Below are 119,936 nucleotides of genomic sequence, written 5' to 3'. Positions count from 1 at the left end.
TTTTAGGCTTTCAGCATCTTTTCTTGTGAGGTTGCAGTCATTTCCTGCTCCCTCAATTCTTATTAGGGTGGCTTTCCGTTTCATTTCAATGACGATATGAAGCGGCGTTACCTCCATTAGTACTTCTAGGGCTGCAGTGGGACAGGTACGCATTGCTCCTGTCATGCAGATGCAGGCCATTCTTTGCAGCTTTTGAAGTTTCACATTAGAGGTGAAAAAGCGTGCTCTATCACCCCAGGCTATTACTCCATAGGTTAGTATGGGTCTGACTACCATGAGGTACAGCCATCTTATTATGCGTGGTGAGGTTCCCCACGACTTTCCAGCAATTTTCCTACACGTGAAAAGTGCTCTGGTGCACTTATCAATTGTGTTATCGACATGAGTTTTGAAGCTAAGTTTGGAGTCGAGGGTTATCCCAAGATACTTAACTTCTTTTCTGGCCTCTATGCGACATTCTGACAGGGTTATTGCCTTCATTCTCTGTAGCTTGCACCTATTTGTGAAAGGAACAATAACAACATTTAGGCTCAGGCCTACTTCCTTGCACCATTCGCTGGTCATATTGAGGCCCAGTTGAATGATATCGAAGAGTGTTTCCGCATATTTACCTCTGGCTATAATGACAATATCGTCAGCATAGCCTTGGCAAAGTATACCTCTGCGGGGCAGCCTGTCCAGCAACTCATCTACCAGCAAGCTCCACAAGAGAGGCGAGAGGATACCCCCTTTAGGGCAACCCCTTGTGGTAGACACTGTGAACGACTGTCCTCCTATAGTGGCCATGGCACGCATTGATGCCAGTAGTGACTTGATCCATCTGCTGGATGTCGCATCTAGTCCTCTTCTTGCCAGGGAAGCGTTGACATCCTCATGGGAGGTATTGTCGAAAGCACCCTGTATGTCTAAGAAGGCACATAACGCCACTTCCTTATGGGTCAGTGAATCCTCAATAAGGCTTTTCAGGTGATATATGGTTATAGGGATATCAATTGATCTGCCCGCCCTGTAGGCATGCTGCGTCCGTTGGAGCGGATGCTCCACACGGAGAGTGCTTCTAATGCTGACATCCACTAGCTTTTCCAACGTTTTTAGCAAAAACGATGTCAAGCTGATGGGTCTGAACGACTTCGGATCAGTGATGTCTTTCTTTCCAGCTTTCGGAATGAAGACCACTTTTGCTTTTCTCCAGACAGTAGGTATGTGTCCTAAAGCTAGGCTGCTGCAGTATTTTCCTGATCGGTGTTGCGAGCTGACTTAGCGCTCGTTGAAGCAGGATTGGCTGAAAGCCATCTGGACCTGGAGATTTATAGGGCTGGAGTGTACCAATTGCCTATCTTAATTTCACCGTTATTACTATTGATTTTACTTTGGCCCAATCGGTAGCACGCAGTCGACTTTGTGCCGTTACTGGGATATTCCCATCCGTTTGAAGCGTGCTTCCCGGAAAGTGATTTGCCAGTAGTAGCTCAAAATTCTTCTTACTTCCTATAGTATAGGGTCATCCTCATTTCGCAGTGCCAGATTTGATTCTGGCACAACTTTGGAGATTGTTCTGTGAAGTCTAGCGCCTTCACATGTGTATACTATTGCCTCACAGAAGGTTCTATAATTCCTTCGTTTGGCTTTCCTGATCTCATAGTTATACATGGTCAGTCGGCATCCCAGTTCCCTTCTCTTTTTGCTTTGTTAAAGAGACGCCTGGTCGCTTTCCGTAACTTCTCCAATTGGTCGTTCCACCATGGAGCATCTTTTTCCCTCTTGGCTCAGCCAAGGGAGCAGTTTTCTCTAAACGCGTTAGTAAGACACGAGTTAATATCTTCTACGGCGGCATCCAGTTCTAGAGTGGTATGGAGTTTCCCGGTTACCCTAGTAGCTGGATTCCGCAATAAGGAGGCATTGAACCCTTCCCAGTTCGTATTCCTGGGATTGCGCCTACGCTCGCTACATTCTAGATTTAGCCCTATGTTAAAACGGATAATTCTGTGATCTGACATTAACTCCTCAGGAGATACGTGCCAGTCGCTTATATGCGAAGTCACTGATCTGCTGGAAAGTGTAATGTCCAGAACCTCAGATCTTACCCTGGTAACAAATGTCGGAACATTGCCGACATTTAGGATTTCTAGATTGTTATTCAAGATAAATTCTAAGAGTGATTCACCTCTTTGATTTACGTCGCTGCTGCCCCATATCACGTGATGTGCATTTGCATCACATCCGATGATGATGGGTGAGTGTGTCCTCTTGCAGTATTCTGCCAGAGCAGTGATTTTGGGCGGCACAACCGAGGCCGCCTTGGCGCGATGGATGTTCACCTGAGCTATTACTGTACTCCCGACCATTAGATGATCGGCTCCATAATCGGCGTTACTGGTCTGGAGATGCCCAGATCATCATCCGCCGCTACAGCTTCTTCCTCACTCAACAAGTCTAGTTCCATGCCTAGCTTCTGAGAGGATCTGTTCCCCCATCTCGATGACGGTCGCATCGAGATCCTCATCCTCCACCAGATCCTCGTTGGATTCGGAGAGCTTATTGGGCTTCTCCTTCTCCGCGGAGACTGTTGGATTTCGAGGAGTCTCGACCTGTCTTGTGCCGGATTTGATCGCTTTGGCCTTCATTAAACCACAAACTGAGATGTCTCTAAACCTGAAGCTCAACTTATGGTCACTAGAAATAATCTTGGTGCATGAGTTGTCATCAATGCCAAGGCTGAGGAGCGAGCCACCACCCTCATTCTTCCTTGATATGAGACGCCAGTTCTCAGTGTCCAGGTCATTCTGTTTCTTTATCAATTCCATGTTCCACTTTGTTCTTTTGTCCCCTGTCCTGGGGCAGAAGATGGTTATGTTGTGTGACGAAGATACTACTTCGCTCTGGCCCCGCTCAGCCCCTTACGGTTAGGGTCATCCCGGGCCCCAGGCCGACCAAGTTGCTGTAATGGGTTTTAGACCGTCCCGCTTGGCCGGCTTGGACCATAGTCGAGTGACTCGGTGTGGCTGCCCGATTCTTGGCACACTCCGATTAGGAACATTTTTTGGTGTTACCACTGAAGTAGGCTGCCCCGTCAAGGAGGCGGTTTTCAAACTGTCTTGCGACATTTCCCGCAGTCAAGGTCTGCGGTATTTTAAAATGTGGGTCTATTTTTTTTATGGTTCCCAAGAGTTGCAGAGAAATAAGCGGTCCACCCAGGCAGAGATCCGGAGTACCCGGGTAAGGCTAGCCACACCAGGCGGATGCCACTTGCCCGGACTCTCCGTAAGCGATTGGTCTAGTTGCTTCCCGGGCCCCCAGCCTGGCAGACTCTCAGCACGGGTCGAATGACACCTTAGTCCGGTCCGGAGATGTGGAAATTTTAAGAGTTTCCAGCTCCAGCCCAACTACGATTAGCCAGCCATACCTACTGGCATGGCGGCTTAAAAGCCACTAACTTGACACTACATTTCTTAATATCTTTGTGTACCCTGTAGCCAGGGTACGCATTATAAACCTGCGGTGGATTTTTCCGGAGCACAATCCGCACGCAGCATGCTGTTGCCAACCGTCATGTTGCTGAAACATAGGTTGCGGGCGCCCCCGGACTTATTGCAACGTTACCATCTGTGTTGCTAGCAACTAATTTCCAGATACATTTGGTGGTACTAGCGCCATTACAAATCTCCCCTACCAAAATCTGAGTGGGGAACGCAAGAGAACCAGTACTGGTACCGCGAGAAGCCAGCTATTGCCGTATGTGCTTGTCGTGGTAGGGCTTGTCCCTACTGCGGAATGCACCGATGACCTCAGCGCACAACATATATGAAGATCTAACCTTTTGGTCTCCTTTTACATACTACCGGATTGCAGCAACTATTTCCTTGAAGTGCATGAACTGCAGTAAATGTGTGTGTCACCGTGTGTTTATCCAACAGATTTTGAACAACCCCTGACTGGAACTAAAAGCTATTATCCGATATTATGATACGCCAAACACATGGAACAACTCTGTCTCTGAATACTTCACGAAAACATCAGCTTTTTTTTTTATATAATAATATTGACGAATCCGCTCGATAGTTTCCTTAATTCTAAGAGCGGAAAGAGTGTCATCATGTCCCTTTCTGTGAATCTCCGCAACGAACTCTTTGGTTCCTCAGACAGCTAAACTAAGACCTCTCCAAACCAGCCTTGCTGGCATCGCAGTGTATAAAAAATGTCTGCGATTTTGAGAACTGGAGCTTCACAAAATTTTTGTTTTAAATCATCAAAATCTTTTAGAGCTTCTGTTGAACAAAAACTTCCCTCCCGTGGTTAGCAAATCTGTGAGCGGAGCTGTCACTGCCGTGAAATTGCCAATGAACTTCCGATACCAGCCACATAGAACTAAAAAACTCCTTACAGCCTTAAGGGATTTAGGCACGTTAAACTCAGTTATTTCATCGATTTTCTCCGGATCCATACGAATTCCTCCATCTCCCACTATATGCCCTAGATATATTACTCTTTTGGAACAAAACTTGCTTTTCCCAATTTAGATCGATACGATCCAACTCGCTTAATGTGCAATGCCACTTCGTATAGTACCTCCAAATGCTTATTTAACGTGTCTGACACGATAAGCAAGTCATCTAAATAGACAAACACTTTATTCCGCAACTGGGGCGGGATAACTTTGTCCATTAGTCTAGACATTACATAACCCGAAAGGCATGACTTTAAAATGGTACAGCGGGCTTCCTGGTCCTATAAAAGCTGTTTTGTCCCTCGAATCTACATAAAAGGGAACCTGCCAATATGCATTTTTTAAATCTAGACTGGTTATGAATTCCGCTTTCTCCAAAATGCCGCTGATTTGGGAAAGTGGATAAGCATCCTTTTGTGTGAATGCGTTCATTTTTCGGCTATCCAAATATAAACGAGGGTGTAAACTAAGGGTGATGATCACGAACTATCAGATTCTTCTATTACTCCTAACTTAATCATTCTTCATTGCAGGTAAAGCGTCTGTTTAACTTTGGCGTGTCCTACATCTATTAAATGGGATATTAAGTTATTTGCCTTATACCTGATTTGTGTCAACTCCGAACCACTCATGTTCAATTGCTACCATATTAGGATCCTGCTTTAATGTGGCCACAATGTATATTTCTATATCTTCCGTCCTTTATTCGTAGAGAACTGTTAGACAAACTTTTCCCACATTTTCTTGTCAGTTACCATCGGCAGTGCTTACTTTTGGTGCAATTTTTTTAAATGGAATGTTTTCTTTTAAGAAGTGATAAGCCAACCTGCTACCTATGCAACTAACAGCCGCCCCTGAGTCCAACGTGATTACAAATGGGGCATCTCGGATTTGCCGCAAAATGTGTCCTAATGCAGCTTTTGGTTTGGAATGCTTCCTCATCTGATCATATTATACCCGTTACTCGTAGAGTAAACAGGTATAATAGTTTCGTTGAAAAGTATTTAACTGGCAGAAGCATGCGTTTCCGACCATATAAAGTATATATATTCTTGATCAGGATCAATAGCCGAGTCGATCTAGCCATGTCCGTCTGTCCGGATCTCAGGAACTATAAAAGCTAGAAGGTTGAGATTCCGCATACAGATCCTAGAGACAAAGACGCAAGTTGAAGCAAGAAAATGTAGTGAAGCGAAGTTGTATGCTTGAGAGAAGTCGTCTATCAAGAATTTTTTTTTTCTTTTTTTTTTGTGATGGTGAAATTTTATTGAATTTTCTCTTGGTATATCACTTACTTAATTATAAAGTTATACTAAATGGCCCTGTGTCTTGGCATCTTGGCAGGTGAATCGTTACGTTGGAGGCGCGTGTAATTATTCACGTTCATGCGACTTTTAAGATCTTTGTAGACATGGCATCCCCGGTAATTAGCTGTGTGGTTTTCACCATAATTACCAAATTTTTTTTAATTTGGATCGAGTTTATTAACCGGGCAAGGCGACGCAAACGGAAGGAAGGCTACAATATGTCTTGCTGCGGCCATATTCTTGGCAGTTGGACCATTACGCCTTTGTGGTTCTTCTACAGTAATTTTACGGTGTAATAAGAATTGTAGATTGCTCGACCTTGAAGAGCGGTTGGGGCTTTTTATAACTGATTTAACGTTAAAGCCCTTTTCGTGAAGTGTATTTGCAACTTCATTGGGTGTGACATCAGGCTCAATGCCTTTTAGTACCACTTGCAGCCCTTTACTGATTTTGAGTTGGTACGTGTAATATTTTTTGCCGTTTTCGTTTAAAAGTTTCGAAGCCGCATGAAACTTCGGTTTTCTTCGGGTTTAACTTGATGTTTAGTTTCTTGAATTCTTCCTCTTCTTAAAGGTATAGAAGAAATGGTTCGTGTCTAACAATACGCAGCTGAAAAAGTGGAAGAAGTGAAATTAGTTTTCGCGGTAAAAACTTATGGACAAGTCCAGAATACTGGCACTGTCGAGCCGCCGACAATACCCAGGAAATGCCTTAAACGCTCATTGGCTTACGCAAATGAAGATAGTTTTATTCTATAGGGAAATTATACAGTTTTAAAGGCATTACAAATTTCAACTTATATCTATTCTGAATCTTACGTACCGCAGTTTCTCTTCCCTCACTATTGGTATCGTCAAACGAACTGATCTGGCGCGCAAAGTACCTTAATTTTAGGTAAATCGATGTGACCAATTACAATAACTATAAAATGCATACATTTAGTATTTAATGTGACCGAGTGCCCTTAACCGTTGACAAATAACTGAACTACTTATCGATAGCCAACTTATCCGTTCCGCGACATCCCCTCCCCCGTGAAGCAACAGCATTCACCACATCCAGAACGGCTAACTTCGAAGCGGGACGCAGCACTAATTTGGCTCGGTCGCTAGTCCTCACCGAAGCCCGCCGTGGCACTCCATCTTTCCCGGTGAACACCTCTTCAACGACGCCTCTTTTCCACTCCCTGCGTGGTATGGCCGGATCGCAGATGTATACCAGGTCTCCTCGACGCATGGGCTCAACACGCTGGCACCATTTCTCTCTGCGAACAAGTGTGGGCAAGTACTCGTGCACCCATCGTTTCCAGAACCGATCTCTCATCATCCGAGCGATACGCCACTGTTTCCTTGTTGTGCATCTCTCAGATGCCAATTCATTATCTCCAGGAAGATTTGGCACGTTGGGCATTCCTTTCAACAGGTCGTTCGGTGTCAGTGGAGCCTCCTGCTCCACTGTGATCGGCAAGTGCGTGAGCGGGCGGGAATTCACTATGTTCTCCGCCTCGATCAGCAAGTTCTCCAGCACGTGCTCCTTGGGTGCGAGTTCCTTCATCGTATGCGCCAAAACCTTCTTCACGCACTGGACCATCCTTTCCCAGACACCTCCCTCAGCTGGGTTGGATGGGCAGTTGAAGATCCATTCGATTCCTTTAGATGACAACTCGCCCTGTATCTTCACTGGGTCAAATACATCGGTGAATCGTCTGGCCTCTTTATCGGCTCCCACGAAGTTCTTGCCATTATCGCTCCTTATCCTAACCACAGGTCCACGGCGGCACATGAAGTTTCTCATAGCGATGATGCATGAATCTGTTGACAAATCATGAGCCATCTCCAAGTGGACGGCTCTCGTAGTTAAGCAGGTGAATAGCGCCACCCACCTCTTCTCTGTTCGGCGCCCAATCGACACAAGCAATGGTCCGAAATAGTCCAGGCCAGTGAACTTAAATGGCCATCCATTTGCCTCAAGCCGATCCTCTGGCAATGGGCCCATTTTCGGTTGTGTCGGTCGTGCTTTCCGCAACTTGCATACGTTACAGTTAGCCGCCACCTTCCGTAGAAGCCTCCTCACGTTAGTTATCCAAAACTTTTGGCGAATCTCGCCGATGGTGGCCTCCACGTTTTGGTGGCACATCCTCTCATGGTTGTGACGAACGATCATTTCCGCCAGTGCACTTTTATGGGACAGTATGATCGGACGGCGAGCCCCATATGGTACGCATGCCGCTGCGTCAATCCTTCCATTGGCACGCATGATACCCTCTCTATCCAAATACGGCGAAAGTCCTGATAAGAGGCTGCTCTTGCTGACCGTTCCTGTTTGAGCTTCCTCGCCGAACGCTTCTCTCTGCGCCAGCCGGACCAATGCGTGCTCCGCGTCAGCAAGTTCGACAGAGGTAAGCCCGTGTTCTTCTCGCTCGTAGCGTTGCCCGCGACAGCGTCGAATAAATCTTAGGATCCATGCTGTCGTTCTTACCAGTCGGTTGAATCTCGAGAACCTCTGCCAAGATAGAAGGGGCGCGTTTACCATGGCCAATACAAACTCACCTGACATCTCTTCTTCCTCAGCGGCCTGTGGAGCGCGTCCATCGGTTACAGAAAATTTGGGCCAACTTTCTTCAGGTCCCGTTAGGAATGGTGGTCCGCTTAACCACCGCGAACCTTGGCTGAAGTCCACGTGGCGTTGCGACCTGGTTGCGTCGTCTGCCACGTTTTCGGCAGATGGTAGCCATCTCCATTGGGAAACCTCTGTGGATTCTAAGATTTCTGCCACCCGATTTCCAACAAATTGCTTATATCTCCGGTGAGTGCTGGTGATCCAGTACAGCACGGTCTTAGAGTCGGTCCATAGTGTGCAGCTGCTGATCGCTACACCGTGTTCCTGTTTAACGGTGTCCATCAGCCTAGTTCCTAATACAGCTGCTTGAAGTTCCAGTCGTGGGATCGACATCGTCCTCATGGGAGCACATTTCGTTTTGGAACACACAAAATGTGCCTGCACATCGTCGTTTGCGTATGTGGCCCGCCAATAAGCCGCCGCGGCGAACGCAGATTGGCTGGAGTCCACGAAGACGTGCAGCTGCAGTGTCCGTACACATCCAGCGCCGAAGTAGTAGCGTGGACATCGGAATTCTTCAATGTATTTCATTTCTTGCCGCCAGCACTCAAATGCTGCGGCCAATTCGTCTGGGAGCGGCTCATCCCACTTGACTCTCCTCCGCCAAATCTCTCGCATCAACAGTTTAGCGGTTATCATGTAGCAGCTCAAGAACCCAATCGGATCGAATGTGGACATAACAAGGCTTTGAAACTCCCTCTTGGTAGGGACGCGTTTCCCGTCCATCACACTGCTGGGTACCCGATGGTATTTGATGCTGAACTTGAAGTTGTCCGTAGCCGGCTGCCAGTACATTCCCAATACTTTCTCCTCAGATTCGCTCCATTTAACATTCGTGTTGGATCCTTGTGGGTTCAGAGCTTTGACCACATCTGCCGAACTGGAGGAAAACCGACACAAATCAAATCCTGCGTTTGCGTGTATTTCTCTCACCCGTGACGAAACGGCGACAGCATCGTCCTTGCTCATGAAACTGTCCACATAGTCGTCCACATAGTGGTACTCCTTTATCGCCAGAACCGCTCGCGGATCCGTACTACTATATTGCGAAGCGTTGACGAGCTTCACATAGTCCGCTGCACAAGGAGAGCAAGCGATCCTCTCCATTTCTCCACAAGAATCGCTGGGCACATCTGTCCTGTGGCTGTATCAGCACTTGGTGAAACATCTCCTTAATGTCTGCACATACTCCAACTGCTCCTTCCCGGAAGTGGAAGAGCACTGCTGGTAGGGATTTGTAGCGCTGAGGGCCTTTCATCAGCGCCGAGTTCAGTGATATATCGTTCACTTTGGCTGCGGCATCGAATACTAGACGGATTTTTCCCGGCTTGTTTGGGTTCTCGACCCCGAAATGCGGAAGGTACCATACCTTGCCGTTGGTGTGGGTTATCCCCTGCGGCTCTAGTCGTCGTGCATATCCCTTCTTGATGTAATCATCCATAATTCCCTTGTATGCCCGCGCGAAGACCTCGTCGCGCTTCATTTTCCGTTCAATGCTGACGAGTCTCTTGAGTGCCATGTTGTAGCTGTCTGGCAGTCTCACCTCGTCGTCTTTCCATAGCAGACCAGTCTGGAATCGTCGGCCTACACGTTTCGTCGTGTCCTCCAAAATGCTTAAGGCTCGCACATCGTCACCAGCTGCGACCGGCGGTGCGGGCTTTACTCCAAAATTCTCAGTTTCGAAGTAATCGCTGACCATCTTCTCTAGAAGATTATCGTGTGACACGGCTAAAAGGCATGATCTCGATACCGGTGGACTTGCACTCCCTTTTACCGGTCCGTACACCACCCATCCAAGTTTGGTGGCGGCTGCAAATGGTCCTCCTGCTCCAAAGCTTCTGGTCCTCAGTGGAATACCCAAATGAGCGTGATCTAAGCCGATCAATATCCTTGGCGTTGCATCGAAGTATGGTTTAACGGGTAGGCGTGCATTTTCCTTTCTTGCCTTAACATCCTCCCGACGCAAGCTTTGCATCGGAAGATTTAGATTCGATACAGCGAACACATTTCGTAGGTCATGGCGCATGGATTTGCCCGTGCCACTTATCTGCAGGCTAACTACCGTAGTGTGCTCTCTGGCGGATTTGCCACCAAACCACTGCACGTTGAGCTGTCGACTCTCTCCCTTTAGGTTCAGGCTCTGGATAATGTCGTCGTCAATAAGCGTTACGGACGATCCCTCATCGAGCAGCGCGTATGTGTCCACTTGCTTATTCCTCCCGTACAACGTCACGGGCAAAATCCGGAATAGCAGGTGATCTCCATCCGGGTCAACGCAGCTAAGGTTTCGGTGTGGCGATTCCTGGCCATCCTCGGCTTGTCCTGCTTTTGGCGTTGCAGTCGTTGACGTAAAGGGATTACGTCGGCGATGGCTGGTGTCCCTTTGCAGCTCCTGATCTCGAGTGCTCGTATGCTCCTTGAAGCGGCCGCCGTTCGACTGGGGTAGCCTGGAATTCCCGATTCTATCGTGGAGCAGGTAGTGATGCCTTCTTTGGCACCCGTTGACACTGCATTTGGTGCCCTTCTTGCAGAACCGGGCCATGTGTCCACTCTCCAAGCACGCGAAGCAGATCCTATGCTTCCTTGCTAACTCGATTCTCGCTGTCGGAAGTGCATGATGAAATTCCTCGCAGTCCTTGATCCCATGCTGCCCCTCACATATTGGACAACATTTGTGAGAGTTAGTATCCTTTCCATCCAGACGACTTGTGCTTGCGTGCAATAGCCTTCGCTTCGGATCTTTACTTGCAGCATCCGTGACAATGCATATCAATCTAGCGAGCTCGTGTAGCCATTCGCTAAAATGCACCACTGTTGGATATGGTTCAATCGTAGCTGCATGCTTCGCCCAGTCCAACCTCTTGCTTATAGGCAACTTAGCTATCAGCTCCTCCATTAGGGTAGGATTTCCTAAATGCTGAATGCCGTTCTTTGTTGACTTCAAAAACGCGGCGAGGTTGCTCACCTTTGTGGCAAACGGCACAATTCTGGCAATGTTCGGTTCTGATATTGGCAGCACATCTCGCACGCTCTCCAGTTGACTTCGAATCAGTTGCTCCGGGCGTCCATATCGAAATCGAAGCTGCTCCATAACTTCTTGCACATTGTTGGGGTGGATGAGCAGCGCCTTTACTGCCGCTCGTGCCTCACCCTTCAAAGCCTTCACTAGCCTTTGATTATTCTCCAAGGCTGTACATTGATATGCCTCCGTCGTCTCCGTAAACGCGCACTCGAATATTGGCCATTCCTCGGGCTGGCCTTCGAACTCTGGAAGATCCGGTAATCTACGTGGCGTCCATACATTTGGTATACTTGCCGGTGCTGTCCCGTAGGACCCAGGCGCAGTAACCACTAAGTTGCGTTGTGGCTCCCGTAGTGCATCAACATACCCTAGTTCTGGCTGCACCGTGGCCGTAACGTAGCAAGGCGGAGATAGGCTCACTGTTGTACAGTTATTATTTCGTGTGACTTGTTGCCCACTAGTTCCACTCAATTGTGGCTGCAAATTTGCACTCAACTGTGCGAGCAAATTTGCACTCAATTGTGCGAGCAACGGTTCATTCAAAGATGGCGTCACAAATTGTTCCCGTTGCAAATTTTCACTCAACATCTGCGTCGTCGCTCCACTCATAGCTGACGACGTTTCACTCATACTTAGCGGTGTATTCGCCGCACCGTTACCGTTACCGTTACCGCTCAACCCGATTCCAACGGGATTTCTTGCGGTCTCTACTTGCCCTTCATTTGCCTTGGCCTTGGATAGTTCCCTTTCTAAGGTTGCGATTCTTTCCAGTAGGTTCGCCACCTCTACAGTTGTGGAATTTGTAGTCTGCCCTGCTTTGGCAGGCTGCGGAGTACCACTCAGATTCTGACCGAGTAATCCACTTTCCTTGGAACTTTGAGGCTGCTGTATATCACTAGCCACACTCGTCGTGGGCTCTTTGGACTGATCTAGTCTGGGGCTTCGCCTCAGCGCCGGCATGTTGCAAATAAAGAGTGCGAATAAAAGAAATGTCGAGCCGCCGACAATACCCAGGAAATGCCTTAAACGCTCATTGGCTTACGCAAATGAAGATAGTTTTATTCTATAGGGAAATTATACAGTTTTAAAGGCATTACAAATTTCAACTTATATCTATTCTGAATCTTACGTACCGCAGTTTCTCTTCCCTCACTATTGGTATCGTCAAACGAACTGATCTGGCGCGCAAAGTACCTTAATTTTAGGTAAATCGATGTGACCAATTACAATAACTATAAAATGCATACATTTAGTATTTAATGTGACCGAGTGCCCTTAACCGTTGACAAATAACTGAACTACTTATCGATAGCCAACTTATCCGTTCCGCGACAGGCACATATATAGTAAATAGTGACCCCCCAAGTCCCTATCAGTGAAATAATAGTGAAACTTAATCATTTTCATTCAAAAAAAGAATGAATTTGGTCGAAGTGCGGCTCCGCTGCCCAGCTGCCACGCGATCGCACAAACAGATGTTTGTGAGCTCAAAGCTTATCTATTCCAAGGTTCAAGTCTTGGCTAGGACCCTGGTGATTTGTTGCATACTTACAGGTGTGCAAATTGAATATCAGAAAAGGAAATTCTCTTTTAATTCTCTTTGTAAGATTGGGTGTTTCTGCAGAATCGGACTAATGGAAATGGATTTTTCAAAGGTAATCCTTTCATTATCCCGTACAATTTTAGGGGTGATAAAAGAGCCTTCAGCTCAGAAATTTTAAATTTCTATTGTCTTGAAATGATAGATAGAATTTACTCATGAATCCTGTTTGTTTTTCGAGGCTTCTGACCGAAAATTTCCTCCTTCATCGAAATTATGCTCAGCTTCTGTATCCTTTGTCTTGTTGGTTGTCTCGAAATTAAACAATCTCTGTCCGTTTGTAATAGGCCTGTTTGTGCTTGGCAAAATGGCAGCATATCTCGAATTTCGGTGGTTGTTATCAACACTATTGCGATTGTAACGGTTATAGTCCCTATTCTGGTATTAATAACGATCCCTATTCTGCGACTGGTTGTAGAACCTATTCCAGTACTGATTGTAATTTGGCCGAAAGCGATCGTTCTGTCTCATTGGTTTTCTGTTTTGATGACTATATGTCGAAGTTTCAACGAAGTACAAATTTCTCTCATTGATGGCTATGTCATAAGCTTCTTCCAGGTCCTGTGGCTTCCAAGCTCTAACTATTCCTCCCAGGTTTCCCCGTAGTCCCCCTATGAATGTCGCGAGGACTGTCTGCGGGACGACCTTCTGCCTAACTCTAATTGTTAGCGGTTCGGTCTCTTCTGCTTCGATTAGTCTGAAGAGGGCTAATTTTATTTTCGTGACCTGGTCGTAGAGTCTCTGTACGGACAACTGTCTTTACTTTAAATTAAACAGCTCCGTCATTAATGTCTTCTCATCTCTTCTGTCCCTACAGTGTCTAATCAGGGCCTCCTCGATTTCATCCCAATTTCAACTTGCTCCTGCTGCGATTACTGCCTCATTAGCCTTCCCTTCGATCTTCTGTCTAACTGCTCTCAACAGCATTTGGCCATACGGGGTCTGATTAGTACCTCTAATCATCAATATGACCTCCACTACATTGCTAATAAATTCGTTTAGTGTCAATGGATCCCCAGAATAAGTCGGTAAGAAACGAATTATATCTGGGATTTTCATTGATTCCACCAATTCCACCGGATTTATAGGTATATTGTTGAGCAGAGGCGGAGATACTGCTCGAATCCATATTTGAGTTTGCGGATGGGACTCGCGATCTTAAGGACACCGAACTACCCTGTGCTTGTTTTTCGCTAACAATCTTCTTCTTAGCAACTGCTCTTGTGTTAATTTAAGTGGTCTTAATTAGGTCCTTCACTTTACTTATGTTAGGCATTAAATACACTTTTATTATATCTTTAAAGAAAGGTACGCTAATTGTGTACTATCTAACCTCCTCTTTATAAGTGTACTTAATTTACTTAGGTACTATAAGTGCAAAATTTTATATCTAGTGGTGTAAAAATGTAGTAGAAGCTCTCGGTGTTTTGTCTTGCGAATTTACCTGTGAAGGCAAAAAAATAAATAACCGTACTACCAAAACAGTAAGAGTGTATTTCATTTTAAAGTCAAGATAAGAACAATTTATTAAAATATCGAACTCCCTTTTTTTTATAGCTCTAGGAAATTCTTTCCTTTAAAATGACAACATGGAAATGTAAAGATTTATCGCAATCAAACCTAAGCTTTTAAGTAGTCTTTTGCAGAACACGCGATGGGAACATAATTTCAGCATTAAGCTTTTATTCTAAACATAATAGAAAGTTCAAGAAGTTTCTAAAGAAGTTGATTGGATTAGGATTAAGAATTATAAGATCAGTCTGATTCGGCACAAGATCGAGAACGGTTTCCAATTAAGGATAATCAAAAAACCAGTGGCTTGTAATAGTTTTAGTTGAAAACTTAATCATCAAAAAATATAAAAGATATTAAAATAAAAATTATTTGTTCAAATAATTAAACAATAACAATTTTAATTTGGATGCGCACATACTAACGATTAATGTTACTTCATTTGGTGATAATTTTATTATTTGTTAAAGCAGAGATGAGAACATAAGATTAGAAAGTTATCTTATTTTATGTACTGAGTGAAAGGTTAAGACATGTTTTCTTTAATTGTTATGATCAAATAGGACACGTTGACATAGACGAAAGTTTTTTTTCGGCAAATCGATAGAAATTTACAGGACTAATAAAAATTTGAAAAAACATACACATTTATCTGAAGTGTGGGCGTGACAGTTTTGTGAGGAAATTTACTAGAAAAATAAAAATATAAAATATTAGAAGATATTTAAAAATTGTTTCAAACGGTGGGCGTTTTGTGGTTGAAAGTTGGGCCGGGGCCACAGTGTTTTTTAAAGTAAAGTTTTCTCAAGTTTTTTGTCTTCGGGGTTAGTTTAAAAGTAAGTTTCGTTGGTCTATGTTCTGTTTTTGCAAGATTGCAGACTTTGAAAACATTAATGATTTATTGGATTAACGTATTATAGTCGGGAAAATAGTGAGTTTCTTTAAAAAGTCGTATCATTAATGAATAACTTGAATTCAGCGCAAGAGTTAATGTCCTTTAGTTTAATTTTTTTTTAATTGTTACGTTGCTGTTTGGGCTTATAGTTTCACGATACGCATTTTGAAAAATGAAAAAGTGACTGTCATTATCTATGTAATTTACTTATTAAAAAATTTACAGAGTAATTTCAGTGTATTTTATGAGAGTCTTAGTTAAATATTTTGGAATCTTTTATAAATTTAATTTGTCTATTATAATGATTAATAGGCTTTTCAGCGATTTGAATATAATTTTCGTTACTTTCTAATGCAGTGTGCATTTTTCCTGCTTTTGATAAACGAAGAATGTCATAGTATCTCAAATTTTAACACGAGATAAGGCGACTGCTACATAATTTAGTTTTATTTCCAAATATTTATAGCGTTACTCGTAGAGTAAAAGAGTATACTAGATTCTTTGAAAAGTATATAAACCGCCGAAGCGCTCACGCCCATACTTTGGAACAATTTTAAAATTTTTTTCATTTTATTCCCCAATATCTTTCGGCATCCCTGAAAAATGATGAAATTTCGCGTTCGCATTCACACTAGCTGAGTAACAGGTATCTGATAGTCGGCGAACTTGTCTATAGTATTCTCTCTTGTAAAATTTACAGACTATTACATCGGTTTATTCGAATGCGGAATATCATCAAGAGTAGCTGATATACGAGTCACGGAAGTAGTCGGTATTTAATAGTCGATGAAGTGGACTATTGCGTTTTCTCCTGGTGAAAACAATATAATGAATACACTTAAACATTCGTATAAGCCCTGCGCGCGCACGTGTTTAAGGCTAAAAGTGTCATACGTGAACCACCTGATTTTGTTTCAATTTGGTGTTTAATATTTATACAGTTTGGTGTATTTTGGTATCAAAAGATACGTAAAAAAATCCTTTTTCTTTTTCTACCAGCTATTTAGAAAGTCAGGTACTACAAAAGTAAATGCATATATTTTTTGTGTACATCGCAATAAAAACACGTCCTAAAAATGGCCAGGCATAAATTAAGCATGCCAAAACCATTTATGAAAATAATATGTACTCATGTGATTTCTATGGCTTTCCTTATTTTTGAAATCTTTTGCAAGAAAATACATCGATTTGTGGCATGTTAAATGGAAATATAGTTTAATAATTTATTATTGAAATATTTCCAAGAATATAAGCTTACAGTAATAACCAAAAACAAGAGAGTATGCTATAGTTGAGTTCCCCGACTATCAGATACCCGTTACTCAGCTAGTGTCAATGCGAACGCGAAATTTAACAATTATTCTGGGATATCGATAGATATTGGGGAATAAAATTACAAAAAAATTAAAAATTGTTCAAAAGTGTGGGCGGTTTGGCGGCTTAAAGCGTTAGAGTGGGCGCGGCAAAAATTTTTTTTGCAAATCGATAGAAGTTTACAAAACTAATAAAAACATCAAAAAATATCAACACATTTTTTAAAGGTGTGGGCTTGGCAGTTTTGTGCGGCTTGTGAGCGTGAGAGTGGGCGTGGCAACATGGGTGAACAAACTTGCTCTGCGTCTTTGTCTCTAGAATCTGTATGCTGGAGTCTGTATCTGTAGAGTAAAAGGGTATACTAGATATGCTGCACGCAGAAGGATTAATAGCCAAGTCGATCTAGCCGTGTCCGTCTGTCCGTATGACCGTCGAGATCTCAGGACCTATATAAAACCTAGACACGAGCTGAGTAACGGGTATCTGATTTTCGGGGTGTACTCAACTATAGCATTCTCTCTAGTTTTATTTAACTACGATAAATCTGTATTTATTTCAGTTGCCTTGTAGATATATTTGGGTATCTTATCATATTTAAGGAGTTTTAGTTAGATAAAAATGAGTTTATAATTTACAAGCTCTAGAAAATATTAAAAACAAATCTTAAATGCAAATTAATTACAGTAAAATTACAATGCTGTAAAGCTTAAGTTGGTGAAAATAAAAATGAAAAGACACGAAAAATATTTATAAATTTAAAAAAAAAATTGCTAATGCAATTTCTCATAGGAAAGCGTTTACTTAATATCTAAGATACCAGAAAACATTAACGATCGTGACAATCCTAAATTTAAACAAGACAGAATGCTATAGTCGAGTTCCCCGACCATCATATACCCTTTACTTAGCTAGAGGAAGTTTGAAATTTCATAATTTTTGTGGGATATCGAAAGAAATTGGGAAATAAAATAAGACAAAACTTAAACATTTTTTAAAAGTGTGGGAGCTTGGTTGGTGAAATTAGGGGTGTGCCCAATGTTTTTGGTAGATTATGGTTTGACTATGCGTAGCAAAAAGTCTTTTGGCATATCATGGAAGGAAATCAATTCACTTCGACGAAATCAAGGCATTCGCAAGTGTAGGATCATCAGAACTGCAAACCCAACTAATCAATGGCGAATACCCTGCGATCTCCGTGAGAAATCAATACTTACAACACAACAAGTACGAACACAAAAAGCATATCCACTACATATCCACTTTACCGATCTCCCCGGATCTCCCTAGAGGATGGCAATAAGTACCCCACAAAAGCGCCTCCATTCTTTCCCCCAGAATAACACATGGAAACCGCCTTCGCAGTCGCTCAAGGCTTGGAAACGATTTGTGCGGTTATCGCCCTGCAGATAAGGGTGCCCTCCACCCTTTACCATGCAAGCCGAGATCGATCGTGCCAAACTGAAGGCTGCAATAATTAATACACCTATTCCCAGCGCATGTAAAGTTAAAAGAGTTAAAGCTTAGTGATTTGGACGTGATTCCGCGGTCTCATGATATTCAAATCAAAGGAAACAGAACGGCAAAGGTCAACGAATTGATGACGAAACTAGGAAATGATGAATTGGATACTGACGACTACGAAATATTGAAACAAAACGGAAGCACAATTATGCAAAGAATGCTCAAGTGCATGAGTCAAAACATAAGGAGTATCCGCCGATAATAAAAACTGTTTTGATTGGAGGTCATAAGTTTAAAGCTTTCATCCACACGGTCAGCGATAACATACTCAATGTTAATACGAACATTGACCCCGACCACCAGGTACAGGTGAACAATCTGTTCAAATCCTATGAAGAATGTTTTGAAAAAGATTTGTAAAAAATTGGCAGGTGCAAAACGACGTCGATGGTTATAGAGGTATCGTGGGCGGCGATATCAAGTGCCGTTTGCACAAACGGAGACGATGAACACGATATTTGGTGACTTACTGAAGTACGGGATAATTGGAGAAAGCAAGTCAACTCATGCAGCATCAGCAATTTTGGTGCCATGGGCAAACGGAGAACGGAGACTATGCGTGGACTATCGAGCTCAAAACACAGTTACCATAAGAAAGCGCCATCAGATGCCAAACGTATAGGAGCAATTGGCCCTGCTATCCGGAAGCGTATACTTCACGACGAGAAAAGGAAGCATTTAACGGCATTTACGACACCAAGTGGACTGTGTTAATTTAATGTTATGCTCTTTGGTCTGGTGAACGCACATATGGTTTTCCAAGAAGTCATTACGGAGATCATACGAGAACTGAAACACCAATGGAGTATTATCAATAATGTGGACGAAGTCATAATAGCAGCTAAGACGGCGGAAGAAGGACTAAATATATTAAAGGCATTTCTAGATGCTGTAAAGCGCGGGCTTAACCCTGCGTCCTTCCAAATGCGCTTTTATAAAAACGAAGGTGACTTCGTTGGGGTCACGTTATCTTGGGCTACGGAACTCTGCCAGGCAACAAGAAGACGACTGAATGCATCAACGAATATCAAAGGCCATGTAAAGAAACAAAAGTATGCTGGAAATTACATTAATCTTCAGACAATTTTTCAAGGAGTACAGTATGATTGCTTATCCAATGAGCAATTTATTGAAAAAGGATGTGGAGTTCGTATGGGGAGAAGATCAAGACTAAAGAAAGCGTTAGCATCGAAGCCGGTGTTGACCCTGTACTGAAGTACACACTGATACGAGTAAGCTGGAAATAACGGGAATTATGTTCCAACGAGAAGGAAACGGAACGAAGCCGGTATTTTTGTATAGCCGGATATCTAGCGACGCAGAGAGCAGATACTCAAGCTATGCGTTAGAAATATTAGCAATTAAGGAGACACTATAAATTTCGTATATATGTACTGGGATCTCTTTTCTGGTGATGTCAGATTGCTACGCGGTAGTGACTCTGAAGGAATCAACAGAGCTACTGCCACCAATAGCAAGATGGTGGCTCATTCAACAAGAGTTTCACTTCACTTGTAGACATCGACCAAGAGCAGATATGCCACAATGGGATGGCATGAGCAGACAACCAAAACTGCCACACGGTGAAATATCTCACACAGTAGCAGACAACATATTGATAAAGATAGGGTGTATGCGTTGCACAGGCAAGACCCAATACTGGCGCAAATATTTAAAGTATTCAGAACTAAGAAAAAGAGTTAGCAATGGAGCCAAGTATTGAAGCGAACATACTTTTACGCAAAACGGCCAACGGCATTAAATAGGTGTAACAAGCCATCCGCTGGAGGATAACAAAAGCAAACCACGACGGCACAGGACATTACGGCACGGATAAGACAATCCAACGTATTCAATGGAACTTCTTGTTCCCACGCATTAGGAGGTATGGCAAGTCGTACATCTTCGTGTGCAGAGTGCTGTATATACAAAGTAATAGGAGGCAAGCATAAATGGTCACTGCATGTATACGACTCGGTACCTACACCATTCCGTACAACAAATTTGGATCACATAGGCCTGTTCCCAAGGAGCAAAAGTGGCAACACGAACAGCGAAGACAACGTCGGTAATTAAAGCACTGTTTACTGTATTTGGTGAGCCGAATTTGAGAATTTTATAAAGGAAAGAACGTAAAAAACTTTATTAAATGCTTTAAAGAGCAGGACAGAAAAGACTTAAGAATGGGACACGCAGTTATTCATGATACAGTGGGGAATTAATTCACAGATAAATGCCACCACAAAATTTTTCCCAAACGATTTAGTCTTCAACTTTCACCCAAGAGACGTGACGAACAACCGTTTAATAGAGGATATTGAGATAGAGATATTGAAATGAAAAGACCACAAGCAGCAGCAAATATCACAAACGAGCAGAAGAAATGGAAAATATGTTCGACGCAAAATACGCACAACCAACGAAATACGATGTAAATGAATTACCAACGGCTACAGGAGTCACATAATTTTGATGCTGCGTATAAAGGACCGTATGAAATACCGTAATAAGGTCCTGAAAAACGATCGCTATACTGTTGAAGATTTGCCAGACCACACTGGCACTCAACGACGCTATTATAACGTAATGTCAAGCCACCACTGAGGCAAATGTGTTTCTTAAGTAGGAAGTGTGACAAGGTGGTATTCGAGATACTAGCGAGGGCGGACGTATGTTGGCTTGCTGCGTTATATTTTGTATTGCACTTCGATCAAGCTGCCTGCAGCAGAGGATCGTTCAATGTTGTCTCGGTACCACCAGCGTACAGGTGGGCTGAGGCACACATTTTGACACTTCTCTCTGAACTCGGCAGAAAATACCTAGCTGGAGGTGATTGGAACGCCCAGCATAGGTGGTGGGACAACCAGAGAACGTGTGGCAGAGGAAGGATTTTGGCTTTTGCTCTAGCGTTCGAGGGCATTGGCATTATAGTTACCGGTGAAGTTACCAGCACTTTGGCATCTCAAAGGGCAGCAAGTAAGAGTCCTAACTAAGCTTTTGTCTGTTTATCTTCCGCTGCTCTTTGATCTGGATGAGGAGGCTTAATAGTTTCAGGGTACCCTTAGAACGCTTTTTAAGACACATGTCGAGGATGCCGTCATGCTGAACACGCCTATCAACACTAGCGATGAAGTGTATGTTGACTGCTTCACTGCTATTGTCGTTGAGGCTGGACGATGGGCTACGCCACCACCGCTCCAAGGAGGCCCAAAAACTATTAGGAGACTCCTACTAAATTCTGAGGCAAGAGATATTTTTAGCCCCAAAAGGCACCTCAGGAGGCAGTTTATAGCACCAGTAATCATGCAACTAAACAGTCCCTTTCAACTGTCACAAACAGACTCCATCGGATGCTTGACAAAAAGCGCCAGGAATACCTCGACACCCTGGCCGAAGGATCAAAATCTTATTTGAAGGGCCCATATCACAGCAATAAAGGGAAAGTGCCTTCAAAAGCTACAGAAGCTGGACTGGCTCCTGCGGTCAAGCAAACTTCAGCTCTCAACTAAAGTCCTACTCATCAAGGCGATAATAAATTCAGTATGGACCTATACCATCCAAATATGGAGAACAGCCTCCAAACACCAACTGGATAGGCTGAGAACTATTCAGACAAGTGCAGCTCGGCGTACGTTCGGGCTTCCTTAGCACGTCTCCAATTACGTTATCCTAAGGGATCTATAGATAACTCTGATTGGTGATCAGATCAACCTTCACAGCAGCCGATACGCAGATAGGCAGGCACACACCAAAAAGCATGGCGAGTAGTCTCGCCAGTCCTCTTTCCGTCCGACGTCTGAAATGAATCTACCCCATTGATCTCCCTAACGGTATTATTTCTTGAGCGTTTAAATGTTCATAAATAACTTTCAAATAATGAAATCTGGACAAGACTCTTCGTACCATACTTAAACGTTCCGTCTTCTTCGCCTGGTTGTGTTCAAAAGGCACTGAGATTCCGACTCAAATAGATTTGAAAATAAAAGAACCTAAGGGGATTAATATTTTTCCGCGACCTGATCGGTTCTTATAGTTGTTCTTGTAATTATATTGTGGCTTTACCGATTAAGGTTTAGCTTTTAGATTTGTTACTTAACTTGAATTTATTTAACTAACTGAGATTATGTGTATTTTTAGAATGCCAGCGGATCCGTCTGAAGAAGTGGCTCCTCAGGTCCCAAAGACCGAGCTAGAAGAGCTGCAAATTAGTGCGCAAGGAGTAGCCGATGAGGTAAGTACGACAATTATTTTTACTCTGATAAATGTATTCGAAACAGAACCCCCTAATGCTGTTTCTTCTCAAACACATATTTAAATAATACTATAGTATTATTGTTGGGCCTCGGAGCCGCCAGTAATTCCAAATATTGTTATTTGTTTACATGCTAACAGCAGCGTGAGCATCTGAGCTTTCCCCTCTCTCGCGAGCTTTCTCTTGTACTCCCTTTCGCACCAACACCTTTGGCTTAGCGTTCTGCTGATCTCTCTGCAATAAAGTCGCTCATTACCATTCGCTTTCGTATCCTTGTACGTGAATTTCTCGTTCGCTACGAATATCGTTGATATTCGCTGTAAAGTAACCTCGTATTTTAATTGCTCAAAAACACCTATTATTAGCTCAACATCAACGTTGGTCGCGATTTGTGCATAAACAATAAATAGTGCAAATCCTGCTAACTTTAACCCATCAATTAATTCGCTATTGCATTATTCAGACAAATTAAATACAGTGAACATTGAAAATAACTCCGTTGGTTACGCAAGATTGCATATACGAATAACGAAAGCTGCAGCTAATTCTTCTTTGCGGTCATCTTCCCGCTTGAACTGAATTTTGAGATGTTGTTGAAATCTGATTCAGGGGGACATTTTTGAAGCGCAAGGCGACTGCAATATATAATAGAGTGAAACGATTAGCAGTTTCTTTATCAAGTTATTCGATAACATCATTTGACGATTCCATTCCATGTAAGTTTGAAGCTAATCGATGAACTAAAACCAACATTTCGAAAAATTCTGAACGAACTTGAAGAGATTGATTTGGATGAAATTGAAAGCGATTTGAGTGAGAAATTTGATGATGTTCTCGTAACGCTTCCAAGCCCACTCAACTTTTGCTGAGGCTAATTCTTCATGTGATTGTGGCCATCAGCAGCGTTCACTTCGTCATAGGGCACCTCCCCTGTCTCCTATTTACCTTCCAAAATTCCATGGAGGCTATGCTAACTGGAGGCTATGCTAACTGGCTAGACTTCTATTCTATGTTTACGACGATAATTTATATCCATCCTGACCTCATAAGCAATAAAAAGCGGCAGCATCTGTCTGCAGCATCATGTCTGATGGACACTGCGCTGGTAACCATTCGCCGCTCACTGAAAATTTCTGATGGCAACTATGCCATATTCCAGGCACACGTTACTGAGATTCTGGGGCTAAGGGCAATGCAGATTGGTTCCGTTTCAATGCTTCGTGAGCTGTCGGATAAATTCAACGCTCATATTTGTGCGCTAAATGGAATGGGCTCAACGGAACAAATCGCTGGATGCATTATCGCCCAAGTACTTGTCCAAAAGCTGGATCCGGCGAGGCAGGCGAAATGGAATGAGCATTGGGAGGACCCAGTGTTCAAAAATGCAAATCCGACGTGGGAATTCATGGCATCGTTTCTGAAGCAGCGACCTGCAGCTGGAGAACATGGAGTTCGCCAAGGCAAGCTTTGCAACAGGCAGTCAGGTGGGATGTAATAGAACATCTGTTTTGCGTAGGTCCGCTCCTCTTGCCACAAGCCGTCTACAATGCTTCTGGGCATTCCATTCATCACTGCCAAAGCTTTAAGAACCTGTACCCAGCCAGTCGATTGCAATAAGGAAAGAGACTGGCCCTTTGTTTAAAATGCCTCAAGACTGGGCATCAAGTGAGCCAGGAATTGCTTAGTTTCAAGTTTATGCTCCTCTGCCTTTGACTATAGATTTTGATGACTATCAAAATAATAACATAGAGCGGTAGCAGGGTATTGCTGTTGGGCTCTTATGTGCCACAGCTGTCCAGTGTTATTTATATGCAACGCTTCCAGTGCTTCGATAAATAGAACCACAAGTATTTCTTTTTAGTTTAATACGTGGTCGGCATTAGTAAAGCTACACAGCGCCTTATTTTCCTGACATACCTTTAATTTAAATTGCTCATATTAACAATTTTTTCTTATCGCATACTGTTCCACTGTGTTACAAGTTTGGGGAATGTCATATTTGAGGTTGTCTTTAACTATGGGTTTTAAAATTATATCTTGCTATTGTATTTCTTCCAAGTTTGTAACTTTTACAATTTACAAAAGTTTTGTGTTATTATGTAAAACAGAGTCTTCGAAAAACCTCACAGTTTCTTCCATCGATAAATGTGGTATGCATGGTAATTCTTTTAAGGATTTTTCAATCCCTTTTCAATTCCTTTTCAATTAGATAATCAAATTCACCCCCGGACAACGGTGCACACGTCAACAAAAGTTGTTGGTTATTCAAAAGTTATCTTTATTTATAAAAAGTATTAATCATTAAACATTTAATTGCTATCAAAGAAATACATTGCCCGGAAGAGGCTAACACATCAGCATTATTAAAAAATATATTTATCATAAAAAAAGAATACTGGGTTGGCACGAGAATATATGTACATATGTATATGTAGATTAATCCTGGGCGATGAGATATCGTCGCGTTGGGTTCTGGGTGTTACTAGACATATTGGAATTATACATACATAAATATACGCGCGCCAAATTAAATACCAATTGTAGATTATACAGAGTTCTTTTCAACTTTCCCTCACGGTCTCATAGTTATATTTAGCTTTAGATGGAGTTTACCACCCACTTGGTGCTGCACTATCAAGCAACACAAATCTTTGGAAACATCATCTAGTAATCATTAACGTTATACAGGCCTGGCATCCTCTATGGGTAAATGGCCTCATTTAAGAAGGACTTAAATCATTAATTTCCCTTACTAGAATATTGACGCTCCATACACTGCATCTCACATTTGCCATATAGACAAAGTGACTTAGCGCTGAACTTTTCTTTCTTTCTTTTCGCTCGCCGCTACTAAGAAAATCCTTGTTAGTATCTTTTCCTCCCCTAATTAATATGCTTAAATTCAGGGAGTAGTCCCGTATGAGTTGAGGTTGTATATAACATTATCTTGCCATAAATTCTCTATATATATATGTTTTATCATTCAATTTTTTATTGAATTTTATTTTATTTGTTTTATCAAATCAATTAAATTCGTTAAAACATTTCCAACAGTTCTTGTAAGCAACGTTATTTTTTATCCATAACGAACCAACGAAGAATAATAACATAACCAAGATTTTTCTATTTCCGAATCATTAATAAGAGACAATTCTGGATGAAAAATATTTCAATTTTTTATGATAGACATTTCTCAGTATTATATTCACATATATAAGTGTAAGTGGTACATATGTTTCCCCCCTGCATTAATTAATTAATTATTTGAGTCCAGCACTTATTTGGAGTTCTATAGTTTTGTTTACTTGCTATGCGAGTTTAATTTGCTGTTTGCAATACTCATTTCACATACGCGAGCTGCGCCTTTCACTGTGTAGATTTTTGAGAGTGCGGGATACTGGACAGAATCCTTTCCAATGTATGGCTATCTTTGAGACTTTTCCAATCCCCTTGGTTGTTGTCAGTATGTGTACAGACATCATTTGAAGCCATAGTAAAATCCTGAAAAAATTTAATATTTTGATATTGCTTTTTATTTTTTCCTGGTTTATAGAATATCTCGTAATCATATTCCCCTAAAACGGCTTACATCTCTTAATTCTGGCATTTCCATTGCGGCTACTCAGAGAATGTGTTAACGGTTGATGATCTATAAAGATCTTAACCTTTGCTTTTCCGTATAAATAGTGTTTGTGGGCTTTGAGTGCCCAAATTTTGGATAGCATGTCTTTCTCGTTAGTTTTCTGCGGCTTTAGAAAACGTTCTAGAGAAATATAATATAGAGTGGTATCTTTCGATAAGACTGCTTGAATTTCATTTGATTCTTTGAAAAGTATGTAACAGAAGTAAGTGTTTTCGACCATATAAAGTATATATATTGCTGATCAGGATCAATAGCAGAGTCGATCTGGCCCTGTTCAACTATACGTATAAACTTCTCGATCTCAGGAACTATAAAAGCTAGAAGGTCGACATAATGCATACAGATTCTAGAGGCATAGACGCGGGACAAAACTGCCTAGCCCACTCGTTTAAAAAAATGATTTAATATTAAGTTTCTATCGATTTGCCAAAAAACGTCTGGCAACGCCCTCTCTAACACCCTAATACCGCACAGAAATGCCACGCCCACAATTTTGTAAAATATAACATTTTTGAAAAATTGTTTTATATATTTTCATAATTTTATGAGTCGTGTAAATTTCTATCGATTGGCCAAAAAACTTATTGCCCGCCCCCTCTTACGCAATAAAGCCGCCAACACTCTCGATATTTGGTACTTTAGGAGCATTCACAACTAGCCAGGCTTGGGAGTGCGCCATTTCGAACAGCAGAAAGGTTAAATACTTTTTCTTTTATCGGGACCAGAAGATCTGCTGCAGGTTGGCAATGCGCGGCCAGCTCTTCCAGCGATTCATGTTTAAGTTGGTCACATCTGGCTCGATAAACGATGAAGGCGGGCCACCCATTCAAAAAAATATCAAGATCTGCAGAGCTTTCTGAAATTTATACTAAAGGTCGAGAATTGATTACCCCAAATGTGTGGCAAAGAAGGCAAAGAATTGATTGCCTTAGGTGTGACAGAGAGTCAATATAACAGATAATAAGATAAAGTCTATTATAGTCAGAACATCTGGTCATGCAACTCATAGTTAGATCTACAATGATACAGTACCTATAAGCAGTTTCTAGTGAATGTACTTGGAACAAAGCTGTTTAGCCTTACAAAGTCCGGACGATCACCACGAAAATCGTTCTTCGGTTAGCTTGGAAAGGTAAATCAAATTAATGAAGTCTACTGGATATATATAAGGATATATATAGGATATAAGGCTTACAGCCCAAAATAAGGAGATAATATAAGGTTTGCGTCCCAATTTAGGCGCCGCAAGGAAAACAGTAAGGAGGTTATTTTTGAACCTAGTGAACTATGTATTCCGGTTCGACTGAACTGCGTATTGTGGACTCCAAACAGATGATCCATACTCAAGAAACGGACCGGCTAGCGAAATGAATAAGGTGTTTTGGTCATGCAAGGATCATCAAATTCTATTGACCACCTTTTTATAAAACCAAGCACACCCCTGGCCGATAGTCGCAATATGGTCTGACTGGCACCCACTTAGAATGAAAGCCGCGTGTTTGAAGCTATCTAGATCGAATTTTTAGTCTAAATGCCCTTATACTGGAGGCATAATGTAACGCCGCCTGCATACATAAATACACGCGAATTTTGTATAATTAAATGAGGTAGAAAGGTGGCTCCCTTGTGGGAAACCTAATAGATCATGTTTCCTTACTAGAAGGTAATGATTAACAAAGTGAAATGCTTTACTAAAGTCAGTGTAGATGACTTTTGAAGCCCTGTATTACGAATGAACATAGCTCCAAAAGATTAGTGGTTGTTGATCTGCGTTTCATAAAACCGTGCTGACACGGTGATATGATTGATCTACAAAGGCGCTGCAAATGATGAGTGATCACATTTTCAAAAAGATTAGGGATTCGATTCAGAAATTTCTCTGTAAAAGGTTGCATCCAATTTGCTAACTTTTGTATGAAGGGGAATCATAAAGGACTCCTTTCATATATGGGGGAACTGTGAAAATTACAGAGATAACGTAAACAGTTTCAGTAGAGGATTGCACAAGGCTTTTTCGCAGAATCTGAGCAATAGACAGGCTTAACACGGTGAAGATCGTAGAGCAGTGAGCTTTCGGTTAGAAAGGGAAAAAATATAAAATTCGACTTCCATACCGCGTAAGAGTATGGCTGTTCGGAATGAGATAACGTGGAGTATGATGCTTGAAAAAACTTGGCAAATTGATCGCCTATTGCCTGATCCGATCCGATGTTACCGTAGTATTTTTAAAAAATAGCGAGAAAGGGTAAGAAATTGTTTTGCGCTTAGTGTTAACGAAATGATAAGACTGTTTTAAATCCTGTGTGAAATGGAACTTAAAACGGTTTAAAAACCTCTTGTAACAATGATCATTAAGGTCGGTAAAATTAAAGCGAGTAAAAATATTTAGTAAGTAATAATAATTTAATATTTACAAAGGATAGACTGAGAATAGGTATTTTTAAATTTTTATAAAGTCTGTACCTTACATTTCTTATGCTTGTTAACTCTTTATTAAACCATTTATTATTTGTTAGAGATTGACGGATAGTACACAATAGAGTTGTTTAGCCTCAGAAAGTTTGCCTTGCGTAAGCAATGAATTCGCTTGGTTGACGATTTTACTTTCAATACGATACCTAAGTCGATTGCCACTTCGAAAGTAGGATGATATGAAACTTCAGGTTGAGTACGTCGTCCTACTCTGGACAGAAACGCACATTGTTAAAAAAAAAATTACCTAGAACTACGAATTGGTCCCTATCAGACAGTCTATTTGAGATGAATTAGATAGCGGGCAATTCAGAAGACCTGCCGTCTTGTAAGAGGAGCACGTAATATATTCAGATATATCAGAAAATGACAGCTGATTAACCTGTATATTGTGTATCTCCTGTATCTTTATCCGACTTTAACCTAGTCTCTGTAAACACAATGACATGGGAAGCAAAGGAAAGGCTAATAGAATACAATTCAGTTAGTTTCCAACGCAAGTCTTTAGTATTTTGATAGGAAATGTTAAGACTATATGTTAGTTTTTTGAAAAAGAGGAAAAAGATATGAAGAGGCGGATAGTGCACTGGTCTGGCCACGTGATGGAAGCCTTATTCCCCTTTTCCTACTTTTGTATCCGTTGCTCGAAGAATAAAAGGGTATTCTAGATTCGTTGAAAAGTATGTAACAGACCGATGGAAGAGTTTCTATCGATATCCCAGAAAAAATATGGAATATCGCGTTCGCATTCACACAAGCTAAATAAGGGGTATCAGATAGTCCGGGAACTCGACTATATAAGCTTTGAACTCTTTTACCATCATACTATCCGATCGAAAATCACCAGAACATATGGTCGAAAATAGCTCATTAGGGACACTTATCTTCAAGAATGATATGTCTCCAGCGTTAGAAAATTTAAATTTTTCAACTTTAATATTATCGGTTTTTGTTTTGTCTTGTATATAAGACAATACAACAGATGATTGTTTCTTGTTATAGTTGATTTAGTGGAACCAAAGTGAAGGGTTTTGGCTCTGCGGAATGTATTTCTAAAGGGCCAACTTGTGCCGGTAATCCGGACTCAATATTCACTTGTGGTGGTAAACTGATCAGGACAGTGATTTACTAGTTGAGAAACGAACCAGTGCACTGCAGTGCAGAAAAACCGGAATCTTTAGCAATCCCAAGCTGCACTCCCTCCACAACGGATTGATTGGATTGCCCAGAATCTTTTTTAGCTGCTGATCTTAGCAACATTTGAGGACTTCCTGCGATTGACAGCTATGGAGACCCTAAAGATTATTTGCCAATGGTTGCGGGGCATTCCCCTTAGGCAGCCTGGCACCAGTGGCTTTCTTGCGCTTTGGAGATGCCTCTATCTTTTCCATGTTTGTGAGGTCAGGATGGTCTTTTGTCGGAGTGAACGCTGCTAAGGGCCGCAATCACACGGAGAAATGCCGTCTGCAAAGATGGAGTGGGAATTAAAATAATGAGCGTTACGAGAACATCATTACATTTTTCAACCAAATTACTTTTAATTACGCCGAAATCAAGTTCTAGTAGCTCGTCGATCAGGTCCAACCTCACACGAGGAATATTGTTGTTATAGATAAATGAGTTGACAATCATTGGCTGTGGCTTTTTAATGTAGATCGCGGGCCGGGACTACAGCCTCGTGGAACTATCACACAATTTATCCAATTGCCTCTCAGCAGTCGTAGGGGGCACACTTCGATTTTTATTTAGTTTTTACCAATACTAGGTTTTTCTTATCTTAGAGGCTGTCTGTGCCTCTGCTGCAGTGCTTGTTAGAATTTCACCACAATGCTAAAATTTCATCAAAATGTGAAATCATAGAAACGATTCCCAGAATTTGAAGAGTCGCGCTCTGACACGGCCTTCCTGACCTTTCACACGTCCTCGTGTGTCTAATCCACCAATCAAGTCCAAGTCACACAATTTCATCAACTTAATTTCAATCTTTTTAACAAAATTTCAATATCTTTCTCTCTTACATTTATTAACTTGTAGAGACACTTACACAAACATTAATTGACAATTCATCTCATGATTGATTTTTCTTTTACAGACTTAATTACAATGACATCTCAAAATTACATATTAAAACTTCAAACTATTCACATTTTTCATAACTTTAATTTCGCATATCAACATTGGCGTGTCTTCTGTAACCCCCAATCTCTTGACCCCCGCCATAACACTTCTCGTCTCTGCGAGATACATAGCTGTTATAGTGCCGTTATTATCTCTTGCCCCTGCCATAACACTTCTCGTCTCAGTTGTAGTGCGCTCATTATTCTTTTTTCTTAACACACGCCATTTCATTCGTGCCGTTTGCCGAATCTTTCCCCTCTTGGGAAACAGATGCACAATCACTAGTGCCATCTTTCAACTCTTTTCCCTCTTGGTAGTCACCATTCCATTCTGCTGTCAATTGTCTGTCTGGTAGCACTCTTAGCCATTCATGCGAATATTTATATGTTCGCTTATTAACTAACGACTTCAACTCGTATCTGTCACCATCTAGTACATTAATTACCTGAAATGGGCCCTTAAATTTGGGGTCCAGCTTCGTTTGATGAAGCTCCTCGCTTTTCATTAACACATGATCACCTACCTTATACCGAACTGCTTTTGCTTTGTTTTTATCAAACCTTTGTTTATCGTACTGTGCATTCTTTTGCATGTTTTCTTTGGCTTGTACCCTCATTTGTTCTCTATCGACTACACTTTCTTCCACATCGACTGGCAACAACCCAAAAGGCCTAGCTTCCCTTCCTATCAGCAATTCAAAAGCACTTGCTTTGGTGCTTTAAGTGCAACTCAATCCTGTTTGTTGAACAAAACTCACGGAACTTGTTGCTGGCAAAACTTCTGCCTTGATCCACTTTAATACGACTGGGAGCTCCAAAAAAAGAAAATACTTGACTTTTTAGCTTTAATACAATTTTCCGAGTCAAGATTTAGAGTATGATACAAGTGAACAAACTTAGTAAACGCATCTATCCGAACTATGATATATTCCTTTAGATCGTTCTTTCCACTAAGCTTCCCACTTATATCCACGTGAACGGTATGCCACGGTATGTCCATTTCGGGAATTTGGTGCATTTCCATTTGTATTTTGCCTGATGAAGGCTTGGACAATTTGCATGTCATGCAATTTTCCACAAATTTTCTTACATATTTGGTTATATGTTTGGTTATATCCTTGTCTTCGTTATTCAATTGAGTCAAAATTCTGTTTATGACCTCATCTCGTTGCTGTTCGGCTAATGGCCAATTATCTGTTATTGTCGCCAGATCAACACGAACTTCATCTACTTTGCTAATGGCACTTGAGAAACTGTGGGAATCGGATTTCGGGATAAAAAATCCACGTGAGCCATTTGGCTACCCCTGCGATATTCTACACTAAAGTCAAATGCCTGTAAGGACGCCCACCAGCTGACTGACTCCGATTCTCTGTTAGGATAAGAAGGAAAAGAATCCTTTAATAATGTTCAAAATTAAAAAGAAGGCTATATCATTCTTAATCTGAAAGGATTCCTCTTAATTGTCAAGCTAGATTCAACGTCAAATTTGGTTTTTATTTTTATTTTTGGTTTTTAAGTGTCCTAACTTGTGACAGAGAATATTTCTTAAACACTTTAAATAGCCATAGACAAAGAATTACAAAACACTAATGTTATACCGTATCCAGAACACTCACCAAAATTGGATCACCAGGCGTCAAACAAGTCAATTGAAGTCCATCAATGCTTTTTTCTAGGTAGAGTGTACCAACCCATTTGGGAGGATTTCTGCATATTTGTTCATATTTGTTCACATTGGAATTCCCCAATGTATCTCTAGCGCCCTTTCAACGATTTCAATCACATTGGAATCCACAAATGAATCTCTAGCGTCCCTTTCTAAATCGCCACTTTCATCATACATGTCTAGTTCTGTGGGAATCTCTTCTTTCGGCATACTCCTTAGAGACTCATGCGAGTTAAAAGTTCGTTTATTTGCTAAGGATTTCACTATATATCGAACTTCTTCTAGTATCTGTGTCACTAGAAATAGAGCCTGAAGCTTTTGAACAACTTTGCTTGATGCCTTTCCCCTTTTCTCAGAAAAACATAATCCCCAACTTTAAATCGACTAAATTTAGCTTTGAAATTGTCAAATTCGTATTTTCATATAAAGCATTCCTTCTCATATTTTATTTCGCCATTTTTATTGCAAAACTAATATTAGCTTTAACGAATTGCGCTTGTTGTTTTAAGTGTAATTGTATTTTTAGCATGGAACAAGAATCCTAAATATTTCATCCAGCGAAAGATCTGCAATGATTCGCGAAGGATTAAAAACAAATATTGATATTGCTGACTTTACAGCATCTATAAATATTTATGGTGTGATATTAATAAACATCGTAGTTAACGCGTCTAATTGAACTATGACATATAAGAATATGTTGGTCCTTTTTGCCACTCAGCTACCGGTAATATCGATGTCGATATGTATCGCATGCAATGGAATGTCTACCTTGTTTGGGGTATGCGGTGAAACTCAATTACTAGGGGTTTTTGGTTTAACATAACATGGGCATATGTTTTTGTAATATGAGATAAATAAGCATTACTAGGCATACTTTGATACTTTGGGTCAATTACTTATCCTTTTTCACATGCTATAATTTGCTTTTATTAAGAGTTTGATTTTATAAGCAATATTATTTCAGTTTGAAATTCACTTGATTTATTTATAAAATGTTCGCAAATTATTTTAGTTAAATATTTGCAGTGGTTACCCGATATGGTAATGAAAATATGCTACTGTTGGATATCAAAATATAGAATATATCCCAAAGAAAAAAATGATATAAAAATGTTATGCATAGGTAGGCCAATATTAAAACTTCGTTCTTAGTTTCAGATTCCCCACTAAACTTAACGGGGTATAACGGGATTTAATTTATTTCATTAAGTTATATTCCGAATATCATTTCTCTTTAATTCCAATAATAGCCAGAATATATTATGTCAATATATCATATCAGTCGTCTGTCTGCCCCTCGTATGCCTATCTATCATTCTGTGTGTTTAGATAATTTGTGCACATTCTTAAATGGTTTATCGTCCTTTTCGTATAGAATATTTTCTTAAAACTGCTAACAACTTATTTTTCATTTCAGTCCCTGGAAAGTACGCGACGTATGCTTGCTCTGTGTGAGGAGGTAAGAAAACATCATAATATATATAATACGTTATATTAAAACAGTAGGAATAAGAAAGAATTACACAAAAATACTTATATATGTATTCCTGAGTTACCGTATTTGCCTAATTTTGAATTTCTTTAAAAGATGGTGTATTCGATATACCTGATGGTTAAGGCCATTGTGGATAGTTTTCAACGCCTACTTTTGCAATCTACATCTTATTATATTAATATGTCTATGAATTCATAAATCGCTTGATAAGTACATTTAATTATAATTTAATATCAATCCCTCTTTTTTTGATATATTTTTCTTTCTAAACATTGTTGTTCCGGGGGCTAAAGGCCTTACGATTTCTTAAGATTATCATGTGGGATAAAACAACAATAGTACCGTCCTAATTCTTGATAAAGAATGATATAATTTTAGTAAAAATGGTGAAGAATATGTTTCATGCTTTGTAACGAACTATTTTTCTTGGTTCGGCTCTCTACGAGTTGTAGCGGCTAGTTTAGAGAGTTTGTGTGTTCGTCCCACCAAATTTATGACTTGTGTGATTGCCATACCAAGGAGAAGACAGAGTTTCAGACTTAAGTAGTAGAGTAGTGGAGTATTTTACAGCGGATTGTTGCACGGCGTTGCTCCTGCGACGCTTTGCCGTATTTGTCCTGCGTGTCCTTGACAACGGACCACGTGCCGGGTCGAATGGGTTTAAGATGTTATGGGGGCAAGGGGTAGCGTCCACGGGATAAGGCAACGCTCGGCCTGGGACCACCTTAGCCGAAAACTTACTCCCCTGACCCTTTCAACATCGCTAGGTCCTTTTATCTCCACTCCAAGTATCAATCTCAACTTATAGTGCTCGTCCTTTGTTCTCTGTACTGCGCGTTTCTCACTGCCCGACACATTCACAGTTGGTTTTCGCTGACCGTCAAATAATCCGTGCGTCCTCGCTTCGTGACCTCTGCGTATTCTTACTCACTGCCTGTCTTCGGACTCCGTTACGAATGCCCGACTGCGGCCGCGTCCTGACCGCGCGACTCGCGCCCGTATTCTCCTCGACTATCCTCGCGTACGTATGGCTCCTCGCGTGTTGTGACTGACTGCCTCGAGGTGCACTTGCGCAGTACCTTTATAGGCCGCGGGGACACCGTAATTTCTTCTTTTGCGTACGGCCCGCTCGGGTACAAGGTCAAACTAACGTCCCTTTATTTCACGTTACGTCTTCTACGGTACGGTACGTTCGACCTCCACGCCCTTGCCCGGCTCAATTCCAAGGACTAGCGCGGTACCATTAGTTCAAGCGAACAGACGCTTTGCCGGGGTCCAAGGTCCATTAATTCCCGTTCGACCTGACCGCCCTTGACTCCTCTTCGCTGTTGCTATGTCGCGCCCCTACGCCCGGATTTGTGGGGAGTTTTAAGATATCTCACATCTAACAAGGTATGTCTATTCTTGATCAGCATCATTTAATGAGTCTATAAGGTCAGTTTTTTAAACTATTATACAACGATATAAATGAAGATATGTAAATCGTAGCACATAATGATTAAGAAAGTAAAAACAAAAAATTATTTTATGGGCACGAGTCTAACAGCCACACCTCTCGACCTCGATTAGTAAGATCTAATTGTGTAAAAACAGTTAGAACTGATTGCTCTAGGAGCGGCAGACAGTAAGAGGGAAGGTAAATTAATTAACATTAGTCTACTGGAATAAGGAGATAATTTAGGCGCCGCAAGGAAAACAGTAAGGAGGTTATTTTTGAACCTAGTGAACTATGTATTCCGGTTCGACTGAACTGCGTATTGTGGACTCCAAACAGATGATCCATACTCAAGAAACGGACCGGCTAGCGAAATGAATAAGGTGTTTTGGTCATGCAAGGATCATCAAATTCTATTGACCACCTTTTTATAAAACCAAGCACACCCCTGGCCGATAGTCGCAATATGGTCTGACTGGCACCCACTTAGAATGAAAGCCGCGTGTATTGGGTTGAAACGATTAAAGGTCATAACTTTACAATTGGAGCCATTTAAGCTTAGTACGTTATCACTGTACCATATTTTGAAGCTATCTAGATCGAATTTTTAGTCTAAATGCCCTTATACTGGAGGCATAATGTAACGCCGCCTGCATACATAAATACACGCGAATTTTTTATAATTAAATGAGGTAGAAAGGTGGCTCCCTTGTGGGAAACCTAATAGATCATATTTCCTTACTAGAAGGTAATGATTAACAAAGTGAAATGCTTTACTAATGTCAGTGTAGATGACTTTTGAAGCCCTGTATTACGAATGAACATAGCTCCAAGAGGTTAATGGTTGTTGATCTGCGTTTCATAAAACCGTGCTGACACGGTTTGATTGATCTACAAAGGTGCTGCAAATGATGAGTGATCACATTTTCAAAAAGATTGGGGATTCGATTCAGAAATTTCTTTGTAAAAGGTTGCATCCAATTTGCTAACTTTTGTATGAAGGGGAATCATAAAGGACTCCTTTCATATATGGGGGAACTGTGAAAATTACAGAGATAACGTAAACAGTTTCAGTAGAGGATTGCACAAGGCTTTTTCGCAGAATCTGAGCAATAGACAGGCTTAACACGGTGAAGATCGTAGAGCAGTGAGCTTTCGGTTAGAAAGGGAAAAAATATAAAATTCGACTTCCATACCGCGTAAGAGTATGGCTGTTCGGAATGAGGTAACGTGGAGTATGATGCTTGAAAAAACTTGGCAAATTGATCGCCTATTGCCTGATCCGATCCGATGTTACCGTAGTATTTTTAAAAAATAGCGAGAAAGGGTAAGAAATTGTTTTGCGCTTAGTGTTAACAAAATGATAAGACTGTTTTAAATCCTGTGCGAAATGGAACCTAAAACGGTTTAAAAACCTCTTGTAACAATGATCATTAAGGTCGGTAAAATTAAAGCGAGTAATAATATTTAGTAAGTAATAATAATTTAATATTTACAAAGGATAGACTGAGAATAGGTATTTTTAAATTTTTATAAAGTCTTTACCTTACATTTCTTATGCTTGTTTACTTTTAGTAGCCCATTTATTATTTGTTAAAGATTGATGGATAGTTACAAGATAATAATCGAATAATCGACCAAGAGAGTTTAAAAAATTGTTCACTTGCTCTGCTCAATAAAGAGTTCTTAAAAGTTACTCCGTCGTGTATTTATTGTGAAGCCACCGGCCTACGGAAACCGGCGTAAAATACTATAAACATAACATACTAGGAAACTGGTTAATTTATACATATATTTCTGCTCAAACTTACCAACGACAATCACATATACATATATGCACAACCTCACCAACGATCCCCCTTCACCAAAGAATTTAGCTCCCCCCTCGAATACACTGGTGCAGCCGGTAGGATGCCCTTCCTTATCATAATCACTTACCTGTAAATAAACATGTAAGAAATGAAACAAGTTCTATTTAAATGTCGACTGAAAGTGATTAGAAACAAATTCTTATAAAACGAAGTTAAAGCCTAGCAATGCCTAGCACTCCACAATTCGCAAGTGTACCGTACAGCCGCGCTGACGTGGAATTTACCGCTGATCATAATTTTCATTAAAATGTGCAAGTGTACCGTACTGCCGCGCTGACGTAGAATCTACCGCTGATCATCACGTCATCGGTACGTACATACGCTGTCAAACGAATCGCCAAAGCCTCTTTATATACTTATATATTTGAACATACGATATCAAATACAATACATTCGCGTACTGTACGGCCACGTCGGCATAGAATCAACCGCCGATCATCACGCCATCGGTATGTTCATACGCTGTCAAACACAATAATTTTCATTAAAAAGTGCAGGCGTACCGTACTGCCGCGCTGGCATGGAATCTACCGCTGATCATCACGTCATCGGTACGTACATACGCTGGCAAACGAATCACCAAAGCCTCTTTATATACTTACATATTCAAACATACGATATCAAATACAATACAATACATTCACGTACTGTACCGCCACGTTGGCATGGAATCAAACGCTGATCATCACGCTAACGGCGAGTACACATACATCCAAAATACTCTATCGTACTTGTTTATATACAACGTCATACAATATGGCCACAGAGGTATGAAATCAAACGCTGATCGGCATGCCACTGTGGTATAAACAAACGAAGCACCAAAGCTTCTTTAATACATTCTACACTCAAACGTACACCTTCATACGTCGGCGAAGAATCAAAACACAAGCACACCCACGGTCAAAACATAAATAAATATTGAGTATCGTCAAGTTTTCTCGACTTTCACTCTCCTACAAAGGGTATTGCACGTGCAGAATAAACAAGACAATGTACCAAAGAAGTCGACATATATATATATATTTTTTTTTTTTTTCGCACGGGTCCCACGGCCACACCTCCCGCCAAACCGATTGAGGGGCGCTGCCGTGTATCGTACGGCTCGATTCGCGAGAAGATAGACGCGATATAGAAAAGAGAACAGAGACGAGGAAATGAACATAATGTAAAGTAACTCTAATAAATATTAGTGTTAGTAGGTTCTAATTATGTACTAAAAAAGTTAAAATTGATTGCTTTAAAAGCGGAATAGAGTCAAGATTACAGATAATAAGACAAAGTCTATAATAGTCAGAACATAATACTCTGTAAGGGTCATGCAACTCATTAGATCTATAATGATTTAAGATAAGGGGTATATAGTTTCTAGTGAATCTACTTGGAACCAAAAAGTTAAGCCGACTAATCAAGTCGGGACTCTCAACATCACCACGAATAAGCTTACAAATAAAGACTGTTCCAAGCATAGTTCTACGGTTAGCTAGTGAAGGTAAATTAATTAAAATAGTCTAGTGGAATAAGGAGGTAATATACTGTTTGCATCCCATTTTAGGCGCCGCAAGGCAAAAAGTAAAAAGTTTTTTTGGACCGATTCAATACGGTCCAAGTGGACTACTTATTGTGGACTCCAAACGAAATAAATAAGGTTTTAGTCATGTAAGGATGATCAAATTCCTTATACCACCTTTTTATAAAACCAAGCACACCCCTAGCCTTATTGACAATAGTCGAAATATGGTCAGAAAATTTTAGTTTAGGGTCCAGAAGAACACCAAGATTATCAACCCGTGTTATTCTGTCCAAAGGGCACCCACTTAGAGTGTAAGTCTTGCGTAATGGGATGACACGACAAAAGGTCATAACTTTACACTTGGAGCCATTTAAGTTTAATATGTTATCACGGCACCATATTTGAAAACTGTCTATATCGGATTGTAAGTCCAAATGGCGCGGAATGTCCTTGTGCTGAAGGCATAATTTAACATCGTCTGCGTACATAAGTACACGCGAATGTTTTATTACTAAGGGGAGATCGTTCATAAATAAGGTAAAAAGAAGCGGACCAAGGTGGCTCCCTTGTGGGACACCAGATGTGACTCGAAAAATACAAGATAGAAAATTTTTAAAGACGACTTTTTTCGTCCTGCCATTCAGATAGCTTGAAATCCAATTTAGAAGATCAACAGGGAAACCTAATAGATCAAGTTTCCTCACTAGAAGGTAATGATTAACAGAGTCAAATGCTTTACTAAAGTCAGTGCAGATGACATCTGTTTGAAGATTATTTTTGAAGCCCTGTATTACGAAAGAAGTTAGCGTTTCATGAAATCGTGCTTACACGGTGAAATGATTGATCTACAAAGGTGCTGCAAATGAGGAGTGATAACATTTTCAAAAAGTTTTGGGATAGTCGACAATTTAGAGATTCCTCTGTAATTGCTTGCATCCAGTTTGCTACCTTTTTTATGAAGAGGAATCACAAAGGACTCCTTCCATATAGGAGAAAACTGTGAAGATTCCAGAGACAAGGTTAACAGTTTCAGTAGAGGCTTGCACAAGGCTTCCGCACAGAATATGAGCACACAGCCAGGGATTCCATCGGGACCTGGCGAATAGACCGGTTTAACACGCTGAAGATCGTTAAGCAAGCAGTGAGCTTTCGTTTATAGTGGGGCAGAATATACCGCATAGGAGTATGGCTGTTCAAAATATATACAGAAATAAGTACACAAACTAACTTTAAAGTACACCATATACATACCCATACACTCTCTTTAATAAGAAAATTTTTTCATTATTTTTCAATCATACATGATATAGTAGGTAAACTTGTCAAAAAAGTTCGTTTACCACCTTGGGAAGACTTCACGTTCAGTTGTTGGAGTTCCACCAAACACTAGTAGGCCCCCACACCCTATGAGACGTCCCCGATTTCGGAAGAACCTAAATCAATTCGTCCTCAAACCCCTATAACGGACTCAGGAAACGATTCTGCCCGTCCCACTCCATCCCCTTTAGGGACAACTGTCAATGGTTTTAGCTCAGTAATCTCAACTACGTTCAAACTTAAAAATGTCTTGGCATTTGTTGAGCATTTGCCAACCTTTAACGATACACCTCGTCAATGAGAAAGGTTTATCACTAGCGTAGAAGAAATTCTGATGCTCATCAGAGTAGCGGACCAAACACCGTCTGGTCTGCTTACTCTGAGGACCATCAGGAACAAAATCATTGATAGGGTCTTGGAGCTTGCAAATACTGCCTTGGTTTGGGATGAGATTAGAAGCAACCTCATCCGCCTTTACTCGAGCAAGAAAAGTGAGGCCAACTTGTTAAGCGAACTAAACACATTTCAACGAGGTTTGTCTCAATGCCAGGTCTGAAGGAACCTCTCAAGACTTTCGTCAGGATAAAGTCCCCTTCTACACTTGAACAGGCATACGAACCAAAATACCAAAATATGTCGACCCTAAACACTGTGTGACCTTAGAAACGCCTATAACACTTAAAACGGCGCTGAACAGTTTTACAATCTATCAACACGTATCTATACCATTTCCACACGAATTCCGAATCACGGGTAAAACGACCCGTCTTCCTTTCAAATTTCACTCTTATTTTGATGGCTTGCTAGGAATAGACTCATTATCCTACTTAAAAACCGAAATAGATTTACACAACCTAAAACTAAAAACCCCAAGTACCACTATACCTATATGCACCCACAGTAACTCAACTTCGAACATATTTACTATCTGTGGACATACGAAAACTATTTTGCCACTACCAGTGGATTCCAAACAGGGCAACAATAAATCGATTATAATAGATGACGAATTCAAAGAGGCCTTCGAATCTTGCAAAACCTTACTTCAGCTCCTGTTCAAAATAACACCAAATACAAACTAAGGAGGGAATTCTGTAAACCCAATTTTAAGAATGACGACGTAGTTAGCATTCTTAGGCAGTCGTTAAAACCGAACAAGACATGTGCGGCATTTGCCCCCCACCACGTTTTCCAAATGATGGAATAAGCCTACCAAACTAACTTCTCAGCTAACAGTACACTTAAACTTATTAGATGTTTGACCCTCCTCCCCGAAATAACTGATAGTACGGAGATCGAAAAATTTATAACCGACTATCACTGTAATAGTAACTATCGAGGGATCGACATAAAACGACAAAAGTTCTTCCCACATATGAAAGAGAGAATAACTAAGTTCATTAAATAATGCGAAACATTTTTAAAATTTAAATACACAAGACAGCCTCAAAAGGTCACCTACCAAATACCCGAACTAGCTTCAAAACTGTTGGACATTCTACATATAGATATTTATACCATTTACAAAAATTATAACCTTACTATTATCGATTATTTTATAAGTTTGCGTCTGCTTACCCTATAGCTAATAAGAATTTTATTAACGTAGTTAAAGCCTTTAAACATTTCATTTCCCAATATAGTATTCCTAAAATCTGATCTATGATCAAGAAGCAGAATTCGGAAGCGATATGTTCAACAAGTTCCGTACTCAATTAAACATTGAACTGCATTGACCCTACGTCCTTTCAACAATCTTCTAGTAACTCTCCCGTTGAACGGCTTCACTCGACATTAACTGAGATTTACAAAATAATACTTGACGCCAGAAAACAACAGAAACTCAGTAGCGAACATGACGAGACAATGTCCGAAGCCTTAATTACATGTGATGACGCTTTTCATTAATAAATATACCCCCTTTGAGCTATTTAACGGACGTACCCATATATTCAACCAAATTCAATAATGAAGACGACAACTTGACGAAATTAAATGAATTTCCCGAGAAGTTGTACGAGACGTAATAAGATTACACCCAGGTTCTCGATTCACGAAGTCAAACACGACAAAGGCCGTACATCGATAACTACTAACACTGATAATAATTCCTCTTCCTCCTAACCTCTTAACATACCATTTCAGGTTTACCCTTGGGCTAACTCACTGTTCATTACTTAAATGATAACACCCCTTTAGCCAGGATAGAATTAGAAAAAGCCTTCCTAATTGAGGTATACAAAATAATTAGCTATGTAATTAACTTACAATGTATGGAACACTTTCATCTGACCATTAATAAATTTGACCCCGACTCCACTTTGAGGGCTCCCAAGCCCAAGTAAAGCTCATATCCCTTACACCATTAAATAAAAACATACGTGGTTTGGCTAACGGATTGGGTAGTCTAGTAAAGGTTGTTACCGGCAATATGGATGCCAACGACGATAAAGAAATACATAAAGACCTAGACAATATAATGAATAAATTCTGAAGTCATTAATGTCTCCAAAGACAAGAAATGTTTAACAATATCCGGTTCGAAAATATCACGGACCATATAAATAATGAGCAAATTTTTTTTGATACCTCTCAAGACAAAATTTACAAACAAATAAACTTGCAAGATACCTTTCCGGAAGAAATACAATATTTAAACAGGATTAATTATAACATATAATTATTCATTAACCACTTAAATGACTTAAATAAACAGAAAGTATAAGCGATAACAAATAGAATTCCCAAGTTCATCCTAAGTGAACAGGAAATAGATAAAATAAAAACAATACTAGAAAAACAAAATATCACAGTCAAAATTGAAAAAAATGTATATAATTTCCTACTAATGAACATTTATACATTAAACAACCTGTTTATACCCTTGCCAGACTAGTTCCATTGCCAATTAATAACACATCTTTTGTAATAACACCTAGCTTATAATATTAATAATAAGAAATATCATATGACCCGAAAATTCACCAAACTGGATGATACATTCTTGTGCGACGAGGACTTTTACACTGACACACCGCAGAATAACAGATGCCTGGAACACCTTTTGAACGGAGAAAATAGTTCCTGCAATGTACGGTAAACCGGGCCCATCAGGGACGTGTTCGAGGCAGAAAGAGGTTACATCTTCGCGTTTAATGTGAACAATCTGGAGGTATCTCTAACAAATGGCTCTGAGTTCTCAATATTGGGGTCAGTCATCATCAGATACATTAACGAAAGGATACAGATTAATGGTATCGATTACGACGGTACGGCTTACACGTTTCCTGAACAGATGGATTTTGGCCTTCCCCCTATACGAGAAGTAACTAGAAATACCACTATTACGGTATTAAGCCTAGGAAAACTTCACCTCGAAGCCCCCCAAACAAAGGATAAAATCCTGGCCGTCCATCACAATACCACACGGCACACCTGGACACTCTCTGCTCGGACTGGTAGCGTCCCTAGCAGTCATCTTATGGTTGCACCGACGAACGAAACACGTTCTCCACCGGCTGCCAATCTACGCGCCACCCATACCTTCGTTATGGCCGTCACTTCGAACTGGATAAGTTCAAAATAACATCATCAAGTTCAACCATCTCGTCTCGTCTCATCTATGCATGATGGCAAGATGTCTCCTTTAAAAAAGGGGATGGGAAGAAACATCAAGAGAGCAGGCACAGCCCTCCACTCAAAGAAGGCAACATCTGATCAGCCTTCAATCAACTCCACAAATCGCTTCCAGCCCCTAAGCAATGAAGAAGATTGGTATCCTCGAGTGACGATGATGAGCCTTGTTCATCGAAAGAAGCCCTTATTCGTGCCTCAAGGAAAACAACACGCAACATCCAGAGGGTTAGTGTTAATCAAGCTGACCCCCCCACCCTGAAGCCCTCACTAAGGTACCCAGAATGATGTTTCCCAATGTGGTGAACATCAGAACTTTTCGCAGCGAACTGGACGCCCTTGTATAAGATTCCTACACCATCTAGGCACTGAATTCAGGAACCTGCGCTGTTCAGTGTAACACCTCGGATACCTATAGGTAGGTGGCTCGGCATTTTATCATCACCAGCTCCCCGAGGACCGACCATACAAAATCGTATTGCGTAACAAACACCATGGAGTTTCATCGGAGGACATCATCGCATGCCTACAGAATGAAGGCTACCGCTTCTGGTCCTATAAACGGATCCCTTGCCCATGGCGCTGGAAGGCCGTCTTTTGCGACCGTTGTCAGATGCAATCAGACTGCTGTTCATCCAATTCATTCGCCTGCCGCTACAGCTCCTAATGTAACTACCAACCTGGGCTCCAAACTGGAACAGCTTTTTTCTAGGCTTGACCGAATGTTCTCGTTAGTGGACACGTTGATGCAACTACTTCTCCAGATCCGCCCTTCGCCCTCTGCATTTAAAAATGGGTCCTCTTAAAATAGCAGCAAGGAATTAAAATGGGGCCTCCTCGAAGACCAATGAGATCATCGCTGTTGTCAGAGACCCACTTCTCGCCCCGGTCCAACTTCAGGGGGCTTTACCCTACAAACTGTCAACCATCCGGATGACAGACAACACGGAGGTGCGGCGATCCTTGTTAGATCAAATATCTCTCATCCCACATATATATACTTTATATAGAAACGATTCCTTCTGCCTGTTACATTCTTTTCAACGAATCTAGTATACCCTTTTACTCTACGAGTAACGGATATGATAAAAAGTGTACGGCGTTATTCAATAAGGGCAGTAAGTTCAATATCATACGGGAAGATTTTTATTGTGATATTGGCAAGCTGAAGCTGGAAAGCTGCAATGTCGTTCTAATTGGATTCGGAAGTAACCGCGACTCCAATATAATAAAACCACTTGGACAGTTTAAACAAAAAATTCTGATTGATGAAGAGGATTATATGTTAGATTTTTCAGTACAATCAATATGAAAAACGCATTTTCCACGTACCAGTTGCTGAATCCAGGAATAAATATACGTCGTTTGTGATACACCGAGGACAATATCAGTTTTTCGAAATACCCTTTGGATTTTCAAATTCGCCAGGCGAGAATATTTTGCCACGTCATTGCAATATTTCGGGATCTGTCACGCAGAGGAATTGCATTCCCCTATGTAGATGATATTATTTTCACCGATTAGACTGAAAAAGACGCTGTACAAAACTTGAAGGAAGTTATTGCCACGTGCAAAGAATATGGCATACAACTCAACTTGAAGAAATGTAATTTTTTTAAGACGCGTGTTCAATTTCTGGGCCACGTTATAGAAAATCGCTTTACTTACTCTCTCCCGAGAAAATCGAAGCTGTATCCAAGGTCAAGACGTTCTTCAAAAAGAACGTTTTTTTGGCCTGACGGGCTATTTCTGAAAGTTTATACCAAATTACGCAGGAATAGCTAGACCTCTAACTGAGTGGACAAGGAAAAGCGCAAAATTTAGATTTGGTTTGGACGAAGAAAATACAGTTAATATTTAAAAAAAGTTACTAACTGAGAACCCTACTATTTTTAATAAGACTTTCGAGACGGAAGTGCATACAGAGGCGTCAATTGATGGGTTCTATTATAGAAGAACGTCGACGATGGTCAACTGCATCCTGTGTATTTTATGTCAAAAAAGACCACAGATGCACAGCGTAAATACAGCAGCTATGTGTTAGAAATATTGACAGTCATCTAAGTTTAGGGTGTTTTTGTTAGGCATTCATTTTAAACTCGTAACAGACTGCGACGCATTTATGCACCAGGGTGGTTCGCTGGATTTTTTTTCTGCAAGAATATAACTATACAGTTGAACACCGATCTGGCGTGAGAATGAAGCATGTCGATGCTCTCAGCCAGTATCCAGTGATGCTTATAAAAGAAGATAGAATAAGTACTGCTTTGAAAGATGCGCCAGCACGCGACGAGAAGATGAGAAAAAGAAGTTCTGAGCGATGCAAATAAGGTATGCGATGACAGCATACGTACAAACTTTTAGTTGACGATGAGCTCGTAATTGTGCCCAACGAAATGCAAAAGCGAATCATAAGCAGTGCCCATGACAGAGGTCATTTACGAGTAAAGGCAAGTATACTGAAGCTCCAGAACGAGAACGTGCAACGTGCGCGGAATACTTGAAGCCATGGCCGATTAACAAGCAGCGATGAAAGCGATGACGATGCAGCATTCGGGTCGAAAGCTAAGTTAGAATGACCGAATGTGGTATTGGTTTTTGGCTGTTTACCCAAATCCCACTAGTATGAAACAGCTGATCAATAGACAACGACAACGACGATAACAAGAAGAGCAACGACTACAGATGATGAAAGTGGGGAATTAGAGAGGTACCGATTTGCAAGAACGACGATCTACGAGGAACTCGACGCTACGAGAGCGAAGTGCTGAACGACGGCGTCTAAAGAATTGCTGCCGGCGCGTGAAAAAAATGAGTTGTGGGAGTCTGCCTCTGTGGCTACGAGAGCGACAAAAATACGGCGACATAGAAGAGGGTGAAGTCCTTACCAGGAGACAACGACGATCAATAATTACAATATCCCATATTATTTGCTTCAAAATACGAATAAACTTAATAATATTATAATAAAACCCTACATTAATTTCAAAATGTACATTTCCATTCATGAATACGAAAAGGAACAAAAACAGTTCAACGCGCACAACACTCTTACAAATTAAAATTTTAATGTAACAATCTTAGCAACAAAAACTAATTCAAATTTAATGTCAGAAACATAAAATAATTATTACGGAAACATGTCTCTTTCATTATAAACCTCATTATAACCATGAACTTCTCTGTAGAGGAGGAACATGCTTTATCCATGAGAATTATACCACTGAGAACAAACCTTAACGGTATCGAACTGTGCCGCAGACAAGTATCACCAAGAACATTTTACCTCTATTGCTGTGGAGCCAAATGTTAAGTTAGATGTCCAACGTACCATATATATTGTATGCGTCAAAATAAGGGGTTAATCTAAAATTTCATAGATTAAAATTTTATAAGCCCCAGAAATTCTGCTGAACCAACATCAAGATGCCAAAAATCACACTCCGTCTTACCGGACCATTTTTCTTTTCTTCTTTGTGCTTCCCGGGCAATTGCACCTCAGAACCAACATGAGAGGAAAAGTATATACAAAAAATTAAATTACTTTTGCAGGATGGAAAATAAGGCCAGCAAAAAACTCATACAAGTCCCAGGTTTGGGTAGTTCCTAAAATACGGTAACCGAACGGAGAAAAGCAGTCGAACTCAAGCGCTTAAATGCCTTCACCATTGCAGACACATACCACATGCCGGAAACTCTTGACATGACATGACGATGTTATAAGACATAGCTCCACGAATCGACCAAAAGGGTTTCGAATATAATTCGAGCAAGTCGTCAAGCCGTCAATTTACTAGGGGGAAAATAGTATACTAAGTGGTCTATTGATGTTTATTGCACAAAAAAAAATGTTCCGTCGGCAACAAAAAATTTCGATTTGGAAAGGGGTAACGTACGTCGACAAAAGTTATCGGGAAGACTGCCATACTGTTGGTAAAACGAAACATGCAGGTATAAATGCTTATAGAATATAATATTAATATTAATATTAATTAATTTAAAGGAACCCAAAAGTGTTGTTAGTAAATAATGTTATCTAATTTAATTTCTTAAATGGTCCAAGTGGAGTAAAAAAGTAATTACGAGCATGAGTAATAAGTTGGCCGCTCGGTTGTCTGGAAAATAGGTTAAACAGCTGTTTACTGTTTAATATCAAAATAGCGAAAACCGAAGCACCTAAAAACAAAATCGAAAGATTTTGCCCAAATCGAAATCGCACAAAATTACGATTACCTGAGCATGCCTGATTGTGGCAGTTTTGGACGGTTTGTGGGCGTTAGAGTGGGCTAAAAAGATGACGCAGATTAGTGGAAGCGTGTTTCAGACGATTGACACGACCACTAAAAAGTCCATAAGCGGACAACACTCTCACTCGTTTTTAAAAAATGTTTTTTTTATTATACCCGTTACTTGTAGAGTAAGAGGGTATACTAGATTCGTTGAAAAGTATGTAACAGGCAGAAGGAATCGAAGGAATCCGACTATATAAAGCGTATATATTCTTGATCAGGATCAATAGGCGAGTCGATCTAACCATGTCCGTCTGTCCTTCTGTCCGAATGAACGTCGAGATCTCAGAAACTATAAAAGCTAGAAGGTGAGATTCGGCATACAGATTCTAGAAATATATACTCAAGTTTGTTGACCCATGTTGCCACGCGCACTCCTACGCCCACAAGCCGTACAAAACTGGCTCGACCACACATTTGAAAAATGTGTTGAAAATTTTTCACATTTTTATTAGTCTTGTAAATTGTTATCGATTTGCCAAAACCACTTTCACGCCCTTAAACCGCCACACCGGTCACGCCAATATCTATCGATATCCCAAAAAATGGTATATCTATGCCGAGATAGTCGGGGAAGGCGACTATAGCACTCTTTCTCTTTTATATTTATATTAGTCTTTTTAAATTTCTATTGATTTGATAAAAAAACAAAGGTGGAAAGCCAATCAATGATAAAAGTATAACATAAGGATTTTTTTATGTAAGGTCATATTGGTTTTTAGGTCACAAAGCACGTCGTCTATTAAAATATTTACTCCATGTGTTTTCGTTTTTATACGTTGTAAAACGGAGTAATAGTTTTGAAATTACTATTCCGAAAATGGCGAACCTTAAGAAAATGTTTAAAATTATAAGGCGATTATATTTTATGTTTACAATTATATAACCCCTTAATGCTGGAATGTCTCTTTAACCGCTTTTGAGTTTGGTGTTCCATGCATATCAACAAAATAAAAATTCATTTACACATATATATCTATTTACCTTGTAAATTATTTTTTTAACATATATAAACAATATTAACACATATATCTCAACTTATACACTTTTAAAACTTATTTACATTTCCATTTGCTGCACATCAGAGCAAGGAGGCAGGGATTCGAACACTTGTAGCCCTTGATGATCAAGGAGGTGAGTCCACAACTAACAGAACAATGTATCACAGTTTATAACATACAACTGCATTATTTCCAATTATTATATATTACTACCTAGGTATGACATTACACGAAACAATCTATTTTACATCTGGTTGCAGCGATAGAACATTCTTCTGTTAAGACCTGATACCGAAATCCAACTATACGCCAAAATGATAGTTGATACAATTAAATTTACAATTTTATCTAATTAAAAAATATAAGGCTCAATTGAAGTAAACACGATGACGGCAAATCTTCGTTAAATTCTCCATTATATGTATTTCCAAATCAAAATGGTATTTGGTGTTCGGTGTCGTGTGTTTGAATTGGGTTTGCAATTTCCCTTGAAAAGCTAGAGCCCCAACGACTAAAGCTCAATTAGTTAAACGGTGATTATTGCGTAGACTCTTTCACCACATGGTTGACCAGCGTTAGAAATATTCCTTTAGGCTATCTCTAACACCAGATTTGAGCTCCGAAGTTTATTACCAAAAGTCTTCTGTTGGTTGGCAGAATTCATGCGAACCGAATTTATTTTGAAGAAAGCTTTTCTTTAGAGCTTATCAATTATATAATTTTAATCTTTGCTGCAGTAATGCATTCCAATTTGAATTTTTGTTTTGAGACGTATCTTGCAGCTTTCTTACGTGTGTGGTGTGCTTGTAAAAATTACATAATGCAGACAATTTGTATACCAATTGTTAAGACAGTCGGTAGAATATTAAGTAGTATATCGCATTCATATGCAAATTGTTCAGACACTCTGAAGTTTACATTAATTTGTCTTCTGAATGTTTTAAGCGAGATTTGACATAATAGAAAGGCCGCTGAGATGCTAGGGTTTTAAAATTTGTTATTAGGAAGAAAATCTTTTACTTTCATCTTAAGATCCAAAAAACCAATAGTTCGGTAATAATCAATTCTCTTTTTCGTACTACTTGAACTGTTACATGTAAAATTGGGAAACAGAAAAAATGTGCTGGAGTTAGTTGTTTGCACTCGAAATCTTGCACCGACTTCATTAATGCCTATCCATGTTTATATGTATTATATACAATTTTGCGTGAGAAACAAGCACAACCAACGTCGTGAGTCGAGTGCCTATATGATATCTGAAGGACAAGACGTAATTGATTTCTTCTGAAGTCGATCACGGTCACATATTATCTTCAACTGTTTCAATGGCAGCTAAATTAAGCTCCTACGCGATATAGTAGTTCCAGGTGACCTAATTTGACTAATATACTACCTGCTAAAAAAGTTGTTGCCGAACCTTAAAGCAGATTTCTTTAAAAGGGGCCACGCCCATAAAATGTTCACACTTTTTAAATTTGTTTACTGGTTTTTTTCTTGACAGTTGATGACAAACAATTTTTGAATACTCTCGTTTTCACTCCTAGTATCCGGGTAACGGGTATCTGATAGTCGTGGAACTCGACTATAGCGTTCGATCAAAGACACTAGATTAACAAGATGCGTAACGCCATTAGAGGTGGCTCCAGGCTCTCTCGAGTTTTTGTTCGAGAGAGAAAGAGCGTACTATTATTTTTTATGAATTTTATTATTATTAGGAAATATTATTTTTATTATATATTAATAAAATTATTATTTTTTTATGAAATTAAAAAATAATTATTATTTTTATGAAATATTTATTTTTCAATGTAATGTCTTCTTTTTGGACAATTTATGTTTCAAATTACAGTAGTTATAATAATTTCCTTTGTATTTGCTTTATAATATTTATATTTATTAAGTCATTTGACTTAATATGATGTATGTAAATGAACCATTTTTATTATTTAAAATGCGCATTATATTCAGCTTTCAGTTAAATTTTTTTTTTGTCTATTCCAATTTGATATTTTTAAAAAGCGCGCACTTTTGGGTGGGAAGAAAAAGGTCTAATAAATATAGGACCCCATAACATTTGTAATGGCCTCTGGTGTTCCCTGGGTACCGATTATTACATATATTACACATAATTAATTAACATAACATAATATAAAAAAAATAAAAATAAAATATAAATATAAATATGTAAACGGTATCTATTCGAGCGGCGATTTTAACAAACGAATTTAAAAAACTTTAAAATTATAATAGTCAGGGCGTGAATTTTTAATTATTATTTTATATCATCATATTGCTACGAAATTGGCCACAACTCCAAATATATAAATTCGTTTCTTCGATCAGAATTGATTTCGGCCCGAAAATCGTCTTCTAGCACAACACGCACACATATACGCGTTCTCGTTTCTTGTTTTTACTCACACAAGCAAGCAAATTCTATATTTAGATTTCTTACGCTCTCAGCGTAAGCGAGCAAATTTGGCCTTCACCAAAAAAGTGGCTGCATAGTTCCAAACGAATGTATGGCCGTTACGCATCTTGTTATTCTAGTGTCTTTGGTAACAAGCTATAATAGTTTCGTTGAAAAGCAACACGCAGAAGGAAACGATTCCGACTATATAAAGTATATATATTCTTGATCAGGATCAAAAGCCAAGTCGATCTGGCCATGTCGGTCTGTACGTATGAACGTCTCGATCTCAAGAACTATTAAGCTGGAATCTTAAAATTAAGCATACAGTTTCTAGATACATAAGCGCAGCGAACGTTTGTTGACCCATGTTGTCACGCCCGCTCTTACGCCCACATACCGCCCGAAAGTGCCACGACCAAACTTTTTAAATTTTTTTGGTGGCCACGCCCCAAAACGGTCACGCCTACTTATTAAACAAATTTTATATATCATTCGATATCCCAGAAAAATGATGAAATTTCGCGATTGCATTTCCACTATATTAAATTAAATTAAATTATTCTAGTATCTTTGTTTGCGGTGTGCCTCACGTAGGCAAACTCCTCGAATACCAATATCTGTCAATCGACAATGGGAATGTATTTGGCGCGCGTGTATGTGTGCCGAGACCAGGGACAAGGATAGGAAAGGAAGAATCCGGTCCTGTGTGTGAAAATTTTATTGATATTTTTGTATCTTATGCGGAGGAAACCCACCACCAAAAGCTAATATATTTATTCTAGTGTTTTTGCCAGAAAGGTATAATAGGCAGAAGGAAGCGTTTCCGACTATGTAGAGTATATATATTCTTGATCAGGATCAAAGCCCGTATGAAAGTCCGTATGAACGTCGAGATCTTAGAAACTATAAAAGCTAGAAGGTTGAGATTCAGCACACAGATTAAATAATTTTATTAGTCGTTTAAATTTCTATCGATTTTAAAAAAAAATTTTGCCACTCCCACTCTAACGCCCTAAAGCCTCCAAACCTGTCACGTCCACATTTTTTAACAACTTTTAAATTATTTCCCAATTTATCCCCCAATATCCCAGAAAAATTTTGGGTTCGCATTCACACTAGCAGAGTAAGGGTATCTAATAGTCGTGGAACTCGACTATAGCATTTTCTGTTGTTAAATGTTTTCTCATTTTATTTACCGATAACTATCGATATCACAGAAAAAATATATATGCGATCACATTTCCACTGCTGAACTGGAATACTTCATTTACATAAATAGGGAGATTAACCGTGACCAGAGCCTTATATATCGTTCTTAGAACTCCAAACCGAAGGGATAATTATATTGGTTCGCAGCATACATTGTTGAAATGTATGTATGTAATATGTTGATGTAAACGTTACCGACCATATAATTATTACATTCATGATCATGAACTCCTTAATCAAAAAAGTGAAGTTGTTTTTCATGAGTCATTTACACATGCAAAGAAATGGAAATGCTATTTCCGTTGCTGTTATTAGTGATAATAAATAAAAAAAATCTATAATTTAAATATATTTATTTTTTTGTAAATTTTATTAATTGGAATTAAACAAGTTTACTGCTACCTATGTGGAGGCTTGACCAGGTTTTACATAAAATTTTACAGCATAGGCATACCAATATATAAATTACTTATACATTACTTTATAAATTAAGTTATTCTAACAATATTTAATTGATTTCTTTTCCATGAACAAATAATTATAATAATCTCGATGGGAGATCATGTGGGTGGAATCTTTTTAGCCTTCTTTTTTTACGATCATAGTCGTATGCCTTTGAAACCTTAGTCCTCTGTCCAAAATCACCCCGAGGTATTTGTAGAAGGTCTCGTGTCGAAGTGTGGAGCCGAGCATGGAAATTCCAGAGCAGTTCAAAGGACTTTTTGTGAATGTGACGCAAGCACATTTGCTGCAATTAATGCCGATATTCCATTCCGTTGCCCACTTCTCGAACGCCGCACATATACCTGTAGGCCCCTGGTTGCATCACTTATGCTTGTACTCTTGACCATTACCGCGGTGTCATCCGCGTAGGTTGCAATAAGAACGTTTTCGTTTTCAACTGTACAGCACCAGGAATCCGGCATATCAGAAGTATACAGCGAATAAAGAGTCGGGCCTAAAACACTGCCTTGGGGTACGCCTGCAAAGATTGAACGCGTAGACGATTTGTCGCCATCGACAACCACACTGAACTGTCTGTTCGATAGAAAGCTTTTGATAAGAAGAAATAGCTGTGGCGTCAAAATGGTCTTAAGCTTACTTAGAAGATCATCATGCCAAACTCTATCAAAGGCTTGTTGTATATCCATGAATACAGCTGTTGTATACATCTTGTCCTCCATTGCCTCCAAAGCAAAGTTTCCCATTCGGTGTAGCTGTTCTGGAGTGCCATGACTTTTCCGGAAACCGAACTGCCAATTTGGAATAGCTTGGCTCACGCTTGGAAGTTTGAGGATGCGTTCTAATATTACCCTTTCCAAAATTTTCCCTAGCGTGGGTAGAAGACTAATGGGCCTTTATCCATTTATTTCAGTGGGTTGCTTTCCAGGCTTCGGAATCATCGTTATGATTGCTGATTTCCATTTGCTTGGAAAGTGTCCCAGCCTTAGAGCGCTATTGAACAATAGGACTAAGAAAAGTACAGCTTTGATGGGAAGGAGTTTGAGCGTCCTGTTATCTAGGAGGTCCTCACCAGGCGATTTTTTAGGTTTGAGCTTTTTGATTTGCGTTACTACCTCTTCCAAAGTAACAGGGTTTGTGGGAAGGGCCATTTGAAAAGGTTGGTCCAAGAGTGTTTGCACCCTGTCACGGTGTTCTGCCGGAGTAAGATTCAGTGGCTTAAATCTATCGTCTAAGCTGCTTGCAAAGATATCGGCCTTCTCCTGACTGGAGCCGCATCAACCACCAGCCGGATTTCTGATGGGAGCCTTTGGAATAACTTGTCTTTTAAAGTTATTCGTGAGTTTCCACAGTCGATGCATCAGCACTTGCATTTTCCAGCATTTGGTCAAAGTGGTCTTGTTTGTTTTTCACCAGAACTTTGTTAAGACGATTTGATAACCTTTTGTAAATGTTGTGGTCGCGTGCGTCTCCTGTTCTGGAAAATTCTCATCTAGCTCTTCGTTTGAGATGTATGAGAACTGAAGCGTTTTCTGGAAGTACACTGCGTCTACTCTGGGTAGGAGAATTTCTGCTTCCTGGTGTAGCAAGTGTCGCAGCCACGTGAATTTTGTCCATGAACATGACTATAGCATCTTCGATGTCTTCTGGATAACTTATGTCCATGTTTAGGGTAATGCTTTTGTCTAGGACCTTCCTAAATGTTTCGACAGAGGAGCCGGGAGTTAGTAAGGATTTCTTTCTGGACTTATATTGGGGAGTGTGGCTTAATGTTGCTACTATAGGTAGGTGATCAGAAGATAGATCGTATTTTTTTTCAATTGAAAGTTTATTTATTGGCACCCCATTTACGATAAAAAAGTCCAAAGCTGTTGGCGTCAGTCTTGTGTTAGATGAGTAAAAGGTAGGTTCACCTGTAGCTAGAACTTCGCTAGAACTAGTTATGATGGCCTCTTGTAGTCGTTTTCCTCGACTGCATGCCCTTAGGTTGCCCCACCATTGGTGCTTAGCATTGTAATCCCCTCCTGCTATACACTTGGGGCCCAATGTGATCAGTAGCTGATCAAAGTCGTTTTTAGTCCAACGCTTATTTGGAGGAAGATACAGAGAAGCTATTTTGATAATACCACCACTCGTTGGTACATCGAGACTTGTGACTTGTAAATCAGTGCGCATTGTTGATTTATTTTGACTATGGCGAATATTGGCTTTGATGAAGATTGCAGAACCGTCTTTTGCGGTGTTACTTGGATGATTGGCATAATATTGTTCATATCCAAGAGTGTGTACTTTTAGTCCAGGGCGCATATAAGTTTCAGTAATTAGCATGATGTCTATAGAGTGGGCAATAAGAAAAAGTCGAAGTTCTTCATTCTTCTGTACTAATCCTCTTGCGTTCCATAATCCGATTTTTAAGTTTAAGACTATAATTTTTTAGAAATCAGAACGTGAACTAGATCACGAAAAGCTTTGTTGGACTCAATTGTTTCCATGGCTAATTTAAAAAGAGTTTGTGCGATAATGGCTTCTTCGTCGTCATTTCCATCAGCCAAGATTTTATTCCAGCCAGTCTTCCTTGGGGAGTAGATGTTCAGTACAACGAAGCCTTTGTCTGTAAAGCTTCGCTCTATTTCTTCTCTTGGGACAGTTGAGTGTATATTTTTCACCACTAGCCTATATGTTTTTTCCTCACGCAGTTGATGATGCCAAAACTGGCAATTCAGGGCAGTCAAGTTACGAACCACACTTCTGAATGACGTTGCAACGTCTGGTGAAGTAGTATAACCTGTGGACATAACTGAAGCAGTTCTTGTCGAAACAGTACTTGTCCGAGCAGTACCTGTCGAAGCTCCCACAGTGTACGTTGTTGTTGTTGAACAAGCAAGAGAAGTGGTAACTGTATTAGTTACTGTTGAAGCAGAGCTGGTTTTACCAAGACTTCTTTGTGAAAGGCCAAAAGAATCGTATTGCCTTGAGGCTATCATGGCTCGTATCTCTGCTTGAGTATTTCCAGCGATTTTCTTCATCTTCTCGAATCGGTTCAGCTCTTCCGAGACCGGTGGACTAGAAGGTGTGTTTTTATCCATTTAATAAATTACTAAATTTTTAACTCGGAAAAAATAGAAATCATATCATATACCATATCTTATATCTTTATCGCTCTACCATTATATGTAAAAGACGGGACTAGCATATAGTTAATTGAAGCGGTAAACCTTATTTTTTTATATTACGGGTGTTCATCAGGGTATTATACCCTTTGGACTTAAATTTGGTCAATCGTTATTTTTTTTTATTAAAACTTTAGGTATAACTTACTGATTACATTTGACTGACATGATTGTATTGTTGTATTTCTTTCTCCTTTTCTTTGATGATATTCTCAGTCACTTCACTTTGATAAGTTTGCCTTTAATTTTTTAGTTTTTTTAAAGGTCCATTCCTTCTTTATTACTACCTCGGCAATAAAAAATGTGCATCCTTAACAATTTACCACCAAACAAAGCAATGAGTCGGTGGGGCTTGTTCTAATACCAACTGAAACTAAGCCATGTACTATTTCATTATACAATATGAAAATTTTCAGTTTTAATATAAGAAGTTATACCATATCATTTTAAAATAAAGTATAAGTACTTTATTAACAATTATAAGCTTCTAGTAGTTAATTAGTATAAAGGAATTAAAATAAAAATAGCCTAACGCAAATGACCTTAACTCACATTAAGCCATGATTCTCAATTTCGGCTTTATTTTTGTGAGTACGCATGTACATTTTATTTATTTTAATATTATTTAAAATGGCACCGTTGTTTATATCCGTTACTCGAAGAATATAACGGTACACTGTAATTTTTGAAAAGTATGTAACATGTAGGAGGAAGCGCTTCCCACTTGCCAATAGCCGAGTCGATCTGGTAACGTCCGCCGCGCATACGGTTTTGGAATACGTTTTGGTAAATTTTCATTTTGTTTTTAGTCTTGTACATTTTATTTTGCCTCGCCCACTCTAACGCACACAAGCCGCCCAAAACCATACTTTTGAAAAATGATTTGTTATTTTGATTAGCCTTGTAAATTTTTAAAGATTTGCAACTTTAACGCTCAGAAATCGCCCACATTTTTGAGAATTTTTTTTTTTCATTTTATTCGTGTTGCCCAATTCAATGTGTGTGCAAGAAATTTATTTACCACGCCCACGTTAACGTCCAAAACTGCCAAGTAACACTTCTGAAAAGTGTTTTGAATTTTGTTCATTTAAGTTTTTGTCTTTACAATTTCTATCAATATGCTAGCAATTTTTTTGACACTAACTATATTGATATGCTAATAATATTGTTCCCGCTTGCAAACTGCCCAAAACTCTCAGAGTTTTTTAATTTTATTATTTTGTTGTCAACTTGTCAAATATGTCTACAAGAATGTTGAATTTTCTCGTGTGCGCTCGCACTGGATGAGTAACGGGTATTTCATAGTCGGGAAACTCGACTATAGAATTCTCTCATGTTTTTATTTTATGTTTGAAATTCTAATGATTTCAAAATGCAAATGTATTTCTATTTAGAGCGCGGAAGTTGGAATGCGAAGTATTGTTATGTTGGATGAGCAAGGAGGTAAGATAATCTTGGATATGAAGATTTGCATTTGTAATGCTATAAACAATAATTGAATTTTTGACACAGAATCAGTTTTACATATATACTATGATCGTTTATAGATTATATGTACATACATACATTGCGGCCTTTGAGTTATCTTTCAGTAAATTGAACTTGATCAGCATGGGATAATAAAATATTGTAACGCTTTTTCGGCGTAGGAAGTACCTGCGCTAAGGAAAGCCGAGCCTACCCTAACCCTCGCCAGAACTTGAATCGGCCACACGGTCGTTTTCGGGTTATATCTCAACTTTATTGTAGGCAACGAAAAGAGCGAAGAGAAAGAGAAAGAAAACATTTACAAGAGAGTCTTATTATTCCGTCACTTATTTCCACCGGGCTAGTATTGAAAGTCCACCTGGAAGGGTGGCGCTAGGCTGGGCGGTTTTCGTTAGAGTACAGAAAAACCCCTTCTCCCACTGCGAATTCTACCGGGTAGAATCGCAGGTCACAGCGAAACTTGTTTATTACCAGCCGGAGCGATTCCGCAGTTGCTCCACGTAAGCCGGGTAGCTTTCCGGGCCTGGGGTTGGTCGACAGTACAACAACTCGCTGGGAGACGGAATTCTCGTCCTAGTAAGTAGTCCAGTTGGGTCGGCATATACCTGTCAACCATTCCGTCCGATTGAGGCAGTAGTCTTTTATACGTTCAACAGACGAAGACAGGCTTGAAATCCCTCTGAATCATAGTTGCGACCTTGTTCCGCGTGGAGGAGGAAAGGAACGCACGCTATGGCGCAATATAGCGGTTCCCGAGCACAGAAGTAGGCAAAGGCAATAGGCAATATCGGCTGGTTGGACTTTTAAGAACATGACCTTCTGAGTGGCCTTCTGGGTGGCGAGGAAGGGGTTCGGTGCTGGATGTCCGCGTCGTACTGCTGGAATCGGTCCATCCATCAAGCTGATTGTCCTCCCAGCTCTCGAAAGTTAGACAGCCATCGGAGGCACCAGTGATCAGTGCGTATTGTGAATTTTCGACAAATTGGGTAATGGTTAGTGGGTAGGACCACAGCTAGCAGTTCTCGCCGAGTGACACAGTAGTTGCGTTTCGCCGCACTAAACGATTTGCTGTAATTATACATGCTTTTGGTCGAGAAGATGTTGACTCAGCACTGCGCCTGCACCATGGTTGCATAACCCCTCCGGGGCGGGAATGTTAGAACAGGTGGTGACGTGGTTTTGACTTTTAGCGTTTCGAAGGTATCGTGAACCGTTGGTGACCATGCGAAGGCTCGTTTAGCTTCTGAACCAAGTGATCCAGATGGCCTTGATGTCGTCTAGGTAAACCAGTGTGGATTCCAAGCTGCACCGGAGAAGAGAACATACATTAGGCACTCAAAGGTAGCTGGAACGTTGGGTAGGACGAGAGGCATCACGTTAAATTCACATATGCGCAGATATGGAAATACTTCCGGATGACAAAAAATATCATGTCATTGCAAACTACCCAGTGACCCATGATGCGGACAGAGCTAGACGCTTCGTTGCATTTTGCAACTATCATAGAAGTTTTATCAAACATTTTGCCGTCTATTCCTGGCACATAACAAGATTATGTAAAGAAAATGTCCCTTTCGAATGGACAGTTATATGCCAAAACACAATCTTAAACTTAAAAACAAAACTAATAGAACCAACATTATTACAATATGCTGATTTTACCAAAGAAGTTAGTATAACGACAGATGCAAGCAAACAAGCGTGTGGAGCAGTATTAACTCAAAACCATTGCATACTCCAACTTCACATTCATAAAAGGTGAAAGTAATAAGAGCCCCACAGAAGAATTCACAGCAATTCATTGGGGAATATCACATTTTCGACTATATAATTATCGAAAACAGTTCACAATTAAAACAGACCACTGAGCCTTAACGTATTTATTTTCAATGGTAAATCCAAGTTCAAGGCTTACCCGTATGCGGTTAGAATTAGAAGAATACGACTTTATCAAAAGGGCAAGACAATTTTGTGGCAGATGCCCTATCTAGGATAAACATATCCGAACTGAACTTTCCTTAAACGTGGAATACAAGTTACAGCAAGAACTGATGTTAGCGATCTGTGTACCAATGGAGAACTAGATTAAGGTCAGTTCTTCCAAAAGAATCAAAAAGAAGCCAGTATACTCAGGATCAGCCAACTCAAGTTGGCACCGAGCGAAAAGACACTTGAAGTAATTTCAATTGATTCCTTTAAAGAACTGGGCAATAAAATATTGAATACATTAAGAGTAGCGATACTCAAGCCTGTGACCATTATAGAAAATATGAAAGATCAAGTATAGATACTGTTAACACCCCGCGACGACGACAAGGTCATACAGGAATTGTAAAGACCTTAAACAGAGTTAAAAGACATAACTATTGGAGTAATATGACTCGTTCGTTAAAAGAATACGTACGTAAATTCGACAAATGCCAAAAATCTAAATCGAGAATTTATACATATATATATGTATATAACCAATCAAAGATTTCGATAGAGTGATAGTGAACACAATTGCTCCGTTATCAGAAAATGGCAACAATTACGTTGGAACTTTAATATGTGATCTTACAAAATATTTTGTGACCAATTGCAAATATAAACGCAACTATGGCAAAAGCTTTATTTGAATCTTTTATTCTGAAGTACGGTCCAATAAGGACGTTCATTACACCCATGTAAACATAATATAAAAATTCTATTTTAAATAAAATATTTTTTCTAAATTTTTGAAGATAGACAATATAACTTCTACATCACAACGCTACTAGATCGCGGGAACAGTAAAAAGAAGCCATAAAACCTTTAACGAATACATCAGTTCCGAAGGACTACCTGAGGAAAAGTTCTATTAGAATACCACAAGGTTTGGTTTGGTTTAAATAACTTTATTGTTTCGTTATTAAATAATATTTGGTTGTACATGTTGTGGTTGCTTGCTGGTCCCAAGTAGCCTCCGTCGATCATGCGTCGGCCCCATGTGCCTTCATATTGCAGCGACGATTCCACTGACTCCGGCTCTCCGTATTGCAGAAGTGCAACTTTGTTGTACAAAGTTTCTGGCTACGTTGCTGAAGGGTCGATCGATAGACTAGGTCTGGATGGTGACCCAAAACAGATTGGAACGTTTAGCTTCCATATTTCGTTTACTGTTTTAACACGAGACGATCTACGGCACGTATTTATTGAAACAGGCCATAAGTCAGATCCCTCTTAAATAGGACCATTTGAGGTCATAGAAGTTATAGGAAATGATAATATAATAATAAAGAATGATAAGAACAAGAAACAAAAAGTTCATAAGGATAGACTAAAGAAATTTTTCACATTAAATATGTGTAGAGTTCTCCTTCTCCATGCAGCAAAAGCGACAGAGTTCACTGTCTGTAATGCCAATTTTGTACAAATGGCTTTGAAGCCGGCCCCGTAAGAAGGCCACTCAAAATGCGCACGGTGTTTTTCCCGTGTGTCATTAAGGTCTTTTATGGTTATGTTCCTGGCGGAAAATCTTAGACTGCCTAAGTCCTGGTAGGTGTTCCCAGAAGGACAGACGTTTTTCTTCCTCAAGTGACTTCAGTACAAATGGCTTTGAAGCCGGCCCCGTAAGAAGGCCACTCAAAATGCGCACGGTGTTTTTCCCGTGTGTCATTAAGGTCTTTTATGGTTATGTTCCTGGCGGAAAATCTTAGACTGCCTAAGTCCTGGTAGGTGTTCCCAGAAGGACAGACGTTTTTCTTCCTCAAGTGACTTCAGTAAGCCCCGCACTCTGTGGTGACCAACACCACAGAAGGGTTCGGGCCCAATTAGTGGGTTCTCTGTCCCTTTCCTGGCTAGGTTGTCCGCTAGCTCATTTCCCGGGATGTTGTTGTGTCCCGGGACCCGCCTTGTTGTGAGTTTGTTGACAGCTCCTAGTTTGTCTAGGGCTGTCCTCACTTCATTTACTAGCTCAGATGTTATCTTAGCTTTTCTGAGCGCCTTTATGGCTGCTTGGCTATCAGACAGTATAGCAATGTCCTTGGCACGATAGTTCCTTTGCAGATTAAACTCCGCACAGCGTCCAATAGCACAGACTGCAGCTTGAAAAATGCTGATGTATCTGTCCATTGATTCGTGGTATTGTAACCTGGGGCCTACAACCCCCAGCCCAATTCCCTCGTCGGTGAGGGATCCGTGTGTATCCCTTAATTCTTATAGGGGTGGCTTTTCGTCTCATTTCAATGACGATATGAAGCGGCCTCACCTCCATTAGTACTTCTAGGGCTGCAGTGGGACGGTACGCATTGCTCCTGTCATGGATATGCAGGCCATTCTTTGCAGCTTATGGAGTTTTGCCTTAGTGGTTCTAAGGCGTGCTCTATCACCCCAGGCTATTGCCCCAAAGGTTAGTATGGGTTTGACTACCATGAGGTACAGCCATCTTATTATGCGTGGTGAGGTTTCTCACGACTTAACAGCAATGTTTCTATACGTGAAAAGTGCTCTGGTGCACTTATCGATATGAGTTTTAAAGCTAAGTTTGGAGTCAAGGGTTATCCCAAGATACTTTACTTCATTTCTGGCCTCTATGCGACAATGACAGGGTTATTGCCTTCATTCTCTGTAGCTTGTACCTATTTGTGAAAGGAACAATAACAGTTTTGCTAGGATTTAGGCTCAGGCCTACTCCCTTGCACCATTCGCTGGTCATATAGAGGCCCAGTTGTATGATATCGCAGAGTGTTTCCTCATATTTACCTCTGGCTATAATGACAATATCGTCAGCATAGCCTTGTATACCCCGCCGAAGTATACCCCTCCACAGGAGTGGTGAGAGGACACCCCCTTGAGGGCAACCCCTTGTGGTAGATACTGTGGACGACTGTCCTCCTCTAGTTGCTGCCAGTAGTGCCTTTATCCATCTGTTGGTTGTAGCATCTAGTCCTCTTCTTGCCAGGGATGCGTTGACAGCCGCATGGGAGGTATTGTCGAAAGCACCCTGTATGTCTAAGAAGGCACATAACGCCACTTCCTTATGAGTCAGTGAATCCTTAATGCCCACCGTGTAGGCATGTTGCGTCCGTTGGAGCGGATGCTGACATCCACTAGCTTTTCCAACGTTTTTAGCAAAAACGATATCAAGCTGATGGTTCTGAACGACTTCGGATCAGTGATGTCTTTCTTTCCAGCTTTTGGAATGAAGACCACTTTTGCTATACTCACTGCCTGGAGGTATGTGTCCTAAAGCTAGGCTGTTGATCAGTATTTTCCTGATCGGCACTGCGAGCTGATTTAGCGCTCGTTGTAGCAGGATTGGCTGAATGCCATCTGGACCCGGAGATTTGTAGGGCTGGAATGTACCAATTGCCCATCTTAATCTCTCCGTTGTTACTATTGATTTTGCTTTGGCCCAGTCGGTAGCACGCGGTCTACTTTGTGCCGTTACTGGGGTATTCCCATACGCTTGAAGCGTGCTTCCCGGAAAGCTCAAGTTTCTCCTTACTTCCTATAGTATAGGAGTTATCCTCCTTTCGCAGTGCCAGATTTGATTCTGGCACTCCTTTGGAGATTGTTCTGTGAAGTCTAGCGCCTTCACATGTGTATACTATTGCCTCACAGAAGGTTCTATAATTCCGTCGTTTGGGTTTCCTGATCTCATGGTTATACATGGTCAGTTTATTCCGGTAGGCATCCCAGTTCTTCTCTTTTTGCTTTGTTAAAGAGACGCCTGGTCGCTTTCCGTAACTTCTCCAATTGGTCGTTCCACCCTGGAGCATCTTTTTCCCTCTTGGCTCGGCCAAGGGAGCAGTTTTCTCTAAACGCGTTTGGTAAGACACGAGTTAATGTCTTCTACGGCGGCCAGTTCTAGAGTTGATGAAGTTTCCCGGTTACCCTAGTAGCTGGATTTCGCAATAAGGAGGCATTGAACCCTTCCCAGTTCGTATTCCTGGGATTGCGCCTACGCTCGCTACATTCTAGATTTAGCCCTATGTTAAAACGAATAATTCTGTGATCTGACAGTGACTCCTCAGGAGATACGTGCCACTTGCTTATACGCGAAGCCACTGATCTGCTGGAAAGTGTAATGTCCAGAACCTCAGATCTAACCCTAGTAACAAATGTCGGAACATTAGGCTTTCTAGATTATTATTTAAGATAAATTCTAAGAGTGATCACCTCTTTGGTTCACGTCGCTACAGCCCCATATCACGTGATGTGCATTTGCATGACATCCAATGATGTTGGGTAAGTGCATAATGACCACTGTACTCCAGTAAAGCTATAAAGAGTAGCAGCCAAAACATTGTAACACTAATAGGCATATAATCGGACTTCAATCCAAGTTTTATACGATACTCGATTTCTGAAGGCCCAGGTACAACCACATATACCATATGAATACAGGAATGGCATAATCATATGAAGATTAAAATAGTTAGTGTTTAATTATTTAAAAAAAGAATTTTTATTTTATTTTATTTTTATATTTTTGGATGATAAGCTTTTTCACTTATACTATTACACGACGCAGGTTTATTGCTTATCCTTAATTGGAAGCCGTTCTCGATCTTGTCCCGAATCAGACTGATCTTCTAATTCTTAATCCTAATGCAATCAACTTCTTAAGAAATTTCTTGATCTTTCAAATATGTTTAGGATAAAAGCTTTATACTAAAATTATTTCACTGCATTGCGAAATTGAAATATGCTGACTGGTGCAGTTTAATTGAAGCGCAATAAGTTGATCATGGTCTCCAAGCGGAAGTTGTGTTTACTTTAAGGTTCGTTATTTATCGGGTGGCTAAGTGCTGACGACAAAAACAAGGGCAAAGTAAATGCTGCTGAGATTGGAGTTTGAAATTTGTCTATCAACTGGGGTATATTGCTTTTTTACCGGTTTGGATAACTCTCCCCCTTCTAAAATGACGTGCCTGCTACATTTTGAATTTCGTTTAAACGCTCACCTAATTCTGTTAAAAATTCTTTCTCAGTATTTGGTTTTTCTAGTTCTGGCCGTTTTGGTTTGGTTACATTCCTGATATTTTATTATGAATGTAGTAATCAAATACAAAATGATAAAAATTAATAATATTTATTTATTTATTTATTATGATTGATAGAATAGTTTACAAAACTATACTAACTTAGATAGTATAGCATTAGCTACGGGGCTTACAGCTATATTTATTTACAATGTTATTATATCTTAATTTAGTTTATATATAATTTGCTAACTAATTGCTGGCTTGTTATGTACAATTGCCTATTTTGTTTTTAGATTTTGTGGTATAATTTGGTTTTTTTGAGGAAAAGTATGAGTTTTTGTATGTTATCTGGATTGGGTTTGCTAAGAAGGTCTAGAGGGTTGGTGTTGATAAATATGTCTTGTTTGGCTTGTAGGAGGGATGGGCATGAGTTTAATATGTGGCTTATTGAAATATCACCTTGGCAAAACGGACAAGTTGGTATTGAATTGGGATTTAGGTAGTGTTGGTGGAATATGTTTGTGTGTCCTAGTCGAAGTCGTATTATTTTTATTTGGTCGAGTCTGGTCCAATTTGGGTGAGATTGTTTGAGGTAATCGCATGTGTGTGAGGTGTTCGTGTTAATAGATTGGTACCATTGACTGCAGTTTATTATGTTTTCTTTCTTTTTTGTCGGCTTTAAGCTGTTTTTTTTATATCTGTGGTATTTATGTTTGGGTGGGGATAAGAGGCATATTGCTTGCTGATTTTGCAGCTTGATCGGCTAGTTCATTTCCTTTTATTCCTGAATGGCCAGGAATCCACATTATTTTAATTTTGGTTGCATGTTGCGTTATTAGCGATCGTATTATATTTTATTGATTTGTTGTAGAATGAATGTTCTGATTGAATTCTTTTGCGGCTCTAATAATTATTTCTAAATAGTCAATGAGATTAAATGCTTCCTTTATGCAATGAGCTAATTCTGTTAATTTTGAATGTGCTCTTTCAACTTGTCCGTTCGAGGTACTGTGTCTGGGGTCCGCGAAATATAGAGTTAAACCAAACCTTGGTGCAAAGGACTTAAATTGAGCAGAGGTAAAGCTTGGTTCATTATCAGTCATAATTACTTTGGCGTGAGGAAATTGTTAAAGTAATTCCATTACTTTATTCTCGATATTTAGTTTATTTCGTATTTCTTTTACTACTGGGACCTTTGAATACGCGTCAATGCAAGTTAAGAAAATAAGATTATGCGGGTAATAAATATCGAGGTATTTTTCTTCTTCTTTAGTTGGAGTGAGCTTCCCAAAAGGAATTTTATGAATATGAATGAATGAATATGATAAAGATCTTCTAATGTGCTATGAGTTCCTACCGTTATGTTTGGTGGTAGATATTCTCTTAATATTCCTACTAAATTTTCTGGTGTGTCATATTCGATTACATGTCGTGTTTTATCAAAAAATCTCAATTACTCATGTATTGCATACCTCCCCGTTCTTAATAACAGTTGTTGGTGAAACTGATTTAATGGTTTACGGGTCTCATGTATAACATTTTCAAAACTACTTTCAGAAGAATGCTGTGTATTTTGATCTGAGCTTGATTGTTCTATATCGCTGTTTGTATTAATTATTTTTTTTTAAATTATTTCTATAGCGATTACTCCATATAAATAATTTCTGATATTTTTAAGAGGCCAAACAATGGCTAAGAATTCTTTTTTATTCGTCGCATAAAGTTGTTCGGTTTTATTTAAAGTTTTAGACATTAAAGTAATTGGTTCATTATCCTGTGATAAAACCGCTTCTAATGCGTCTCTCTCTAATGTTTTGTGGAGTCGGATACTTCATAATTGTAGAAATTTTTTTCCGGATCTGTTTTAATTACATTGTGAGAAACAATATAAGCCTAAAATGCTGTTTCTAATTTACAGAATTTAGATTTTTCAAGAGATATTTTCATATTAGCTTGTTATAAAATATTAATTTTTTGAATTAGATCGGTATAATGTTGTTCAGTTGTATTTGAGAATATTATTATATCATCTAAATAGACATCGAAAGTTTTTCCTACTTGTTCTCGTAATATATCGTCCATTGCTCTTTGAAATATTCTAGATGCGTTTGTTAACCCAAATGGCATACGTAAGAATTCCAATAACCCGTTGATAATAGAAAGAGCTGTTTTTTTCGATATCTGACTCTTTCATTAAGATTCCTGATTCCAAATCAATTATTGAGAAATATTTTGACTTTTCTGTGCGGTATGTGTTTTCGTTTAGTTTTTTATAATCAATTACTAGTCGATGTTTTAGCGTTCCATCTTAATTTTGACCCTTTTTGGGCACCACTAAGACTGGTGAATTATAAGGGCTTCTTCTTGGTCTTTTAATTTGTTTCTTTAGCATTCTATCGATTTCATTATTAACGAAATCTTAGACTGACAGAGCATAAGGATATTTCTTGCTCTAAATTACCCTATCATTGTCAGTATTTATTTCTCCTCGAATATATGTTCGAAAAGGGAGTTGCATATTTGTTTTAAAAAGCTCCTTTTAAATTTTATTAATAATCTTATTTGCGAAATCTTTTATTTGATTTGGAATAATTTTTAATTTTTTTTTTCTTTGTCGGAAAGTTCAACGTTGGCGTGCTCAGGATTCTTTGATCCTAAGCTATAACTTTCTATCGCTCATTACCGTTTTGGATTTAAATGCTTTTTGCTCATCAATGTATTTTTTATAATATATTCTTTTAATTCATTTCTCATTTTTTCCTCAATTAAACACAAATCTTTTTCCTCATTGTATTCGAGCAGTTCTTTATTTAATTATATTCCATAATACTCTTTTCTGCATCTATTTTAGCTACATGTATGGTAATATTTTACAATTGAGTATCCATGAACTGTAGATACTCTCTTGTAAGTCGGCAATTCTTTTTTATTTTCATAAATTTCCAATTAATGTTTTTAGTTGTTTTTTTTTTTTTTTTGTTTTTCTGTCTATTCGGGTTATATGAGGCATTCCTCTGTCGGGTTCTGATCTAAAAAATGATCCTCATCATTGTTATTCATTCTCATTTATTTCTGGGGTGGTTGCCTTACGGTCCCAGTTGCTTCTCTTTTTAATGGGGTTTGAGGTTCAGTTTTTTGTGCTGGGTATTGATTAAAATATCTCTTGGCGAAAAATAATTAATCTGTTATTATATACCCCCGTCCAAAATTATTACTCTCACGATTGTAGTTATTATTAGGACGATTTTCTTACCTTATGGGACTATCTACTTGGTTCTGGTGGGGGTTGTGTCTTAGAATTGTTATTCAAATTCCAATTATTATTTTGTCCAAAGTTCCCGTTTGTCGGCCAATTATTATTCTGAATGTTGTTCTGATTACTATTCCAATTATTATTCAATCTATTTCATATATTATTATGTTGCCTGGAATCTACTGGATTAAATCTTAAGTTGTTTTCCTTATTTCCTTTCACTAAATCCATAATACCTATTTGGAAATTGGGCTCGAAAGTTGTTAGACTCTACTTCCTGACACTTTGCCAGAGCATTTGGCAAGTCTGTTGGGTTCAGGGAAAAGAGTGTTTTTGAGATTGAACCGTTCAATCCGGAAATAAAAATTCTGAGAGCGTTGCCTATAATGTTTTTTTTTTGTTTCTTTGGTTATTTCACTCTCCTTTCCATATTTATGAGTAATGCCATTTTTTTATTTATTTCGTTGTAGAATTCTGTAATACAAAGCGTCCCTGTCTAAGGATGCTTAATTCTGATTCGAGAATGTGGATTGGTCTTTTATAGTTGTAAATAAAATCCCATCTGGAAAGAATTGCTTAAAAGTTTAAAACGGTACCATGGTTAGTTAGAGCATCATGTGCTGCTCCCATGATTTTATTACGAAGAATTGTTAAAGCGATAAAATATTGTTCGCTTTGAATTTTATATAGACTCATGGCAGTTTCTGCCGCTTCTCTCCAGCCTACATATTGGGTTTTTTCACCTGTGAACTTTGGTAAGGATTTAACTACTTCTAGGGTAGTTTCGCATTTTATAGTTGGGTCAATTCTTTGTATTTTATAATCCTCCACTACAGTTCTGCTAGCGTTTAACTGCCTTCTATCCCTTAAATTTTTCTGGTCACTTCACCCAATTATACATTTATTAATGAGTTAATTAATTCCATTGTCAGATTAGAGGCGCTAGATATCCCGCCTGCAGAAAAACGTTGGTGCTGAACCTCCGGTTACCATTGTTAAATTTACATTTTCAAAACTATTTATTAACTTTTCCAGATTGTTTTCTTTAATTGATTTTAAATTTTCAACTTTATAGTATTCCCTATATCTGCTCTTATTTTTTTTTTTTAATTTTTCTTTAAAGACTTAGTATTATTTTCTGCTCACGACACTTTCCGTTGCAGTCTTCCTTCCGTTTAGTTGTGCTGATTACTTTCTGTTGGGGTCTTCCTTCAGCTTAATAGTCCTGATTATTTTGTATTTGGGTCCTCCTTCAATTTTTTGTTTTTAGTTGTAGCGAGGGATTGCCCTCAGCTCTTCCTTCCTTCTTGGTGTTGATTTTATTTTCAATATTTTTGAATATATTTTGATTTTAGATTTTTTGGTTTGGTTTTGATTAAGAGTGTCGTTTAATTTGTATTAAGTATTCAGTCCACCTTTTTTAAATATTAAATTCTTAATTGGATTATTGCATTAATAAATTTCCAAGTAAGTTTTTCCACGACCACTGTCACAGTAGTTTGATGTCGTAGAATTGATGTGGATTTTTCCACTAAAAATATGAGTTGTTGGCGGCTCGAGTTCCGTTTTATATTTAACTTATTATCGTTAATATATTTTTTAGAACTTTTGAAGTACACCGCCCCACGTTGGGCGCCAATTAAAATAATTAACATTTAATTATATAAAAAAAATAGTTTTTACTTTGTTATTGTTTAATATTTATTCGGTGATAGACTTTTTCACTTATAATATTACAAGACACTTTATTACTAGCTTGTCTTTGGTTTGAAACTGTTCACGATCTCGTCCCGATTCAGACTGATTTTCTAATTCTTAATGCTGATCCAATCAGCCTCTGCCAGAAGCTTTTAATTCGTACTTTCTGAACTTTCAGTTATGTTTAGTATAAAAGCTTTCACAGAATTGTGAGATTGAAATTTGCTGACTGATGCAGTTTGATTGAAGCGCAATAAGTTGATCATGGCTTGGTCTCCAAGTGGAGGTTGTGCTTACTTTATTTATAGGGTGGCTAAGTGTTGGTGACAAAAACAAGGGCAAAGGCAGACTAAGTGTTGGCTATATATATATACATGATTTTGCCGAAGCAAACCGTATCACTGTGTACAAATATTAATTTTTTTTTATTAATTATTTTTTTTTATATATTTATGTCAAAAATTTTTTTTTTTTTAAATTAGTTTATTTATTAAGGCATACGGGGAAGTCATGAAGCCCCTTTGTGTCCTTCTTATCTATTAATTCAGCCCATTTTGGGCTCGCCGGCTAACTATAGTTAGCTTTTTCAAATTTACAGTAATTTAACTAGAATTACATAACAATCACATATAACAAATAGGATTTAAGATAAGCGTCAGCTTCTGCGGACCCTTGTCAAAGGAGATCGGGTAATGAGATCCCTCGGTTGCCTTCTATTGAGCCTCCTTGGTGGGCGAGATCTATTTAGAGCGCTGGCCAGCCGATTTCTGTGGCGCTCCAGCCTGTCATGGTATCTGCTCGAGTGCTGGTTTATTTCGTCGAAAACCGTTGCTAGTTTTAGGTCTCTGTGCAGAGTGGTGTTTCGAACAAACCACTCGCAGCCGGTGATAAGTCTTGCTACCTTATTTTGAATAGCCTGGATTCTTTTGATTTGGCTGTCACATGCCAAGCCCCAGATTTGGCACCCATACTTCCAGTTTGGTGCTAAGATCTGTTTGTAAATTGTCAGCTTGTTGGATAGCGACAATTTACTGCGCGAACAAAGTAGCCAGTAGTGCTTCGCCACCTTAGCACGTAGGCGCGTTCTGATGTCGGTCACATGCTTGGAAAATGTGAGTCTGCGATCCAGAAGCACTCCAAGGTACTTTGCTGCGTTCGGCTGTGGTACGGGGGCTTCCTCGATGTAGACGGGCGGTGGCGTTCTCCGCTTTAAAGTAAAGCAGACGTTGTTGGACTTACTGCTATTGATGCCAATGTTCCAACGTCTTGCCCATTCCGAGAACCGGTATGCAAAGTCCTGGATACCATCGGCTGCGTCGTGCTCGCATCGGGACCTGTAGGTGACGCACACGTCATCGGCAAATGTGGCCAACATAGATTTCCCGTAAAGGCTTACATCCGGCTGCGGCATGTCGTGGCTATACAGGCAGTAGAGCAGGGGGCCGAGGACACTACCTTGTGGAACACCAGCTGCCACGTTGTGCTCGGTGGAAATTGCTGAATGAAAGCGCACAGCGAACCTCCTTCCTTCCAGGTACGATTTTAGCAGCCCAAAATATGGAGCAGGCAGCGTCTGCTTGATTTTCAGTTGGAGTCCAATGTGCCACACTCGATCAAACGCTTCTCGAATGTCCAAGAAGAGGCTGTTACAATATTCCTTACTGTCGTAGGCCGTCAGGATTTGCTCGACGACTCGATGGAGCTGCTCGACAGTACAGTGGCCAGCACGGAAACCGAACTGGTGCTCAGGGGTAATCCCCTGGGCTTCCATAATCCTTACAATCCGGACAGCAATCAGTCTCTCAAACACCTTCGAAATTGAAGGGAGGAGACTGATCGGCCGGTAGGAGGCGGGCTCCCTTTCCGGCTTGCCAGGTTTGTGGATCATGGTGATTATCCCGAGCTTCCACTGATAAGGGAAGTATTGCAACCTCACAATAGCGTTGAAAACCAACGTTATGTAGAGGATCGCTTGTCTGGGCAGGGCCTTCAATGTGGCGTTGCAGATGACGTCATGTCCAGGTGCTTTGTTGTTACTCTGGCGCACAATGACTTCGGCTACCTCGCAGGGTTCAAACGGCGTGATTGGCATATCCATTTGAAGCGCTTGGTTCAGCTGGTCCTGAGTTTCTTCAACCTGTTGCAGGCTGGCAAGCTTGAATGGTTGAAATCGCTCGGCGAGGTGCGCAGCGAATACCTCCGCTTGTCCCAAGTCGGTCCGACACCATGTCCCGTTGCTATCGACTAGAGGCGCCTTCCTCGTGCAACGCCTTTTGTGTCAAAAATTAATTTGCGTTCATGTAAATTGATAAGTGAAAACGACCTCGGTGCCTTAACAGCGATTGTTATATTTATAACGACTGATCTAGCTCTTTACCATTTCATTTTTTGTGCATACCAACCCACATTCAGCGACAGCGTCGCCAGTCTATCTATGCGGCAAAACGGGTGTTCTCAGAATTATAGAACCATTCGTATTGCAAATATAGGCTGATGTAATATTACCATTATAATGAAATTACTATTCTTATAAAATAACCAAAAAGCATACTAATACTATCCCAAATACGCACACCAAGTGCTCTCCGACACACACAAACGGTCACACACAGCAGATTTTTTGTTTCTGATTAATTTACCATTTTCAATTGGTATCATTTTATAAGTTAGGGTGTATGGATGATCCCGACCAGCGATTGATGTGCACTTATACGGTCATCACACACAGCAACTTGTTGGTATAATTGTTGTAAATTGACCCGCACAAGCGATCCCGGTGCCTTATCAGCGGTTGATGTACACATACACGGTCGCCTGTGAAGCAATTTGAACATGATTTTTGTCAGTTTCTTTTCTTTTATTTGCACTTGCATGTCATTATGTTTCAATAACTTTTTATTTAATGTATTATTTCACCACTCACTACTAATATCCCCACAATCACTGCCGTCACATGTTCATCCCTTCTTTAGAATTAGAACGATAAGCGCAGTGGACAGCGTTAACCCCTTGTCCGTAGTCCGGCTGCGCCAGTTACAATCCTGTGGCCGATGGAGGAAAGCTTTTAAAAAAAACAACTCAGCAGCTTGGGGTATGAAATGAGAATGATCCTCTTTATTACAAAAGTTGTATGCTTCTGCCAAATGCTTATTCGTCCGAGTTCGCATTGGCAATCTTCGTTGATTTTTTGCTTGGTTCTCTGTGTCCGGAGGGAGAATTTGCTCAGCTCTAAATTTATTGTTGTTGGGTCGGTCTTGTTTCCTGTTACCGGAGAGAGGGGTCATGTTAACTCCGACAACAGCTCTTTAGCCTCCATCGTTCAGCACTTCGCTCTCGTAGTGTTGCACTCCTCGTTGATCGTCGTATTTGGGAAATCGCCACCTCGCTAATTCGCCACTTTCATCATCTGTAGTCGTTGCTTTTCTTCTTACCGTCTTTGTCGTTGTCTATGAATCAGCTGTTTCATACTAGTGGGATATGGGTAAACAGCCAAAAACCAATCCCACATTCGGCCATTCTAACTTAGCTTTCGACCCGAATGCTGCATCGTCATCGCTTTCATCGCCGCTTGTTAATCGGCCATGGCTTCATGTATTCCGCGCACGTTGCACGTTCTCGTTCTGGAGCTTCAGTATATTTGCCTTTACTCGTAAATGACCTCTGTCATGGGCACTGCTTATGATTCGCTTTTGCATTTCGTTGGGCACAACTACGAGCTCATCGTCAACTAAAAGTTTGTACGTATGCTGTCATCGCATACCTTATTTGCATCGCTTAGAACTTCTTTCTCTTATCTTCTCGTCGCGTGCTGGCGCATCTTTCAAAGCAGTACTTATTCTATCTTCTTTTATAAGCATCACTGGATATCGGCTAAGAGCATCGACATGCTTCATTCTCACGCCAGATCGGTGTTCAACTGTATAGTTATATTCTTGCAGAAAAAAAATCCAGCGAACCACCCTGGTGCATAAATGCGTCGCAGTCTGTTACGAGTTTAAAATGAATGCCTAACAAAAACACCCTAAACTTAGATGACTGTCAATATTTCTAACACATAGCTGCTGTATTTACGATGTGCATCTGTGGTCTTTTTTGACATAAACCATCGTCGACGTTCTTCTATAATAGAACCAATCAATTGACGCCTCTGTATGCACTTCCGTCTCGAAAGTCTGATTAAAAATATTAGGGTTCTCAGTTAGTAACTTTTTTTAAATATTAACTGTATTTTCTTCGTCCAAACCAAATCAAAATTTTGCGCTTTTCCTTGTCCACTCAGTTAGAGGTCTAGCTATTCCTGCGTAATTTGGTATAAACTTTCTGAAATAGCCCGTCAGGCCAAAAAAACGTTCTTTTTGAAGAACGTCTTCCCTTGGATACAGCTTCGATTTTCTCGGGAGAGAGTAAGTAAAGCGATTTTCTATAACGTGGCCCAGAAATTGAACACGCGTCTTCAAAAAATTACATTTCTTCAAGTTGAGTTGTATGCCATATTCTTTGCACGTGGCAATAACTTCCTTCAAGTTTTGTACAGCGTCTTTTTCAGTCTAATCGGTGAAAATAATATCATCTACATAGGGAAATGCAATTCCTCTGCGTGACAGATCACGAAATATTGCAATGACGTGGCAAAATATTCTCGCCTGGCGAATTTGAAAATCCAAAGGGTATTTCGAAAAACTGATATTGTCCTCGGTGTATCACAAACGACGTATATTTATTCCTGGATTCAGCAACTGGTACGTGGAAAATGCGTTTTTCATATTGATTGTACTGAAAAATCGAACATATAATCCTCTTCATCAATCAGAATTTTTTGTTTAAATTGTCCAAGTGGTTTTATCATATTGGAGTCGCGGTTATTTCCGAATCCAATTAGAACGACATTGCCGCTTTCCAGCTTCAGCTTGCCCATATCACAATAAAAATCTTCCCGTATGATATTGAACTTACTGCCCTTATGGAATAACGCCGTACACTTTTTATCATACCCGTTACTCGTAGAGTAAAAGGGTATACTAGATTCGTTGAAAAGAATGTAACAGGCAGAAGGAATCGTTTCTATATAAAGTATATATATGTGGGATGAGAGATATTTGATCTAACAAGGATCGCCGCACCTCCGTGTTGTCTGTCATCCGGATGGTTGACAGTTTGTAGGGTAAAGCCCCCTGAAGTTGGACCGGGGCGAGAAGTGGGTCTCTGACAACAGCGATGATCTCATTGGTCTTCGAGGAGGCCCCATTTTAATTCCTTGCTGCTATTTTAAGAGGACCCATTTTTAAATGCAGAGGGCGAAGGGCGGATCTGGAGAAGTAGTTGCATCAACGTGTCCACTAACGAGAACATTCGGTCAAGCCTAGAAAAAAGCTGTTCCAGTTTGGAGCCCAGGTTGGTAGTTACATTAGGAGCTGTAGCGGCAGGCGAATGAATTGGATGAACAGCAGTCTGATTGCATCTGACAACGGTCGCAAAAGACGGCCTTCCAGCGCCATGGGCAAGGGATCCGTTTATAGGACCAGAAGCGGTAGCCTTCATTCTGTAGGCATGCGATGATGTCCTCCGCTGAAACTCCATGGTGTTTGTTACGCAATACGATTTTGTATGGTCGGTTCTCGGGGAGCTGGTGATGATAAAATGCCGAGCCACCTACCTATAGGTATCCGAGGTGTTACACTGAACAGCGCAGGTTCCTGAATTCAGTGCCTAGATGGTGGAGGAATCTTATACAAGGGCGTCCAGTTCGCTGCGAAAAGCTTTGATGTTCACCACATTGGGAAACATCATTCTGGGTACCTTAGTGAGGGCTTCAGGGTGGGGGGTCAGCTTGGTTAACACTAACCCGCTGGTTGTTGCGTGTTGTTTTCCTTGAGGCACGAATAAGGGCTTCTTTCGATGAACAAGGCTCATCATCGTCACTCGAGGATACCACGACCATGTCGAAATCTTCTTCATTGCTTAGGGGCTGGAAGCGATTTGTGGAGTTGATTGAAGGCTGATCAGATGTTGCCTTCTTTGAGTGGAGGGCTGTGCCTGCTCTCTTGTTGTTTCTTCCCTTCCCTTTTTTTAAAGGAGACATCTTGCCATCATGCATAGGTTTGGAATCCGCTGCTGAGCTGACAAAAGAGCCGCTGTGAGTCGTGCTGGCAGAAGTAGAACATACATTGCCACTTAGCGAGAAAGTGTACAGGGACGAGATGGTTGAACTTGATGATGTTATTTTGAACTTATCCAGTTCGAAGTGACGGCCATAACAAAGGTATGGGTGGCGCGTAAATTGGCAGCCGGTGGAGAACGTGTTTCGTTCGTCGGTGCAACCATAAGATGACTGCTAGGGACGCTAACAGTCCGAGCAGAGAGTGTCCAGGTGTGCCGTGTGGTATTGTGATGGACGGCCAGGATTTTATCCGTTGTTTGGGGGGCTTCGAGGTGAAGTTTTCCTAGGCTTAATACCGTAATAGTGGTATTTCTAGTTACTTCTCGTACAGGGGGAAGGCCAAAATCCATCTGTTCAGGAAACGTGTAAGCCGTACCGTCGTAATCGATACCATTAATCTGTATCCTTTCGTTAATGTATCTGATGATGACTGACCCCATTATTGAGAACTCAGAGCCATTTGTTAGAGATACCTCCAGATTGTTCACATTGAACGCGAAGATGTAACATCTTTCTGCCTCGAACACGTCCCTGATGGGCCCGGTTTACCGTACATTGCGGGAACTGTTTTCTCCGTTCAAAAGGTGTTCCAGGCATCTGTTATTCTGCGGTGTGTCAGTGTAAAAGTCCTCGTCGCACAAGAATGTATCATCCAGTTTGGTGAATTTTCGGGTCATATGATATATCTTATTATTAATATTATAAGCTAGGTAATTTGGTGTTATTACAAAATATGTGCTATTAATTGGCAATGGAACTAGTCTGGCGAGGGAATAAACAGGTTGTTTAATGTACAAATGTTCATTTGTAGGAAATTATATACATTTTGTTCAATTTTGACTGTGATATTTTGTTTTTCCAGTATTGTTTTTATTTTATCTATTTCCTGTTCACTTAGGATGAACCTAGGAATTCTATTTATTTTCGCTTATAGCATACTTTCTGTTCATTTAAGTCATTTAAGTGGTTAATGAATAATTATATGTTATAATTAATCCTGTTTAAATATTGTATTTCTTCCAGAAAGGTATCTTGCAAGTTTAATTGTTTGTAAATTTTGTCTTGTGAGGTATCAAAAAAAATTTGTCTCATTATTTATATGGTCCGTGATATTTTCGAACCGGATAAGTATTGTATTGTTAAACATTTCTTGTCTTTGGAGACTGTCATTAATGACTTCAGAATTTATTCTTTATATTGTCTAGGTCTTCATGTATTTCTTTATCGTCGTTGGCATCCATATTGCCGGTAACAACCATTACTAGACTACCCAATCCGTTAGCCAAACCACGTATGTTTTTATTTAATGGTGTAAGGGATATGAGCTTTACTTGGGCTTGGGAGCCCTCAAAGTGGAGTCGGGGTCAAATTTATTAATGGTCAGATGAAAGTGTTCCATACATTGTAAGTTAATTACATAATTAGCTATGTTTTGTATATCTCAATTAGGAAGGCTTTTCCTAATTCTATCCTGGCTAAAGGGGTGTTATCATTTAAGTAATGAACAAAGAGTGGGCCCAAGGGTGAACCTGAAATGGTATGTTAAGAAGTAGTGGGGTCAATTATTATCAGTGTTAGTAGTTATCGATGTACGGCCTTTGTCGTGTTTGACTTGGTGAATCGAGAACCTGGGTGTAATCTTATTACGTCTCGTACAACTTCTCGGGAAATTCATTTAATTTCGTCAAGTTGTCGTCTTCATTATTGAACTTGGTTGAATATATGGGTACGTCCGTTAAATAGCTCAAAGGGGGTATATTTATTAATGAATAGCGTCATCACATGTAATTAAGGCTTCGGACATTGTCTCGTCATGTTCGCTACTGAGTTTCTGTTGTTTTCTGGCGTCAAGTATTATTTTGTAAATCTCAGTTAATGTCGAGTGAAGCCGTTCAACGGGAGAGTTACTAGAAGATTGTTGAAAGGACGTAGGGTCAATGCAGTTCAATGTTTAATTGAGTACGGAACTTGTTGAACATATCGCTTCCGAATTCTGCTTCTTGATCATAGATCAGTTTTTAGGAATACTATATTGGGAAATGAAATGTTTAAAGGCTTTAACTACGTTAATACAATTCCTATTAGCTATAGGGTAAGCAGACGCAAACTTATAAAATAATCGATAAAAGTAAGGTTATAATTTTTGTAAATGGTATAAATATCTATATGTAGAATGTCCAACAGTTTTGAAGCTAGTTCGGGTATTTGGTAGGTGACCTTTTGAGGTTGTCTTGTGTATTTACATTTTAAGAATGTTTCGCATTATTTAATTAACTGATTTATTCTCTCTTTCATATGTGGGAAGAACTTTTGTCGTTTTATGTCGATCCCTCGATAGTTACTATTACAGTGATAGTCGGTTATAAATTTTTCGATCTCCGTACTATATATATAAGTTAACTACAATAAAAACAAACAGCTAACTAATCAATAATATATATCAATATATTAATAATAATAATTATAATCAATAATAATCAATAATAATCAATAATCAATAAGTAATAAAATATTTAACAAGTTTGGGAACATTGTTCATCATTCACTGAACATCCGCCTATCCTACCTAAAAAACTGCAACAATGTAATACATTGTTCTGTTCAAAAATCTAAACATCCACTCTAGACGTCGCAAATGCCACCAACAGCGTCCGCAGTGTGTCTTGTGTGCGCACTTTCGGCCTTTGACGACAAATCGCTGACATTGCAGATCATGGTCAGTTAAAACCAGATCTGCAGAGCACTGCCGCGTCGCTGCCCAACACCCACAGCTAGCTTAGGGTATTCTTAAATCTTTCTGTTCAGTCACAATTTGGAGTTAATAAAATTCTGTTTCCAGTTTGCACAGGATTCGAAACAGTTTTATTATTTCCTTAACAGTAAGCGAAAAACAAGTTCTTACCCTTCCTCGCTATTTTTTTTAAACACTACGGTAACATCGGATCAGCCTATAGCCGATCTGCTCGCCAAGTTTTTTTAAGCAACATACTCAACTTTACCTCCGATCAGCTTAACGATCTTCAGCGTGTTAAACCGGTCTATTCGCCAGGTCCCGATGGAATCCCTTCTGTGCGGAAGCCTTGTGCAAGCCTCTACTGCAACTGTTTACCTTGTCTTTGGAATCTTCACAGTTTTCTTATATATGGAAGGAGTCCTTTGTGATTCCTCTTCATAAAAAAGGTAGCAAACTGGATGCAAGCAATTACAGAGGAATCTCTAAATTGTCGACTATCCCAAAACTTTTTGAAAATGTTATCACTCCTCATTTGCAGCACCTTTGTAGATCAATCATATTACCGTGTCTGCACGGATTTACTTATGTACGCAAACGATTTTAAATTATGCCTCCAGCACAAGGACATTCCGCGCCATTTGGACTTACAATCCGATATAGACAGTTTTCAAATATGGTGCCGTGATACCATATTAAACTTAAATGGCTCCAAGTGCAAAGTTATGACCTTTTGTCGTGTCAACCCAATACGCACGACTTACACTCTAAGTGGGTGCCTTTTTGACAGAATAATCTTGATAATCTTGGTGTTCTTCTGGACCCTAAACTAAAATTTTCTGACCATATTTCGACTATTGTCAATAAGGCCAGGGGTGTGCTTGTTTTTATAAAAAGGTGATCTAAAAAATGATGATCCTTACATTTTTAAAACCTTATTTATTTCGTTAGCCCGTCCGATTCTTGAGTATGAATGACCTGTTTGAAGTCCACAATACGTAGTCCACTCGGACCGCATTGAACCTGTTCAAAAAAACTTTTTACTTTTTGCCTTGTGGCGCCTAAATTGGGATGCAAACCGTATATTACCTCCTTATTCCAGTAGACTACTTTTAATTAACAGTAGCTAACCGTAGAACTAAGCTTGAAACAGTCTTTATTTGTAAGCTTATTCGTGGTGATGTTGAGAGTCCCGACTTGATTAGTCGGTTTTACTTTTTGGTTCCAAGTGGATTCACCTCTTATCTTAAATCATTAGAGATCTAACTATAAATTGCATGACCCTTACAGAGTTTTATGTTCTGACTATAATAGACCTAATCCAATTTTCTGTAATCTTGACTCTCTGCAGCTATTATAGCAATCAATTTTAACTTTTTTAGTTAATTCCAATTAAAAAAATGTACAAAAAAAAAAAAAAAAAAAAAATTTTACTACATAATTAGAGCCTACTAACACTAATATTTATTAGAGTTACTTTACATTATGTTCATTTCCTCGTCTCTGTTCTCTTTTCTATATCGCGTCTATCTTCTCGCGAATCGAGCCGTTAGATAAACGGCAGCGCCCCTCGGTCGGTTGGGCGGGCGGAGTGGCCGTGGGACCCATGCGAAAAAAAAAATTAATGTGCAATATAATTTATATAATAATATAATTATTATATAATATATATATTAATTTTTGCTCCTTTTTATTTCTAAAGTGAGAGGTTTTGCTATTTTTGCAAAATTTGGAATAAAGTTTCGGTAATATCCGCATAAGCCTAAGAATGATTTAATTTCTTTAGGGGCTTTCCGAATGGGAAATGTTTCAATAGCTTTTAATTTCTCTTTATTGTGTCGAATACGCAGCTCAAGTGAGACCTTTCTTAAATTAAATTTTTTTAATGGCTTTCATCGATAACTTTTTTTAGGAGATGGGCATACGAAATGTGTATGTTTTTAAAGGTGGGCAAAAGAAAAAAACAAATAGCTATGGTCGGGCAAACTTTTTTATTGATTATCTTTGTTTTAAAAGATGGACAAATGATTCATTATCTGAGTACACAGAGATTATCTTAAATATCTAATATTTTCTGAAGTATAGCTGATTTGAAAAATCAAAGAGTAGGAAAATGTGGAAAAAGTAAACTTGTTGATTTTCGAAAATTTTCAAAATATCATAACTTGAAAATAGTCGTTGGCATAAAATACTAATTGTTGGAAAAACATGTCAAACGATGGGCAAACTATTCCAGCAATTAGTGAAAAAGGTGTTAGTTCTGTTGTCTTGAAAGCAGGTTTATTAGCTGTCTAATGTTGATTGCAAACAGTCATTTCTGCTTTCTCCTGAATTCAAAACAAGTAATTGCAAATATAAAATGCATTTTATCACGTTTATTGGTTTTGCCTAAAAAAAAGTCAACTGTTTGAGCAGCATGAAACGAAACATTCCGATGGCAAAACGATAGTATCAATGTTGCAAGAACCAGAGCACCTAAATACGAAATCAAATCGATTTCGAAAAAATACGATAACCGGAGCATGCCTAAGTACTTAGGAAAATAAAATATTTCATAATCTATTTATCTTATAAATAATTATATATTTATTTTTTTTTTAGAACAACTGGATCGTATTGAAGAAGGAATGGATCAAATTAATGCAGATATGAGAGAAGCAGAAAAAAATTTAAGTGGAATGGAAAAATGTTGCGGCATTTGTGTTCTTCCGTGCAATAAGTTTGTATATTTTATATTTATATCTATTGAATATAGTGATATATAGAAAGGAGAAGAAAAGTGTATAAAATGTTCCCAGCAAACCACCTTGTTTGTTAAAGTCAAAGATATTTGTAAGACAAGATTTTGGTTAACTTTTAAAATAAAAATTTTGGTCGGTTTGTCTGTTTCTGCTACAAAACGATATTTTAAAATCCTAAAATGTTATGTTTCTTCTAAGCAGCGCAGTGTGAGAAACTTCAGTTCTATAATATTTTGTAAAACCCACTAGTTTTGCGGGAAAACAGCAACAAATAGCTCAATTTCATACGCCCATAACTTCAGAGCACCACAGATCTGTAGATGAGTAGTGAAATTAGCTACCTAAGGTAGGACTTATACAAATTCAAATTCTAACTCAGCAAATGTTAACGTATTTTATTTAGATCGTTCTTACAAAGGTTCTATGTTCCCATTGGCGTAAATGAATACATAAAAATTCCCTTTTACTGTTGGTGTCACGAGTAAACAAATTATTTTGTTTTACCTGCATACGGTTTCCCTCTTAATAGATTGATGAGTTAAAAACTTTTCTCCCGCTTTCACCTTAATATAATATTTTGAATATTATTATACTTTTACTTCTTTTCCTGTCAATTTATATCAATAATTAAACATATTTAATAATTTTAAAATGTTTTACTGCAATGGGCTCCATTTACACATTTTACTCGTAGAGTATAAAACGTATGTTACTGCTAGAAGGAAACGTTTCCGACCCTATATTTATATATATAATATTAATCAGGACCCAAATAGTTACGACAAACAATCTCAAAGAAATCTATGGCCCCAATCTGAAATTATCGTGGATGCCAGCAGGACAGAAACAGGAGAAATAGCGAGCTGTAAGCAGCAGTAAAAGAAAAAAAGGCAAAAAGACAGTACAAATTTGTCAATATTAATGGCTCAAATTTTTAGATACTAAAATCTTAGGATGAGGTTCGAACTATCTTTCCAACATTCCTTAACTGCAATACTGCAATATACTAGATTCGTTGAAAAGTATGTAACAGGGAGAAGGAAGCGTTTCCGACTATATAAAGTGTACATATTCTTAATAAGAATCAAAAGCTGAATCGACCTAGCCATGTCCGTCTGTCCGTCCGTATGAACGAGATCTCATTATCTATTAAAGCTAGAAGGATGAGATTCAGCACACAGATTCTAGAAACAAACACGCAGCGCAAGTTTGTTGTCCCATGTTGCCGCGCCCACTCTAACGCCGCACAAAGCTACCACGCCACGTCCTATAAATATAAAATGGTACTGTGCATTTTCGCTGCAAAACTATTTGATTTCCTAATGTGAAATGGAAATGGAAATTGATTGATTTTCATAGTTTTTGGGATCTCGACGTTCAATCGAACGGACAGACGGCCAGTACGACTCGGCTATTGATGGTGACCAAGAATATTAATATGGCCGGGAGCGCTTTATTCTGCCTGTTACATACTTTCCAACGGACTATATGTGATCGAAAATATGTGAGACTTCCTTGTTAAAAAATCAATTTGCTAATTGCAGACAAACTTTTTTAATTTAACATAAACATAACTCGTATGTGCTTTTTGGCCGTCGCCGCCGACGTACTAGGCCAAATAGCCAGTTCGGGCCAAAAAAAAGGCAAGGACTCGGATGTAATGCTAACGTATTTAGCGGTGCGGATTTATAGTTTACTTGCCAATCAGGAACAGAAGAATAGGGGAACTGACCTTAAAACGTAAAGCCACGCCACCGGCGTACTAGGCTAAGCAGCCAGGTCGATTGAGATGATCGAGTCTTTATGGCTTATGATGACTATTTTTAGGCGTGCGATATTTTAGTTTCTTTGGCCGACGCAGAGAATTAGGAAAAATCTTGTGAAGTCCGATCGTCAAGCTCCGCGGGTAGAGGGTCATGGGTCAACAAACTGCGCTGCGACTTTGTCTCTAGAATCCGTATGCTAAATCTCAACCTTCAAGCTTTTATAGTTCTTAAAATCTCGACGTTCATACGGTCATGGCTAAATCGACTCGGCTATTGATACTGATCAAGAATCCGTCTGTTACATACTTTTCAACGAATCTAGTATACACTTTTACTCTACGAGTAACGGGTAAAATGTGATTCATGTAAGTGGAATTCTAATAATAAAGGAATTCCTAATAATAAAGATATAAATGAAAATAATATTGTTGAGCTGATCAAGTAATTTCGAATTCAAAGTGAAAAATGTGTACCTTCAGAAGTCTGTGATTTGCTCGCACATTCGCCTGGCGCTTGAGACACAAGTGAAACAACTACAAGACATTTTTGATAAAAAAAAAAACTAAGGATATGGTTAGTGTTTTCCGCGGTGAGTTAGATAGAAGTGACATAAAGAAAAAACAAATTGTTGAATATCAAAGGGTAAAAGCTCTTCAGTGCGAAAAACCTTTGGACTTACTGATATATTTGCCAGATTTTTGTGGCAAACAAGACGAATATGTCGCATGGCGGCAACATTCGCTTACGAAGTCTTTGATTATGATGACAGTTCAAGACACTTCAATGTCCTTGGTATTACAAGAAATAAGATCAATGGCACGGCCAGTGCAACTTTATCATCTTTTAATACTTTGTTAAATTTCAAAGCCAGACTATACTTTATTTCTGCTGACAAACTGTCAGTACGCGTTATTACAGAAACTCGGTACTATTAGACAATGATAGCTATCCTTGTTAGAATACTATGACGAGGTAGAAAAAACTTTAAAATTACTCATGAATATACTAAAGCTCACAGTAGTAACCATAAAGAGAGGTCAAACCGACAGAAAAAACTATCACGGAAACTCACACTCTAATTTCCCCAGACAACGGTTCCAAAGTCAAGATCCACAACATCAAAGGTCGGAACCAATGGAGGTTGACTAGTCGATATTGCGTATTCGACAATGAGTAGGAGCAGGACACTGTTGATATTGATTACCAGTCCCTAGCTGAGGAAAATAATGTGAGCAATGATCTTGTATTTTCGAACAGGATGTAGGAAGAGGCTTACTTCTTAAGTTACTAATCGATACCGGTGCCTCAAAAAATGATATCAAACCTTTGTCCACCTTAAAGAATATCTTACCCGTTGAAACGACTTTCCAGGTTAACTCTTTCAATGTGCGCACGCAGACTACAAAAAAATGTCTGATCAAAGTGTTCAATAAAACCACCTATTTCTTCACATGACAGTATAGTGGGACTTGACCTGCTTATGCAAGTTATCACAACTTGATCTAAGTAACGGTATCATTATGTTTAAAGGCGGCACCCGGTTGCTTAACTTTAAATCGTGGCCCAATGTAAATTTCACCCAGGTCGATGACCTTTGTCTATAAAAGAATCCTTCAATATCAAGATCAAATGCGTTTGCAGATCCAAACGAGTCGCTAACCCTACATTATAAACACTTTGGCTACCATACGAACAGATGATGAGCCAGTATACTCTGGGTTATACCCATACCCTATGGGCGTAGCTGACTTTGTCAATTCAGAAGTTACACCACTTTTAGAAAACGACATCATTCGCCCCACAATAAGCCTATTCGGTTTGTTCATAAAAAAAGGTGGCGATGAATTCGGTCATAAAAAGAAAAGAGTGGTTATAGATTTCAGGAAACTGAATAAAAAAAACCGTGAGTGATAAATACCCAATACCTAATATTTCTTCAATATTGGCAAACATGGGTGATGCTCAATATTTTACCACACTGGACCTTAAGTCAGGCTTCCACCAAATAGAATTGGAGGAAAGGGATAGAGAAAAAACGTTTTTTCTGTAAACAATGGGAAGTATGAGTTTTGCAGGCTTCCGTTCGGATTAATAAATGCTCCGAGCATATTTCAAAGGGCTATTGATCATGTCCTCTGTGAGGAGGTCGGAAACACCTGTCATGTCTATGTTGACGACGTCAACATTTTTCCCAAAAAGGAAAGGGTACAACGTAAAGCATATTAACTGGGTTTTTAAAAACGTTGAAGAAGCTAACATGAAAGTGTCTCAGGAAATATCAAAGTTCTTCAAAAATGAGTGAAGTGTCTGGGACTTACTGTGTCCAGAGGTGGAATTCAACCTTCGCCAGAAAAGGTACAAGCCTTGCAAAATTTCCAAATCCCGAGAACCCTTTTTTCACTTAGATCATTTCTAGAGTTAGCCAATTATTATAGGTATTTTATCAAGGGATTCGCCAGACCCCTAACGGACGTCTTAAAAGGCTAAAATGGCAAAATATGTTCTAATCACTCAAGGAAAGTGATTATTGAACTAAAGGAGAAACACATTGAAGCGATTAAAAATTGAAGGATATATTAGCCTCTGAAGATGTCGTTTTGAGATATCCAGATTAAAAAACCCTTTGACATAACAACAAATGACTCGGGGCATGATATATAGCAGTGCTATCCCAAGAAATTCGCCATTTATATTTATTTCTCGGGCCCAACGGAGTTAGAAATTTGCGAGAGTTCCTATCCATTGTTTGAGCTTTACAAAATTTAAGAAATTACCTGTATGGTGTGAGAAACCTCAACATCTATACAGATCATCAGCCGCTGACATATGATGTGTCCGATAAGAATCCCAATGCCAAAATATAACGCTGGAAAGCCTTTATTACCGACCGTAATGCGAACATAATTTACAAACCTGGTAAGGAGTATTATGTAACCGATACATTGTCACGTCAAAACGTGAATGCCTTAGAAGCTGATTCGCAATATTCCGACATTGCTACAGTCAATAGCGAAGAATCCCTGACCTACAGTATATACTATATACTGACAAATCAGTGAACTGCTTCAGGAATCAGATAATTATTGAGGAATCTGATTCCCCATCTGGTAGAATCTTCGTGCTATTTCAGAGTAGAACAAGACATCTTATTGGAATCTCTGATCGGAGCACTCGGAATCGGAAAAAAGGAAAATAATAATGGCAGAACATAACCGCGCCCACCGAGCGGCACAGAATAATGTTAAGCAAATAATGCGTGACTATTTTTTCCTAACGTTTTCAAATTAACAGCAGAAATCGTTGCAAATTGTAGAGTCGGCTCGAGGGCTAAGTATGACCGACATCAGAGAAAACAGATGTTGGGCGAGACGCCAATCCCCACATAAGCCGGAGAGCGTTTACACATTAATGTATTTTCTACAGATCAAAAATACTTTCTAATCCATGTTGACCTACAGACCCATATGAATCTGCGGAGTCACATTGACAGCCGTCATGATTTGCCTGGTACAGGTACGAAAAATCCAATAACGCACGAAACTCCGGGAACGAAGCAAGATCATCAAGAACCTAGAATCAAACGCTAGGAAAACAGAGAACGCACTTCACTTCGCTAGGAGAGAAGTTAACACAAACTAAGCTGAATCGGGTCAGCCGAATGCGCGTGAGTTACCAGTTGTTGGCCTCGATCTCTGTTCCAGGCTGAGATTTCCAGTATTTTTCATCGAAACACGACCGTGCCTGTCTTCTGTCTAAATCGGATTGCTAGATGAATTGAAAGATTCTGTTGAGTTAAATGTTTACAAGAGTTCTGTTGACGACATGTATCTGCGAAAGTGCTGTGTCGGCCGTTCTGGTTTCTTTTACGAGAGCTGTCGCAATCGACATTCTGTCTAAACGCGGTGTCAGCATTGCAACTAAGTAGTGCCATTAGCATTGCAACTAAGTATTACCACAGAGTTAGTTTCGTGGGGGCAATGAACCTCTTGTCGGCTTGGCGGGTGGTACCGAATTGTATATACCCTGTATAGCAGATTCGGAAACTCGGGCATCAAAGTTGCGACACACAACGGCGGAGTAACGGAGTAAAGCAGCCGGCGAAGAAGGCACGCACGGCACGAGTGGCATGGTCAGCGTTCTGCCGCGACGCTGCCGGGTGCCAGTTTTAAGGGTACCATAATTAAGTCGAAACGGATCATATTTAAGTTCAAAGAACTCAAATACTTCTTTGTTGATTTATATATGTATATGTCGGGTTATGAATATCAGGGGCCTCGCCGTCCGTCCGTCCGTCCATATCAGCGTCGCTTATGTCTCTTTTTCACTATATAATTCTATGCAGCTGTGCGCAGTCAACGAGTCCACTTGCGTCTGCTTTGGCTTCTCTACGATTAATGCCACCACTCCAGTTTCGTGCAGCCTGCTTTGTCTCTTCTCAATTTTTGGCATTTCCTTTTCATTATATCGTTTTCCCTTTCTAACCAAGCAGCGCAAGTGGCCACGTTCAGCAACAGCTCTATCGCTCTCGTTTTTGCAAAATCCCGTTCATAGATAATTCATCTATTCATCCTCACACATTGACAATAAATAGGAACACGCATAATAGCAAAGGGAACATGGAGAAGAAGTAAACAGCGACTACACGCATACTCATTATTTTCGCCACGACACGGCCATTCTGACATTTACACGTCCTCGTGTAAGCTTTTGATACCGAGATACCAAGATATCAAGATCACATACTTTCATCACTATTCAATAACATTTAATTTCATTAGTTTGACATTATTAGGCGTATTTCTTAAATCTTAATTCTGTGAAGAAACAAAACAGCTTTTATTTCATTGTTGCTGGGATAACTTATTCTGTTTTCATATTCAGTTCCATTGATCAGTAATACATCAGCTTACAACTTATCTTAACATTATCATTTATCGATTTCTATATATCGATCTTCCGCCAGTTCACACACACTTGATTATTAATTCAATCCAAACTCATCGTCTCTCCTGGACGGATAACTCACAATTCATCGTCTCACCTGACGGATAACTCACAATTCATCGTCTCACCTAGACGGATAACTCACAATTCATCGTCTCACATAGACGGATAACTCACAATTCATCGTCTCACCTAGACGGATATCTCTCGTTCACAAAAGAACTCATTGGCGGGCTTTTATTTTCATTCAACTGTTTCTATATTTCAGCTATTGCTCTACATTCTCGTTTAACTCATTCGGGATTTCTGCATCCGGCATTTTACGTATATCTTCATGGCAATACTTGAACGATCGGTTACTCGTCAACGACTTTAGTGTATACCTGTCACCCTCTAATACTTCAGTCACCAAAAACGGTCCTCTAAATTTCGGATCTAACTTAGTTTGGTGTCTTTCTTCATTCCTCAATAGCACATAGTCACCTACGTGGTGTTTGTCAACGGCTGCCCTACTGCTATCAAATCGGGATTTGTCGTAAGACGCTAAGGAATTCATATTTTCTGTCGCATGAGCTCTAACAGTTGCCAAATCTATTTCACATTCGGTCTCACATGGGGGAACTAATCCAAGGGGTCGAGCCTGTTTACCAATTAACATTTCTAACGGACTTGCCTCAGTGGCACGAGAAATAGTACAATTCAGTGCAAGTTGGACTTCGCCAAGTGCGTCCTGCCACGATCGTTGACTTGATTCTACCACTGACAACAAATTTTTCAGTGTTTCCATCACCCGTTCCACTTGCCCATTTCCACGGCTCATTCCCGTAGCAATCAAGTGAAGTTCAACTTTCTGCGATACGCAAAACTCTGAAAACTTGGAGCTAGTAAAACATCTGCCCTGGTCGGCTATGATGCGATCTGGTACTCCAAATAAGGATATGGAAGATTTCATAGCATTAACACAGCTTTCGGCATCTATCTTCAAGGTGTGATACAGATAAACAAACTTTGTATAGGCATCGATCTGAACAATGACATACTCCTTCAAATCGCTCTTGCCACTTAATTTCCCCGTTATATCTATGTGGATGGTGTGCCACGGTATACTTGTCTTCGGAATGGAATGAAGTTCCGCCTGAACCTTCCCGGAAGATGATTTCACTGATCTACAAGCGAACCAATAATACTGGTACACTTTATCAAGTGTCTTTTGCCACCCTAAATGCATTATCGACTCGTGTACCTGGTTAATTACTGACCATTTAAAAGCTCTGGGTACAACTGGTAAATAACTTGTTCTACCTCGTCTTTGGACCTTCCGATATAATACACCTTTTCGCAAATCATACGTTTTGGCCAAGTTTTCGGCCAATTCATCTGACTCCAATTTGTTAACAATTTCTATTATCTCAAGGTCTAACCGTTGCTCAGCAAGAAGCCAAGTACTTGAAATTTCAGACAGATTTACTCGTTTTTCGGGAATCTTGTTTATTGACAAAATGTGTTCGGGTGATAAAGGATTTCTTGATAGGAAATCCACATGAGCCATACGCTTACCCTCTCTATATTGAATTTCGAAATTAAACGATTGTAAGTAGGCCCACCAGCGGTGAACTCTGGGTGTTAAATCTATTTTTGTGCGAGAAGCTTTTAATGAATTGCAGTCTGTATAGACAACGAACTCACGGCCAATTAGGTAATGGCGAAAATGTTTAACGGCTTTTACCACTGCCAAGGTTTCCAGCTCGTAGGAGTGATATCTAGATTCAACAGAGGTAGTTGTTTTGCTGAAGTATTCGATTACATGGGGCTTACTTTCTATACGGTGCAAAAGTATCGCTCCATATCCACAGGCACTTGCATCAGTGTGCAACTCAATAGGATATGGCGGGTCGAAGATTACCAGAACAGGCTCATTTGTGAGGATCGTCACAACTTTAAGTCTGATCTCTTCCAGCTCAGCGCTCCATGTAATCTTGCCGCTACCAGACGAAAGTGAATACAATGGTTTCATAAGTTGGGAGAATCCAGGCACGAATTTGCGAAAGTCCAAGCCAATGAATTGTCTAACGCCGGAGACAGTTTGAGGAGGAGGCAAGGAGCTTAATGAAGCTATCTTTCGCACATTCGGACGAATTTCTCCCGCTCGCACTTCATAGCCCAAATACTGAACCGTTGTTTTGAGAAAACTGCATTTAGCAAGGTTAAAGGTAAAACCAGCCTTTTTAACCTTTCCAAAGCCAATTCCTTGGTTGGCGATACTACCATTATATCGTCCATGTAAACGATTACAAAAGAGTTAGCAAGGTCACCAAGTGCATTTATGACTGCGCGCTGGAAAACAGATGGCGCATTTTTGAGGCCAAAAGGCATTGTAAGAAATTCAAATTGGCCGTCTGGGGTCACAAATGCAGTATATTCCACGGATTCAGGGTGAATCGGGATTTGGTGGAAACCACTTGCCATATCCAGGCATGTGAAATAATTTGCTCCGCGAAGTCTAGCAATTTGATCGCTGATAAGCGGCAAGGGGTATTTATCCGAAATCGTGTTCGAGTTTAGCTCTCTAAAATCAACACATAGACGGTCGGTTCCGTTCTTCTTTTTGACGAGCAACATGGGGCTAGCAAAGGGGGAGCAACTTGGGCGAACAATATTACATCTTATCAATTCGCTCACCTGCATTCGCACTACTTCTCTCTCTTCGGGGCTAAGTCTGTAAGGTCGGCGCTGAACAGTTTTAGTTGGGTCAATCAAACGGATTTTCATTTCGCCTGTATTTACTCGAGTATGAGGTATCCCGTTGGTAAATGAAGTCGAGTGCTTTTCAAGTAGCTCAATTAATTGAGCTTTCTCATTGTCGACTAATTCGGTGTCAATATCGGACAAAGTAAACGATCGCTCAGTAACGGAACAATTATTAACAGTTTTTGATTTTACAACTTTAAAATTATCGGATGCCAAAATTACATAAAAGCCTTGTTTAAGTATTTCTCGCCCTATCAGAATATCATTCCTCATTTGCTCTTTCGGGACTACATGAAATAATATTTCCATAATATTTTCGTTTATAGTGACTTCACTCAAGATTTGCAATGTACTGCACACACTGCCACCACCAATGCCGTTTATCATTACAGTATTGTTTATACGTTTACCAGATAACTTACTGCTAATGTCGTCTTTAATAAGGGAGCACTCTGCACCGGAATCGAAACAAATTGGATAGATCTCACCTCGTTGATGCAAGCTTCCCTTTGGCTCAATCACACAACATTGGTTAACAGTCTTCTGTTGAGTCACATCTTGTTTGGCTGCAGTTCCGTTTTTCGGGCACTGGTTGGAGAAATGTCCCGGTTGGCCGCACCGATAGCACGTAACAGTTGATTTTTCACGCTGCGTTTTCGCCTCTCTATCTTGTCGCATTTTACTTCGGCATTCAGCAATTCGATGTCCCGGCTTTGAACAGAAGTGGCATACAACTGGCGATGCCTTACGGTTCTTCTGGTCAGGTCCAAGGTTGTCATCTCGAGCATGTCGCTTCTTGTCGAACGTAAACACTTTTAACTCCGCCTGTAGCTTACTTCTGGTACGCACATTGGATGTGAAGAGGACGCGCTGCAAACGACTGTCAATGTTTGCCATATGCGCAAGAACAGTTGTAACGGCAATTTCTTCTATTTCCATATTCCGCCACTTCGTAGTCAGCGTCGTCACCAGCCGACTCGCATACACCGCGTAACATTCGGCGGCAGTCGGGCGGCTGTTGAGTAAATTTAAAAACGTAGCGGCCGGCGTCTCTTCGGTTTCAAAGCGCTGCAGAAATAATTCCTGGAACTCTTGCCAAGTCATACCCTGGTACGAAATTTGTGTTAGCCACTGAGATGCAGTTCCCTCCATGCAGTTACTTAGTGCCATGATCAATTTACTTCCTTTAAGGGGGTGCTCAGTTAGAATTATATCGGTTGTTGAACACCACTTTGCTGCCTCTACGCATGCAGCATCAGGGTTAAATTTGGGTAGCTTAACATCATAGCTATGTTGCTGCTCACGTGCCGGCGTCACTTGCATGATTTTTACAAGTTCAGCCAAATTCCGATTTTGCATTTCGACTACTGCACGCCACTGATCCTCAGAAAATGCAGGGTGTGGCACAGATCCCACTTCTGATGTCGGGTTATGAATATCAGGGGCCTCGCCGTCCGTCCGTCCGTCCATATCAGCGTCGCTTATGTCTCTTTTTCACTATATAATTCTATGCAGCTGTGCGCAGTCAACGAGTCCACTTGCGTCTGCTTTGGCTTCTCTACGATTAATGCCACCACTCCAGTTTCGTGCAGCCTGCTTTGTCTCTTCTCAATTTTTGGCATTTCCTTTTCATTATATCGTTTTCCCTTTCTAACCAAGCAGCGCAAGCGGCCACGTTCAGCAACAGCTCTATCGCTCTCGTTTTTGCAAAATCCCGTTCATAGATAATTCATCTATTCATCCTCACACATTGACAATAAATAGGAACACGCATAATAGCAAAGGGAACATGGAGAAGAAGTAAACAGCGACTACACGCATACTCATTATTTTCGCCACGACATATATTTTTAAAAATCCCGATCTTTTTTATGACGGCTACTTACTTTGGAGTTTTTATTTAAATTTCTGCGAAATCTTTAAATTAGAATTACATTTGTCAAGGCAAGAATTTCACATAATTTATAAGTTTAACAAAAGAAATATTTTAACCAAAAATAAATGTTTTATACTTTTAGAAGTCAATCATTCAAAGAAGATGATGGGACCTGGAAAGGCAATGATGATGGAAAAGTTGTAAATAATCAGCCACAGAGAGTGATGGATGATAGAAATGGCATGATGGCGCAAGCGGGTTATATTGGAAGGTAAGTTTACTTGTGAATGCCTAAGTACGAGTAAGCAGAACGCTAAGCCAATTGTGCATGCTCTAGAGTAGAAAATATAGAGACCGCGAGAGACTTGGCAGCACATAAACAAATGATTTTAAGAACTGCTGCGAGATCCTACATTATCCCCCATTTGGAAGCGTAGCTTTCAACAGCATCTTCAACAGTTTGCTTCGTCGGTCCTGCTGCTATAAGATCCTTTGTACGATGATTTTTCAAGCAAAACTCTTCGGAGAAATTCCAGTACTGGCCTCTCGTTAATGCCATAGGTTGCCAATCACCTATGTCGGTGGTCTTTCGGGCTTACGAATCATTATTATGCTCTTCGATTTCCCAGCTTTCAGAATGTATCCCAAAACAAGAATACTGTTGAATATTGAATATAGCTATGTACATAGCGACCACCCCGGTAGCAATTCGAGTACTTGCTTGCCGGGCAAGCACTCCCCCTTGCTGAGGAGCGAGATCTACCTAAAATCTCTACTGATCTCTGGGTCACAGCACCCGAGTTTTGCGCAACCAGCACCGTAACTCAAACCTCGAGCACGAATGCTCTAACCGATATGGGTACCAACTACTCGCATTACCTCAATGAGCGGTCTTGGATTTGCTCCCACAAGCATGGTTAGAGGAACCTATCGCTGCATTAGTCGCCTTTTACGACAAGCAACAGCGGACTGTGGTCGTTCTTCTCCAGCGGGTATGCACGCTTTACCTTGTATTTTACCGCTAATGACTTAGCAGCCAAGTCAAGCGGGGGAGCTCCACCAAGTACCTGCAGTGCCACTGTGGACACTGTTCGGCATATCGAAAGGCATACAACCAGGATTAGCCTCTGGCAGGAGGCTAGTCGCCTCTGGGCATCTACTTCTTCCGCTGTGTCATACCATACCGGGGCACCGAACAGCACACAAGGTGCCATGAGTCCGTCATATATGGTCCGCCTGGCTCGAGGACTTAAGCCCCAGTCGGCTCAAAGCACATGCGCACATGGTCCAACGACTCCGGTCATCGTCCTTGGCGAAATCCAAACTGCCATCTGCAGCCTTCCGGAAGAACTCCTCTCACACGATTCACCATGATGGCCTCGAGCACCTTACCAAAGACTGGTAGCAAGCATATTCTTTTAAATGAGGAGGGCTTACACTTGTCCTTCTCTGGTCCTTTGAGCAGCGAGAAAACTCGTGGGCACTTCCACTCGGCGGGGAAGTATCCCAATCGGATGCATCGGGAAAACAACGAAGATAGGTGCTTAGGTGCGCGCCAGACTGCTTTGCAGATAGTGCCATTGATGCCGTCCAAGCCGGGAGAGCGCCTGCTCTTCAACCGGGCAACACATACATCAACCTCGAATACTTCGAGGGCCGGTAGGACTTCCTCCGCGATGGCAGTCGGTGCTTCGGATTCCGCAACTGGGAAGAAATTGCGGAGGAGCACTCGTGTACAGTCACCCCAATCAGTGATCAACTCTCCATTCACACGGTGGCACCCAATCTCCGTGCATTTTCTGCAGCCTTATGCAGGCTTACGCCTTGGGAAAGGTGTGAGGATAGGTAATAAGGGCTGTAACTCAACTTCGTTTCCTGTAGGCACTGCGATCATAGGCTTGTAATGGGCATTTCGCTTTCGGTGTTTTATTGGCCAGAGATTACAGTGTTGTTGGCAGGACATTGAAATATGGCGCAGTTAAGCAATTGGTAACAGCCGCGGTTGTACAGCCGTTGTATTTAGGAGTACAGTTGAAACTGAACTGGGGACTGCAAGTTCTGTTGGCATTCTTACCAGGCTGGCTGGGAGAGATGGGAGCGTATTTCTTTTGGGTCTGCACCAGCTACTTTCCTTATTTCTTCAAATTCACAAGTCCATTGCCGGGTCTCGATTGAGAAAATTAATTCTCCAATGTATCAAATTATACTGTAATTAATTGATATTGTCTATCCGAAGTCTGCAAGGAAATTTGTAACAGCCTCCTGCTTCCGTAGCGCGCAGAGCGAGGGGTAAAAGCCACACAGCTTAGCACCGGCTTATTGCTAATATGTTTTGCGAGTCGAATCCGTCACTGCAGAGCAGTGAACAATGGATGATGGCTATTCCAGTTTTGCACGTCGATGACACTAGTGTTATTTAAAGGGGCCTCTCTTCAACATATGCGCCACAGTTATGCTCGCAAATAAATTAATTGTAAAAAATTTGAAGAGTTTGAACTATCCAGATTTTTAATTCCGAGCACTACAAGATTTAATTTTATTACATTTTTTCATAATTTCTGTGTTCCATGTTCCAAAAATTGAAATATCTCGTTCACAATTTCAAATATGTTTTTAATAGTGTCTCCATTCAGAAATACTCTGTATTCTATCATGCAATGCCTTATAATGCCTTATAAATGCATCTGTCTGATGCATTTTAATATTTATTCGTGAACATATTTTGTCGCTCCCTTGATTCCAGATACTTCTCGCCGCAAATAGAACATAAGAGCTTAGTTTTGAGCTTTGATTACTTACCTTTCCAGTAATTTTTCCTTTTTTATTCGAGGAGTACTCCTTACCATGCTCATACGTTTAAAAGCAATAGCTGCAGTTGTAGGTTTATTCTCTAAGTTGCCCTTTTTTTTCAGTATTTTCTTTTTTTTCAGTATTCAGTAAAGTGGTGAACATAATTTAAGGAGCATCACTTTTCAGAATGCTTATCAAATTTATATGACAAGAGCTCAAGTCGCACCCTATTTTTGCCTCCGTGTTGACATCGAAACTTGGAGATACGCTGAACTTGTTTGTAAAATGTGGCCACTCAGAGGTCGGTGTGGCCAGCCAAGACGGGCTTTTCGACCACAGTCGATGATCCAGAAGCTTTGACGGATGAAGATGTTCCAACGTCGTGGGGGATCTAAAAGCCAGTGTAGCACAATTTCTGAATCTGTCCAGCCGCTCGTGCTGAAAAGAAGAATTGTTAGTGACGTTTTGACAAGTGTAAGTAATCGAGAGGAATTGTTGGTGACGTTTTGACAAGAGTAAGTAATCGAGAGAGAAGTAAGGCAGCATTTACCTCCAAACCTGGACCGGGCCACGCGAGTTTTAGAGGCAACAAGTGTGACTCGAAAACTACATTCGTCTGTAACTCGAGCATAGACTACCGCACCCTAGGCGTGTCTCGAAATGGTACGCAATATACATCCTCTACCACGGCTCTCCAGCGCGTGCGTATAGTTTCAGGAATCGGATCGTCCCATTGCAGAAAACTTGTCCAGCTTTTGGGGAAGATGAGGTTGAGCAGAGATTTGAATCCCCGGCTGAGTTCTTGAGGAGCTGGATGGGCTCAACACATCTATCTTCATCAGGCAATGATCTCAGAAGACGCCAACTATGGGAACTCCATTTACCTTTAGCCAAAAGCCCAATAACCTCGTCCTTTAGAATCATAAGGTCCTCGTATGTGTTGTACCAAAGACACTAGAATAACAAGATGCGTAACGCCATACGATTTTTTGGCACACGATTTTTTTGCCGTGGCTCTAGAGGTGGCTCCAGGCTCGAGTTTTTGTTCGAGAAATAGAGTGCGGAGAGCGCTACAGCGAACAGCTCTTTTCTACGCACACAGTTTTTTTTTTTATTATTCGACTTACGGTAGGAAAATTAAAATCTTCTAAAGATACCCCCTACTGTCCGTAGGTGGCATGCACGATTCATAAGCCCTAATTGCTTTTTCACCTTTTTGCTGCTGCTTAGAAGAACTGCTTCGGTCTTGTGCGCCGCTATTGCTAGCCCGGCATTCTCGAGCCACATGATGGCAGCACCGATCGTAGAGTTGCAGTTGTCTTCCAACCCTGCGATTGTTTTAGAGACAGCTGTGATTGCCACATCGTCGGCAAAACAGTGCAGCTCTACTCCTACGGGCCTGTTGATGCCCAAGATCCCATCGTACATAATGTTCCATAGGATTGGTCCAAGTACCGATCCTTGGGGAACACCTGCCGAAACTCGGTATCTTTTTGGGCCATCTTCCGTATCGTACCATAGGACCCGCTCCCTAAAGTAGCTGCCAACGATTATCCTTAGGTACTCCAGGATCCCCATGCGGTTCATGGCTGCGAGGATTACGGGCCATCTGGCGGTGTTAAATGCGTTCCTTACGTCCAGAGTCACTATTGCGCAGTATTCCTTCCTGCTCCCTAACCATCTATCACCAGAAAGTGCGGTCTTGGCGATGTTACTAACGGCCGAAAGAGCGTTCAGTGCGTTCTTTCCTTTCCGGAAGCCATATTGATGGCTTCCCAGGCCGTTGGTGCTCTCGGTGATTCCTCTCGGATATCCAGTAGGCATAGAGGGCGGTAGCTGTTTGCAGCATGTGCTGGTCCCTTGCCTTTCGGCAACAGGACTAGCTTCTGGCTTTTCCACCTTGTTGGGAAGATTCCGTCCAGAAGGCATTGCTGGAAGGTGGCCCTGAAGATTTCAGGTCTACCCAGCGCCACTGCTTTTATAACAGCTCCAGGAATACCATCTAGTTCAGGGGCTTTGTTGGGTTTGATGCGCTTGGCTGCCTCGACGACTTCAAGTTCTGTGACGCACTGGAAATCTGGGGCAGGGGCTGCCTCTGTTGGCCTCCATAGAGTGGTTTGCTTTGGAAATAGCTCCCCTACTATGTTAGCCAGGACCCCCGGGGTTGCCGCTCTCCTCCTTAGCTTGTTGGTAACAAGCTTATAGGCGAGGCCCCAGGTATCGCTGTCTACGCCATCCTGCAGCTCCTTAAACGACCGCGCTTTGGCAGCCGCGATGCCGTGCTTGAACTCTAGGCGTTTCCTTCTGAAAGCCTCCAAGAGTTCCGCGTGGTGTGTACTGCCTCTGGCTCGTTGCGCCGTTCTCCTAGTCCTGAGGCAATCAGACCGTAGTTGGCTTAGGGAGGCACTCCACCAGTAAACGGGTGGTTTGCGCTGTGCCTTATTTTTCCTTGGCATGGTTGCGTCGCAGATTCTTCCCAGCATATTCATGAGGCCTGCCGCCATACTCTCTGCGTCCCCATTTGGGATTTCCAGGGAATTGATCTGATAGGCCAGCATGGCCTCATCGATCTTCCTGGTGTCCCATGCTTTCCCGGCTGTTCTGCTCTGCCGTCTCCTGGGCATGCCCTCCGGGGAGAGACTGAAGGAGATCAGGGCGTGGTCGCTCAGCGTCATGACGTCATGGACCATCCAGTTGTTGTTGTCCACTAACCCTCTGCTGACAAAGGTAATGTCAATAAAGGACGTACCCCTATCGTTGTTGAACGTCGGCTTCCGTCCGTCGTTCAGCAGTATAAGGTCCAGCATTCCCATGGCGTCAATCACAGCTCGGCCTCTGGCGTTGAATGTCCTGCTGCCCCATTCCACTGCCCAGGCATTAAAGTCGCCGGCAACGACCTTCGGGCTTCGCCCTCTCGCATGGTCCACGAACGCCTCCAGAAACTCCTCGAACTGATCGGGGGTGTCGCTCGGCGGAGCGTAGCAGCTGTACATGTGCACGTGTTTTAACTTCGTATAAGCGATACCCCGCATAGGTATAGCAGCCAGTTCCTGGACGTGGAGAGAGCTGCAGCATTTGATAGCTGCTTTACCTGTCTCGTCAAGGAGGTTCTTGGCTTCTTTTAGGGTCGCTCTGTAGGTCTGGCACGCAAAGCTACCCGTCGGGTGGTTTCTGTCCACCTCGCTGCTGCAGATCAGGCATTTTGGTGCTGCAACGCACCCCTTTGCCTTGTGCCCACCGTGCTCACCGCATCTAAGACAGCAGTCTGCCCTGTCAGTGTCCTTGCAGGTTGCTGATCGATGACCATAGCCCAGGCACCTGTAGCATCTCGTGGGTCGGACGTCCTGGGTGAAACGACATCTTGACCATCCAACGATTAAGGTGCCCTGTTTAAGGACTGGTATCGCCACGTTCGCGTTCAGCAGCACTGAGGCTATCTGCGTGCCATCCCGCATTCTGCGAAGGCCCCTGATATCCTCAGGATTTATCTGCAGACCCTGAAATTGGGCGACCATGCAGCTGTGGAGCTCATCTGCTGTCGTAGCCTCGTCAAATCCGCTGCAAGATAGAGCTATTCTTTGCGCTCCCGTGCGCACAGAGGATAAGTCATTGAGCGCCGCTTCCAGGTCGCTCTTAAACTTGGGAACGCTTTCAGAAGCTTTCCCCTCTACCTCAAGCAACAGCTAACCTTTCTGCGTTCACCGGATTTTTCGCACGTGGCTGCCCAGTTCGCTAGGGCTCGGGTCAGATCTTAGCTTCCGAAGCATCTCTGCGTACGAAGCCTCTTCTGTCTTTTTTACGTTGAGTGCCTCAGGTTTTTTACGCAGGCGCGTAGGCTTCACCTTGAACCACTCTGCACCCGTGCTAGCATTCTTGGCGACAGATGCGTAGCTGCCTGGCTTGGACTCGTTTGGTCTGGATGGCGCCTTTTCTTCACCGTTGCCACCCAACGTAGGGTTGCTCGGCTTGGGCGCCTGGGCGTTTGGCACTTGCCAAACCTGCGCTGCCTGCCTGCGCAAACCTGCGCTTTTTGAGGAGCCTTTTTGGAAGGCTTTTGTAAATCTGTCTGGGTAGCACTGCTCTTCAAGCGGTGCTCGCTAGAAGTACCTTCGTACAGCTCTATCGCCCTGTTGTTAAGGGCTGAGAGTTCGGAAGCTATGCCCTTTGTCTCTCGTGTCACGTGGCGTTGGGTCTCGAATGCGGATAGCAGGATGTTGATCTTGCCATTCATCCTGGTGAGAAAGCCCCTCAGGTCCTCGTTCTGGAGAGCCGTGGTCAGGTCCGAAGACCGATGAGGGGAACCAGCTGGGGACTTCTCTCCCGTCCTTTGCGATGGCACGGCGATGTGGTCCATCGTCTTCTGACTTGTCGCGGTCGTAGATGCTGTAGGAGCCAAGTTCTCCACCTCTACAACATCGCTGCAGTCGCTAGTCAACGGCGGCTGGGAGCCTGCGTGCTCACCCCTCGCCACCGACGGGACTGAGATTCCGTCACCATGGGTCGTGTTACCGACTCCTCTGGTGGGGGATCTCGAAAGTCGGGAGCTCCTCCTGAACGGGTCGTTGCGATCAGGGGGACTGCCCCCCACTGAGCTGTCCATCAACTGAAGGATGGCCTAAGGTTACCTAGGCGAAGCACAAGCCTTAGAAAGGGGTTCCCACGTAGGCCACGGATTTCCCCCTGGCTTTTACGGATGGAGGTTTGTACCGCCTCGACTCGGACACCAGAGCCTCTGCTCTCGCCTCGGCACCAGCACGGTGAGAGGATGATATTTGGTCTGTCCGCGACCTTTGTGCCTTTTCCCCTTTCTTAACGACTTGTGCGCTCCCAGTAACCAGTAACAAAATTAAATGAAATTAAATTTCAACGGTTTAATTTTAAATTTAACTTTGAATTTCGCGCCCTACTGTCGAAACACAACACTGATCACACGGTTGATCTGGCAACGCCGCCCTCTCCAGATCACCCGTTGCGCCGAGTTGGCAGCGCTATCAGCTGTTTTATCCGCTGCAACAAACGCCAGCTAATAAATTACCTATTGACCTGAAACAGGCGCGCAATTAACTCGCGTGATTGCAGCGCAAAGCTGTGGCGCGACTCCACCGTGTGGTTTTGCCAGTTTGTCGCGCACACCGGCCGACACAACTTCTATAATTGCCGAACGCCAATCCGAGTACAGAGCCCGCAGGAAAACGCTTAAGATAGCAATAAGGGAGAGCAAGCGCAAATGCTTCCTCGACCTATGCGATTCTGCCGACAGCGACCCATGGGGAAGTGCCTACAAGGTGGTGGTCAAGAAGGCGTACACTAGGACTCCTAAGCTACTGGACCCAGCGATGCTCCGCAGTGTAGCGGAACACCTGTTCCCTGTGATGGATGGGTTACGCCCAGCCGACCCAGCCACAGGGGACCACGTCGATTCCGACGCCACGGTCAGCAGTGACGAGATCCTGGAGCTGGCAAAACTGCTGAAGGACGGCAAGGCCCCCGGACCCGACGGCATCCCGAGCAGGGCGCTTCGGCTTGCTCTCCACCTGCAGCCAGACTCGTTTGCGAAGGCACTCACCAAGTGCCTGGAGGAAGGAGTTTTCCCGAGTTGCTGGAAAATCAAAAAGCTGCTTCTCCTCCCAAAACCAGGGAAACCACCCGAGGAGCCTTCATCGTTCCGGCCAATATGCCTCATCGATGGAACTGGCAAGCTCCTGGAGAAACTGGTGTGCACTCGGCTTGAGAGGGCTATCGCCGACGCGGGTGACCTCTCACGGTCCCAGTTTGGATTCAGGAAAGCGCGGTCCACCGTAGACGCTGTCAACAGAGTGGTCGAAGTAGCGGCCCAAGCAATCGACGGCACCCGATGGAAGGGTGGCAGCAAAGAGTACTGCCTCATGGTCACTCTAGACATCAGGAACGCCTTCAACACAGCGAGATGGGACCGTATCCTAGAAGCACTAATTGGCTTCAGCGTCCCAGCCTACCTAGTCAGGATCATACGCAGCTATTTTTCTGATCGGGTCTTACTGTGCGAGTCGTCGGAAGGCGTCTTCAGGCACCAGGTCACCGGTGGAGTCCCGCAAGGCTCGGTCCTCGGCCCGCTTCTGTGGAACACCATGTACGACGGGATACTTCGTCTACCGCTGGTCGGGAGGAGCGAGATTGTAGGCTTCGCGGACGACGTGGCCTTGCTCGTTGTCGACAAGTATCCCGGCAAGGCCGAAGAAAGCTGCAACCAAAACATCAGGGCCATCGAACATTGGCTCAGTTCAATGGGGCTAGAGCTGGCGCCGGAGAAGACCGAGGCTGTCCTGATTAGCTCAAGGAAAGCGGTGGAGACGGCCACTGTCGAAGTAGGCTGTACCAAGGTGTCCTCCTCTCGGGCAATCAAGTACCTGGGAGTCATGATAGACACCAGGCTTTCGTTCCGAGAACACCTTGCCTACGCTAACTCCAAAGCAGCAGGAGTAAATCGGGCGCTTTCAAACATAATGTTGAACTCCCGAGGCCCAAAACAGGCGAGCAGAAGGCTGCTGACGAGCGTCACCCGAGCGACCATGCTATATGCCGCCCCGGTGTGGGCAAAAGCGCTTGGTACCGAAAGCTACGCCCAGGGCCTAAATGCTACCCACAGACTTTCGGCCTTACGTGTCTGCTGCGCCTTCAGAACAGTGTCCAACGCGGCGGCATTGGTGATCGCAGGGATACCGCCTCTGGACCTGTTAGCGAAGGAAAACGAAGTGGTCTTCAACCAAACCCACGGTCGAAGACTCTCCCCGGCGCCAAGAAGGCAATACGAGCTGAAGCAAGGCAGCACACCCTGGAGACATGGCAGCACAGGTGGACCAACGAGCCCAAGGGTCGCTGGACGCAGCAGCTGATACCCACCCTCAAGCCGTGGCTAGAGCGGAAGCACGGCGATATTACGTTCCACCTAACGCAGCTGATCAGCGGGCACGGTTGCTTTCGCAGCTACCTGATGCGCTTTGGACACGAGGATGCGGATGATTGTCCATGGTGCGGAGGTGGTCGGAGCGAAACAGCTGAGCACGTTCTCTTCTCGTGCGTTAAATACGCTAGGGAACGGAGCTCTCTGGAAACCGTACTTGGCGGCAGACTGAATGCGGACAACCTAGTCCCATTCATGCTGCAGGGGGAGGCGGAATGGCAAGCGGTCAACAGCTTCGCCGCAGCGATAACCACCGAGCTCAGAAGAGCCGAGAGAGCCAGGAGGGTCCACGAGTGAGCAAATCCTGATCGTCCTCGCGAAGCAATGCTTCACGGCCATACCGCGGGGAGTCCTGGATTTGCCCTCCTAAATGTTATTATGTTGTATTGTATATAGTTTATCATAAGAATTCAATAAACGAATTAAAAAAAAAAAAAAAAAAAAAAAAAACAACTTCTATAATTTCGGATTTTTCGCGCAGCGTTACTTTAAGACGTCCGTCTTCGCGGCGATGTAGACTTGGTCTCTCTACGCATACAGTGATAGCAGTCAACTGTGTGTGTGCACACGTATGCTCATGCATTGTAAATTTGACAAAACATGCCCTTCAAATTATAAGTTTGTAGACTTTAAATCTATATTATTTTTGATCAATTGGCACCATGTGAAAAATTCTTGTTTTGCATTTTGCATTGCATTGCGTTATTATTATTTTAATATAGCTTAGAAATAGTAATAGCCGAATCAATGTACATCACAAAATAAATTTCAGAAATGAATTTATAGTAGAATATTTGTCATTAGAGAATTCAGCTTGCGACGTGTGAAAAATTAATAAGGCAATAATTATTGAGTGCTTGTGTCCGCCCTACGTGCCTCCCTCCAGATATATCTTTTGCAATAAACAGTTTTCGTATTTTTATTTATTTTATAAATTTTTATTTTCTCCTACGTATTATTTTTATGAAATATTTATTTCACAATGTAATGCCTTCTTTTTGGAAAATTTATGTTTTAAATTACAGTAGTTATAATAATTTCCTTTGTATTTGCTTTAATTATTTAGTATATTTATTTAATCATATGACTTAATATGATGGATGTAAATGATCCATTTTTATTATTTAAAATGCGCATTATATTCAGTTGTTTTTCACTTTCATTTTTTTTTTTGTCTATTCCAATTTGATATTTTTATAAAGGGCGCAATTTTGGGTGGGAAGAAAAGCGCGCCAATTTTTTTGTTTTTTCTTTTAATTAAAAGAAAAATTCTCTTAGCCGTTTGCTTAAAGTTGACTATACGCAGAGCTTCTCGATTTTTTTATATTTTGGGATATAATCGAGTTTACATTCAACTAAAGTAGTTTTATTGCAGTAGTAAAGTACGATAATATAAGGGCAAATAGTAATTGCCATAAATAGTGAATAGTGTTTACGTATTTTCGTAATTTTACGCGCTTATACAACGTGCTGCTTCTTTTCGACAAAGGTTTAAATTGAAATTTATAAATTGTAAGTGAAAAAACATTTTAAATATAAATATGTAGACGGTAGCTAATTCGAGCGGCGATTTTAACAAGCGAATTTAAAAAACTTTCAAATTCAAAGTCATGGCGTGAATTTTTAATTATTATTTTATTTCATCATATTGCTACTAAATTGGCCAAAACTCCCCAAATATGTAAATTCGTTTCTTGGATCAGAATTGATTTCGACCCGAAAATTGTTTCCTAGCCCAACACGCACACATAAACACGTTCTCGTCTATTGTTTTTACTCACACAAACAAGCACATTTTTTGATTTCTTACGCTCTCAGCGTAAGTGAGCGGAAAGAGAGCAAATTTGGCCTTCACCAAAAAAGTAGCTGCATAGTTCCAAACGAATGTATTGCCGTTACGCATCTTGTTATTCTAGTGTCTTTTGTTGTACCCTGTTGGAATAACGTCCACATAGGCATCATGCAAAAGTGCGTGGGCTGCTGCAGGGTACTCCGGCGATGATCGACGGCGAGCTCCTTTAGAACTCGAACAGCCAAAAAAGGGCACAGTGCCAATCCGTAAGTCAGCGTCAGTAGGCGAATAAGAGGTTCATTCTCAGTCTTGCGCCAAGCAATGCGCTAAAAATTGGTATGCGACTTTAAGCTTTGAATTCCGCGAAACATCTTCTCGATATTTGCGCACAGAAGGAAGGAAGGCTGTCCAGTTTGATGACAGCGTGGTGCGAAAAATAGAAGCAAGTATCTGGGAACTATTCAATCTTCAGTCTGGTGACCTACTAAATTTCCTTTCCAGCGAGAACAGACTATTGATGGCCTGTGGCAAGGTCGATTCAATAGGTGGTCCCGTCTCTATGAAAGGGTACTCGACGACATAAACCCCGTCCGTCGAGCGCTTATGGGCGTGCAGAAAAATTATGCTCTTTTGGATCGTTATCGTCCAAGAGAGCGTGGTTAGTTTGAATGGTGTCCATCTCCATGAATGAACGAACCATTGTGCCGAGGTCCACGTAATGAGTCTATTAAAATTTTGTTTTCCTTTTTCGGACGGGTCTTACGGCCACACCTCTTGCCCAACCGACCGATGGGCGCTTCCGTGTATCGTACGGCTCGATTCGCGAGAAGATAGACGCGATATAGAAAAGAGCACAGAAACGAGAAAATGAATATAATGTAAAGTAACTCTAATAAATATTAGTGTTAGTAGGATCTAATTATGTACTAAAAAAGTTAAAATTGATTGCTTTAAGAGCGGCAGAGAGTCAAGATTACAGATAATAGGATAAAGTCTATTATAGTCAGAACATAAAACTCTGTAAGGGTCATGCAACTCATAGTTAGATCTACAATGATTTAAGATAAGGGGCATATAGTTTCTAATGAATCTACTTGGAACCGAGAAGTTAAGCCGACTAATCAAGTCGGGACTCTCAACATCACCACGAATAAGCTTACAAATAAAGACTGTTCCAAGCATAGTTCTACGGTTAGCTAGGGACGGTAAATTAATTAAAAGTAGTCTACTGGAATAAGAAGGTAATATACGGTTTGCATCCCAATTTAGGCTCCGCAAGCAAAAAGTTTTTTTTGGTCCGAGTGGACTACGTATTGTGGACTCCAAACAGGTGATCCATAATCAAGAATCGGACGGACTAACGATATAATTAAGGTTTTAGTCATGTTAGGATCATCAAATTCCTTAGACAACATTTCTATAAAACCAAGTACACCACTGGCCTTACTGGCAATAGTCAAAATATGGTCAGAAAATTTTAGTTTAGGGTCCAGAAGAACACAAAGATTATCAACCCGTATTATTCTGTCCAAAGGGCACCCACTTAGAGTGTAAGTCGTGCGTATTGGGTTGACACGACAAAAGGTCATAACTTTACACTTGGAGCCATTTAAGTTTAATACGGTATCATGGCACCATATTTGAAAGCTGTCTAGATCGGATTGTAAGCCCAAATGGCGCGAAATGTCCTTGTGCTGAAGGCATTTTAACATCGTCTGCGTTTATAAGTACGCGCGAACGTTTTATTACTAAGGGGAGGTCGTTAATAAATAAGGTAAAAAGAAGCGGACCAAGGTGTCTCCCTTGTGGGACACCAGATGTGACTCGGAGAATACAAGATAGAATATTTTTAAAGATGACTTGTTGCGTTCTGCCATTCAGATAGCTTCAAATCCAATGTAATCCAAACCTAATTGATCAAGTTTCCTTACTAGAAGGTAATGATTAACAGAGTCAAATGCTTTAGTCAGTGCAGATGACATCTGAAGACTATTTTTGAAACCCTGTATTATGAAAGAAGTTAGCTCCAAGAGGTTAGTGGTTGTTGATCTGCGGTTCATAAAACCGTGCTGACACGGTGATATGATTGATCTACAAAGGTGCTGCAAATGAGGAGTGATAACATTTTCGAAAAGTTTTGGGATAGCCGACAATTTAGAGATTCCTCTGTAATTGCTTGCATCCAGTTTGCTACCTTTTTTTTGAAGAGGAATCACAAAGGACTCCTTCCATATATGAGGGAATTGTGAAGATTCCAAAGATAAGGTAAAGAGTTTCAGTAGAGGCTTGCACAAGGCTTCCGTACAGAATCTGAGCACACAGCCAGGGATTCCATCGGGACCTGGCGAATAGACCGGTTTAACACGCTGAAGATCGTTAAGCAGTGAGCTTTCGTTTATAGTGGGGCAGAATATTAGATTCGACTTAGATACGGCATAAGAGTATGGCTGTTCGAAATGAGGTAAAGTAGTATATGTTGTTTTAGAAAACTTGGCGAGTAGATCGGCTATTGCCTGATCCGATGTTACCGTAGTGTTTTTAAAAAATTGCGAGGAAGGGTAAGAACTTGTTTTTCGCTAAGTGTTAACGAAATTACAAAATTGTTTTGGATCCTGTGCGAAATGGAACTTACAACGGTTTAAATAATTCCTGTAGCACTGAGCATAAAGCACGGTAAAGTTTAACCGAGCGCTTACATATTTAGAAAGGACGGACTGAGAACCGGTATTTTTAAATTTTGTATAAAGTCTGGATTTTACATTTCTTAGATGTGTCAACTCTTTATTAAGGAGGTTTAGAAATTGACGAATAGTACATCGGAACCCAAGAGTCACAAAGTGATTTAATTGTGGTATAAAAGTTATTAATGGCATCCGTCATTATGTTGCAGGAGTAAAGATTGGACCACTTAAAGCCAGCAATAAAATTTAGCCTCCGAAAATTTGGCTTGCGAAAATGAATTTGCTTTGCTGATTTCTCTGAATTTACTTTTAATACCGTACCTATGTCGATTGCCACCTCGAAAGTAGGATGATATGAATCTTCAGGTTGAGTAAGAGGTGCTACCCTGGACAGAAACACACTTTCTGGACTTGTTACAAAACATAGATCCAATAATCGACCAAGAGAATTTCGAATATAATTTACTTGCGACAACAATAAGTCGAGCAAGCCGTCAATAAAGTCATGTTGTGCTAAAGGGAGAAGGATATTCGAATTTTCTTCTGGGGACCACGTTGTGCCAGGTATATTAAAATCACCTAGAACTACCAATTGGTCCCTGTCAGACAGTTTATTTGAGATGGATTGGATAGCGGACAGATGACTCAGATATTCTGGGATTTCAGAAGATGGCGGAATATGCGAGCACGTAATGTAAACTGATTTTGATTTACGGGACTCTTCAAAAAGGAACTCCTCCGACGCGAGGGTAGATCTAACCGCAATTAAGACTCCACCTCCCCGTCTGGAGGGACGGTCATACCTATATATTGTGTACTTTAACCAAGTCTCTGTGAACACTATAATATGGGAATCAAAGGAAAGGCTATCACAATACAATTTCGTTAGTTTGCTACGCAAGCCTCTAGCATTTTGATAGGAAATAGTAAGATTCATTATTAGTTTATTGAAGAAGAGGAAGAAGATGAAGAGGCAGATGGTGCAGTGAAGCCAGTGGTCTGGCCCACGGGCCCATTTTTCCTATTTTTACTCTTAGCTTCGAACTCTTTTTAACACCATACTATCCGTCCAAAAATCACACAAACATATGGTCGAAAAAAGCACATTACTGACAGTTATCTTGAAAGATGATATGTCCCTAGCGTAAGAGAAGTTAAATATTTCCACTTTTATATTATCGGCTTTTGTTTTGTCCCGTATATAAGACAATACATCAGACGATGTTTGATCAAATGTTTGCAGATTGTATTTCTGAAGTGCCAATAGGCCGGACTCAATGTTCCCTTGTGGTGGTAAATTAATCGGATCAGGTGGAATCACTATAAGACAAAATTTCCTTAATTTCCCAATCAAACCTTCTCAAGTAAAAGTCCACACTATAAAGTCCACATTATAACATTGAACCAAAACGTTTTATTGCAGTCAAGCAAACTTTCTCCCATTAAACAAACATTCTATATTCACAACTTTTCAGAAAAATATGACTTACTATTAGGCAGAAACTATTTAGAGCCAACCAACACCCACATTAATTATTCAACACAAACAGTCACTATAAATGGCTACACATTCAAAATGTGGTACGACCACATCCAAACAGATGAGTCCAAGGCTACCATTGAGTGCCCCAGGTCATCTAACCCAGAGGAAACCCGTTTACATACCCCAAAAAAGGAGAAAACCTTCCGGAAATTTAAGCGGAAACTTAAAATCAGATGAGTCAAAGGTCTCCAATGAGTGCCCCAGATCGTCTAACCCAGAAGAGTACAAGACTACCTATGAGTGTCCCAAGACTTCTAAATCTGAGACAAACCCTTTTCTTACCCCTTACAGAGAAGAAGCCCTTCTGGTAAAATTCTCTAACTTCGCCTTAGATGACGAGTTAAGGGAATGTAACGTATTTAGATTAGAATATCTAAATACAGAAGAAAGGGAGCGACTTTCCCAAGTTTTGATTGAATACCGTGATATTCAGTACAAAGAAGGTGAAACTTTGACCTTCACAAGTACGATTAAACATTCTATTCATACAAAACACGAAGACCCTATCTATAAAAAACCATATAAATAGCCTCAAGCGTTTGATCAAGAAGTCAACAAGCAAATCAGCGAAATGATAGAACAAAAAATAATTAGGAAATCTAAATCCCCCTATTGTTCTCCAATTTGGATTGTGCCAAAGAAAAGTGATGCTTCTGGTAAACCAGAATTTCGATTAGACATAGACTATCGTAGTCTTAACGAGATAACCATTGACGACAAATTCCGTCTTCCTGTAATGGATGAAATATTAGACAAGCTTGGACGCTGTCAATACTTCACAACCATTGATCTATTGTAGCTAAAGGTTTCAATCAAATTCAATTTTTAACAGAACATGGACATTACGAATATACTCATATGCCTTTTGGTCTGAAAAATGCACCCGCAACATTTCAACGCTGTATGAACAATCTTCTAGAAGAATTAATTTATAAAGATTGTTTAGTTTATTTAGATGATATCATTTATTCTACTTCATTGGAAGAACACATTATGTCATTGAAAAAGGTATTTGATAAGCTGATCGTAGCTAATCTAAAATGGCAACTTGATAAATGTGAATTTGTGAAAGATGAAACTGAATTTCTCAGTCACGACAGACGGTATAAAACTAAACCCTAACAAAATAAATGGAATTGTTAATTTCCCTATTCCTAAAACCACAAAAGAAATAAAACCTTTCCTTGGACTCTGCGGATTCTACCGTAAGTTCATCCCCAATTTTGCAAAAATAGCAAAACCTATGACCCCCAAATTAAAGAAAGGAGTACTAATTAACACAAAAGATAATGATTACATGTACGCCTTCGAGAAACTAAAAATTCTCATCACGTCCGATCCAATCCTAATATACCCCAACTTCGAAACGAAATTTTCGCTGACAACAGACGCAAGTAATGTAGCCATAGGTGCTGTATTATCCCAAGAGCATAAACCCATCTTCTATGCAAGCAGAACTTTAAGCGAACACGAACTTAACTATTCGGCAATAGAAAAAGAACAACAAAATATTTCAGGTCCTACCTATTCGGTAGAAAGTTCTACATATTAAGCGATCATACACCACTTGTATGGCTAAATAATATAAAAGATCCCAAAATGAAATTACAGAGATGGAAGATAAAACTTAACGCATACGATTATAATATTCAATATCTACCCGGTAAAGAAAATCATGTAGCTGACGCTCTATCTAGAGTTCAAATTAAGGAAAACTTCCTAGGAGAAGATGACCCAGTTTCCCTGCTCACAACAGCTACTGTGCACAGTGCACAAGAAGACAACCAGAATCACATTTCAATAACAGAAAGACCTCTTAATTATTATAACAGACAATTCGAATTCATAAAAGACAATTTTGACGACGTCCAAATAATAAAATATTTACATAAAACTAGAATAAAAACCAGTTATAAAGAAATGACACATACCCTTGCTAAGGATCTAATTAAAGAACACTTCAGCACTAAGAAAAGTGTTATTTACTTCCCCGATGAGATCGATTTTCAAATATTTTAAAATGCGCATATTAAAATCATAAGTTCCGACAGTTTCACTAAAACTATGAAAGCCAGTAGTAAACTAATAGATTTTCAAACATAAGCCCAACAAGGAAATCATTCTCAAAACACATAAAGAATTATTACACCCTGCTATAGAAAAACTCACACTTCAGTTCAAAGAACTTTACTGTTACTCTGATTATCAAATAAGTTTTTGATAAACATCCTAAGGGAATGTAAAATCTGTAACATCGCTAAAACTGAACATGATGAAATGAACATCAATAGAGAAGCTATAATAGAAGGCAATAACATGATAAAAGCATTTAATTGTTCTGTCCAATTAGAAGAAATATTAATTACCAACTAATCGAACAACACAATCAGACGAATAAGGTCTTTCAAACAATAACAATAAAATATTATAATAGTTATTATTGTAATAGTGTACTTTATCTATAAATATAAAACTATACCCCAGAAATTATCATAATTGTAAAATTTAAAAATCAAACCCTGCAAAATGGAAAGACTTTTTTCTTAAGGATGGGGAAGTAACATATTCCTTCCCACTATTCCCCAACCACACACACTATTGTATTTCCAATTACTCCTACTCCAATTACCCAATTAATCCTATTTTTCGGGAGCTCCTCTCTTTTCGGGATCTAGTTCTTCCTTTATTGGAATTAATAAAAACTGTGGTCTTTTTTATTAAACTCTCGGTCTGAATTCGTAAATATATATATAATAATAATATAATAATATATAATAATATAATATATTATATTAACACTTACTATAATATAATACAAAATAATATAATACAATAATATAATATTATATTATAATACAATAATATAATATTATATTATAATACAATAATATAATATTATATTATAATACAATATATTATAATATAATATAATATATTATGATATAATTGTTTCTACCGACGCTCCGGGTCCACGTCATTTTTACGCCGTAGTCCCTTTGACAGAACGCTTGTTAAAAGCAGAACGTTCCCACCTTGACATTCCGTGAAATGGAAACGGTTAGCTCGGCGACCTCACTTCTGATGTCCTGCGTTTGCATATCTGGGTGCTGCAAAATCCTTCACACAAACTGCTTTGCATCTTCAAGCACTAAGGGCCTCGCCATATCTTGACTAGCGTTGTAGCCACGCGTCCCAACCTAACGCGTTATGCCTTCGGACACCTCAGCTACCTGTGTCTCAATTCGTTGCTGATTTCCGAATTTGAAAACTCTAGTTTGAAATTGTTCTCTTGCTTTACGTTGTTTACTTGTTTTGTTTCTCGCCGCCACTCCTCCATCGCTACTCGCCATGTCCACTCTCCAAGTACATGGTCAATGGTTTTACCGTTTGTCTAGTGCCATTTGTCGAAAGCCTTGTCATTACTCGTGGCCTCTCTCTCTTCGGTGTCTCTTACATTTTTCTATGCACTTTATCTTTCTCCAAACTCTCCTTCTTCAAACTTTCCCCACACCCTCTTTCACCGAGCCCATGCTTTCGAACTTTTCAAATTAATTCTATATTATAATACTTACATACAACAATATTAAAATGAATTGACAAACAACACATTATTTTATTTAGGATAACGAATGACGCTAGAGAAGATGAAATGGAAGAAAATATGGGCCAGGTAAACACAATGATAGGCAATCTCCGAAACATGGCATTGGATATGGGCTCTGAGCTGGAAAATCAAAATCGTCAAATTGATAGAATAAACCGGAAGGTATGTTGACATTTATTTAAAACAAACGTTTTATTCTAAACATTAACATATGTAAGTGGCTGGCGCATCTTTCGAGTCAAGTCGCCAAAAAAGGTGTTCGGGTTGTTTCATAAGCTAAAGTGTTTAGCAGCTTGATGGATTCTATTGCACACCATGAGCTGAGCGTGATTGTCATCTTCGTCAACCATTAATTGGCGATACGGATGGACGGATTGAAAAATGTTTTGATATTTTTTAATATTGTTATTAGTCTTGTAAATTTTTTCGATTTGATAAAAAAAACTTTTGGCCATGACCAGTATAACGCCAACTAACCGCCCATTCTTTGACACTATAATCTCCAACACCTAACGATATGCCAGAAAAATCAAGAAATTTCGTGTTCTCACTTCTACTAGCTGAGTAACGACGATCTGATAGTGGAGGAACTCGGCTATAGCATTCTCTCTTGTTTTAGTGTTTTCTTTTTTAATGCGTAAAATGCATATCGATCGCTTTGGGAAATCTTGTTTTGAGGAGCATAATCCCAAAGCGATCGATATGCATTGTACGCAATAAATGTAATGACCAAAGCAATGCGAGAAGTTTCAGTTCAGTTTTTAAAATCAGTTTTCTGATTGTCAAAAACTAACTATTTTCACAAAGAAATAGCAGTTTAGCCGACGATTCTTGGGGACATAGCTTGAACTGTTACTCTACTCTTTCGTAAAAATATTTATACAAAGTTAATTACGTATATTTTCTGAAATGCTTCTTTTTTTCTTTCCAGGGCGAATCTAATGAAGCGCGGATAGCAGTTGCTAATCAAAGGGCACATCAACTATTAAAGTAAAAAGATTGAAGAGCGACTAGGATATACATAAACATTTCAACAAAAGAGATTCTGATTCATAAGTGTGCAAACTAGCCCTTTCTGTCTATGATTTAAGCCCATCTATGTGCTCCAAAAAGTTATATAAAACTGAACACATCTAAAAAAACAAAAAAAACACAGTATGTTCAAAACATTTTAAAAGTGCTTAACTTACCCCTCTGTTGTTCTATATTTTTTTCGAGATGTCACTGTTCATTTTAAAGGTAAAATCATATTAATGACGATCTTAACTACATAAGCATAAATAAAAACGAGGGGTAATTATAGAACCAATAAAAGAACCAATATTTTATGTTTTAATCCACAGTATTCAATAGTAGTTTGTGACGCGTAGTATAAATCTATTCATAATACTAGCATTTTATTTCGCATCTCCAAGGGATTTAATATTTAGTATTCGTTTACATTGCTTGACAAGTCGATATTAGTCATTTTCTTCACTTTTTATATGTACTGATGGCGTTTTTTGTTTAAGGCTATTGTTAAAACCTGTACAATCATCGTTAAACTTTTTTCATACAAACGGGTTGCTTCGGGTTGCTTATCGTCCATAATAAAGTTTGGATAATAATATATAATAATTTAAAAATTCTTGCCATATCGGCTGATGTCTCAAATTCCGAGTATTTTCAGCTGTTCGAGTATTTAAATTTTGCTTAAATTTTATTTTGCCTATCAAATATTTATAAAGAACAATAAATGTTATTTGTGGCTTTGTATTAGAAACACCTCTATGCACACGATTTGTAGTATATAATAAAAATATGTAAATACATTAAATTAAAAGGGATAGTAGCATCGCAAGTCAACGTTAATATAACCTTGCAAACGGTTCTAATGGTTTTAAGCTTAACTCGCATAAATTTGTATAGACTTCGAGTAAAAGAGTATAAAAATCCGTTAACACTATATAGAATATAAATAAAACAATATTTAAAAAATAGGTACTTTTCCCTTATTTAAAGGTATGACTTAGTTTTAGGTATCTGGTGTTTACATTACCAGTCTAAAAGTATTTTTATCAAATTGAGTACACATCATTATAAATTGAAAGTAATTTTATATCAAAAATTAAATTTTTTGTAATTGACGCAAACTGTTCATGGCTATATCGACAAGTTGTTACATAATAGTATTTATTAAAATATAACGCTTAGTAAGTGGCTATGAATTGCAAAAATGTTGTTTGCTACATTAACGCTACATAACTCATAAGTTATGTTCATGAAAAAGCACAAGAATGTCCTATAATTAAAATTTTATTTTGAAACCTTTTAGACGAAGAAGTTGTTACAAATTCAAACATACCTCTAACATACATAAATTGTTATCTTACATAATACTGAAGTCAGGGTTTATTAACATTTTTTGCTCACTTTAAAATGTTACTAAATCCCTCTAATGAATGTTACAAACAAAAATTTATAAGTTCTGAAAACTGAAATAAATTATTGGTCTATGCACATAACTTTGATATATTTTTTGTCTTTTATTTTGGTGCATTTTATATAAATTATTTAAAGATTGAGTGCACCGCCTCGCGATGCTGTTGTCGTCAGGAATCCTCCAGAGGTGAAGGGCTTCCTTCGCCGGCTACTCCGGGGAGTCCGGGGAGCAGAAGATGATTATTTACGTTGAGAGGAACTTTCCTCTTTTAACAGCCTTGTGGTCTGGCAGAGTAGGTAATAAAAATATGTTTTTCGGCGCTTAGTCGGAGTTGACGAGCTGCCGCTCTTTATTCTGGTAAATGCAAATTCAAACTGAAACTTAAAATGATTCTTAAAGCTAAGAAAGACTCGCAGCGGCCACGCAAATATGCTGTGTTTGCCGGCTGCGCACGGGTTCCCGGCCCAATGCTGGGTCAGCACTTTAATATTATGTTTCATACACTGAGTCAACTGATAACTACTCCCCCTTCAAGATTACGGCCGTCCTGGCTGGTCCTAATTCGGCGACCATCCCGTTTAATTGGATTGCAGATCTCCGCGCTCCGATGAACCGTAGACAGGTGATGCCAATAAAAATCAATGCGCAACCAATAGCTGCTGGGATAAATATTATGCGATGTGAATGATTGGTATCAATTTCTCTCCCGAACTCTTTGATGAACTCCAAGTTACGTTCACTCAGCTGGTGAAGATAGGGGAGACTCAGAATATCTCTGTTGGCGGTGATATTCAATGATGGGGAACTCGCTACCCCTGGAGCTCTTGTTTGGGCCTTGTCGTGATTTATGAAGGTGGTGGCACGACACGATCGTTGAAGGTGATGAGAAGTGTGCCACGTAGGTAGACTTCTGTTCCGTTGTCCACCGTGACCATAGCTGGCCGGTCATTGATGATGATGATTCCCTCATCCACGCGGGTAAGCGGGTGTAGGTCGCTTGGTTGTGACTCGCAATGCCCTAGAACGCCTGCGTGTAGTTCCCTGGCGCATGAGCTTTCCGTTGATAGTTGGCAAAAGGTAGCCCCCGGTGTGTGGGTGCAGTTTTTGATTGTATGGACTTCTTCTCCACACTTTGCTACATTGTTGGTGCTATATTGCTATATTGTCGGTTATTCGCAGCATAACCCCTTTGCAAGTGACCTTCTTACAAGATAATTTTATTTTGGGGAATTTGATAATGAAGTGTTTTATTTTAGAGGATTGTAATATTTTTACAGACGATGCGGACATAAGATCCCCTATGGGGGTATCTGTGGGTTCTTCAGCCAGTCTGATTTTAAGTCTGCATGATCTATTTGGACTGACAATATTGTTTTCGCCAGTGTTACAGCCAATATTAAATTTTGTAACTCCATCATTAGTATTCTATTCCTAGCCAGCAGTGTCTCATATAAATGGCCGGTGTTAATTTGGGTATTTTTATGTGTTTGCAAGGTTTGATTTACAGTGGTTGTTAATTGGTTGATTCGACTTTGTATTCTAGTATTAATTTTGATTTGCCTATTGTTTGACTGTGCCAACTGCCACTCTGTGAACCTAACTCTTTCTAGATCGCCGGCATTCGGCGTCCCCGCTAACACCTTTAGCATTGAGCCCAGAAAATCTAAACTCCTTGCCATTCTATGGTGGACTCTTAACGAATCGAGGTATCCACTTCTAGCAAGTTCCTCATGTGAGACTGTGGAAACATCTCTTTCATGCTGCTTGTTTTTTCTATTACACGCATGTATTCCGAAAGATTTGCTGAGTGGGTCACGCACGCGAGCTCCTCCCACACCAGGATCTCTCCATCTATGATGTACCTTGCTTGTGAATAGTTAGTGATGTGCGCTGAAACCAATGACAGTGAGAGGAGGACGAAAATTCTGCGCCTGAGGTTTATCCCATCACCAATTAATTTTATCCTAAAACTAAAACATCGTGCCATTGGCAACGGACTTAATGGCTATTAAATGGAAGTTTGCCAAACGGCTGACGATAGGTAGTAATAATAAAAAGCTTAAAATTAAGCGAGAGTGTCATTTTAAGTTGTCTATGTGGACCACCCTCCTTTCAATGAGGACCGTGGTCCCCAGGTCCCCAGGTCTGCTTGTATGGTTTTTTCCTCACACAAGGGAGTGAGTTTATTGCCAAGCCTTCTATTAGATTTGACCAAAACCTTTTCGACCACTTCGAAGACTCTGTTTTGTCGAGATGCATTCTCTCTAGACCTTAGCGCGTCTTGGGCACTCTTAATTTTTTCAGCAATCCGTTCTTGTGTGTCGTCCGTGGATTCTTGTATTGCGTCGACCGGCCTCTTATCGATGACCGAATGAATTTGTTATAATTTGTAGTGGCTAACAAGATTATCTCCACAGTGTCATTTATGCCCTTGTCAATTTTCAGGCACCTGGCGAGCTCTAGTAGAGTGCTGTGAAAACGTTCCACTTGCCCGTTTGAGACACTGTGAAGGGGTGGCGCATTCGTGATGCTGACGCCAAAATGGTTGTCTAGCATGGCCGTGATCGTGTTCGATTTTAACGATGGCTCGTTGTCGCAGTAAATTACCTTGGGCTGACCGGTGGGCCCTATTGTGTTCTGCTAATATGACTTCCCTCCTTTCCTCGACCCCAAAAATGTATGTAACACGGTTTTTGCAGTGCCAGAATTTTGTAGTCGGGAATCTCGGCACTAAGGCGTCCTACACCGTTTCTAACGTGTGCAAATCGCAATGGAGGGCGTTTACGCCCTTGGGGACTATTACGTCCGCAAGGTCATTGAGTAATGACTCCTTGTCGGTGAAGATGATTTCGTGTCGTTTCTTATATTTGAAGAGAACGAATGAGCGTTTTAGCGGAAAGCGGGCCTCTTCTAGAATTAGTTCTGGAAGCAGTTTAGGGGCTTATCTTTCACCATATAAATAGTGTCGCAGTTTGGCCAACGACCAAACGACGGCTAATAATTCTCTTTCACTTGTGGCGTAGTTCATTTCCCTATCCTTTAATGTCCTCGAGATCATTGTGATAGGACGGTTCTCTTGTGAAGGCACTGCTCCAATACCGTAGGCTGAAGCATCCTTTTCCTGGTCGGTAGTGGTGCCATCACTGGTGACTATAAAGCCAAGAAAAATTACGCTTTTTTTTTAAATTTGACTTTTTACTGATACTCTCATATTTGCATCGCCTATGGTTTTTAAAACCCAATCCACGTGCTTGATATGAGCATTCTCATTTTCTGAGAAGATTATTACATCATCGACGTAGACATAGTAAGTCTTGCCAATTTGCTCTCTGAGAATGTCATCAATGGCTTTTTGGAAGATGCTGGCAGCATTTCTCAAGCCAAAGGGAATCCTCTTGAATTCGTACTTCCCTCCGTTTACGGAGAAGGAAGTTTTTTCGCGGTCATTTTCCGCTAAAACTAAATAAAATACGACTGCAGTTGTTGATGTACAAATATACCCCTTACTAGTAGACTGAAAGGGTATACTGGATTCGGTGAAAAGTATATAACAGGTAGAAGGAAGCGTGTCCGATCATATAAAGTATATATATTCTTGATTTATTGATCCTCAATAGCCGAGTCGATCTAGCCATGACCGTCTGTTCGTATGAGCGTCGAGATCTGAGGAACCATAAAAGCTAGAAGGTTGAGATTTAGCATACAGATTCAAGGGACATAAACGCAGCGTGTATAAGTAAGCACGCAGCACATGCTTCCCCATCCTAACCCCGTTCGCTGCCCGACTGCAGCTACAGTTATTCTTCATCTACATTGCGGGAAATGGCAGTGCCAACTAGCGCAGAGGCAGCCCCGGACGACAGGCCAAAGACTCGGTAGGCTACGGTAGTGCTATGAGATATTCCAGAACGCACGCGCAAAGGTCCAGCTGCTCCTTGTCGGTTATGTAGGGTGGTGGTCTTGTCCTGGAGTCTCAGCCTAATTTTATTCTACTGATTATCAATGTAAGTGCGTGCTACGACAATAAAGAAAAGGTCGGCAAATCACCACCCACAACACAGACAACGGACAGAAAGATTCTTTTACCCTACAAGCTTTCGCTCGATCCTCAGATGTGGTGGAGGATCGTGTAATGCCCGCCCTACCTTGGCCATTCATTACCAAAAATCACAAACAGTTGTCATCCTGAATGGCCCCTCTTGGTCACTAACCACGGCTCACAGGGAATACATCGTAGTCATAGGCAAACAAATAAGGTTTTCAAAACATTATAAAAAAGGTTTATTAGCACAAATCAAATTTCTTAAAGCTATCATACATGTTTATTGAAACTTAATAAAATTCAGACCGCTAATAATAATACTGCAAGTTTCAGCTTTCGATTGAACCTTACCTACCTTTACCCTTGTTTTGGTCTCCACTTAGAGGCCAAGCTTCAATCAAATTGCACCAGTCAGCAAATTACCATTTCACAACGCTGTGAAATTGCTTCAGCATAAAGCTTTAATCCTAAACATACCTGAAAGTTCGAATAAAAAGCTTCTGACCGAGGTTGATTGGATCAGGATTAAGACTTAGAAGATCAGTCTGAATCGCGACGAGATCGTGAACAGTTTCACACCAAAGACAAGCTAGTAATAAAGTGTCTTGTAATATTATAAGTGAAAAAGTCTATCACCGAAAATAGTAAATAATAAGAAAAAAAAAACTATTTTTTTAAATAATTAAATAGTAACAGTTTTAATTGGCGCCCAACGTAGGGCGGTGTACTTCACAAGTTCTAAAAAACTATATTAACGATGATAAGTTAAATATAAAACGGAACTCGCGCCGCCAACCACTCACATTTTTAGTGGAAAAATCCACATCAATTCTACGACATCTAACTACTGTAACAGTGATTTTGGAAAAACTTAATCGGAAAATAATAAATAATCCAATTAAGAATTTAATATTTAAAAAAGGTGGACTGAATACTTAACGCAAAATACAAGACACTTTAAATCAGACTCAACAAGAAACAAAAACAAAACCAAACCAAAATCTATAACCAAAAAAATATTCAAGTCTAAAAAAAAAAATTAATACAATAAGAGCAGATATAGGGAATACTATTAAGTTGAAAATTTAAAATTGGTGGAAAGTATGTACACATGTATGCAAAAGTCACATGGCCTGCATATACTCCTGCATAGCAGAGAGTATTTGTAGAGAGAGGATGAGTCGCTCATTTGCAGCTAAGCTACATTCTATTTGTAGCTTTGTGGTATGTGTCCTCGCATGTGTGCCTATGATCTACGCAGCGTCAGTCGATTTATGAAAGCGAGAGTGTGCGTGTTGTTCTTACAATAAAGAGTCATAAAAAAGAAAACAACCACGTGCCTATTTATTTCATGCTAGTCTGGCAATATTTAATAATTTTATTTCACAATTATATTTATAAATAACCATAAAAATCAATTAAAGAAAACAATCTAGAATAAATAGATTTGAAAATGTAAATTTAACAATGGTAACCGGAGGTTCAGCACAAACATTTCTACGGGCGGGATATCCAGGGCCACTAATCTGTCAATGGAATTAATTAACAGAATAATAAATGTACAATTTGGTG

General features: G+C 40.3%; 2 protein-coding genes across 3 annotated transcripts; one reads left to right on the top strand and one right to left on the bottom strand.

The window, feature by feature from the left end:
• Positions 1-9,310: 9,310 nt before the first annotated feature.
• On the bottom strand, positions 9,311-12,720 carry LOC117141766. Its single transcript, XM_033305395.1, has 2 exons — positions 12,526-12,720; positions 9,311-12,455 (listed from the first exon to the last, which is right to left on the bottom strand). The coding sequence occupies exon 2, from the start codon at positions 12,350-12,352 to the stop codon at positions 9,410-9,412; it is 2,943 nt and encodes a 980-aa protein (XP_033161286.1). The 5' UTR covers positions 12,353-12,455; positions 12,526-12,720; the 3' UTR covers positions 9,311-9,409.
• Positions 12,721-16,294: 3,574 nt separating this feature from the next.
• On the top strand, positions 16,295-114,410 carry LOC117141767 (synaptosomal-associated protein 25). Of its 2 annotated transcripts, none has more exons than XM_033305398.1 (8): positions 16,295-16,414; positions 22,372-22,465; positions 33,808-33,849; positions 57,593-57,641; positions 81,077-81,194; positions 92,693-92,821; positions 111,918-112,062; positions 112,832-114,410. In XM_033305398.1, exons 2-8 carry the CDS (start codon positions 22,373-22,375, stop codon positions 112,892-112,894), a joined length of 639 nt encoding a protein of 212 aa, XP_033161289.1. In that variant the 5' UTR covers positions 16,295-16,414; position 22,372; the 3' UTR covers positions 112,895-114,410. The 2 variants fall into 2 exon arrangements, with proteins under 2 accessions (XP_033161289.1, XP_033161288.1); XM_033305397.1 differs by lacking the exon at positions 57,593-57,641 and adding an exon at positions 49,029-49,077 and having other exon boundaries at positions 16,298-16,414.
• The last annotated feature ends 5,526 nt before the right edge of the window (positions 114,411-119,936 follow it).

The sequence above is a fragment of the Drosophila mauritiana genome, chromosome 3L (genome assembly GCF_004382145.1).
Source record: "Drosophila mauritiana strain mau12 chromosome 3L, ASM438214v1, whole genome shotgun sequence".
Classification (NCBI taxonomy): Eukaryota; Metazoa; Arthropoda; class Insecta; order Diptera; family Drosophilidae; genus Drosophila; species Drosophila mauritiana.
The sequence above is the reverse complement of the archived record's forward strand: the minus strand, read 5'-3'. Positions and strand labels throughout refer to the sequence as shown.

Coding starts and splice junctions, on each gene's coding strand:
- LOC117141766 (XM_033305395.1), bottom strand. CDS start 12,352: ATGCCGGCGCTGAGGCGAAGCCCCAGACTAGATCAGTCCAAAGAGCCC.
- LOC117141767 (XM_033305398.1), top strand. CDS start 22,373: ATGCCAGCGGATCCGTCTGAAGAAGTGGCTCCTCAGGTCCCAAAGACC. Junction 22,466..33,807: donor CGCAAGGAGTAGCCGATGAG/GTAAGTACGACA, acceptor TTTTCATTTCAG/TCCCTGGAAAGTACGCGACG. Junction 57,642..81,076: donor TATGTTGGATGAGCAAGGAG/GTAAGATAATCT, acceptor TTTTTTTTTTAG/AACAACTGGATCGTATTGAA.